Here is a 144,179-nt window from a genome sequence, read left to right on the forward strand (position 1 = left end):
ACCTGACTTTATGGCAGGCCCATTTTCCAAACCTTTCTTCTTTCTAAGAGTTCTATATGTTTATTTTCCATTATAATAAATTTAATTTACTTTGCTTTTAACCCTTTTATAAAATGCTTTTAATAATAAGAGATTGTCTTTGTTGATGAAACACTTGAGGATTGCTCATGTGAACCCTCATCTTGGTTTAGGTTTCAGTGTCCTCCTGGAACCAGCCTGTCTTAAAAGCACTCCCAAATGGTTGAATGACATTGCTCATATTAATGATTTCCAATTGTTAGATGCAGAAGCCCAGTGGCATGACGTAGGCTTTCTAAGTTATTCATGGAGAAGCCTGATGGGGGGCAAGTGTAAAGCAAAATTCTTAATTAAATTGAATAGGAGAAGTTGAATTCTGTCTGCAAGTAGATGGAACAGTTACAAAAGGCCCCATGTGGTTAAAAGTAATACAGAATCAAGACTCCCCAAGGACAAGAAACTCTGTTTTAATCTTTGTGACTCTGAAAGGAGGAAGAAAAAAGATTAAGCCTCCTTGTAGAGATCATGTGACAACTTCCTGATCCCAGCTAGAGGCAGCATTTCCATGGAAACTTCTCTTCCTCTTCACCCACACACTGCTCCTTCCAACTAAAAAGGCTGTTTTGAGTCTAAAGAGAGTTGTATGGAGGAGCCTTGATTTTTTTTTTCATGAGACAAACTCCAGCAGGAAGAGAAAAGAGCGGACAGGCTGACATTCCAATGTCACCAGCATAGTGATGACCTTCCCTAGAACCCCGCAGTTAAGAGCCCAGACACTGCTGCTTTCCTCAGCGCTTTTCACTTTTCTCATTTGTTCTTTATGTTCCTAGAACCACCCAGCTTTGAGGAAGGAGCAAGATAGAGAAGAGTGTCTCAGAGGGGCAACTTTGAATTGATTACTCTCATCCTCTAACTCTTCAACTCGCCTTAGTTCAAATCACTCAGCTTTAAGCCCCTCCAGGGATTGGTCCCAGGTTTTATTTCCTATAGTGTGGGGGAGTCTGTCTGAAGCCAATGCTCCAACTTTGCAGCTGAAACACAGCTCCCACCTCCACATTTACTCTGCTAGAAGTAGTGTCTCCTTTCTCATTCATCTTTCCAATTTATGACCACTCTTTCGGGTTTTATTCAAGTGGCTCTCCCTTAAAACAATTTGAATACTATTATCCAAAACTATGCAATTCTTTCTAGGATCTCCAGTTCACAAAGATGTTCTCTCCATTAAAAGGCTAATATATTATGACTACTACTCATTAGGAAACTAGCATAAGTGGTAAAATTATATTTTTATCTATGCATTTTAATTTACCTAACTCATTGTACATATAAATAATTCCTAGAAATTTAGATGATCAATAAATATTTGTTGAAAAATATATTCTTATTCATTCACTCACTAAATCGAGAACTCCTTTGCAAGACCATATAGCAAAAAAAATTTCAAATAAATTCCTGATTTCCAGAACTTATGGATGAAACAAGATGGTATAGCATTTAAAACAACAACAAAAAAGTTTTCTTTGGAATATTAACTAGTAAAAGTCCTCACAATAAAGACAACTCACCTATCAAAGTGACCTATCCTGAGGAATAGTCAGAAAATGAGTGGTTACAGAGCTAACAAGCAGTCAAATGCATCAAGATAATCAGGGAGAAGTAGCGGCAAGATTTTTTTTCTTCTGATACTTTGCACAAAATAAGTAGGCTGCAATATAATCAGAAATAAGAAATAATCTTTAGGCTGAAAAAAGTCTCTTTTTGCAAAGCCAACACTTGCAAATACTGTGACCTATTTATGGTCTCAGAAACAAATACCTTACACATATAATGTCTAATACTTCCTGACCTTTCTTAATGAGAGAAGCTCTAATCCTGACACTACTTATCATTTTCAAATTAAAATCATCATTAATTTCAAAGTCAATTAACTGGTTTATATAAATCAGGCACTGTGATTATTAGTTCATATTATTTATTGTTATTGTAACCATAAGAAACTGTTAATGGTGAATACTGTTTCTCACTATAAATTAGGCCTATCCCACTGGTGGGATACATGCCAACTCCAAAGAAAAGCTAATCATGTGGTTTTCAGAAGATGAAAGCTTAAGATAAAGACCGAGAGTTGATGCTGGAGGTGGGAGTGGTATTACATAGGTCTTAGCCAAAACATGTGATAGTCACTGAAGGGGTAGCTGGAAAGAGAAGTGTGTGGCTCAATTAATTACACAGCTGAAACAGACCTTGTAAGGACTAGAGGAAGAATGATTCTGGCTGTGTTGTACTGCCTGCTGTGGAGTTTCCAGACCTCCACTGGCCATTTTCCTCGAGCCTGTACATCCTCCAAGAATCTGATGGAGAAAGAATGCTGCCCACCATGGAGGGGTGACGGGAGTCCCTGTGGCCAGCTTTCAGGCAGAGGTTCCTGTCAGAACATTGTTCTGTCCAACGCACCACTTGGACCTCAATTCCCCTTCACAGGGGTGGATGACCGGGAGGCTTGGCCCTCTGTCTTTTATAACAGGACCTGCCAGTGCTTTGGCAACTTCATGGGATTTAACTGTGGAAATTGCAAGTTTGGCTTTTGGGGACCAAAGTGCACAGAGAAGCGACTCTCAGTGAGAAGAAACATCTTTGATTTGAGTATCCCAGAGAAGATAAATTTCTTGCCTATCTCACTCTAGCGAAGCATACCACCAGCCCAGACTATGTCATCCCCACAGGCACCTATGGCCAAATGAATAATGGATCAACACCCATGTTTAATGACATCAACATTTATGATCTCTTTGTCTGGATGCATTATTATGTATCAAGGGATACATTCCTTGGAGGATCTGAAATCTGGAGAGACATTGATTTTGCTCATGAAGCACCGGGTTTCCTCACTTGGCATAGACTCTTCTTGTTGTTGTGGGAACAAGAAATCCAGAAGCTGACAGGGGATGAGAACTTCACCATTCCATACTGGGATTGGCGAGACGCTGAAAACTGTGACGTTTGCACAGATGAGTACATGGGAGGGCGCAACCCAGCAAACCCTAACTTACTCAGCCCAGCATCCTTCTTCTCCTCTTGGCAGGTAAGGTGTTCTGGTCACACCACATCAGAGTGTAAAGGAAACTTAGCAATCACTTCTTCAGGCAAATCTTCATAAACTTCCCTCCTCTTCTCTCCTACCAAGAAAAGGTCCCCTATTAAGAGTTCTCAATATACCTTGTATTTTTCCTTTAGAGTACACTTCACATCTGTAGTTACATAGATATTTGTGTGTTGTTTTTTTTTATCTAATATCTTCTACTATGTTCCTACGTTCACCACTGTAACCTCCAGCACCTAGAATGACGATTGGCAAATGGCAAGGGCTCATTAAGTAATTATTGAAAAAATAAATTAATAAATATTTAGATGATTAATAAATGACCCAGGTCAGTGTTTCTGAAATTTTCTTCATGATGAAATTCACACAGAGCACATATTAAAAATACAAATCCTTGGCCTTATTTCAGACCCATTGATTAGAACCTTCAGGGGAGGGTCCTAAGGAGACATCATTTCCTAAATGTCTATGATGATTACTATGATCAAAAAACTGGGGGAAATATTGTTTAGATTAAATCTTCTTTTTAAAAAATATATGAGGACTCTAAGTCCAAAAAGGTAAATAATGAAAATAGCTAATATTCATTGAGCATTTAGCATGTGTGAAGCCCTGTTGAAATGTTCTTGTGCATTAACTTATTTAATACTTTTACTAAAGTTTCCCCATCTTAAAGATTTTAAAACTGTACTGTAAAGATGTTAGGTAACTTGTACAAGATCACAAAGCTAATTAGTAACAGAGATAAAATTTGTTTTCAGATTGCTCAGCTTCATGACCATTCTACACTGCTATAATGTTTTTAACCAAAGGATCTAACCCATTCTCTTATGTTTTTCATCAGGCTGTAGAAGAAATTAGCTTTTCTCCCAAACTGCAAACTTTAGAGGGACAAGATAAGGGATTGCTATTTTGAAATTTAATTTTTTTTCTCTTATTCTGATTTCTTTATTCTAAATTATGAGCAAAAGACAACCAAAGAAATATGGTTTTAATTATTTATCATTTTATACCATAAGAAAGAAGGGATTCTATTCTACTTGTATTCCAAATATTTCTAATACAGCAGTTTTGATTATCAGTGCTTTATGAAACTGAGCCCAATATTTAAATAAGATAGGAAAAATCACATTTGCACCTTGCATGCTGCAGTTTTAAAATGTAAATGTTTCCCTTCCCCCATACAACTAGGTTCACACACCTTCCAAATAGAGCCTATTGAAGCTCATTGAAAATTGGTCACTGTATAATATCTGGTGTCACTAATGTCAGCTATTTACCAAGAGTTATGAGTATATTTGTGCAGGAAAGTCTGAGGAAAAAAAGTGTTTGGAAAAAAATCTATTTCAATAAGCCTTCAGATCTCCTCCTGCCTTAATCTATAAAGTGCAAAACTCTCATCTAGCTCTCACATCCCTGTTACTGCTTAAAATACTGCTAAGCTTGGATGTGGGATTTTCGGTCAGTTTTAATGCTTTTCTTAACTACATAATTTCATTTGACCCAGAAAGCCTAGAGGATTATCTAAATTATCAAAAAAGTTATAACATCCACACTAAAGCTTAATAGATAGATATGAATTGACATTTAATTATGTAAGATGTGTGCTACTTGGAAATACCCAGAATTATGTTTGTAATTGTTTTCTAATAATTTATTGTTTATTGAGTGGAAAATTTTTCCTTTTTTTTTCTTTATGATTGTAGCCAATTTTATTTCTAAATAAAATTTCTGGGTCTAGTAGGTAAACACTACTGAAACTGTTAAAATATTAGGTTCAATACTGTTCTATGATTAAACTACTGTGTAGTAACTGGTGTTAAAAATAAAATTAGGAGTCTACGATCATGCCACCCTGAACAAGCCCAATCCCCTCTGATCGTGGAAGCTAAGCAGGGTCGGGCCTGGTTAGTACTTGGATGGGAGACCACCTAGGAAGACCAGGTGCTATAGGCATAAAAAATAAAAAATAAGGGACTGTAAGTTGACAGGGTCCTTGCAATCTGTGAGGTCAACCAAGGGTTGCCTCACATAAATCAATCAATCAATCAAATTAGGAAATAGAATGGACAAAGATCATTGGGAAAAAAAACAAGCAAACAACAGCTTAAATAAAGAAGATGAAATGAATGAACATTTGTGTCCACCTACTGTGAGTGGTGTCACTGTGTGAAGTGATTTGATAGTCAAACCCAACTCTGGCTATTTCCATTCCTTCGCAAGCTTCTCTGGTTATAGTCCTTTAAAAATTAATATCAGTTGTTTATATCGATTTAATTCAGTAATTCTCAGCACCTAAATCATTTAGAGAGCTTTAAAAAAAAAACAAAACAAAAAGAAAATTATATGAGTTCTGCCCATATTACATGAGTTTTAAAAAAAACAAAACAAAAAGAAAATCACATGAGTTCTACTAGAAAATCATATTTGGATTGTCCACTGTGAAGTCAAGGCACCTACATTTTTAAAAACTCATATGATTCCAGTGTGCAACCAGCACTGAGAATTACTGATTTAATTAATATGAAATTGTTTTGGTGTCTCTTTTACTTTACAAACTCAAGTTCTCTAATAAACACACCACTGGTTTAAATGCTTGTGCCTGAATTGAACACTCAAATCAAGAACTAGACTATTTTGTGTGAGATGAGAACACAAAGCTTCCATATTCAGTGAATTTATTAATACCTTCTAAATTAGCTAGACTGATTGCCCTTTGATACAAAGCTTCCATTTTTTCCCCTTGATTTTAGATATTTTTACTTGACACAATAATAGAGGTTTTAGAGATTCATAACATTTATGAACTCTGAGCCTAAGAGAACTTGAATTGCATGTAGTGTGGTATCCACATTTTAAAAAAGAAGACAAAGAGGACCAAAAAAGTAGGATGATTTGTCCAAGATCACACAGTTGAGGACTAAGACCCATTGCCTCTTACTCCGTTGATATTTCAAGTCAACCGTTACCTATGTATAAGAAGCAATTTAGGCTTAGAAGGAATCAAATAAGCCACTAATTTATGGATGTAAAATTGACTTGAAGTCACTTTGACTCCCTTAAAATTTAATTGCACAGACATTTGGGGTAGAAATACTAATGTAGTTCTTTCCATTCATGTTATAAAGAAAATATTCCGTTCTACTTTTACTAATATATCCTTTACTCAGGTAGAATTGACCCTTGCCCCTTTGACCTATCATTACACTTTGTACAGATCTATATTATAGTACCTATAATTCTCTAGTACAAGTAATTGTTTCAAACCTATCTTTGCCGACCAGACTGTCAGGTGTACTAATGTAAAGACTATTTCTCATTTATTTTTATATACACAAAGCCCAGAATCATGATATATACATAAAATGGGCTTTATAAATGTATGTCGAATTGAAGAAAATTAAAAACCATAAAAACATTACCTCTAATGCTAACATTCATTAAAAATTAAACTCTGTGTGCCTGGATTTCTAGAACCTTATATTGTGTTTCTTTATAGTATTGAATCCCCAAGGCCACAATGCCAAAATAAACAGCAACTAAGTCAAAGTCTAGAATAAAACATTTTGTCTAGTCCTCTCTGGGCTTCTATATGTATGTGTGTGTGAATGCACACACTAAAAAGAGAGCACACAATAAAAAGTTCAAGTGAGTTACAATGAATCTGAATGTTATTTAAGTGTGATTAATAATATTTACTGGTAGGATTTTTTTATTAAAATAATACATATTTAAATGAGATAATGTTAGTGTTTTGAGAAAGCTTACATTCATAATTCACATGTTTTTTGTACATTTGTCATTTATTTGGTTAGTGCCAAGAGTTCTTCAAGTAGAAGCATGTCTGTCATCAATTAATACAGTCCATTATTTTTGGAGATGGAGGAGTGGTGCTTCACAAAGTACAAATACCTAGGCTCAAAACAATTAGATCCAATGTTAGTTATGTAAGCAGCAGATAACCTAGCCATGAAAAAGAAAAGTAGATCAGGAGTAGCTGTCATGATGGGTCGAAAAAAAGAGAAAAAACATTTCCTAGATTATAGACACAAGTGAAATGTGGCCAGAGAATTCACTCATCAGGTGAAAAGCACATCACATGGAAGCAAACAGTGGGAAGAAAAAAAAGTCACATTTCATCAGAGTCATGGGTTTTAGGTAACCATAGCAACAGCTCAGTGGAATAACAGCTTCTCTTCTTTCTTTATGAAAAAGATTCTGTGGAATGTCATATGGTTTAGGTTTTTTTTTTTTTTAAGATAAAACCTCTAATGCCATAATAAAATCTTCGCTATTGAAAGCTTTTAATAACTGGCAATTTACTGCTATTTTTTTAAGAGAGCACTATCTAGATTCACCTTCTCCATTAACACATCTGTTCTTTCTATCTCCCTTTTTTCATTTGACTTGGGACACTTGATATTTTTCCCCCTCATCATATATTACAAATCACCTGTGTTGAAATAGAAAAAGCACAAATTTCTTGTCAGAAGATCTCTGCCACTTACCAGATAGTATTGGACAAGTTATTTAGACTCTTTAATCTTTGGTTTTTCTCAACAACCAAAACAATGGGGCACAATTATCATATGTGTTTGTTTTGTGTTAATGGAGCTATTAAATAAAACAGAAAGCAGAATAATGTAGTAGAAAGGGTAAAATCTTTTGAGTCACATAAATATGAGTTTCGGTAGACTTTTATAACTTACTTATAAGATGCAAGATCCTGGACAAGTTACTTATTTATTCTGAAACCTTTTTTCCCTAAAATTAGAATAATATATCATAAAGCATTATTGTGAATGGATTCAATGAAACCTGTTCATGTAAAATGACTAGTTAAGTATCCGACATATTCTTTGAGTTCCATGTATGAAAATTAATATTATAATATATCTTTATGATATATTGATGTTAGTTATTTTAACAATTAATATTCAACCAGTATGATAGAGCCAGAGTTAAAAACAATTTGGTGGCCTGCCCAATGGTATTGTATTCAATAATAATTATAAAAGCTGTTATTTTTAAATACCCTATACCTGATATGCTAAGTGCTTTACATATGTTAGATTATTTAATCCTTCATAAAAAGTTGCCATATTCACCATTTGCAAATGAAAAACCTTGGTGTTCATAGAGATGAAAGAATTTGCTCAACATCTCGTAGCTAAAAAAGAGGCAATATTGGGAACCATGTCTTTCTGACTGTGATCTACATGATCATAACATTAGAGCTAACAATGTCTCCTCCCCTGCCTCCCCTTCTGTATAAAATATAAAGACAATGCTTTGGGATTAAGTTTTTCAAATTATTACTGTAACAAGGGTAGATTTCCTCCTTTTTACTAATACATCCAGTCCTCTGAAAACTGAGTCACTTGGCAGTTGGCATTTCATCAAAAATAGTTCCATTCAAACCTCTCTGATTTAACCAAGTCTGCTGTAGGAGTCTTTCAGGATGTAGAATCTTCTGAAAATATCATGAGATGTTTTATTATTCAACAGGAATGAAAATGATTTCATCTATATACCTACTGTGATATCTAGTTAATTGACACTATAAAGAAATTCAATGTATTACATTCAATGCAAAAGTTAGATTAGCTTTATTCAACCATTCCTAAGCCATTTATAGGCAACAATAAATGTAGTAGATATAGCTTTGGAATCAGGAGGACTGTGTATTAATTTTCTAGCTCTGGCTGTAAATATCTTATGACCTTAGAAAATCACCTAACTGTTCTAGCTCTCAATTATGAATGAGTAAAAGGATTGAGGAACATGTTGAGGTATGGCAGGATGGGTTCTCCTGCACTTATATGATGGTTTAGGATTGATATCTTGCTACCAGTTACTTCCTCTCATTGAATCTAAGGCATAAATGATTTTAAGATAAAGAATTAATTGATATATCACTGAAGAACAACATAAAAATAAGTTTGCCAATTAAATTATGATGTGATATTATTAACCACTTAGAATTTTTTATTTTATACTTATTGAAGGAACTGCTTTTGACTTAGTCGAGTTTTTTTAAATCACACTTTACTGTTCCACCTACTTATAAAGGAAACTAGAAGTAAAATAATTCAATAAAGGTCCCTAATATTTCATATTTAGAGTCACATCCTTTTGAATTACTTTTTAAGTCAGAATCTACAGTGTCTGTTTTTCCCAAAATATTAGCCTCGAAAACTAGGTAGAATATCAGATACATTGCAAGGAGTGGGCATTCTTACATATGAACAAAGGCACAGGATGGAGAAGTACACACAATGCCGAGAGGAGTAGTCAGTCTGAATTTAGCAGTAGGATGATGTAATTTGTAAGCAAATAGAGAACGTTTGTCAGATTCAAGATATTCTCTGGAGGTAGAATTAACAATATTAGCTGATGGTTTCAATGTGAAAAACAAAGGAAAATAAAATACAAGTGATAACTCACCAGTTTCTAGCTTAAACATAATGATCCATGGGCTTCTGGTTTGAACTGCAGGATGGTTGTTATAAGAAGAAATATAGGGAAAGGAATAAATTTGGGAATTTTAAAATTATATTTGAGATGCATGTAAGATAACATTAAAAACTGAAGTTGGAGATGGATATTCAAGTTTAAGAGTTCAGAGGGTTGGTTTTGGAATAGAGATAGGAATGAGGGAGTTTTTATCATGTAGTTAACATTTAAGTTATGAAACTGGTTGTTATAGCCAAAGGAGAAGATATAGAAAAAGATAAAAGAAGAGGACACAGACCTAAACCTTGGGCCAGGCATAGAACCAGTGAAGTCACACAACAGATAATTACCAAATGTTTGTCAAATTAATTTTCTCATCAAAAACTATTTGACAAAAATTATATGAAGTATTCCTATTTTATAGATGAGGCCTAGGGAATTTGTGTTTTTCTCTTTTTTTGTTAAGTGGTAGATGCAAGATTTATAACGCTGTTCTAGAATTTAACTTTCATGGTATATTCTGCAACCCTCGGAAAACTGCTTCCTTCAGCAATTTAAATTATTAATCTCCTGATGATGACTAATCCAAATATGATGATCAGGAATATCAACTTCCTTACTTTCCACCTTTGACTAGGAGGTGGCGACAACTACTTTAACATGAAGGTGTTTTGTGCAGATCATCTGTAGCCAGGTGGAGGAGTACAACAGCCGTCAGGCTTTATGCAATGGAACTCCCGAGGGACCATTACTGCGTAATCCCGGAAACCAGGACAAAGCCAGGACCCCGAGGCTTCCCTCCTCAGCTGATGTGGAATTTTGCCTGAGTTTGATCCAGTATGAATCAGGTTCCATGGATAAAACTGCCAACTTCAGCTTTAGAAATACACTGGAAGGTAATCCTTTTTCACTCATTTGAAATTTCTTTTTTTCTTAATTTATGTTTACAAATCTTAACCAAAAACTCTAAACCCAGAAGTGTTTGACAATTCAGAATTTTCTGAGTAAAGACATGTGGTGTATATACATATATAGAGATGGCCAATAACCCTAGCAGAGTCTGGGCAGTTTATCATAATCCAACATATTAATAAGTTCAACAAAATGTATGAATATATCTACTATGGCAATAATTAGAGACAATAGGCAGTCTAATGGCTAATAAAGTCAGGTTTTTCCACTAAAAGGGTATGCCAAACAAAATAATATACTTTCAGACCTTTTTACATTTTGGAATTATAAGCATAGAACTGTAGCTCTATATACTTTTCTAAATTTTAGTATTTTATCTAGTTTAAATTATTCTGGACACTAAGCTCTTTGAGGCAATCCATTGTCTTAACTATAATAAGGATAAATTCTGCATGTGAAATTAATCCCCCACCATCGTTTAAGATTCTGTGCTTCATCAGAGATTCTTTTCCATTGTCTCTTTTAGGTCTCACTTACTTCTGCTCTCAGTCTTGCTTGCATCTTCCCTTCAGTGCCTGTTCACTATTCTCTCCTCAGTGCTATGTCAGTCATGAAGCATTCCAATTTGCATTATGGAAACAAACCTACAGATAAAACAAACAAACAAACAACAAGAACTTAACTCATGTCACAGATTGAACTGGAGTGCTAATTTGTACCAAGCCGACAATTCAAAATTTCCATGTCCTAAAACCTCTTTTGCTCTTACCATGTAGAAAAAGCTTTCTCTCTTTCCTTATTTCTCTTTAACTTTTTTTTTGGCAGGGGGAGAGGCAGAGAGGAGTTGTCATTATGATTGCTGTTTTATCCTTTAACCCTGTTGCTCAACTGTGCAGAATAGTTTCACTGTTTCTTTCATTTCTCTGTATCCTTCTAATTCATAATAAACTTTTACTCTCCCTCAGGAGCAGTTTAAACAAGGAGAATATCATCTTATAGAGGAATCCTGGTACCAGCTATTAAAATAAAAAGTATTTTTATCTCCCTAAAGTAATATGAATAATTAACATTTTACGAGTAATCACTATGTGCAAGGCACTGTGCCAAACATTTTGCATAGCGCTATCTCACTTAATTCTTACGATCAGCCTCTGAGGAAAATGGCATCCTTATTTCCAGTTTAAAGAGAGGAAACAGTGTCAGAGATATTAAGTCATTTGGCTACCTATCACTGCTCATTCGGCAAGTAGCAGAGTTAAATCTGTTCCTAGATTTGTCAAGTACCAAAATCCCGTAGTCTTTTCCATTGTACTCTGATCACCCAGAGTGGGCTGAGAGTTTCTTGAACGTGGACAATATCAAGCTGGTCCTTCAGTAATATCAGATAAGAAGGCAATGCATGGTGCCCAGGGGGCTCAGATATTACAAACTAAGACAAAGGCACACATGCAAATTGACAGTCACCATCTGGGAGGACTGGGTGTCCTGGTGGACTGTTTAGGGTTTAACAGTACTCCAAATTCTGACTTAATGACATTACAAAGTAGGACTCTATACTTAAAGGAACTGGAGTACTTTACAGGTTTTTAAGGCAGATTTTACAGCAGTGAGAAAGCATGAACTTTGTTATTAGGAAACATGGGATGGGTCACAGAAATAAGGTACGGGAGCCTCGCTTCTCTGGGACTCAAGTAAATAAAGTGACTTGAGCTGTGTCAACTCAGTCAGTGGCTTTCAAATGAGTTTCGAATGCACAGAGATGAGTAGAGAATATCAGGTTATTGCAAATAACTTGTTACTACTGATAAATTGTTTGTGAATTATTTTCTTGATTTGTCCCCTCAATAATTTATTCTCAAACAGTCTAGTATGTTTTCTTAAGAAGGAGAGAAAAGGCATATCACATTATCTGGCACATAACAGGTATTCAGTAACTACTGATAACTGAATACATAAATAATATGTAAAGTATTTCAAATTGCACCTAACCCACCATTTAGCTTATCTATATTTGTTGTATGATGCCAATGTGCTGGTGGAAAAATGTTAGAAAACAATGATCTAACAAAGGCTTTTCCTGACCAGGAACACATTTTTTTACTCTTTTCTTTAAACATTTATTTCAGAAATACTTTTAAGTTTACAGAAAAATTGCAACAATAAAAACAGTACAAAAACACATATATACCCTTTACCCAGATTCACTTACTGTTTACATTTCATCTTGTTTGCCTTCTTCATTTGTCTCCTAATCTGAACTTTTTTTTTTTTTTGAGGGTAAATTGCACAGATCAGAATTCTTTACCCTGAACGTTTCAGTGTGTTTTTTCTTAAAACAGGAATTTTTCTTACATAACCACAGAATAGTTATCAAGTTCAGTAAATTCTATATTGATATAATGCCTATTCTAATTTAATGTTTATATGTCAATTTTTTAATAAACCTAATAATATTTTTTATAGTATTTTTCCTCTCTGTAACAGGATCAAGTCTAAGATCAGGTAGCATTTAGTTGTCATGTATCATTAGCCTTCTTTAATCTAAAATATTTCCACAGTCTTTTTTCTTTTAATGAGATTAACATTTTGGGGGAATACAGTCTCTCCCCCTACTTTAAAATAAAATTTTTCTCAGTTTCAATTTGTCTGATATTTCCTCATGATCAAATCCAGGTAATGTATTCTTAGCCAGAATTACACATAGGTGATTGTCTTTCTAAGAGAGTTTCACATCTGGAGGTACATATTGACCATCTGTCTCACACTGGTGATATTAATTTGATCACTTGCTCCAGGCGTGGCCCAATTTTCCTACTGTATAATTACTCCCCCACACACCTTGTTCCAACTAATAAATTGACTACATGGAGACATTTTTTAAGACTATGAAAACATCCTGCTTCTCATCACAGTTTTCTCCTGTAGTTACCATCCACTGATGGTTACAAAATGATGACTTCCCAACTTCAATACTCCTTTTACATTAGCCAGTGCTCAGGATTCTACTGTTAGCAAGAGCCCACCTGCCTGCCCGCCCACCTGCCTACCTGCCTGCCTTCCTCCTCCCTCTTCCTTCCTTCCTTCCTTCCTCTTTTCCTTTTCTATTTTCTTCTTCCTGCCTTTCTTTCCTTTTCCTCTCCCTTTCCTTTTCCCCTTCTTCTTCTCTCTTTCTTTTTCTTTTCCCACTCCTTTCCTTCTCTCTTTCTTTCCTTTCTTTCTCTCTCTTCTTTCTTTTTCCTATTATATTCACTATCTATCTATCTATCTACCATTCCATTTTATATCTATCTATCTATCTATCTCTATCTACTATCTATCTACCTATCTATCTATCATCCATCTATCTATCTATCATCTATCTATCTATCTATCATCATCCATCCATTCAACCATACCATTTTTTCAATGGTATACAATTCATTAAGGTTCATAGTTAGTTAGCCTGGTGCTCAAATGGCCCCAGATTTCACCCATGGGCACATCTTCAAGCTGGTTCTTACGTCTCTGTTTTATATCCTCATCATTTTTTTAGCACTTTCTTTCTGGTATAACAAAATATTCAAGGGTCATCTTAAACCTACATTGCCTCAGGCTTGGAATTAGCCATATCTCCAAGAAACATTGGTTCCTTTCAATGGGGAAGAATATTTGGAGACAGAGATTTGAGAGTCAAAGTTTTGCTCATTGGAGAGATACATTTTTTTTGCCTTTAATTTTATTTTTTCTCATTTTTATTTTTCAATCAGAGTCAACATTCAATAATATTTTACATTAGTTTCAGGTGTACAGCATAGTGATTAGACATTTATATAACCTATGAATTAATCCTCCTGATAAGTCTATGACCCACCTGACACCATACGTAGTTATTATAATATTATCAACTATATTTCCTATGCTGTACTTCACATCCCTAGGACTATTTTGTAACTACTAATTTGTACTTCTTAATCCCTTCGCCTTTTTCACCCACCTCCCTACCCCGCCTCCAACACATTTTATCTTAAAACTCAGATAGGGTGGAGGTGGGGGATGTCTTGACCTATAAGGAGTGTTCAAGCGACTACAACTACAGGGAAGACAGGACTGGAGAAACAAAATCAAAGGAAACCATTGCACCCTGCTCTCTCAATAAATGCAGGTGAAATTGAAAGGTTGCTTTTTATTGAACCTCACAGTTATTGCCACCCTTTTTTATTTTGGGCCTTGTGAGTGGTTTGCAATGTATAGCACATAGAACAAATTCTCACAGCCAGTCCTGGCATGGGAGAGCTGCTGTGTTTTCATCTACTAAAGTTATTTATGTATCAGCTTTCCTCTTAGATTTAAATGCTGCAATAAATATTGAAGATACATAATTTGTTAATTGTGTAAAAGAGATTCATGTTTTTATATAAGGCAAAGAAAAATAAGTATGCATTATAAAAGGCAATCTTCTGATTAGGCTAAATAGTTGGTCCCCATGGAGTGTAGGCTATTAGATTCAGAGAATCTTCTCATGTACAAATCTCTGAGTACCCATGGTATTTTGTATTTCACAGTTTATAATAGTGCTAATGCAAATTGGCTCTGGTATACATATTGAAGGGTAAGAGAGATCTAGTAGTTTAGAAAAGTGATTAAAGGCAGTCAGACTTACTGGAATTTGATTCAAACTCCACCACTTCATGTTACCTCAAGTAAGTTATTTTACTTCTGGGCCTTAGTTTTATCATCTATAAAATGCAGACAAAAATAATAATTTATCGGGTTTATGTAAGAATTAAGTGATATCATACATGTAAGGAATTTATAACATTTCTTCAATAAATAAGAGCTATTATTATGTTATACTGGGATTAGCTATTGACAATTAGTTATCAATCATTAATTTTCCTGACAATTAGCTTAAAAACTAAGTATAGATTGGGTTCTGAAAAATGCGATTATGATGGGCTAGTTGTAGTGAAAAGCTAGGGAGAGGGAAGGATGGAAAAGTTCTCAAAATAACCCAGATAGATAGCATTTCTGGAGGTAAATCGCTTTTTGAGAGAATTCCCCAAAACAAGGAGACAAGAGCAAAGGCAGATCCTGTTGTACAAAAGGGAAAGTATCTGGCTAGAATATTAAGTTTGTAGTGAGAAATAACAAGAAGTATAAAGAGTTTGGTGTTTCTCAATATTTTCTGGAGGAAAAAAAGCTATAAGCCCCTTAAGGACATGTTCACAGATCTCTACGGAATTAAGAGACTTAAGTTTGTTCTATGCCAATGTCTTTCATATCATCCCTCTAAAATACATATATATTTGAAAACCTAATGCTTAAAAATCATGATAAAATGTTCATTTCTTCAAGAATATTTCTACATATCTTATGAAACACAGCTATGGACAATTAGAGTTATGAGGGGTTTTGAAGCAGAAAGTCGATATGATTCTATCTATATTTCAGAAAGATATGAAGCTAGTGGCCTTAGCAGAATGCAGAAAGATTAATCAGTGAACTAATGGGGAGACGATGAATAATGAGGGGGAAGTGGATGAAGATGAATTGGTTAGAATATAGAAACTCTTGTATACTAGAGTATAGAGGACCAGAAGCTCTTGATGACTGATTAAGAGACAGAAAGGTGAGCAACACATTGAAGATGATTCTGAAATATCTACCATTGGTTTCTAATAATTGGTCCTTGTTTTGTCCTCTTAAGCTATACAACATAAAAAATATAGTTTGTCTTCATATAGCAGCTTTTGTAATACAAAACAAAACAAACAAAAAAACAAAAACAAAAAAACCTGCTATTATGATTCTCTAGAATATTTTCCCTGCAGCCAGCCCTGCAATGCTTTCTAATTTATTATGACTGTCAAACGCATCACTGGAAAGTATCTTACCTCTTCATTTGCTAGGATTTCTTGAAGAACAGTCTAGAAAGTGGTAAATGAGTTCTGAGCTTTAATAAAAGATAAGGGAAGTTTTGAAATTTTGAATACAATTTTAAGGTGACAGTGTGCATATGTGAAGAAAAAGGCCAGCAGCAAATCAGAATGAAGTCTCAAAGATGACCTATTTTTCAATATCCTTGCCTTAGAAATGGACTTTCTTAGGACATCCAGAAATAATCACAGACTCAGGAAATAAATTCAATTGATATTGAATGTGTAAACTAGAATTGTTTGAATAGGGTGAGATATTCCAGTAATGAGAACGCTCAAGTCCTCTCCTACACATCTTTTCCAGTTCTGAGTGATTCAGAAAGTTGCATAGCTTAGTATAGATTTTGTAAACGCTGACTCAGAACAGAGGTGGAGGGTTTTGACAGAGAATTCACCCAGATCCTGAAAACCTTTCCGAGCCTAGGTTACTTAACTCCCCAGAATTACTACCCTACCAACCTTGTTGATATTCTGACCAGGCAATAATCCTAATCATAACAACAACAATAAAAATTTTCATGTAGCTGACATTCTAATTTCTTACATGTTATTTTTTTCTTATAACAGTCTTATGCTATTTAATATTAACTGATTAAGCTAAAGCACCATCTTTAATGAAGAAGTTATTCCAATGAGTTTAGGTGACAGTCTATCTCTTTCCAGTTGAATGAGCTGATTCAATTTATTCGACTCAAAAGATAACCTTTTTCTTTTTACTCCAAGTTCTCAGGGCAAATAGGTAGGACCTGTCTTGTAACATGTAGGGAATTCAAACAAGTGTCCTGTGTATTACTTTCCAAGTAGGTTTACTTTGAATGTGGCTCTTTAATCAAGAGATAACATTACCTTTTTTAAAACCGTGAAATAAAATAGGAACTGCTATATTATGGAGAAGACTTGTGGATATATATCTAGGGCAGAAGCTGCTCTTGGATAAGAGTTAATACTTATGTATTAGGTTTAAAAAAAAGTGAATTATAATTTCTATATACACAAATTCCTGTTAAATTCTTAACCAGTGTCTTGTTTCCCAAAGCAGAAGTATAGCAAGACTAGAATATATTCATTTTGTATGGTCATTAGAAAGAATCTACTCAGGATGCAGTGATAATCAGCTAGAAACTATGACTCAATATTAAGGGTCATTTTGATTTTTGCAGAGACAGAGTTCTTTAGACCCAGAGACACTGTTCAGACATATTGGTGGTAGTTTTATATTTCTTTCAGAAAAATAAACTTAAAAATAGAATTGTTTAAAGTTTGATGGTATTATTGTTTGATAGTCAGGAGACTTTTAACAACAAATGTGATAATGATATAGCATAAGCAATCTTCATTAAAAAAAAAATGGAGTGTCAATCCCTACATATTTATACAGTTTTAAATGACTCCTCTGTTTCCTCCCTCTTCTACTAGTTGTACTGGCATATAAATTGTTCTTGCCAAATGTGAATATTGAGGAAATTAAGTAATTTATTTAAGGCATGTGTCATCTTTGCTATGAATTAAAAGGTGCTGACAAACACCATCTTAGGAAGAAGCTACACTGGAGAGAAAAGAGAGAGAACTTCCCAGATTGGGGAAGAGCCCTTTAAAGTGCATTGCGACACTGACTTTGAAGGCACATAGCACTATATTTAAGCATCAATTCTAACATTATGAGCATCTTCTCCCTAATATTAAAAGTTTATTTAATAATTACATGTTTAGACTATTGTGAAGATGTGCATATGCCTAGCTCCTACCATACACACAAGAAATGTCTCCCTTTTCCCCTACTTCTGTCTTCTCTGTAATCTTCAATAGTCATCCCAACTTTTCTTAAACTTTAGCATAGGTTATTAGTCCTCACAATATGTATTTATTCATAATAGACAGCCTTCATTTAATATGTCATCATTTGAGTTCACCGCTGTGTAGAAAATGGCTATTTGCTAAAGGTTCTCGAAGATCCTTAAGGAACAAAATAATAATGCACATATTCCAAGTATAAAGTCAGGCATTAGACATCTGGAGACTTTTCTTTGGGATAAATCTTGGGGGAAAATGTCACCACTCATCAGCAGTAAACACTGCAAAAAAAAAAAAAAAAAAAAAACTAGAATTTATTTATACATTACCTTTGTAAATATGAGAGATTTGCGGATACCAAAAAAAAAAAAAAAAAAAATTAACTATGTCCCATGTACATGTAGTACTTCTTTGTAGTCTTCTACACTAAATGATCTAAAATATTTTGGTTTCAGTATCTATTTACAACTCTTACTTTATTTTGTTCACTTTCAAGAAAATGTCTGTCAAATGTCTAAGTCTGAATAACCTTAGTTTATCTCTCACTTTTACATTCAAGTAAAATGGCATTCCATAAAAAAACATCATTATTTCAGCTATCAATACAAACAATGGCACACAAGCGCTTTTCCTTTAGACAACCATCATACTTCAGAATGCAGCAAAAATATTATATAAGTGTATCCTATTCTGGCTCCTCTAGGTTGCCATAGCAGAACTTAGGTCTCTCATAGATGCCTAATCTTGCCTGGTATATGGCCTAGCATTAGTCATTCTACTCTGTGTGGGTTTCTTGGAAGAAATCTTTCTATGAAAACAATGAAATTTTTTAGATGGCCAAAAATAAGGAATAATCATAGTCAATAAACTAATAAAAAAATATAGACTTCCACTTACGGGAAAGTGGAATAGATACACTTTCCGCTATTCCCTTTTCTCAGTACAACTAAAATCTCTAGACATTGTATACAAAGCAAACAAAATAATGTGAATGATGATAAGGCAGACTAGCTGGAATCTCTCGATATGGTGGTGAGTCCCCTGTTTTTTGTTTGTTTGTTTCTTTGCTTTGGTTTGTTTTTTGCCTCATATATTCAAGATTTGGATCTGGAGAAACAAAAAAACCTAGGAAGAGCAAGAGATGCAGACAAGAACAAATAAAACAAACAAACAATAGCACAACAACAACAAAACCTCTTTCTAGCCAAAAGACAATGTTGCCGCTTAGCCAGGCCAATACAGAGGACTAGTGGGGAGTCAGGTCAAGTAGGGAACCTGGATTTCTCTCCCCACCTAGCAGTAATGAGGCAATCTTTCCTTGCTGGAGCTGAGTAAGGGAAAACCAATTAAAACAGAAGATTTGATAAGATCCAGAGTCTCATAACATAATACCAAAAACATTCAAGTTTCAAGCTAAAATACTCATCATACCAAGAAAATCTCATACTTTAGTGAAAAAAGACAATCATTAGACAATGACACTGAGATGACAGAAAGAGATATTACATAATGATAAATGAATCATTCCACCAGAAGACATAGCAATCCTAAACATGTACACACTAAAGGAGCTCCAAAATATATGAAGCAAAAGCTAATAGAACTGAAAGGAAAAATAGACAAATTCGCAATTATTGTTGGAGACTTTAATATCCCTTTCTCAACAATTGATTGGACTTGACAGAAAATTTAAGGATATAGAACTCAACAACACCATTAATCAAAAGAATCTAATTGATATTTATAAAATACTTCACATATTTGATATAATTGATATTTATAAAACATTCTTTTGAGTGCCCACAAATGTATATTAAGGTAGACCATATCCTACCTTGAACATAAAACAAATCTCAACAAATTTAAAATAATTGAAATCATCTCCAACCATAATGGAATGGAATAAAACTAGAAATCAATAACAAAAAGATAACAAGAAAATAGTATTCAAAAAAAAAAAGAAAACCACAGACCAATAGCCTTCATGCTTATAGATATAAAAATCCTTAATAAAATATTAACAAATAGAATTTAACAGTATATAAAAAGAATTCTATTATAAAACAAGTGAAATTTATTCCAAAAATGCAAGGCTAGTTCAATATGAAAATGTCCTGATTCTTGACTTTTTCAATGGCAATATCTTGTATTCAAGTTTCTCAGGTCTTACCATTGGGGAAAACTGAATAAAGGGCACATGAAATCTCTATTATTTCTTATAACTGCATGTGAATCTAGAATTATCTCAAAATTAAAAATTTAATGAAAAATAATCAATCAAAAGTACAAACAAAATATTTTAGCGCAATTTTTGAAATTTACTTTTAAATAGATGGATGAAATAAAAGACCACAGCACTAAAAATCTTCTCTTGGTCAGCAACTGGCAATACTTTTGTGCACTGCCATTTACTGATTCATAAACATGAAAAGATGTAATTTGTGGCAGTATTCAAGACAATATTACAGTTATTGATATGTGAGAAAGCAGGCTTAGAGCAAATGTAATATAGATTTTATTCTAAATATTGCATCCCACATATAGTTATTATCACTTTCTTTCCTGACAATTTGAGATTAATTGAAGAATTATTGCTCCCAGAGAGTAAAATAGTTGATCAATAACTCATGTACAATTCACGTGAAACTACGTATTATTCAGAGAAGTTCCTTAAATATACATCATAGTTCTAGTACACCAAGACCTACCTGAATCTCTAATCTTCAAATACCTCTAAAACATATTTGTTATTCTTAAAACTCATCCTTCTTAAATGTCCTTGCCTTGTTTTCATTTATAAAAACAGCATTAGCAATTGCTTTGTATTTTACAGTCATATTTTATTTATGAAGAAATAAGTTTTCATATCAATTCATAATGCTTACTATTTATGTTATAGTAAGGTAAGAACTACAAACCTTTTAATGAGGCAATGGGCATGTGAATGAGTAGGCTTGCTTACTGGTTAGGAAACAGTCTTGCTCCTATTTTTAAGACTTGCGATTGAGTCTAATTTCTGGTTTGGCAGAAATATATAAATGGTTACATGTCATAAGAATCTGTGGTAAATATTCTAAATAATCTATTGAAATAAACTATTTTTTCTTTAAAAATATCTGTATAGAGTAAGATAAATAGAAAAGTTGATCATTAGACTAAAGTATTTGAGAAATAAAGATGATACATACCGTTTTAGAGCTTCAAAACACATCTGAGAATAAGGGATCTGAGAAGTTCTACAATATAGAGAGCTGTTTTGATTTGTTTAACCCAAAATATTTTCAACTAATTTGACCATACCATCACATTGTGTCTTTTATTTCTCTAAACACTCTTTAAAAATCTTTTGGTTTAGAAATTTCCAGAAATTTACTTGGGAAAATGTGGTCTAAAATTAAAATATTGCATCTACAAATACCCAGGGTTAACTCATTTCCATCTTTTTAGACCCAACCAATTTTATGCCAGAGACTATGAATAATTATTTGTTCCTTTCTTACAGTTAAAATTAGGAGGATCAAAGTGATTAATTATTTATTTAGGTATAGATTCAGTAGAAATCTTTAATAGATCTTTAGTTAGAACAAAGGGAAAACATGTGAGGTACAAGCTTTTCTACAATGTTAAGTGTGTGGTAAGATGCCACTTTCCTCGAGATAAAATCCATTTAGTTCTTTAAAAATTCATTAAGATTACTACATTGTACAACTCTAAGAACACCATCAAAATTTTATTTTATTGTGTGCTAGAGAATGAAATTATCATAATGTAAATGGTACTGCCTAGGGGGGTGCATTTTGACTGCACTGTAAATCTATTCTCTCTTAAAATTAAAAACCTAAAAAAAACCAAAAAACAAAAAAACCTAATACCTAATATTTATTGAGAGCTTACTAAATGTTAAATGTTAAGCACTTCAGTAAACAATTTATCTATCTTTTATCAACCTTATCCTAAATGGTAAGTTCTACTTAATATCCTCATTTTTATAGATGAAAAAAATGTTTAAAAAGGCAATCATCTGCTTATAGTAACATAGGTCATAAGTGGCAGTGCCAAAATCCAAAATCTATACCAATTCTGAGCTCATAATCTCATTGGGAAATATTTACAAATGGGATAAGTATACTACCATACTTGAAGGATTTCTTGAATTCAAGACATGAGACCCTGGGTAAGTCATTCAACTTCCCAAAGCATATCTTTTTCACCTATAAAATGTAGATATATTTTTGTACTATATCTCTCTAATATAATAGAAAGCCTCTGTTATATTACAATGAAGAAAATCTTTATTAGGATTGATTCAAGGTTTTTAGAATTTTGTTATCTTTTATCAATAATTTTAACTCAAACTATATTTTTCTTTTTCCTCCTGTAATAAATTCAGAACCTTGTAACAGTGACCTCACAGTAGGTGACTTACCAATAAAAGCTTTGAAATCTTGTGAACTTGGAATTATAAATTCAGTACTTAAATCAGTAGAAGAGAATGTACTAATAAAATGATTCAGTTTCATAGGCAGATATACTTGAAATATGATAATCAGGATAAGAAATATCACTTATATAAAAACCCAATGTAACTGTGGTTCTAAGTATTCCTTTTGAGATTCCATAGGCCATTAGTTCCATAGGACATTGCTGAATTAGTCTATTTCTCCTTCTATTAATTAGGGCTTATTTTAAAATATTGTAAGAAAGAACACCCAAATAATGTGGCTTTAAAAAGATAGGTTTTTAATTTACTCTCATGAAATAATGCAGAGGTAGATAATCTAGGACTGGTAGTGCAATTCTACCTTCCTCAACTCCCAGCTTCTATTTCTAGATCTGCATTCTAATGTATTCATCTTAATAAGCAGGACGAGCACAAAATGGGAAGAGGAGTGCAAGTCCATTCCTCTTTAAAGGCATAAGTGAGAAGTGTCTCTCATCAATTCTGTTTTATTTCTATAGCCAAACAGGCATGGCCACACTCAGCTCTACAAGGAAACTGGAAAATGTAATCTTCAGCTAGTGGCCATGTGCCCTACTACATTTAGGATGTTCATTATTAGCAAAAAGAGAAGAATTAGTATTGGTGAAAAAAGTAGCAGTTTCTCTCACAATCCCTTTTCCTTGTGTTTATTGAAATAATGTAAAATTAAAATCAAGTATTCTTACCACAGTAGTCTATTAAGTTTCATATAAAACAACATTAATTCTGTAGTGATAAATAAAGTATCAAAATACTATTTAACTTCAGACCTTCCAAGTTATTAAACTTGTGAGCATTTATTATATAACCTAGAGAATTGGAATGTATTAGAGTAACATGCTAAGAATTTATAGACAGAATGTTCATGTGCCCTCCAAATTTACATGTTGAAACTCAAAACCCCAATGTGTTGATATTAGAAAGTGGGCCTTAGGATTAGATGAGGTCATGAGAGTGGAGCCCTCATGAATAAAATTAGTGCCATTATACAAGTCACAGCAGAGCTTGCTTCCCCTCTCTGCCTCCAGCATGTGAGAAGTCACCATGAAATCAGCAGTTTGCATCTTCCTGGAAGACAGCCCTGACAAGAACTTTACTATGCTGGTACCCTAATCTCAGACTTTCAGGCTCCAGAATTGTGAAAATAAATTTCTGTTGTTTATTAGTCACATAGTCAATGGTACTTTGATATAGTAGCCCAAACTAACTAAAACATAGGAGCTGTAAGAAACCACCAAATCTTCGTGGCCTAACCTAAGAAAAATTGTTTGATTTCTTGCTAATACAAAGTCCAGTTTGGATGTTAATGTTTAGTGAGTGGCCTTTTGTATGGCCATTTTAGTGACTGTACTCCCCCAGATCTCTGATGGATCTTCTGCATTTTCCTGGGAGAAAAGGGAACTGGGTGTTTAGAGGTCCTACAGAAGGAATATAATGGTCAAGCCTGGAAGTGGCCTACCTGCCTTCTGACTACATTTTACTGGCCACAGTTCATTCATAGGACCACACCTAAATGTGAGATTAATTGTGCATCTTTCCACTAAATAGAAAAAGGTCATGAAATTTTGTTTTTACTAGCCATTGTATATTCTTCCTTCCCAATGGCATCTCCAAAAATGTATTCCATAATTTATGGGTGAATAATTGTTTCTATTAACATACTTTGGTTGAATGAAGAATCATCTATTTCTCCTCTTCTAACATCTGCTATCACCTCCTCCATGCTGAGCAACACCATAGCCATTTTTCATACAAGCTACTCAGGTCTTTCTCTATATAAATTAATTATTCCATCGGGAGAATACTGAAAGAATGACCTATTAAATAAAAACATAAGAGCCAGATTCAGAGCCATAATCTATCCTAGTCATTAACCTTAAAACATATGGGAACAATCCAAAAAATTAGCTTAACTGATTTTAAAATCGCGCTAGCGGTTTGAGTTACGTGTTTTAGAAAAAGAAACAAATAGGGAGGCTGTAGAGTATAGTGGTTAAGGACCTGATTTTGGAGCTTGAAAGAGAAATAAATATCCCATATTTTTTTATTCAACAAACACTTATAAAGCATTTACTGTGTGCAGGCATTTTGCAATACATAGGAATAACTAATGACTTTGGCACAGATCTTTCTATCTTGGAATTTACAGTCTAATGAAAATTTGGACCATGAATAATTATAATCCAAAAGAAATAAATGATTAAAAGGAGGGAAGTATAAGTGTTATTAAATAGAGGATCCTAACCAAGTGTTTATTGGCAGAGTAACTCAGATTGAAAATCTGATATCCTCAAGGATGAGTTGAAGCAGGTCGCATAAAGTGCAAAGAAGAAAAAAAGGGGAAAAACGATAAATTCTTTCTAATATCCTAATAGTCCTAAAAATTTCCAGAGACTTTCTGTAATTAATAACAACTGCTGACACCAGTCGTTTTTCAGTTCCTAAAACCTTTACAATCATTATCTTAATTACTCTTCTCAAAAGCCTTATAACATATTTATTATCACACTCATCTTACAGAAGAGGAAACTGAGATTCGGAGAATTTAAATAATTTGAAAATGTCACAGAGCTAACAGACAGCAAAATTCAGTTATCAACAGGAAAGGTCATGTCTCCAAGTCTTCCAAATAGAGATGCCAAGTTTTAGAGGAAGTAGAGAGTAGTAGTTTTGAGTCAGACTATCTGGTTAAAATTCTGAGACTATCACTTACTAGTTGGGTGACTTTTGGTAAGTTTAATCTGTCTTGAAGTCCTTCATTTACAAAGTGAGGATAATCACAATATCTACCTCATGTGTTGTTATAAAGATCACATGAGTTAACATTCATAAATTACTTAGAATAGTCTCTATAATGGAAAAATTTTATTAAATATCACTGTCTTGCATGGTAATGCACAGTCTAATTGTCTAGCTCCATATAGAAACCAAATTTTAAACTACTGAGTAGATTAGTAATTGAGACTTCCGGCGGACAAAATTTGTTTCAGAAAAGTGTTAGTCCTAAATTGAACTAATATTCAAAGTGTAACAAAATGATAGTACTTTCTACTTAGAATTACTTTTTAAAAGCAAACTTTTAGATGCAGTTATATCCTTCTACAAACTTTTGCAATTCAGCAAGGGAATTAAATTTGACAGAAACTTGAGCTTAAAGAGGTGAACAGCTGGTCTTAAATATTGGTGGCATTACCAAAGAATTTCAGCCTTCTGCATGTTTTCTGATGGGCATTTGACTGATCCAGCTTGACTGTATGTCATCTGAAGTTCTGTGATAAAGCTTGTAAGGTACTCATCTAAAGGAAAAGGGAAAGCGAAAACCACTATACTAGGGACTTCTCTATCCTGAACAAGTATATTATGGAAAACTGGTCTGGACTAGATGCCTCAGCTTTTTTCATGGAAAAAAAAATTAAGGGACAAGGGTACTGTTGAAACTAGAAAAGAACTTGAAAATAATATTTTCCTCTTCATTACAGAATTACTATCAGGATTAAGGTTCATATGAACATAAAGAAACACTTAGCCTAATGCCTACCTTCAAGAGTTGAAAGTATAGTAATAGCAGTAATCTTTTTGCCAAATGATAATTAAGTAGTAACAAAAAGAAATAAGGAAATGTAAAACTCACGTTTGATTTATAATTGAATTGTGAAGATGAAGCTTGTAAAAAAAAAAAAAAAAAGCACAGAGAAGACCCTATTTAAAATTGAACGTTGATAGATGCAAACACACTTGTGAAAAATTCAAATGTACTTCTCAGTGATTTTAATCAAAGCATATTTAAAATAATTACCCTTAATTTAATATAAGGCAAATCTTGGAGGATTTCTGGTTAAGATGGCAAAGTGTCTGCCTTCTCTCATGACCTGTGCCTGCCTTCTCTCATGACCACATTAAAATTACAACTAAACTACAGAACAACTTTATTGAAAATTTCCTGAAGCCTAGCTGAACAAAAGTTTTACAATTAAGGATATACAGAAAAGCCACCTTGAGACTGGCAGAGAAGTGAGAAAAGCTGGTCACCATACCTGCATGTGGTGGTTAAAAATTAGGAGGGATATCTCAACTGCGGAGATTCCCCAGGAGAAGGAAGGGGTACCAGCCCAGGATTCCAGACCCAGGAAGGAAGTTCCCACAACTTCTAGCTGTGAAAACCAATGGATATTGTGGCTGAGTGAGACAGAAGGCTGCAGGAGTCCCAGGTGTTCCTCGTAAGGGGCCCATACACAAACTTACTCACTGACAGACTCACTTGCTATGAGCTCCAGTGCTGGGGCAGCAGCTCAAAAGGTGCCAGGGACATATGTGGAACTGAATTGTCCGGCTTCTGGGCAAGGGCTGGAGGGGCAGCTTTCTCTAAGACAGAAGTGCTAGCAAAATCCATTGTTTCTTTATTGGGCCCTCCCCCCACCCAGCGTGCAGACACAGGTGGCCATCATATCTGAGTCTCCATCAACCTGGCTAACACTAGCTGCTCTGCTCTAGTGATTCCCTGAGACCCCACCCTACCCAACTAGCAGGCCCACTCAAGCTGCTGCCAGTGGCTTTTCCATACAATTGGCATGTCATGGCCTAGCTGTAGACTTTCCTAAAGTTTCTCGAAGGTCCACAAAACCCAAACAATCAGCATCTGGCCTAGGCATGCCCCATATCTGTTGCTGAGCAGCCCCAAGCCTGGCACCAGCAGCAGTCGGCCTTGGTGCATGGTTTGGCCTCCCAAAGCACCTTTAAACCTAGAGCAAGTCACAGCCATCTTCAGATTGCTCATGCCAGAAGGCCCCAGCCTAGGCACAGGCTGTGGCTGACCTTGGCCTGGGGTGGAGCCACTTCTGTAAGGACCCAAGGCTGGCACACATGGTAGCCAGCTTCAGACAGTGCCGGAGCACCACCCAGGGCCACATCCAAGGAGCACACTGGGAAGGTACTAGAGCCCTGCTAAAGTGAATCTTGCTCTGTAGGGTCAGCCCCTGCACAACAGCTCCTCCACTGTAGTCACTGGCCAGTCCTCATAACCAATCAGCCCAAGGGTCAATCCCTCCTATTGACATGTAAACAGCAACCAAGGCTCAAACATAACAGAAAGGCACACACAACCCATACAAGGGACATACCTGGAACACCCAGCTCAGGTTACCAGGGAAAACTGAGCCAATGGGACCCACAACGTACCTGCTACATGAGGCCACTCTACTAAGAGCAGGAGACATAGTAGCCCTACCTATGTATTGTTTCTATGTGTTATAGAAACAAACACAGGGAAGCAGCCAAAATGGGAAGACAAACATGTTTTGAATTAAAGAAAAGAACAAAACTTGAGAAAAAGAACTAAACAAAATGGAGAACCTATCAGATGCAGAGTTCAAAACACTGATTATAAGGATGGTCAATGAACTTAGAAAAAGAGTAAATGAACTCAGTGAGAATTTTAATAAAGAGATAGGAACCATAAAAATGGAGATAGAAAACATAAAAATAATTAGAGGGACTCAACAGTAGATTACATGTAGCAGAGGATCAAAACAGCAATTTAGAAGATAAAGTAACAGAAAACCCCAATCACAACAGCAACAAGAAAAAAATATTTTTTAATTGAGGATAGCTTAAGGGGTGCTGGAACAACATCAAGCATAACATTTGCATCATAGGGATACCATAAGAATAAGAGAGAGAGCAAGAAACTGAAATTCTATTTGAAGAAATAATGACAGAAAACTTCCATAACCTGGCAAAGGAAATAGACAAGCCCAGAAGCACAGAGTTCCAAACAGTACCTAAAGAGGCCCACATCAAGACAAATCACAATTTAAATGCCAAAGTTTAAAGACAGAAAATGTTAAAAAGCAGCAAGAGAAAAGGCAGCTCTCATAAGACTGTCAGCTGATTTCTCAACAGAAACTTCTCAGGCTAGAAGTGACTGGCACAAAATATTCAAAGTAATGAAAAGCAAGGACCTACAACCAAGATTATTATACCCAGCAAAGCTATCATTTAGAATCAAAAGACAGATAAAGAGCTTCCCAGAGAAGAAAAAGCTAAAGGAGTTCATTATCACCAAACCACTATTACAGAAAATGTTGAAGTGACTTCTTTAAGGACAAGAAGAAAAAATTAAAAAGATAAAAAATATAAATAATAAAATGGCAATAATTACATATCTATCAACAATTACTTTAAATATAAATGAATTAAATGTTCCAATGAAAAGACATAAGATAGGATGGCCTAATGGATTAGAAAACAAGACTCTTACATGTGCCACTTCAAATCAAAATACACACTCAGACTGAAAGGAAGGGATAGAAAAAGATATTTCATGAAAATGGAAATGATGATGGGTAGCAATATGTATACCAGACAAAACAGACTTTAAAATAAAGTCTATAACAAGAGGCAAAGAAGAACCCGGTCATCTCACTTTTGAGTATTAATCCAAGAAACACAAAATACTACTTTGAAGAGACATATGAATCTATATGTTTATTACAGCATTATCGACAATAGTCAAGATATGGAGGTTACCTGGATGTTCATCACTGAACGAATGGATAAAGAAAAGGTGTTACATATATACAATGGACTATTACCCAGTCATAAAAAAAAAAAAAGAAATCTTGCCATCTTAACAACATGGATGGACCTAGAGGATACTGTGCTAAGAGAAGTCAGACAGAGAAGGACAAATGCCATATGATTTCATTTACATGTGGAAACTAAAGAACAAAATAAACAAATAAAACAGAAACAAACTCATAGATACAGAGCATTTGATGGTTACCAGATGGGAGAGGGGGTCCTGGGATAGGTATAAAAACAGGGAAAGGATTAAAAAGTCCAAATTGGTAGTTACAAAATAGTCATGGAGATATAAACTACAGCATAAGGAATATAGTCAATAATACTGAAAAACTATGTATGGTATCAGATGAGTACTAGATTTATTGTGGTGATCACTTTGTAAGTTATATAAATGTCTAATCACAATGTTGTACACCTTAAAATAATATAATATTGTTTGCCAACTGTAATTGAAAAATAAAAAATGTTAAATACATATATGTAGAACCTTTATTAATTATGCTTCCCTACAACTAACTTTATTTGATGTTGATTTTTTTATTCATGGCAATGTATACTCTTGTTATACATTCATAGCAATGATTCCTATATACAAACTTATAATATGAAAGATAAAAACAGGAAAGCATAAGGGGAAGAACACAAGATTTGAAATGAGAAAACTAGGGATATAGTTTTGGCATTAGCCACTTAGAAGACCTTTATTGTGATCTTTAATATGTCATCTAGATTTCCCAATCAGCATATTCATTTGCAGTATAAGCATGTTGATACTTATTGTATCTCCCTTATGTGAGGAACATCCAATGATGTGCTAGAGCTGACTGCTATCTGCTGTGAGAACTGATAGCATCTTTTCTCAACTCTTTAATCAATGACATTAAGTTGGTACTTTGAAATTAACAATCGCCGGAATATTTATACCATGAAAATTGACAGATGCTACAAATCAAAATATTCACCACATTCCTCCCCCAATTCTCCTCTGAGATTTGGTAATTAATCTTTTGCTAGTACACTACTAGGGATGTCAAATGAGAAAATGTGCCTGAAAATGTTTTATAAACTATAACATGTAATGCAAATATGTTATAATATTCATTATGGAAAATTACAGATATATAGGGAATCTGTGACTTGCATTGAAAATATCATTATCTTGCCTAATTGAAAAGCAAAGACATAAATGAGACAGGACACATTTAAATGATTTAATTGACATATATTATAGAAATGCTCTATCAAATCAAGCCAATGAAGGAATGTTATATAAAACCTTTGCAGAGTAACTAATCGTCTGTGTACCCAAGACTGTGGGGTTTCCAAGGACCAAGACGAGCTATATAATTTATAGGGCCCAGTGCAAAATGAAAACATTAAACATCTTGTTCAAAAATTATGATTAAATAGCAACAGCAGAGCATTAAACTAAATATGGGCAGTTCTGGATGGAGAATACTCAGTTGCATGCTTATGAAGCTGGCCCTACCTAGGACAGTACTTTCACTGCTAAAACCAGAACACTCTGAGGCAAAGAGAGCCTATGACAGTAAATTTAGTTAGTTACCTTACCTTTGCTTCAAAACTAATTGCATTAATATATTATCAATGTTTTAACACACCCAATGAAATATACCAGGTACTGTTGATTCAGTCCTAAGTTAAGAGTAGAGAAGAGAATAAGCTTGAATAATACTTTGTATATAAAGATCTTTGTTTCAGTCTGCAATTTAATGAACTAAATGACTTGGCTGTGTGGGTCAGTGTTCCTGTGTCCTCGCAAATGCACAAATCTAATATTAGAATATAGAATGCCATTATAAAATGATACCTTAAAACCACTTTCAGATAAATTTTACATGAAGAAATGGACCATTATTCTTAATGTATAAGATCATTCTCTAGATGTTTTTATAAACTGGAGATAAGATCTACAAAATGTTGAAAAAAGTCACTGATGTAATCATGTATAGACTGTGTATTTATAACATGTACATAAAGAAACTGATTACACAGGTGCACACACATGAACACAAACACTGAGGTTACCAAGAGGAGAAATTAATCTGATGTTTAAAATAATAAACAACTTAAAATGAAATAATAATGTTGCTCTCCTCTACTGAGTTTATAGGGAGGACTACGACTAATTAGAACTGATGAACCACTGTCTTTGTGCAAACAATGAAGATAATTAGGGCAGTGGTTCTCAAGCAATGTGTATTAGAATCACCTGGAAGACTTGTTACACAAATAGTGAATCCCGCTGACTTTCTGATTCAGTAGTTCTCTGGCAGGGCTAGAGTATTTGTATTTCTAACAAGCTAACAGGTGATACAGCTGTCTCAGGAACCACACGTTTGAGAACCACAGAATTTTTGGAGCATTTGTGATCTTAACTACCAACTAATATGTGATTATATGGTAAGAAACAATCACCCATGACTACATTTGCTTCATTGTTCTGTTCCTGTGGTTGAAAGAACTTCCCGAGTCAAATTTTCTAATAAACACAAATGCTAATTAATTACATTTATGGCTGTAGAGCTAGCACTTTATTTGAGTAAATTTGAATTGGATTGAAAGTTAATGCTTCCATTATACCTAAGGACTTGCTTAGATCCAAGATCTTTTTTGATCTGCAATATTATATTTCCTGCTGCAAGTATTTTAAATTAAAAGCCTTTTTTAAAGTACTCAACCATCAAATACAATCTCCTAAAATTATTGTGTGTAACCTTCTGAGGCTATGCACTTCATAGTTTCTGAATTAAGTTGAACATTAGGAGAATAAATTAGAGAGAACATAGCCAGGGGGCCTAACAGTCTCTTGTCTTCAACCTTCAGATGCACTAATGTACACTTTTCCATCTTCTTTTTGGTTTCTTTTATCCAATTATATCTCTCAAACTCTATGAAATAGTAAATTGGTTAGAGCTGCATTTAAATCAAATAAATTAAATATACTATGTTCTGAATTTTTAACTGTATTTTTTTCACATTTCAAAATCTAACAGGCAAGATAAAGTGTAACATTTGTAATCTAGCTTCCTAGAAAGCGAACCACACTGAATTAAATAAGATGATATACGAAAATGCCCACCCAGTGCCTGCCACAGAGTGGTTGCTCAATTTTTTTAAACATAATTTTTAAGGGTGCACATGATCAGTATGAACATATTTCAAGGCAGAAGTATGTGATGTGCGATTTTAAAGGCAGAAGCAATTTTAGACTGTCAGAATATAAAAGGAGAAAATTTCAAGTGCAGGAAATAATATATCCAGAGGCAAAGCTTTTAAAGCATGGGCTCAAGTTTAGGAGATGGAGAGCAATTTAACCTAAATTGGTGAATTTCAACCCTAGTTGCACATTAGAATCACCTGGGGTGTTTTTGAAACTCTAAATGCCTGAACCCACTCTATACTAATTAAATCTGAATCGCCAGGGATTGGAGACAAGCATCGATATTAAAAAAACAAACAAACAAACAAACACAAAAACTCTCTAGAGTACTATTGGGAAAGAAATGAAAGTGAAAGAGTTAGATTGACAAGTTGAAGTTTTCTGTTGTTATCATTAGCCTGAAACTGTGTTTATTAATTACCCATAGGAATGTAGCACAGAGATTTGAAGGCATACAGAGTAATTTGGGCAACTGTCACTGTCCTTCACAAAGAACTTTGAGCCATTTTGGCATCTGTGACTGCTAACAAGGTCCCTGCTGGCTTATTAGACTTTCCATCCATGGAGAATTCTTAGACAAGAGTGAGACAATAATACATTCTGCACCTTGCTGTTAAGGAATGAAAATAGCAAGTCAATAAATTAATTTCATAGTACATAGTAAAAAGAGGTTTCTAAGGTGTGTCAGCAAGTCAGAACAATTCAATCCAACTCTAGTGTACAGAAAAGAGCACAGATTTTGAAATCAATTAGAGCTATATTCAATTCTTTGATTCCTTCGATTACTAGCTTGAATTTAGATGTGTTATTTAACTTTTACAAACTTAAATTTTCTCATCTGTAAAACTGGGACAATAACAATATTTATATCAAATGAGTCCTGGGATTCAAATGAGATCACATGAAAGATCTTGAAAAAGCTTATTGTATGTTATTATTACATACTTGGTGCCTAGAATTTGCTCTTTGACTTGTTCATCTAAAAGAGAATAAAATCTCAGCAAGGGAAGCCATTGATGTTGGTGAATCATATCTTACTTTGTCAAGGTGATTTACCAGCCAAACAATAAACTGTGTGAGGAAGTAAAATAAAATAATCACATTTTTATATTATTTACATCCATGACATTGTCTCTATTTTCTCAAGTAGCAGAAAAGAGCTCTTTAAAAGTCCCTTATAAATTCTATGGAGAGAAATATATCTCTCTAGTTCCCAATCTCTATAGGATTGTGTAAGTGAAAGACTGAGAAGTATTTTATATTTAGTTTTCCTTTAAATACAAAAAATGTGCAAGACTGTTTTTTACTGTGGAAAATCAAAGCAAAGGATTTGGTCCCTACTTCTAAGGCATTTCCAGTCTATTTAAAGAGACAAGATATACCCAATTCATTTAAAATGTTAATATAATCAGATTGTCTATATTATCAATCTGTTACCTATCACAAAGAGGCTGAGTGTTTGTTCAACCTATCTTTTTTTTTTTTTAAACTATTTATGAGCACATAAGACAATGTGTTCTGACAACCTCCATGTGTTTCTTATTCAGACGTCCTTCCTTTACAACACTGGAGGCTTTCCTAGATGCAACATCTGGCAATTTAGCAAAGGCAGTAAATAAAGAAACACTAGCCTTGTTGAAAACGCTCAGAATGGCAATCCTGCTTCCTAAGATGACCTAGGAGCACCTAATGCTGGATGAAGGCAAGCGGCAAGCAGGTTTCTATAGTGCAATGGAGTTTACGAAGGGAAAAAATATCCCGTGCTGGTATGGGTCCTGATGGTGGGGAGTTGTGGCAAAAGAAGCTTTTCTGCTAGTCTTTGTTAGTAGCTCGCATTAGCACCCTCTTATCAAATGCAATGAGCTTACAGAAATGATAGCTACTACTGAGGAAGCATCCATTTTGCACCAGATTCTACAGTAAGTGCTTCACACCTGCTATCAAATTTCATCCTCATCAGAATCCTCAAGACGGACATTATTCTCTCTCTTACTAATGAAGAAACTGAGGCTCGAAAAAGATAATTAACTTGACAAAAGGTCATACTATCTGTTTGTAACATAGAATTGAAACCCCGGTCTGATTAGCTATAGAAGTCTTTTCCCTACAGCAGTATCTTCAAAGTGGGACAGACACACTACTGCGAGTACACTAAGGTTCTCTAAAGGGTACATGACACAGAGAGTTTTAGGGATATTTATGTCCAAGTCCCCCTTGCAAATATACTTTTCTAAAATGAATCTATGTGAGAAGGTGAAGTTTCTCCTTTATGACCTCCCCTTTCACAATCTCCCTTCTCTAACTTTTCAGAAGAAAGGCATATCTCTCACCCTTTCCTGAATCCATTCATAGTGCATTCCCAGAAGGAGTGAAAACTTACAAGTTGCCAAGCAAGTGTAGAATTCAAAATACTGGTGCCTTTGTTGCTAAATGGAATGACTTTCGTGACAAAGTAGCAAAAGTCTTGCAAGTTAAGTGGTTTGTAAATAAATTAATAATTTATTGGATTGCTTTCATTAAAAAATTGTGATTGAGTTGTCAGCTGATGGATCAGATTGTTTTGGTGCTAGATCAGTATGCCATTTTTTGACATATAGAACTAAAAAGGAGTTTAAATAATTAAGTAAAATTACTATAAAAATATTTTTACCCCCACCTAGTTATTTATGAGAACAGTTTTCTCAGGAATTAGATTTATTTTAAAAAATTTGTAATAGCATTTATGCTGAAATTTATTCTTTCTAGCATCAATAATATCCATCTACATATCTCTGAATTATTAATTAGCAATCTTTCATCAATATTATTAAGAAATAAATTTTAATAACATTTTACTTTTTATATTTAATAATTATTTTGTAAAATATTTTATATATCTATGTGATTTTAATAAGTTATCACTTGATGGTTACCAGATAGGAGGGGCATCGGGGAGAAGGGTGAAAAAAGGGAAAGGATTAAGATGTACAAATTGCTAAGTATAAAAACAGTCACGAGGATGTAAAGTACAGCACTGGAAATATAGTCAATAATATTTTAATAACTATGTATGGTGTCAGACAGGTTCTAGACTTATCAGGGTATCACTTTGTAATTTATATACATGTCTAATCACTATGTGTACACTTGAAACTAACATAATATTGTATGTCAATGGTAACCGAAATTTTTTTAAAAAAAGAATTCTAAAATAAGTTACTATTAAAATATTTAATGATAATTTAGTCCAGATTAGATTAATCTGGTCACGTGAAATTTTTAAGTTTTAATGTTTATACATATTTTTGTTGCAGAAAAGTACAATAGGCTGATGTAACAGTTTTTTAAGAATCTTTCAAGCATAACACATAACATTTAGTATAATTCTGTGGGAAAATAGAAAAAAAACATGAGATCAAGTAAAAAAAGGAAACTCCATAAAATTTCAAAGTATAATAGAGTATGTTTAGGTAATTTTTTATACGAATGATGGTAAATAAGGAAGATATGTTTTTTAAAAGTGATATTAAATTCTTAGTTTTATATTTACACTATTAGTAATATTACTGAAGTTATATCCTCTGAAACATAATTTACAATTATGATTAAAACAATTTGGAATCTATCTAAAATTATGTGAAAGCATACGTAAAATGTGGTTTTAAAAGTTTTATTTGGTGCTACTCAAGGATAAGAGTTTGTAGAGCATTGCTGTACAGAACTTTTCCCTCCATGATATATGATTTATTGCCACATAGAAAAGGCAGTAAACCTTGCATTTATGAGCTTCAGCTCTAGAAAAAAACAGGCTTGTGTTCCAACTTTAACTCTTCTTATTTGTTTGTTAACCTTTGACAAGTTACTTAACCTCCAAAAGCCCCCTTTTCCGAGTCTATATAATAGAGATAATGAAGGCACTTAATCTGTAGGATTCTTCTGAAGGTTATATGAGAGTAATCATATCAAACTCTTAGAAAAATTTCTGCACATAGTGAGTGCCAATCATAAAAGTTGTCATAGACAAGTGAGTTCAGATGGGAGGGAAGTGTGTGTTCTTAGGCTAAACTCTCAGAGGGCACAGGGCTTGGTATGATCTCTTAGAATAAGCACAAAAAGCTCACAAGGAGGGAATAAATCACCAGCTGAGGGGGTAGAAGTACTGTGAGCCACAAAGTATCAAATGCAAAAGTCAAGAATTTCACCTTTAAAAATAGAGGTTGAACGCAAAATAATCTTAATCGTATAAAATGTACCTAGACCCTCCCTGCACAAATCATAGTGCCTTCACTGTGTCTATCCTACTTCTTCTTCTTCCTCCTTCTCCTCCTTTATTATTATTATTATTATTGTTGTTGTTGTTGTTGTTGTTATTTTACTCAATGTCTGCTTGCTTGATAGTTCTAAATTCTGAAATTCTATAATATGCCCTTGGCCAAAATCCTCCAACTTTGTTCCTGCTTAGAATTTAATTTCCTTACTCTGATTTCTTTGTCTAGTTCTACCAATGCTTTATGCTTTGCCTGAATGGACTCAAATGATGTGTTATTCTACCTCTTCCCATGGAGTGTGTGAGAGAGAACACAAAATATCAAGAGCTCCAATCTTGAAAGTTAGTTGATATGGTTTAAAATCCCAACTCTATCATTACCTCTGTAGCCTTGGAAAACTCAGAACTTCTTTGAGTCTCAGTTCTCTCTTCTTTCCAATGTGGGTAATAATTTACAATTGACAGAGTTGCTATAGTTGGAGGACATATATCACAAATAGCACTTAGCACAATTAATGCAATTAATAACTCTTATTATAATTATTATTCCCACTATTAGTATTTCTGATGTAATGAATGGAACAATTTAATGAAGTTCTGATTAACTTTGAAATGAATATTTTGCAAAATCAAACACATTGTGACCTGATGTCCCCTAGACTGTTGAAGATGAATAGTAATGGGGAGGTCACAAATTTTATGATTTCTTTAGAGCCAGAAACCAAACTTAAAAATAACCACCAGAACCGGACAGCAAAGAGAGACATAACAGGTTGGAAAGATTAGCATTAAGTGTTGTTACAGACTGGTGAGAGTGACTATGCTGATTATTATAAAAAGGTCTGACTACTTTTTGGTATCTAAGGGAGACGTAATAGACAGAAGCAACAAGAGGGAGCACAAATTTGCTCAGCCTAGTCCATCTGATTAATCAGTCTCTACCCAGATAACACCATTCAATTCCTCAAAGACTTATAAAATATTCACTGGGTATTCAGAATGTAAAAAATCCTAATACCAAATGAATTTTATTATTGATTTTATTACTTTGAATTAGGCTTTCGATTATAGTTGTAAACCAAATGAGATAATCACTTAGATTTTCACTCTTTAAGGCAAACTAATTTTTTTTTCGATGTTCTTTTTTACCAACAGGATATGCTAGTCCACTTACTGGAATAGCAGATGCCTCTCAAAGCAGTCTGCATAATGGCTTGCACATCTATATGAATGGAACTATGTCTCAGGTACAGGGATCTGCCAACGATCCCATTTTTCTTCTTCACCATGCATTTGTGGACAGGTTAGTAGACACTCTTAGTACATTATTGATGTTGAATGCAGTGTGACTTTAGCTATTACAAAAAAAGCTAAGGAATTATGGTCATCTGTTGTCTCAGATCAGGTTCTCCCAGAAACAGACTCTAAACTAAGAATTTGGATGCAAATGTTTTATTAAAGTGTTTTAGTAAAGAGAAACTAGTAAGAGAATGGGTAAACAGGATAAGGAGGAAGAAACCACATAAGAGTACAATTTCAGCTGAAGTCCTAGACTCGGCCAGATCTTGATAGAATACAAAGTACATCTCAATTTGTCCTGCCTTAAGACAAAGGAACTGAATTTTTGGACTCTCATATTAAACAACTGTCGGCTACAGGTTGCCCTGAGGTAAGAGTTGTACGGTTTCCGGGCACTAGCGATTCAAGACAGGCTATGTGGCTCCAGTGCCCAGGGCAAGACTTCCAAAGGTTGCAGGGCATGTAGTTAAGAGTAAAGCATGTAGAAATCAGGGAGGTGGGCACACAGAGCTGGAACAAGGGATCTAAGGCCATCTGAGCAGGACACTAATACGGTACATCATATCAATATTGTTTTCCTCTTTGTCAATGATATTGTTATTTCTTCTTTTTCAACCTCAAGGCCTCACATATAAGTAGATACAGTTTTTGATCTCAACCATTGGCCTGAGCATTATATGAGTATTTCTCCAGACAGGAAGCACTATGGCACAACCATGCTGTTTAAAGATTTAATTCTTCAGGTGCTTTTTCCTCCCTTATTAACCTTCTTCCATTACATGCAGTGTCTTAACCATATAGATTTCGGACTGAATCATAGATGACAATAGGATAGCAGAAAAGAAAATACAAGGAAGAAGATTAGCTGTCTGTTTCTGAAATTCTTCAAAAAGAGAGGAGGAAAAAAGCATTGAATTATAGCAGATGAATCGAGAGCTCTTTTTGTCCCCTCTAAGATAATTTCCTCACAACTGTTAATGAATAAGGGCACAGATTTATACCTGCCATTAAATAATAGTGTCATTCTCATTGGAAAATATAACAGGATCTATTTTTCCTGTTTTAAAGATAAGGAAACTGAAACAGAAAATTAGAAGTTTTACTCATCTTATCACCATCTCCACCTCATTCATGTTCCTAAGAACATGAACATAATGCCAAATAAGAAAGTGAACATTAGCATGGAAGATTATTAGACAAATTTTTGTTGCCTTCATGGCAACTCTAATATTATAGGAATTAAGCAATATCCCAAGTCAACTTTTATTCAGAAATCAGTTTTAAAAGTCAGTTTTTAAGAAAGTGTAGGGTCCCATCATTGATCCCATCATGTATGGGCTCCTAGGTCCCATCATTGATCCCATCCCATTCTGCCTCCAGGGTCTCTTTGTGGACCTCACTGCATGTGGACTCATGGAATATTGCCCACTCTGCTAAGTCTGTTCCCAGATTGGGCCCTTCCCATCCCCCAGTCCAAGGAGACCATGAACACCGACTATGCAGCCTGAACCAAAACAATTAAATAAGGTCACTCTACTAAGACCAGGAGACATAGCAGCCCTACCTAATATATAGAAACAAACCAACAGGCAGCCAAAATGGGGAGACAGGAGATTAGATGAAGCAGAAGACTGACTCAGTGAGTTAGAAGATAAGGTAGTGGAAAACAATCAGAACAGCAACAAGAAAAAAAAATCAAAAAAAATGAGGCTAGTTTAAAGGGCCTCTGGGACAACATCTAGTGTAACAATAGCTTCATTGTAGTAGTGCCAGAAGAAAAAGAGAGAGCAAGGAATTAAAAACCTATTTGGAGAAATAATGACAGAAAACTTCCCTAATCTGGCAAAGGCGATAGACATACAAACCCAGGAAGTACAGAGAGCTCCATACAAGATGAGCTCGAAGAGGCCCACACCAAGATGCATCAGAATTAAAATGCCAAAGGTAAAAGACAAACAGAATTTTAAAAGCAGCATGAGAAAAGCAGTTAGTTACCTAGAAGGCAGCTCCCATAAGACTGTCAGCTGATTTCTCAACAGAAACTTTGCAGGCCAGAAGGGATTTGAATGAAATATTCAAAGTGATAAAAAGCAAGGGCCTACAACCAAGATTGCTCTACCCAGCAAAGCTGTCATTTAGAATTGAGATAAAGAACTTCTCAGACAAGAAAAGTTAAAAGAATTTATCACCACCAGTATTACAGAAAATGTTAGAGGAGCTTCTAGAAGAAGAAAGAGAAGAAGGAGAAGAAGAAGAGGAAGAGAGAGAGAAAGAAAGAGGAGGTGGTAGGGGAGAGCAAGAAGAAGGGGTAAGAAAAGAAGAAGAAAAGGTCAAAAATATGAATAATAAAATGTCAATAACTACATTTCTATCAATAATTACTTTCAATGTAAATAGATTAAATGCTCCAATCAAAAGATATGGTGGCTAAATGAATTTTTTAAAAAAAAACCCTTACAATATATGCTGCCTATAAGAGACCTACTTCAGATCAAAAAATGCAGAGACTGAAAGTAAAGAAATGGAAAAACAGAGACAAACAAAAAGGCAGGGTAGCAAGACTTATACCAGAAAAAATAGACTTTAAAACAAAGGCTATAACAAGAGATAAAGTAGGACACAGTCATCCCACTTCTAGGTATTTATCTGAAGAAATCGAAAACACTACCTCTAAGGGACATAGCCAAGATATGGAGGCTACCTGAGTGTCCATCAATGGATGAATGGACAAAGAAGAGGTGGTACATATATAATGGAGTATTACTCAGCCACATAAAAGAATAAAATCTTTCCATCCATCACAACACGGATGGACCTAGAGGGTACTGTGCTGAGAGGACTAGGTCAGACAAAGACAAATGCCATATGATTTCACTTACACATGGAAACTAAAGAACAAAATAAACAAACAAACACAATGGAAACAAACTAATAGATACAGAGAACATTTTGAGGGTTACCAGATGGGAGGGGGATTGGAGGACTGAGTGATAAAGGTGAGAGATTAAGAAGCACAAATTAGTAGTTACAAAACACGGGAATGTAAAGTAAAGCATAAGGAATATAGTCAATAATGTAATAACTATGTATGGTGTCGGATGGGTACTAGACTTATCGGGGTGACCACTTTGTAAGCTATATAAATGTCTAATCACTATGTTGTACACTTGAAACTAATATAATATTGTATGCCAACTGTAAATGAAAAATCAAAAAATATATATTAAAAAGAAAAAATAGGTCTAAAGAACAAGGGCAAAACATATAAACAGTAACAAATATGGTAGATATTAATTCAGCTATACACATCAAGAGTCCAAATACACCAACAAAAGAGAAATTATCTGATTCATTTGAAAAACAAGACCCAAGTATATGTGTCTACAAGAAATTCGCTTTAAATATAAAGACATATATAGATTAAAAGTAAAAGGATGGAGAAAAATATACCATACTAACACTAAACAAAAGAAACTAGTAGTAGCTATGCTAATTTCAGAAAGAGCAGACTTCAGGGCAAGAAAAGTTATCAGACGTAAAGAATGGCAGTATGTAATGATAAAGAGATCAATTAATTTATATTATTTTCCCAGTGTTGCCATATAAACTTCCATAAAATTGGTGGCTTAAAGCAACAGAAATTTATTCTTTCACAGGTCTGGAGGCCAGAAGTCTTGAATTCAAAGTAGGAAAGTGAAGGAATTAAGAAGTACAAATGAGTAGTTACAAAATAGTCACAGGGATGTAAAGTAAAGCATAGGAAATATCGTTGACAATATGGTAATAACTATGTATAGTGCCAGGTGGGTACTAGACTGTCAGGAGGATCACTTCGTAAATTATATAAATGTCCAACCACTATTCTGTATACCTGAAACTAATACAAAATAATATTGAATGTCCACTGTAATTCAAAAATCAAAAAAAAGAGGTGGAAAAGTGAGGGAGAATCAGAGGTTCAAATTTCCAGGTATAAAACAAGTCCTGAGGATGCAGTGCACAGTACAGGAAATATAGTCAATAATATTGTGATAGAGTTGCATGGTATCAAATGGTTGCTGGACTTATCATACTGATCACTTTAGATATACAAATGCTGAATAACTATGGTATATACCTAAAACATACTATTGTATGTTAGCTATGTTTTAATAAAAATCTTTTTTTAAAAAGTGTATAAACTCCAAAATTATCATGGCAGTAGAACATTATAACCACCTATACTCATATATAAAAAAGGGAAGAAAAGGATTAGAAAAAAAATCTTACCAGAAAGATAGATTGAACTCTTTTTACTGAATTCTTTTTTATAGTGTATTGTCTAGTGAATTTTTAGCATTTTTTGATCTTTAGTGTCACCCCATTAACTTTAAAGAATTCTAGATTTCCTAGACACCTTGATGCCCTCTAGGCAAGGAATTAACAATCTATGGTTTATTGGCCAAATCTGTCTCCTACCTTATTTGTAAATAAGGTTTTGTTGGAACACAGTCACATTCATTTCCATACTGTCTGTGGCTGCTTTCACACTACAATGCTAGAATTGAGTAGTTGTGACTGAGACCGTATGACCCACAAAGTAGAAAACATTTAATTCCTGGCCTGTTACAAAGTTTGCTGACCAGTGCCAAACCACACAATTTCATATTTATACCAGATAAGAGAAAAAAGTTGGTCTTTAGCTAGTCCACCTATACCTATGTTTATAGAAAACGCTGTAATTGAATTCAATGTCTAGAGGCATGTTTGTTTAACAGAGATAAAGCCATATGCGGGTATACAGCTTTTAGATGCCACTTTGCCACCTTTGAAAATTAAAAATCTCTTCCCTCTTAGAATTCGCTGCTAAATCTATCTTAATATTAGATAACTGTTTGATTATTAAAATAACTAAAAACATGATCAGCAAATGGCAAAGTAATTTCTCATTTAGCCTACACAGCCAAGCTGATGAAGATTCTGGCGCTGGAGAGGAAAGCGGCATCATTATAAAGAAGGAAAGAAACATGTGGATTGCACTAGAATATTGTGGCGCCTGACTTTTCCTCTCAAGCCTCCTTTAAAGACTATATTAAAATATTTTAGATTTAATTTCTTTTAAATTAATATAGAAATTTTAAAATATAAATGTATAAGCATATATAAATTTATAATAAAATTTAAATTTACATATAAATTTAAAAATGTAAATTTAAAAATATAAAGCAAATTGAGGGAAATTACCTAAAACCTGTTTCACCATCTAGAAAAAGCTGAGAAAATTTGGGAAACTATAAAAAGGAAAAAATTAACAAAATAAAGGAAGTCTCATTCTACCATTCTGTTCTTATGTTTCCAGAGAGGGAAAAAACATAATATTTGTCTTATATATACTAAAGAATTGTTTTTGCACATGATTCTGTACTTTTATGACTTAATAATCTATCTTAGACATATTTCCACATCAATACATGCACATCTATCTTTTTCCTTGTAAAAGCTTTATAGAATTCCACTGTATGTCAAGACAATGAGAAGACGAGCCACAGACTGGGACAAAATTTTGCAAAACAAGCAACTGACAAAAGATTGTTATCCAAAAAATACAAAAACTCTTAAAACTCAACAATAAAAAAATAAATCCATTACTTGCATATCGGTAGCTTAAAAAATGAATCGAAGTCTTTGGATACCTCATCAAAGAAGACATAGAATGACAAATAAGAATATGAAAAGATACTCCATATCTCATGTCATCAAGAAAATGCAAACTTAAATGAGACCACTCACTGCACACCTATTAGAATGACCAAACTCTGAAACACTGACACCACCAAATGTTGGCCAGGATTTGGAACCACAGGAATCTCATTCATTGCTGGTGAGAAGGCAAAACGTTATAGCGACTTTGGAAGACAATTTGGCAGCTTCCTACAGAATTAAACATACTCTTACTGTATAATCTAGCAATTGTTCTCCTTGGTATTTACCCAAAGGAGCTGAAAATGTATGTTCACTCAATAACCTGTACATGAATGATTTTAGAAATTGTATTCATATTTGCCAAAGCTTGGAGGCAAGCAAAATGTCCTTCAGTATGTGAATGGATAAATAAACTGAGATATATCCAGACAACAGAATATAATTCAGCACTAAAAATAAATGAATTATCAAGCCATGAAAAGACATGAAGGAAACTAAAAAATATATTATTAAATAAAAGAAGCCAATCTGAAAAGTTTACATACTGTATGATTCCAACTGTATGACATTCTGGAAAAGCCAAAACTGTGGAAACCATAAAATAGTCAATGGTTGCCAAGGGGGTTGTTCAGGGGAGATGAATGGGCACTGCATAGAGGATTTGAGAGGCAGTGAAAATACTCTGTATGATATTATAATGATAGATATATGTCACTATACATTCTTCCAAACCCACAGAACATACACCAAAAAAGTGAATCTAAGGTAAACTACAGACTTTCGGTGATCATAATGTATCATTGTAGGTTCATTAACTGTAACCATGTACCACTCTAATGGAGAATGTTGATAATGGGGGAGAGGACACATGTGTGAGACAGCGGGTATATGGGAAATTTCTGTATCTTTTTAATTTTGTCGTAAACCTAAAACATCTCTAAAACACAAACGAAAACAGAAGTAAAGCTATGGCCTAGTTAACATTTGAAATAACTGAAATTAAGGTTGCTAACGCCATACTGTTGTTGCCTAATCTAATATCAGGCAAAGCACCATTAGGTCTCTGATAAATAGAAACATAGAAAGAGGGCACAGACAAATCTCTAGAAACTTCCCATAAAGAATACAATTTTAAAATAAAACATGGTATATCCATACAATGCAATATTATTCGACTATAATATGGAATGAGATACTAATATGCGCTACAACATGGATGAACCTTTAAAATATTATATTAAGTGAAAGTAGTCAATCACTAAGGATTACATACTTTATGATTTTTTTTCTATGAAATACCCCAAACAGGCAAATGTATAGAGACAAAAAGTAGGTTAGTGGTTGCCTAGGTCTTTGGGGTGGAAAGAAGGATTGAGGGGTGACTACTAAGAAGTACAGGGCTCCTTTTGGGGGTAATGAAATGTTATAAAATTAATTGTGGTGATGGTTGAACAAATCTTGTGAATCTATTAAAAGCCACTGAAATGTACACTTTAAATGGGTATATTATATGCTAAGTGAATTATATCTCAATAAAAATACAATTTTTAAAATATTTATATTAATGACATTCATTTGTACAAATTTAACCTAGGGAAGGTTAAGTATCTATCTTAATTTGAATACTTTTCCAGTGTAACTCATCAATAGTAACTAACAAATAAAACTAATTATTTTAAGCATCTCTCTTTTTATAAGGTGAAAGAACAAACCTTTATGATTTTCCAGGATCCCTCTAGAAAATTATACAGATAGTTTTAGGTATAAAAGATATTCTTAAACATTTTTAAAAATATATTTAGGACCTAATTTAGACAAGGCAAAAATCAAAAACCTTGTCTGAGGAGACTTGGCCACTTAATTGAGATATGATTAGGCGTGACTAAGAAAAAATATTTGGCTCTATATTTAATCTAAGTGTTAAGAAAACATTTTAAAATAAAAAAGAAGTTTACAAGATTGTAAAGGATCTTAGTTCTTTTATAAGTGGAGATGAGAAAACTTTGTTATTTTTTCTTCCTTAAATTGTCAAAAATATAATAAAGTTAACTTAAGTGCAGGGGATTACTCTGGTTAGACATAGAGTCTCTGCTATTTAAAAATTAAAAAATAATCCTTTATATTGTAGGCAAAGGCAATAAGCAAATCAAGGAAATAAGAATATCAAAACTGAGCATACTTTACTAAGATTTTTTTAACAAATTACATAAATTGTTTCAAACTTATGTATTATAAACCAGGTCAAATAAAATTTACTTTCCTACTTTTATACATCACTAGCTTTTTCATATTCTGGAACAAACTATTTTAGGGTCTCCATAAGATCCACACTAATTTCATTATAACAGTAAGATGCTATTAACATGCAATATATTCATAACTGCTATATTTAAATGAATCAATGTTTATTTTTTTAATTAGTTAATTATTTATTTAAATGAAGAAATTATTTTAATTTTTCTTCCCCTATCTACCTCCCACTCACCTCTCCCCTCTACCCTCTGGTAACCACTAGTCCACTGTCCATGTCCATGAGTCTCTGTTTATTTGTCCTGTTCATTTGTTGCTTTTAGATTTATATCCCACATATAAAGTGAAATCATGTGATTTTCAATCTTTTCTGTCTGGCTTATTTCGCTTAGCATGATTATCTCGAGGTCCATCCATGTTGTCACTAATGGCAGTATTTCATCTCTTCTTATGGCTAAGTAATATTCCATATATGTACCACAGCTTCTTTAGCCAATCATCTATCGTAGGAAACTTTGGTTGCTTCCATGTCCTGGCCACTGTGAATAATGCTGCTATGAACATCGGTGTGCAAATATCTTTTCGGATATGGGTTTTCAATAAGCTGCCATTTTAAAATTGACCAATTGAAAATGAGTTATATCTTTTCAGATATGAGTTTTCAAGTCTTTGGGGTAAATACCCAGTAGAGGGATTGCTGGATCATATGGTAGATCAATTCTTAGTTTTTTGAGGAAGCTCCATACTGTTTTCCATAGTGGCTATACCAATTTGCAGTCCCACCAGCAGTGTAGGAGTGTTACTTTTTCTCTACATCCTCTCCAACATTTGTTATTACTTGTCTTGTTGATTATAGCTATTCTGACAGATGTGAGATGGTATCACATAGTGGATTTGATTTGCATTTCTCTAATAGCTAGTGATGTTGAACATCTTTTCGAATATTTGTTGGCCATTCGTATGTCCTCTAGGGAGAAGTGTCTGTTAGATCCTCTGCCCATTTTTTGATTGGATCATTTGTTTTTTTGTTGTTATTGAGTCATATGAACTCTGTGTATATTTTGGATATTAGGCCCTTATCAGAGGTGTTGTTTGCAAATATATTTTCCCATTCTGATGGTTGTCTCTTTACCTTGTTGACGGTTTCTTTTGCTGAGCAGAACCTCTTTAGTTTAATGTAGTCCCATTCATTTATTTTAGCTTTTACTTCCCTTGCCTTTGAGGTCAAATTCATAAAATTCTCTTTAAGCACAAGGTCCTTGAGTTTCATTCCTATGTTTTCTTCTATGCATTTTATTATTTCAGGTCTTATATTCAGGTCCTTAATACATCTTGAGTTAATTTTGGTGTGTGGTGATAGACAACAGTCTTGTTTCATTCCTTTGCAGGTGGCTTTCTAGTTTTCCCAGGACCATTTATTGACGAGGCAATCCGTTCTCCACTGTGTGTTTTTGGCTTTTTTGTCAAAATTTTTTTGCCCATATAAATATGGGTTTACTTCTGGATTCTCAATTCTGTTCCACTGGTCCGTGTCTGTTGTTTTTTTGTTTTGTTTTGTTTTGTTTTTGCCAGTACCATGCCATTTTAATTACTGTCACTTTGTAGTATAATTTGAATTCGAGCAGATTGATGCCTCCAGCCTCGTTCTTTTTTCTCAGGATGGCTTTGGCAATTCGGGGTCTTTTGTGCTTCCATACAAATCTGATGATTTTTTTTGTTCCATTTCTTTAAAAAATGTCGATGGGATTTTGATGAAGGTTGCATTAAATCTGTGTAACGCTTTAGATAATAAGGTCATTTTAACTATGTTGATTCTTCCAATCCAAGAACACAGAATATCTTTCCATTTCTTTGTATCTTCTTTGATTTCTTTTAATAGTCTTATAGTTTTCATTACGTAGGTCTTTCACATGTTTTGTTAGATTTATTCCTAGGTATTTATTCTTTTTGTTGCAATTGCAAAAGGAATTATTTTTTCTACTTCTTTTTCTTTACTTCATTATTAGAGTGTAGGAACGCTATGGATTTTTGAACACTGATTTTTGCATCCAGAAATTTTACTGTATTTGCTTATTGTTTCTAGTAGTGTTCTTATGGAGTCTTTAGGATTTTCTATATAGAGAATCATGTCATCCGGAAATAGTGACAGTCTGACTTCTTTGTTTTCTATTTGGATGCCTTTTATATCTTTCTCTTGCCTGATTGCACTTGCTAGCTCCTCCAATGTTACATTGAATAAAAGTGGCGATAGTGGACAGCCTTGCCTTATTCCTGATCTTAGAAGGAAAGTTTTTAGTTTTTCACCATTAAGTATAATGTTGGCTGAGGGCTTGTCATATATGACCTTTATTATATTAAGGTATTTTTCTTCTATACCAATTTTGTTAAGTGTTTTGATCATAAATGGATGCTGTATCTCATTGAAGGCTATTTCTGCAATTATTGATACAATCATATGATTCTTATTTTTAAATTTGTTTATGTCGTGTATCACATTAATCAGTTTGAGAATGTTGAACCATCCCTGTGCCCTTGGGATGAAGCCCATTTGATCGTGGTATATAATCTTTTTTTTATGTCGCTGTATTAGGTTTACGAGTATCTTATTTAGGATTTTTGCAACTGTGTTCAAGAGAGGTATTGGCCTGTAGTTTTCTTTATTGGTGTTATTTTTACCAGGTTTTGTTATCAGGGTAATATTGGCCTCATAAAATGAGTTGGAAAGTATTGCCTCCTCTTAGATTTTTTGAAAGAGTTTGAGGAGAATAGGTATTAAATCTTCTTTGAATATTTGGTAGAATTCACTGGTGAAGTCATCTGATTCTGGACTGTTACTTTTTGGTAGGTTTTTGATGATTGTTTCAATTTCCATACTGCTGATCGGTCTATTTAGATTTTCCAGTTCTTCTTGACTCAGTCTAGAAAGGTTGTATTTTTCTAAGTACTAGTCCATTTATTCTAGGTTATTAAACTTGTTATTATATACTCTTTCATAGTATTCTTGTATGATCCTTTGTATTTCTGCAGTGTCTTTCATTATTTCCCCTCTTTTGTCCCTGATTTTGTTTATTTGTGTCCTTTCTCTTTTTTCTTTAGCGATTCTAGCCAGGGGTTTGTCAATATTATCAGCCTTCAAAGAACCAACTCTTTGTTGTATTTATTTTTTCTATTGTTTTTTTGTTTGTTTTCAATCTCATTTATTTCTGCTCTAATTTTGATGATTTCTTTCCTTCTGCTGACTTTAGGGTTCATTTGTTCTTCCTTTTCTAGTTTTTTAAGATAAAGCGTTAGGTTGTTTATTTGGGCTTGTTCTTGTTTTAAGGGTAGGCCTATAAAGATATGAACTTTCCTCTTATGACCACTTTTGCCACATCCCCAAAGTTTTGATATGTTGTACTATCATTATCATTTGTTTCTATGTATTTCTTGATCTCTCTTTTTCTTATCTGACTCAGTTATTCTTCAGTAGCATGTTGTTTAATCTCCACATATTTGTGGTTCCTCCTGATTTCTGTTTGCGTTGATCTCTAGTTTCAAAGCATTATGATCAGAGAATATGGTCGATAGGATTTTAACCCTCTTATATTTGTTGAGGCTATCTCTGTGTTCCAGTATGTGGTCGATCATTGAAAATGTTCCATGTGCACTGGAGAAGAATGTATAAGCAGCTGTTTTGGGATGGAAGGCTCTATAAATGTCAATTATGTCCAGTTGGTCTAATATATCATTTAAGGATATTATTTCCTTATTGATTTTCTGTTTGGATGATCTGTCCATATCTGACAGTGGGGTATTTAGGTCCCCTGCTATGATAGTGTTTTGGTCTGTTTCTCCCTTTAGTTCTGTTAGTGATTGCTTTATATATTTCGGGGCTCCCTGATTGGGAGCATAGATATTAATAAGTGTTATGTCTTCTTGGTGCATGATTCTTTTTATCATTATGAAGTATCCTTCAGTATCTTTCTTTACATTTTTTATTTCAAAGTCTATTTTGTCCAATATTAGTACCGCTACTCTCACTTTTCTTTGAATGCCATTTGCTTGAAATATCATTTTCCACTCCTTCACTTTGAGTCTATATTTGTCTTTGGAGCTGAGATGTGTCTCCTGGAAGCAGTAGTGGTTGGGTTTTTTTTGATCCAATCTGCAACTCTGTACCTTTTCATTGGTAAGTTCAGTCCATTCACATATTGGGTCATTATTGAAATATGAGGTCTTCTTATAGCCATTATCTTTTGCTTTCTGGTAGCTCAGTGTTTCCATTGCTTCCTTGTCCTTATGTTTCTGTTTTCTTTATTTTGGTTGGATTGTATGGGTTTTCCCTCTGGTCCTTCTTTTTTTATGTTGTCTGCTTCGGTTCTGAATCTTTGGCATGTGGTTACCATTATGAATATGTAAAGGATAGTTATATATATATAGTTTTTTGTCCCTTTTCTTCTGCATGTGCCTTATCTCCATTCCCCTTTTCAGTCATTGTTGTCTCAGTTTGTCCCTATGTATGCTGAATGTACATTACTATCTTGTTATAGCAAATCTCTTCTTATTGTTTAAGCTTATAACGCCTTGTTCCTAGTAAGGGTTGCACTCTGCTTTTATCAGCCTGCTAGTCACTTTATCCTAAATATGTATTTTTTTTTGTCATTTTGTTTTAGGTAAGCTGACCCCTTTCAGTATTTCCTATAGTGCAGGCCTCGTAGTGGATAATTCCCTCAATTTTTGTATGTCTAGAAAGGTCTTTATTTCTCCTTCATATCTAAAGGAAAGCTTAGCTTGATACATTATTCTTGGCTGATAGTTCCTTTCATTTAATAGTTTGAATATTTGATTCCATTCTTTTCTGGCTTGTAAGGTTTGTGCTGAGAAGTCCAACGATAATTTAATGGATTTTCCTTCATAGGTTACCATCTTCTTTTCTCTGGCTGCCCTGAGAATTCTGTCCTTGTTGTTGATTTGATAATTTTAATACAATGTGTCTTGATGAAGGCCTTTTTGGGTTGAGATAATTGGATGTTCTGTTGACTTCTTGAATTCCAAGCTCCAGCTCATTCCTTAGATTTGGGAAATTTTTGTCCACTATTTGCCTGAAAATGCTTTGTAATCCCTGCTCCTTTTTCTCCCCTTTGAGAATTCCCATTATTCTTATGTTTCCTCTCCTGATGGTATCAGCTAGTTCTTTTATTTCTCTTTCATTATTTTTTATTCTCCAATTTCTCTCTTCTTCCTTATGATTTATTTCTAGATTTCTGTCTTTGATATCACTGATCCTTTCCTCCATTGGGTCAACTCTATTTCCCAGGCTAGCTATTTCATATTTCAACTCTTGCAGTATGTTCTTTATCTCCAGAAGGTCTATTCAGTTCTTTTTGAAGGTTTCGATCTCCTTGCTAAAGAACTCAGTCTGTTCCTTTAGCTGTTTTTTCAATTGCTGAATTGTTGATATTATTCATTTCAGATCTCACTGAGTTTTTTCCGAAGTACCATCCTGAATTCTCTGTCATTTAAGTCATATATTTCTATGTCGGTAAGCTTATTTTCTGGAGATTTTTCTCTTTCTTTCTGAGATTCCTTGTCACCTTGGTTGTTCATGGTGTTTAATGGACTATTTCTCCACCTGGGCATTAATGGAAGTGTGTTCTGCTTTTTCTTTTTTCCAGAAAGATTTATTATATAATGGTCCCTAGCCTGTTGCAAATAAGGTGTTTTTCTTTTGGTTTCCGGTAGGTGGCATTTAAGCTTCTTGGATCTCTGCTTTATATAAAGTCTGAATAATGTCTTTTTTTTCCCTTATAGATATTTAATCATGCTCGCTACCCTCAGTCTCATTTCCTGTCAGTGTTAGTGACAGTTTCAGTAGCATTTTCTCAGATTCCCCCGGGGCTTCACGGTGTTCTGTCTCAGAGGGTATGGAGGGAGGGACCCTCTGGGTTGGGGATTGGGGGCTGTGGCTTAGCCTCAGTTTTGCAACTGTGGCTGATAAAAATTAATTGTTGTTTCTCTGCCATCCCTGCTTTTCATTGTCCCTGTTTCTCTGCCTTCTGCCCTGATGAACTGGCACTGCCACTGGCCACATGGAGCTCACAGCAATCCCAGGCAGGGCTGTTCGGGAACTCACTGCACCTTCTCCACTACCCTCCTCCTACAGGGAGCTCCAACTGTGAGAGGCAGCTTCTTTGTTTCTCCCAGTTTACCACCTGACACCCAGGGTTCTGACCTGTGATAGCTCTTATGCACAGATCCCATGATGGTGTGCAGTTTGGGTGTTTTTTGTTGAGTTTTTGATGTTCAGCTTATTGTTGTTTCAAGGGGAGAGATCTGAGGATATCTCTCACTCCACGTGTTTCTGACATCACTCCAATAAATGTTTTAAATAAGAATTTCATTGTATAGAAATGCCATAATTTGGTAATTATTTAGTCACTTATAAATGGGCATTTTAAATGTTTCTTTCTCTCTCTCCTTCTTTTTTGCTAAAGTATATATACATGTATATATATATATATTTTTATATATTATAAAAAATCAATAATTTTGATGTTGTGAGTATAGCTAGTGGACACATTCTTAGCACTGGAATTACAAGGTGTTTATTACACCTTATTACATTTAAAATTGTTAGATATATCCAAATTTCCTTCCAAAAATGATTTTGCCAGCTACATTCCTACAAATGGAAAATAAAAGTGTGTCTGACACCCTGTACTAGATGTTATTAACCTTATTAATCTTTACTACCTCGACAGGTATAAAAATATTCATTTGAATTTCCCCATTTCCTATGCATCTTATAGATTTTTTTTCTAAAGTGTCTGTTCACATTCTTTGATAGTTTATATTAGGTTTATTTGTCTTTATTACTGAACTGTATAGGCTCTTTATACTTTTTAAAAAATTGGCCCTTTATGTCATAAACATTAGAAATATTTTATGCAGTTGTTAATTAACTTTTAAAGTTTTAATTGTATGCTTCTTACTGTTCAGAACTTAATTGTTTTTATATGGTCCTTTTTCTTTAATCTTTTGTTCATGGTTTCAGAGTCCTTAACTTTTTGTCCCTCAGTATTTTCATCTTTAAAAAGAATAAATTGATCTAAAGCTCCAAAGTCCTTTCTGGACTTTACAATATTCCAGATAATTATTTTGTTGTTGTTGTTGTTGTTTTTTGTTTTTGTTTTTGTTTTTTTTTGAAGAAATGACAGTAGAATGCATTAGCACAATTACAGGGCTTTAGCAGGTTTCTTAGTGACAGCTTAATCATGCTTTTAGTTATGATTAGTAAGTAACTGACAAATAGATAAATCCATTTATACTTAAAATTATTTTTCTCTGCTATTCAGATTAAAGTCTGACAAGGGACTCTAAGCTCTTCTCAAGTTTGTAAAAAAATCTTTGGGGGAGAGTGAAAAATGGCGTAGATGATAGAGGCTCTGTTCATCCCTCTGGCGACCAAATCAAAGTTGTAATGGAAACAGGGAGCAAGCAGCAAGGAAAATGAGCCTGGGATCTAGATGAACAAACTATACAACTAGGGAGAAATCTAAGAAATCACCCTACAATGGCAGAAGGTAAGATGACGCAAAGACGCGAGGCTGCCCAGTCCCTAGCAGCTGAATGGGACAGAGGCCGCAGCTGCGGCAGTGGCAGCTGGCAGCTGCAGATGCCTCTTAAAGGGGCCATGCCCATGAGTGGACTTTCACAGTGATGGACTTGCTCACTCTGAACACCAGTGCCAGTTCCAAGGGGCACCAGGGACTTACAGGGAGAAAACGAGTTGTCAGAGTCAGGACAAAGGCAAGCCTTGTTCTGTACAGAAGTGCTGGCGGTATCCATTGTTCCTCTGTTGGACGCCCCCCTCATGCCAGTGCGGGGATGCAGTGTAGCCATAACCTAGAGGTCACCAAACTGGATAACAGGTCGCTCTGCCCAGAGGATTCCCTGAAACTTCGCCTCCCCCAACTCGTGGCCCCACCCAAGCCACATCCATGTATATCCTGAGAGAGTCAGGTGCTCTTTGCTGAGCAGCGCCTAGACTCACACTGGAGACAGCTGACCTCAGTTTCTGGTTGGCCTTTTGAGGCAACTATAAGCACAGAATCTGTGGATTGCTTGCTGAATCTTAACAGGTGGCCCTGGAAGGGTAGAGGCTTGGGCTAAATTTGGACAGCAGCTGAACCCCTCTCAGGTCTGTGCCACTGGACACCTACTATGCAAATCCACACTAATAAGACTGGGAGACTTAAGAGCTTTGCTTACTATGTAGAAACAGACACAGAAAAGTAACCAAAATGGGAAGACAGACAAAGAAGCAGAAACCATATGAGAAAACACAACAGAGATGATACAATGGAGTCAAGCAATCTAACAGATGCAGAGTTCAAAACACTGGTTATAAAGATGCTCAATGAACTTATGGGAAGTGTAGATAAATTCAGTGAGAACTTTAACAAAGAGATAAAAAACATAAAAATGGAAATTATAAAAGGGAACCAGTCTGAAATGAAGAACACATTATCTGAGATGAGAAGTATATTAAATGGAATAAATAAAGGAATAAACAAAGTGAATAAAGAAGAGGATCAAATGACCTATATAGAGGATGGGAAAGCCAAGGACACTCAATCAGAATGGCAAGAAAAAAGATGCCAAGACTATAATAATAATTTAAGGAGCATATGGGACACTATTAAAAGGTAAAAATATCTATCTATCTCATCAGGATATCAGCTGTTTGAAGAAATAATGATGGAAAACTTCCCTAACCTGGTGAAGGAAATAGACATACAACCCAGAAAGCTTAGAGAATCCCAAAATTCAGGAATCCAAAGAGGCTCACACCAAGACACATCATAACTAAAATGCCAAAGGTTAAATACAAAGAGAGAATCTTAAAAGCAGCAAGAGAAAAGCAGATAGTTACTTAAAAGGAGCACCTATAAGACTGGCAGCTGATTTCTTAAAAGAAACTATGCAGGACAGAAGGGCTTAGCACAAAATATTCAACGTGATGAAGACCCAGGATTTACAACCAAGAATAGTTTATCCAGCAAATCTATCATTTAGAGTTGAAGGACAGATAAAGAGCTTCCCAGACAAAAAGAAGCTAAAGGAATTTATCACCACCAAGCCAGTATTACAGTAAATGTTGGAGGGACTTCTTTAAGAAGAAAAAACATGTATCAAAAACAGGAATAAAGAATGGTAACAACTACATTCCTATCAATAAATACTTCAAATGGAAAAGAATTAAGTGCTCTAACTAAAAGATAGAGTGGATGAATGGATAAGAAAGCAAGATCCCTACATGCTGCCTACAAGAGACTCACTTCAAATTAAAAAACACACACATACTAAAAGGAAGGGGATGGAAAAAGATATTGCCTTGATGAACCTAGAAGGTATTTAAGTCAGACAGAGAAAGATAAATAACATATGATTTCACTTATATACAGAATCTAAGGAACAAAAAGAATAAACTAATCAAAAACAGACTCACAATTATAGTGGACAATTTGGTGATGGACAGAGGGGACGGGGGTTTGGGGCACTGAGAGAATGGGGTGAAGGGTTAAAGAAGTACAAATTAGTAGCTGAAGGATGGTCACGAGGATGGGGAGCACAGCATAGGGAATGTAGTTAGCAGGAATATGTTTGCTAGGTGGAAAGCCAGGGGAGTGAGGGAGCAATTGGGGGGATGATTTTATGAACTATATAGATGTCTATCCAATGTACTGTATACTTGAAACTAATTAAAATAAATTAATTAATTTTAAAAAATCCTTCTGGCAAGGAGAGAGAATTGAGGAGTGATCACCCTAATAGAAAGAATAGGTTGAAATTTTGTTTATTCTTTTTCTCTATGAAGATCAGATTTAGGACATGCTAAAGACAAAAAAAAGAAAAAGAAAAACTGAAACTTTAAACAAACTAAACACTGCAGTACCCATCAAGCAAAGCTGATGTTTTAGCAATAGAATCAGCAGCTTTTGTGCCTATAGCTTCCTCAGGAAGGAAGATGAGCATTGGTGCTCATTGCTACACTGTGGATAAATGTCAAAGCAATAGAAATGTGACTTTAGAAATACTTCTTTTCCTTGACATTCAAGAAGGGCTCACGTGGACAAAAGCAAGCACACCTATGCATGTTTGTAGTCATGCATCTGTTAATTCAACAAATATTAAGCTCTATGAGGCCATGGAGATGCAGCAGTCACTAATATTACTCCTCTGCACCTAATGCCTACCAGTCCAGATGTATAAATAACTAGGTAACAAAATAAAATGTAACTTCTGCATTAATAGTGGTTTAATCGGTAGGATATGTGGGAGCAAAGAAAAGAGCACCAAAGAAGTAAGGACTGCAAGAGAAGTGTTCTTCAAACCAGGATCTGAAGCACCAATCACCATGCCTGGCCTGGCATGGAGTGGATGGATATTCAGTGAATACTTGTTAGATGCTATTGTTTGGAACACTCTTATGACTGGTGGCTTTATGAATAATAATAAGATTTTGACTTGTGAATTTTGGTAGTAAAAACACTCGATTAATAGAAAATAAAACAAGAAAGGCACAGAAATATGAGATTAAAAGAAACTTTACAAAGTAGGGAATAGTTAAAACACTGGTAAAATACTGAAAAGACAGCTAACGTTTTAGTGCTTACTGCATACTAAATGCTAAATGCATCATATGGGTTTACTCCTTTAATACCTGTGGCAACCTTACCAAGCAAGTGTCATTATCATCTCCATCTTTGAGACAAATGGACTGAAGCACAGAGAGCTTAAGTAACTTGCCAGGATATGACCTCATGTTCTTAACCTGTACTATATGCTGCTTCATAAAGGATTTAGAGAGTGACTTAACAGAAGAAATATAAATCTGAATTATATTATATTAATTATATTATATTATATTATATTATATTATATTATATTATATTATATTATATTATATTATATTATATTATTATGTTATGTTATATTATATTATATTATATTTTATATATATATATATATGGGGGGAGAGAGAGAGAGAGAGGGAGAGAAACTCTTCTCCTAACAGAGGAGCAGGAGCTGCCAGGGTGGGTAGTTATTTTGAACTCTAGTCAAGAAATTTGGTAACTGCCACAGGACGCCATTGTACCAAGCAGAACAAGCTGGTAAAAACTTAATAAGTCAAATGGGGGGTGGGGTGGGGGCAATAGCAGGGAACAAGAGATGTGAAGAGAACAAAACATTTGGAGTAGGCAAATTTTGCCAGTCAGAATGCCCAGATGCTTAAGGAAGCAGTTTTAACTGATTCTTTAACCTGCCTCTGCTGGGTGAGGCCCTTAACCAGTCAGCCTGACTGAGCAGGCACTGACTCAAGAACTAAGTGAGATGGAGGCAGAGAGAGTACCACGGGGCACCCACCCTGTAGGAGCTCACAGTCTAGTTATGAAGATTCTAAGTATGAATGAGAAGTCCTCCAGTGAAAGAACCATGAGACCTGGAGTTAGAAGGCCTGTGAGCACGTGCTGGCTCTGCTTCATGATACTTATGTGACTTCTGGAAAACTGCTGAACCTCTCCTAGCTCCAGTTTTCTCATTTACAAAATGTCAGTGATAATACTTCCTTCCTCATAGGAATGCCAGTTTGCACTTTTTAAACTATAACACATTATACAAAGACTAGTTCTTGTAAAGAGAGTAGAGCATAAGGGACTTTTTAAAAGCACACACTATGCTTTAAATTCTTTACTCACAATTTTCCAAGTGCCCTACAGTAGCGACAGCACCTCATTGGTTCTCCTGTAGCCTGTCTCTTGAGTGCATGGGAATCTCAGCAAGGTAGAAAATCGAAGCAAAACATTGCTGGGGTGGCAAGCCTGCCTCACTCCTCAACTATAGATTAATTATATCTTTTGGAGTGACTTCTTGGCTGCATTTGCCACTGAAGATTTCCCTCCACTCTGCTCCCCAAGAATCCCCTGGGCCATCCTGCTAAGAAGGCTGGCCCACATGGCCACAAGCCAAGTGCCTGCCAACTTGGCAGCCCAGAAATAGTTCAGGCAGAAGGCAGGTCTCTGGAGCTTCAGGGAAGAACAGCAGATTGCTTGCCTGCTGGTGATTGCAAGGCTAAAGCTTGCTCAGAAAGGCAGAAATCCCAGGGTTAGAAAAGGAGGCGAACTCGGAAACCAAAGAAATGTCTTAAAGTCTGCTCTAGGAATCAGACAGATGGAAGAGGACCTCTGTTTTTTGGTTTCTTTTCATACTGTTGGATTGTGACCAGCTTTGAAAATGTTCCGTGTTTGTTTTCTAAAGCAGGAGAATTAATTCCCTAGAACAAGTAGCAGTTATATCATTATAGCTGTCCTTATCCATATTCCTACATCTGTTTTTGTTGCTGCTATTGTTGGATTGAGCTCTTATAGCAGTCTGCTTTCATTAGACTTATTTGTAGGTTTGTCCAGCTCTCCCACAAAATCTTGAGCTCCTTGAAGACATGGTCTATGTATTAATCTCTAGCATTTAGCACAGACCCAAGCACCTAACACAGACTCTGGTACATAAAAGACATTCATTAAATACTTATTAAACTAAAATGCTATATAACTGATCATTCTAAGGCAGGCAGCCATCTGCTGGGTTATGAAAAACATTTTGTTGTGAAGCAAAATATTAATCTAAGGAAACCGAATTGCATTCTATTAGTTGATGAAGAAACCGTGTAGTAACCTCAAGAATGTTCCTCACACATGTGGAAAATCTCCCAACTCTTTTCAGGGTTAATAGGTTTTAGTACTAGGGAAATTAAAATTGCTTAAATTGAAATATTGATAACAAAAATACCAACAAAAGAGGATAAGGAAACATGAGTTGTTACCATGTTTGCTGGACTTTTAAATCTAAAACAGAATTTTAAGATCAGTCTAAACCCCTGATTTTATAAGTAAGGAAACTGGGGCCCAGAAAGGATGATCTGCCCAAGGATACAGTTTTCTGCAAAGTAGAGGAAAGAGTGTTTCAAGGTCTTGCAGTGCAAGGTAGGAAGTCCCAGAGACAGAATGGAATTTTTAATGTGACAGGGAGATATTTGACCAAAGATGGCAGAAGTATTTGGAAAGCCAAGAGCCAGAATTGTTGAAACAGCAACAAATATTAGGTCCAAGGGATAAGCAATGCTATAAAATAAATCAAAAGACTGGATGTTAGGAGATTAGAAGGCAATAAATCATGTAATTAAGATCACAAATTTTAGCATCAGACATGCCTCGTTTTGAACCCTAAGGTTGCTACATCTAGCTACATAATCTCTGGCAAGCTGCTTATTGTCCCTAAGCCTTCCTTTTCTCAGGCATAAAATTCTGATAATATTAGTAGCTATCTGAAGTTGCAGGTTTGAAGTGAGCTATAACTTGACAATGGGTTCATGAAAAGGAGCCAGCATAGAAAAGTTTGGAGGGAAAGTATTTCAGAAAACGAGAAAAACGAATTCAAAGGTCTGAAGCAGGGAAGAGCTTAGCATGTCTGGAGATCAGCAAAGCCAAAGATGGTAAAGAGAATCTGGTGAAAGATGAGGTTGAAGAGATCAGCAGAGGCCCAAGTGCAATAGGAAGGCTTTAAATCATTTTATCAGGGTACTGAAATAATTTTAGGAAAATTGACATTTTTCAGACAGGAAAAAGTTGAGAACCATATGATTTCACTCATAAGTGGGATACAAAACTGAAAGCAACAAATGAACAAGAAAAACTCATAAATATAGGTAACAGTTTAGTGGTTACCAGAGAGAAAGGAGGTAGATAAGGATAAAGGGAGTCAAATATGTGGTGACAGAAGGAAATTTGACCTTGGGTGGTGAACACACAATGCAATATACAGATAATATATTATTGACTTGTACATTTGAAACCTTGTACATAATTTTATTAACCAATGTCACTCTAATAAATTTAATAAAAATTTTTAAAAATTGACATTATAAGTTATCCTGACTGCTGTGATAAATGGATTATTGGAGTGGGAACTTAAGTAGGGACATGGATTTCTTTATTGCATTGGTCCAAGTGAGACAGTGATTTCAACCAGATGGATAATGATGGAGTTGTTGGAAATAAAACTGAGTCCACGTGTATTTCAGAGGTAAAACCAACAGGACATGTCAAAGGAGTAGGTGATGATATAAATACAGCTGATGATAAAAAGGAAAAAAAAGGGGGAATCAAGGATGACCTCTTAGTCTAGGAGCATTAGGGAAGACAATGGGGTACTAAAGTAGAAAAGACTACATAAGTAATAAATTTAGCAAAGAAAACTAAAGTGAGAGTTCTCTTTTTACTATATTAGGGTCCTTTTTGTATATAGTGATTAGATATCTAAGAGAGGCTACCAAGTAGTTGGTTGGATCTCAGACTACAGAATTCAAAGGAAAGAATAGGGTTGGAGACATATATTTTGGAATCTTTAGCCTACAGGCATTATATAACATCATGGGAGGGGATGAAATCACCCAGGGACTGAGTATAAAAAGAGAAGAAAATTCACAAACAATCTGACACCTCCATCATTGAAAAGATGAGGAGATACAAATGAGTCAGCAAAGGAGACTAAGAAACATTGGCCAAAGAAGGAGGGGGCAAACACGAATATTATGTCACAAAAGCCATATGGGCAAAAAATTTTATGAATGAGTAAGTAGACAACTGTATCAAGTGTTTTTGAGAGATTAATACAATGGGGAGAGAAAAGTGCCTATCTGGTCTAAAAGCATGGGTGAAGGTGACCCCGAGAAGGTGACTACAGAGGATTCAGTAGAATGAAAGCATCAGGAGCCAGACTAAATAGGTTTGGAAGAACTCTTTTGAAAGGTTTTGACAAGAAAAGGAGCAGAGAAATGGGAAGCAGGAGAGAGGATATGGGATCAAAAGAGGAATTAGAAGTTTTCATTTTTCTTTAAAGATAGAGGACATTAAGAATGTTTGCATGCTATTGGAAATGAGAAAGTACAAAAACACATGATGGTAAAAGGAAAAATTTGCCAGAGCAAGGTTCTTGAGATTTGAGGTCTAAAGACAATGGAGGGGTAGTTATGGATGGGTCTTCCTTTATGCCTGGATGGAGACAAAGAGTAGAGTGTAGATGTATGTGCATTTGTAAATTTGGTGTTGAAAAATTAGGGTATTCAGATCTGATTACTTCTGTTTTCTCATTGAAAGATGAGAGTAGGTCATCAACTCTAAGTGAGGTAGGGGCTGACTGGGAGGATAAAAATGGGAAAGGAAGAGTTTGTGGAAAGTTTGAGAAAAAATATTAGATAAATCATCTAGGGTTTATGTCATTTAATGTAGCAGCGGTCTGCTGAATTAAAGAAACATCTTAGACAATAGGAAAGAAATATAACATCATGAGTTTCATTACTATCTGCTTAATACTTTGCAAGGCATTTCCATATATATCATATTTTTTTATCCTTAAAATAAGTATTTATTACCCCCTTTTTTAAAATTTGAAGACTTAAGGCTCAGAAAGATTAAATATTTACCCAATTTCAAAGCTATTAATTGACTGAAATAGGATTTTAACTCACTAGTCTTACTTGAAAGTTCTCATCTCAATTCAATTATTAAACCAATTAGGAGGTCACTGGTGATCACGTCAGAAACCTTGTAGAGTGGTATGTTAGTTTAATAGAGCTGCCATAACAAAGTGTCATGAACACTGTGACATAAACAACAGAAATTTATTTTCTCAGAAGTCTTGAGGCTAGACGTCTAAGATCAAGGTATTTGCAGGTTTAGTGTCTTTCCCCTTTGTTTGTATATGGCCATTTTCTCCCAGTGTCTTCATATGTTCTTCCTTTTGTATGTGTCTCCATCTTATTTCCTCTTTTTATAAGGAAACTGGTCATACCAGATTCAGGCCCACGCTGAATTACCTCTTTAAAGACCCTTTGCTCAACTACAGTCACATTATGAGGTCCTGTGTATTAAGACATCAACATATGAATTTGAGAAGGGGCCACGATTCAGCCCATAACAGGTGGTAAAAAAGAAGATGAAAACAAAATAGGAATTGAAAATACCAATCTAAGCCATACTTTAGACAGGACAGCAACTTGTTTGAGAGCAAGAAGAATTAAAAAAGAGAGTTTTCTGAAATGGCTTTTTCCTTTAACAATAAGAGATATATGACTGAATTTATAATTTTAGGGAAATTTGCTAAAGAAATGAGAGAAAAATATTAAGAGTGAAGCATATTGAAATCTTTTAAAAAGTAACCTATAAAATATATATATATGACTTCAATTCTAAAAGATGAGTCTGTAGGTGAAATTATCTCACACTGTCTACAAAAGAAAACTAATTAATGACTGATGATATATAAGATATCCATAGGAAATGCTATATTGAGAATCTCATTGGTCAAATTATTTATAAAATTTTTTTATTATATGACTTTTTTATTAAGGAAATTTAGATAACATGAAGGTTTCTGAAATATCAAAACGAAATATCTGCCTGTAGGATTGGCAAAGCAGAGAACAAAGACAATCAAAGATATATGATACAAATGTTATTTCCATCCTAGAGTCAAGAATGCCCAAGATAACTGTTGTTAAGCACAAAATGTCATAATAATCTAGAAATAATAGTAAGGAAGAGAATCTGTTGGGAACTCAGGAAAGACATTTCTAAATTCGAAAAATCAAAATGGCAGTAATAAAAGGGGTTTTCTGTAGCTGTGTCCTTATACAAAGGACAAAGATACAATAATATTTATCAAAAGAAAAAATGTTTTTTAAAAAGTGCTTTTTCCTCAAGAAAAGAAGCAACAAAACCCCTTTAATCTCAAGGAGAAAAAGATAAGGAGAACAAGCTTCAAGATTCATAATAGGGGGTTTTGCCTAGTGTCAGTACAGCTTGGTGGCAGGAATCTTAGCCATCTTCCAGAGGCAGCTAAACTTTGCCTGGCAAAAAGACAAGGACTGAGGTGGAGGTGAGTATACTTCCTCTCATTTCCCAATAGCTGATGTCTTTTCTTTCAATCAAAGAAAGACCTGTGATCTGAGCAGGTCTTCTGCTTGCCCCTCACTAGCAGCCAATTAGCCTGTGCATATGCAGCTCAGAGCATAAATATACATGTTCTTCACCTTCAGACCTGGGCAGGCCCAACAAACATGTCTTCTTTTCTGCCTCCCATTCTTTCCCATAGGCATTTAGTAAAGGCCTATGGAAAAAGAGCTGGTAAGTGGATGTACAGTCTCCTTTGTCTTGGATTCTCAGGAATTCTAAATGGTTCCACAGCCCGCATGTACCTTAATTGACTTGCTAAATTTCAGTTATTTCCCTCTTATCTCGTTTTATGGCTTTTACTCTTTCCTTTCATATTTTGCCAAAGTTGAAACAGTTTACATATCCTGTCTTTCTTCAACATGTCTTGCCAGCCATTAGAATCCATTTGCCTGGTTTCCTTGTGACTCTAGCTCTCTGATGAGACAAAAATATGATTTTCAAATTACAACTTTTTTTTTACTGTTAAATTGGGAATGACATTCTTTTGCAACGTTTTTACCTGTTAGGCAGAAGCAGAACCAATTGCTGACAAGTATTAATTTCCTCCTCTCAGTCACAAAGTGAGGCAATACTAGTAGTGTGTATGGTAAGTGTCAAGATGGAAATAATCAAGCCAAAACCTTGGGAAAAAGAATAGGGTGAGGAATGGATCCTGAGAAAGCAGCCAATAATAACTAAGATATGAAAGTATGCTCAGATGCTGATGCAGAACTGTTATCAAAGGAACCGCTAAATAGGAGTGGTGTTAGCTTAGGAATCAAAGTTCATGTGTAAGTATCAGAGCTCAGAAATAAAGAAAAAGAAAGTCTCAAGTGCTGCTGTGGTCTCACATTATATCCTAAGTAATTCTTGTGGTACGCTATCATTCCTGTGGGATTAAACTAGAAGAGCTGTGCTTCCCTTCTCAGTTGGCCTTGTGGGCACATGTAGAGGCAGAACAAAGAAGAAAAATGGAAATACCACTGAACAGTGGTATTTTATCTGCATTGTGATCTCTGGCATCATACAGCTGCCACATATGGTTCAAAACTTATATTCGTAGGTTGTTACATCATTAGGGCACAATATGAATAAGAAAGCCAATGATTAAGGTTCACACATGTGGCTATTGAGCACTTGAAATTTTGCTAGTGCAACTCAGGTATGTAATTTTTTTAATTTAAATTTATTTTTTCTTCAAGGTAATGCCAATCAACTCATTTTAAAATAGTATCTTTTGACATTTATTACCCGCTTATACAGATTCGCTTCAATTGTTTAAATTCCACTTCCAAATTTCTTAGTATAATTAGAAACCTTCTGTACCACACTTATTTATATATTCCCCCTCATGTTGAATATTGATATTTTTTCCCAAAATTTGGCTGTTTGGTTGGATATGTATAATTTTTCATTTTAATTTAAAACAGATGTATGCTTCTGTTATTAGAAAACTTGTAGGTATATTTGGAACACTTTGAGTATGTGAATATGTGTTTTTATGTGTAAAATATGTGAAATCTAAATATACATTGAGTATTTCTGATACTGTCCTATGTCATGTCTTCAAAGTATACTTTGTAATTACTGGCTAGGTTTTTCTTAACTTGGTATGTAAATTTTTCCTAACTGTAAAAAATTAACCCATGACCAATTAGCCAAGAACTTTATTTTCTATAGTTTATTATCAAAAATAATAAGGATGTGTGTGTGTGAGTGTTCTGTATCAGTCAGGATTCAATGAGAAAACAGAAATAATGCCAGTTATTTTAACAGAGATTTTAATACAAGTAGTAGGTCGACTAGATCAGATCATTAAAAAACGAAAAAAGAAACTGAAAGAACACAGAGATAGGAACTGGAGGAAGCAGCGCCACCCCTAGGGCTGGACAAAGATAAGGAAATGCTTAGACATATTGGAATCTAGTGTCTTTTACAGGGCCTTTACATAACTGGACTCAGACTTCTGACAAGCAGACATTGTTCAGTTAGTATTGGGGTCTCATGGCACTACTTGGTATTAAAAGAGGGCCCTCGTGGAACAGGACTTCAAACCTCTGAGTAGGGGGCTCTAGTCAGCTGGTAATGATATCTCAGAAATTTAGCAGTTTTTTTACAGAACTAGATCTGAGACATCCAAGGGGTAATTATAGCCCAACTCATGTTTGAACTTGAGGAAATGATGATGCTGATCCTGGGAATGCTAACGAAAAAGCAGGAGGCTGGACTCTGCTGCTCTTAAGGTAATGAGCAGTTGCTGAAATAAACAAAAAGGGACAAGTCCCTTGTTCTTCTTCCATTCTATTGTCAGTGTCTTTCAGGGATCCAGCTAACAAAGGAGACATGGAGCTACAGAGTCTCAGCCCCAGTATCGCAAAGTGGAATACTGTGTGATATTTTTGGGATAGAGAAATACTAGCTAATAATTAGCAGTGTCCATCCTTGGCCATTTAGAATCAACATGCATACACCCTACACATGGTTAAATTTCATGTTAAAGCAATGCCACACTTATGCTCCCCGCCCCCACTTTACAAAGATTCTCTCATTCTATTCACCCAGAAGAGATAAATAATACCCTAAAAGCCATTATATTTCATTTCTGATTAATAATCACAATGTCCCTCTCTGGGAGATGTTATATGATTCTCAAATTCTCAAATTCTATATTGAATATTCTGTACCCTAATAACTAAATTGTAAAGTTAAATATTATTGAAATCCTTACATGTCAATTAATACAATAAAATCTGTATATATTCATAAATAGACTTACAAATTAGGTCGCATGTAAAAATACACCTGGAATAGACAGGGAAGAAAACATGCATGGCTGCTGCAGACCTCATTTCCATAACAGATTCTAATGCCATAGCTGTTGTTATTTATAATATTTCCACTAGCATAACATGTTCTGTTTGCCTTTAGTCAGTATCTCAGCTAAGCAAAGGCTCTTTACCTAGTGAATGACCCAAACTTTTTTTCCTAGAGGATCTGAATTCTAAGTGATTTGGCCTTTCTTTGTTTACTATAGTCTTCCATTAAATGCTACTGTTCAATTAAAAAAATGTTAAAAATTCCCCCAAAGAATACCCTGCATGTCTTTCCTACACTGCTGTGTAACAACCCAAATATACCTTGATATCAGGATCCATCACATCAAGCAGCATAATATCCTTCTTATACATATGCTCAGTGGCAATTAAGCACCTAAAATGTCCTTCAATTAAACTTCCAATTCAAAGCAATATTTTTATGCACCCCTGTAGCAGTCTTTTTACTTAAAAAAAAAAACAAAAAAAAAAACCAAAAAAAACCTAAAAACTAAAAACCGGTCAATTTCAAAATTTTGGTGACAAGAAATTATGCAAGTAAGTTATTAGATGTAATTTTGAAAGAAACCATTCTCATTTCCACTCTTATGTCTAGCATTTATAGAGAATGCACATGGGAGAAATATTGGTCAGTAATTCAAAGCATATACTGCTTTTGAAAGACAGGACCTCAACTCTTCAGGATATTTTCTCCCAACTGGTACCCCAGCTGAATTTGCAGTGACAACCCATTCTTTTAATAGGCCAGTTGCTTTAGGTAATTGAGCGCATGGTAAAGCTAGTGAATTCCACAGGAAACAGCACAGTGTTGCAAAGGTTTTGCTGTGGAATGAGTTCGGTAGCCAGAAGCAATGTTGAATAGAGTAATATGATAATAAAGAAATATTCTATGGGTCCATGGTGGTGCTAGCTGAAAAATTATCCACAGAGGAAGCAAATCTGTATACAGATATCTATCCTGGTGAAAGCAATTGCTGTATGATTTATGATGATAGGGGTCAAATGTAATCAATATACCAGGTAACTGAACTATTTCCTGCTCCAAAGGAATGGTGTCTTATCAGAACATCATAATTGGTCTCTGGTATTAGAATATTTGGTATTCCATTGTGGTGGTAGCTAAGTCAGCCTTTGCAAGGCTATATTGTTGAACACTGTGCCTAGCCTCAATCTCTGTCACTATGGCTACTTTGTACATGGGTGTATTGGAAAGACATTGTTACAACTTGAGAAAGAGGCTGAGTGACATCAACAGTGTATCAACATGTCACCTTAATATTGATAATGAAGGGTGGATTTACATCTGTGAGACAATAGCTTCATAACTATGACATATTCTAAATAAAAGCTTTTATTATCCTGTAGCATCTATTTTCCCCCAAATTTAAATTCCCTCAGAGATTCTTTTCCTGAGAATTCTTTCTATGGAGAAAGGCAAGTAAAATATTTTTTCAAAGTTTCTTTCACTCCCCCTCAGACTGACAGACCCCAAATATTTTGTGATGTCATGATTAATCATGAAGCTCCTTCCTATTTGTATACAGGTCTCTAAATGCAGAGAAGGACAGTATACATCCTTTGAGGAGAGAATGAAAAGCAAATGCCATAACTTAAGGCACTGAGATTTGAAGGTGAAGTACACTCACCTATCCCTCAACTAAGGAGAATCGAGATACCATAAGTGGAAGCATCAGGATTGTACAAATTGTTGTGTCTTCCTTGAAATTCTCTATAAGGTTCTCCCTTCCTCTCTATCCACCAGTTGAACTTCTAGATACTCTTCAAGCCTCAGCTGAAACATTACTTTAGTATTATCTACTCATCAATATTTTCCTTCCCATCAATCAGAACTGATCGTGTCCTCCCTTTTACTATCTTTTACTTATCTCTATCCTAGCATCTATTAAAATTTCATATTCATGTATTTGTCTTCCCTTCCAGACTGTGCTTTTAAGTGTAGGGACAATATTTCTGAGGACTTCATGTGCAAGAATCATAGTAGCCATTCAGAAATATTTAGTGAATTTTGAGTGGAGACTTTGAGTTTCAGGGTTAACGAACATTGACCTTTGATTTCAGATGGAGAATGTGCCAAACCTAAGACTTCTAAGCAGAAGATAGCCAGATACTATACATTAGCTACTAGGCCCAAGGAATAATTTTCAAATATGGTTGCTATGTCCCTCAGAATCCTTCTCTCTCTGCAACCTGGCTGTAGAATGGAATAAATCTCTATAGTTCTTATTTACTTTGATGTGCCCCAATAGGGCCCTTCTTATTTCAAGACTTTTACTACTAATCACTTGGGGAAAATAGGCAATAAACGTAACAACTTGGGACACATATAGAGATTCCAAAGTTCTCACTGTCATAGACCCTTTGGTCTATATTCCTAACTTTCTGAGATGGTCTATGTTCATTCCTTTGGCCTTCTATCCTCTGTTATTCATTATTTGTTTCAGAAAGGGTTTCACAATCTCTCATCTTTCCATAGATCATTTCTTAGCACAAAAGATAAAGATTCTTTCCTTTGTGTTAGCTCCCTTCCCATAGTGAAGATTCAGTATAAACAGAATAGTAAATTGCTCCTTTGCCTGAAGTGATAATTTAATTTTTTTGACTCCAGATCGGGTGACACTCAGATCACTAAACTTTGCAAGAAATAAATTTGTCAATTTTTCCCAACAAGAATAGAAGATTAGAGGATAGAAAAGGAAAGAGACTTGGAAATATTGGTAGATGAGGATTTTGGCTATAGAAAAAATAAAAGATAGGTAGGTGAGTATGTAACTACTATTTTAGAGAAAAACATACAGAAAACAATCTCTTTTTCAGTCCTTGATTTATCTTTTCATGGGCTCCTTTCTTCCAGCAGTCAGAATCATTTGTTGTGATTAAGATGTCAGGTTGTCAGCTCCAGTTGAGCTTCCTTTCTGAAAGATGTTTTATATTACCTTCCTTCTTCATTAGGCTAGACTTGAACACATTATATTTTTTCTCATCTAAATTTCCAAAGATATTAGTATTATTCCATAAATTGTGTTTTGCATTCCATATTTTTTTAATTGTACATCATAAATATTCTTAGGTATGCATGGAATGCTTGTTGTTCATTGGAAAGAAACATTTGAGCTCAAACTGAATTTTCCTTCTGCCAGATGGCATCCCTAGTGTTCAAACATTTGTGACCTTCTTTGCTTTCTTGTTTTATTTACAGACATTACCTTTTATTTTTCTTACATTTTTAATATAGCCCCTAAGTATTTAGCTACTGCATATGTTTTGGTCCCTTGCCTCTAATCTCTCCAACAAAAAATCCATCCTGCAACACTTCCATGTAAATCTTTCTATGCACAACTTCTTTTTTTTTCATGTCATTTACCTTCTCAAACAGCAACAGTGATTCTCATTACCTATGGAATAAATTCAAATGCCTTAGGCTGACACCCATGGATTTTTTTTCTATTTTGTTCCTGTCTGCTCACATTCCTCACTAATCTCTTTTTTCATTCATATGCACCAAACTAACCTATTTATTTTTCTCATATGTTCTGAAGAAGAGATATACAAGCTGGGTATGGATATTGATGAGTTAGCAAATGTCCTATTAGTGATCCAAGATGAACAATGAAATTCTTAGTGATTTCTATTATTAGAGATTCATTGATCCTACAATGAAAATAAGAGATGTTCTAATTCCAGTTAAGGTTTGAAGAAATTGATTATAAACTTTGTGGAGCTGTGAATGCAGGGATCTTTAGGTTGTGATGTAGGTTGTTAGGTGCAAGAATAACTCTATAACTTCTCTGAATCCCCATCAAACCATACCAATTCCTTGTGAGGCTGAATGTATTAAAGTTTCTGTCTGAAGGGCCATACACCAAAATGATAGTAATATCCTTTCATATAGTGAAAAGAGTTCTCTATCTGTTCAAGCAATAGATTTATGGTGAACTCTGAGATTTCTCCTCAGAAAGAGGTGAAATCTATCACAATGGTGGTGGGAGAATAAGTGAGACTGTTAACATCACATTGAAAATTGATGCTTAGAGCCTAGGGACATGGTCTTAAAAGCATAATTCAAAGAGGATGTTAGAAACCCCAGAATGTTGTCGGTTGCTCATAACAGAAATGATGGATCAGTAAAACAGTATCTACACTAATTTTACCCAGCTTGAACTTGTGTTACTGTTAGTACCATGAATGATGATGACTTTTACTCTACAGTACCAAAAGACATTTTTGCACATCAGATACCACCCTCTGGCCTTGGCTAAAGTAAATGGAATAACTGGCTTTCTTCCCTAAAGTTGCTTAATGTAAGAACTCTGCCTTTTGAAACATTTTATCTCCCACTTTATCGTACACACTGCCCATACTTGCCTTCATGGATACTCAATAAGTATTTTCTGAATATATGTTTTAGAGAAATATGCGATATAGTCTCCTCATTCCCAGAGGACAGATTCTAGAATCTCTCTGAAAGAGTTATTTATTAAATATTTATTGAATACCAACTGTGTACAGGCACTATTCTAGATGTTATAGATATAGCAGTGAACAGATTATGCTTTTATTTATGATACAAAATGCTTTTCCCACTAAAAGCTCTGTTTCAATATTTTTTCTTTTTCTGATTACATGAGGAAATATGCAAGTCATGCAGGTTCACTGTGTGTGTGAGTGTGTATGTGTGTTTGCAAAACATACAATTGGAAACTCTGGTGTCATGGAAAGCACCAAGTACAGCAAACCTGTGTTTGATTCCTGCTTGCTCCATTTATTAACTAAATGAACTGAAGAAAGTTATTCAAACTCCTGCTTTTTATTAGTCTGCTTGTTTGTGTGTGTGTGTATTTTAATGTGAATACTGTTGTAAAGCAGTGCTTCATTAAGGCTAAGAATGGGTACTATAATTAGACTGTCTAGTTTTGAATCTTGATTCTGTCACTTGTCACTTACTAGCTGCATAACCTTAGGCAAGTGTTTTATCCTCTTTTTGCTTTAGTTTTTCCATCTGTAAAATAAGGATACTAATAAGACATCTTTCATAGGATTGTTTTGAGGATAAAATGAGTTCTACATGAAAAGTACTTAGAACAGTACCTGGCATAGAGTTGGTGTGCTAACTCTCACTACTAATACCTCTCACAGTATTGTTGGAGAAATAATATAATGATGTATATTAAAATTCCTAGCACAGTATCATATACATGACTACCTACTAAATGTAAATTATTACTTAATTGACCAGTTGTTTTTCATTATTTTACGAGCCTTAGAAGCATTACTCTAATGAAGAATGGTAGGAAATAATGAAAAAGTTTTTGTTAAAAGAGAAATTTTGGAAGGAAGAGGGACAGCATAGTCATATTAAGAAAAGTAAAAGTTGCCTATGTAGAAGTTGCCTTATTTACTATTTGTCCACTGATATACTATGATCTCCAATAGATGGAAGTAATACATTTTCATCTATTATCAGTTAATACAGATCTCCAATACATGAAATATGTTTTGATTTATTACTATGTAATGCAATATATAATTCACATGTCCACTATAATCATATTTCTAAAATTCAAATCCAATCATGGTCTCTCTTTATCTAAAGTAGTAAGGTGGCAAATTTACTCTCAGGATCAAGTCGAAATTACTTCCCCAACTTGGCATATAGGTCTTTCACAATCTGACCCTTCTAACTTTTTCATTCTCACTTCCTGTTGATCTTGCACTACTCTACATTCCATTCTGACACACCAAACAACATTCACTTTTCAGTTGCATCAATGCCCAGGCTCCCTGTGGGTCTGTGTTTTGAATGCAATGCCTTCCCCATAATTTACTGATCCCATTTAAATACCATCCTTGCTATGAAGCTTTCCTTGGCCTCGACCCTTAGTTAGCTGCTCCTGCTGTAATCCCACAGGTTTTATACATATGCATCCAAGAGCATCATTTACGTTGCTTTGAAAATTTATACATCTCTTCATCACAACATGGAGTGAGAGACATGAGAATAGGGACCATTCTAATTCATCCTTGAAGCTTGACATGTAGTAAATACATAAGAGAATATATAATGAGTAAATAAATGGGCAATTTAGTGAAGAGGGCAAGGTAAGTTTTAATATCACTAGTTCAGAGGTAAAAGCACTGATAATTTTTTTTTAATTTTAACATTGTTTTAATCAAGTAATGTAGCTGTTTGAAGCACTGATAATTTGACGGTCAATCAGTAATATCTACTGAGAACTAAATGAATAGCCTTCCCCCAACTTATACTCAACTTTACCTTAGAGGGCTGGCCCTTTAGGATATGTTTTTATAGATTCCCTCTCACTAGCTATGGTCTCTGAGTGCAGCCTGGCTCATTTGATTTGAGTGCAATTTCTGCCTAATGCAATGGCTCTCAATCCTGGGTGCATGTTATAATCACATGGGAAGCACTAGGCTTGCTTTTAATCTGCTCTCAAACAGTTCATAGCAGGGTGCCTCGTAGCTCCATGATACCCATAAGTGTTTATGGGAAAAGGGGGGAAAAAACCCTCTGAAACTGCTTTTCTTTCTCTATTTTCTAGTTCTTTGGTTCTTTTTGGTTCATTATCACTGATATTTTGTTCTTACACTAAGTTCCCTCAAGTTTCATCATTAGCTTAAGTGTTTTTAATCTCTTTTTCAGTTCCTTACTCATTCCCTAAGGACTAGTTTGCCCTTTCCACAACTTAGCTAAGAAATTTTAGAGTACATATTTGAAATTATACTTAATTGAAGTTGGACCCAGTTTAATTTCTTAGCTATATAACATGCTTTTCATTTGCAGCTACGCATCCCTGACAATCTATGCTCTTAAAGTGTCCATTTCTTTTCAAGTTGTTGTTTTTTTTAGTAAAAACTTCCAAATATCACTTAAATGAGTTCTGTCATTAGCCAGGATAATGAAGAAAAGGAGCTGCTGAGACACTGTTATTTCAAACCCAAAGAGAAGCTCTACAATTTTCCAGTGGTCACAGTGCAGTAGGCCCTGTTTCTATTACCTGGTTACTCTTTACGCTCCCAAATTCAGCTGCTGGTTCATTAATTATATATTCATTAAACATGATTATTTCACTCCTTTGCTTAAAACCCTCCAATGACTCTTCACAGATTTCAGAATAATATTCAGACTTTTCATCTGCCATAATGTGTATAAAGACCCTACATATCTTGATTTAGCCACATATACCTATACACATCCTTCCTTTCAGTCTTTCTAAACTACTTGCAAGGCCCCAAAAGCATACCTGTTTCATCATGCTTGTGCTTTACTCTTCCTAGACTGCCCTTTCCCTTAGATTACTTTACCCAGACTTCTGCTATTTGTTTTTCTAAACTAAGGTCCAAGCGTTACATAAGATGGGATGCCCTATCTGACACACTTGTATTAATTTTATGTATAAACTTGGCTAGACCATGGTATCCAGCCATTTGGTCAAATATTTGTATCTCTTTCTCTCATTCTTTTTCTTTGTGTGTGCATGTACACACACACACACACACACACACACACACTCTCTCTCTCTCTCTCTCTCTCACTCACTCACTCACTCATCCTGTCAGTTCTGTTTTTCTGGAAAACCCTGATTAATACACTACCCAGTCTCTACCCAATCGGATGCTATCTCTTCTCTTTCTCTGTCCCTCTTTTGTCATATGTGCTATGCTAATGTACACTCTTTCCTAATCTTGTTGTAATGTACTCATTTCTGCTCCCTGAGTATAAACTGTGAGACCTGTGAGTCCTTAGAGCAAAGGAGTGCTTAGGGTCATAACTGTGTAATTAATGCAGGCATATACTGAATGATTTTCATTTCAAGATGAAAGTCAAGCAGAACCCCTTCCAAATTGCCTTATATATAATCTGCACATCAGATCTTGGTAGAAGCACCTGTATTCTCACAACTGCAGAAATATTCCCATCACCCTGTGTAAGCACACGGAGGGTGAGGGTATTCGCTATAATTACCAAGAGTGGCAGTTAAGACCACTTAATTCCAATCTTGATTGTGCAACTAACTCTCTGTGATATTTAGAATTTTTTCATCTGTAAAATGAGAGATTTGGAAGAAAAGAAAACGTAAACTATTGCTTTTCAGAAATGAGGCCAAGCACTTTATGACTATTTTCTCATTTTATCCTTAAATGTTATTATTCTGCTTTTCACTTCCTTATTTAATTTTTCTCATAACTATGTTAAGTAGATAACATGAATACACTGAGGCTTAGAGAGATTCCTCTGATTAAGTTTAAATAAAGACATTTATTACCATTTAATAATTAAGGTTTGTTTCAACAGGTAAATGTTTCAAAACTAGAGCTACATGGAAGAAACAAATAATACAAAAAGTGAAAAGATAGGAGACCACTCAATAAATTTTGAGTGACTAGAACTTTAACTGGATGGGTGGAGGCATATAAAGAGGTGGTTTTCAAAAACAATGTGATTACTTCATCTGCCCTGACCTTTCAGAAAGATGACATTTGAGAAAAATAACCCCAGATTCTTTTATATTTTCATTGTCTCACAACTCTTATAACTTCGCTTACTCACTACAGTCTTACGGTGTCTTAATTTATATTTCCAGAGTAAATCTTGCTCTGAAATCCAGACCCAAAAATCCAGCTGTCCACCTGACATCCCCATTGGAATGTTTCAAAAGCATCTCTTTCAAGCATAGCACATCAAAACTCATATTAACATTCTTTCCTTGTGCTACACTTCTCCAGTGATCTACATCTTTGGAAATAAAAATATCTTGTCCTGCAGCATAAGCCAGAAAACGTGGGGTCTTCTGTGACATCTCATCTTTCAGTTGTACTACCTGGATAGCCACACATCATCTTTATGCCCAGACTTAGTTTTCTCACTTACTTCTTCATTCCTTGCTTCTTGCACATCATCTAACTATCCATCACCCCTTCTCCATAATGCAATCTATGAAGTTGTTTTTTTTTTTGTATTTGAATGGATGTTTAATAATATAGTTTTTTAAAAATGATGATCTATTCATGTTGTCACTCACCGCCCCAGATACAAACAGTGACTTCCATTGCTCTTAAGAAAAACTACAAATATTTCTCACATGGTCTCCACTACCCTTCACTATTTGCGCCCCATTTACCTCTCTAGCCTCATTTTGAACTATTCTCTCTTTCCTCTCCATAGACATATTGGCCATATTTTAGTTCCTTGAACTTGCTATGTACATCTCATCAAAAATCCTTTTCAAATTCTATTCTAATCTTCAGAAACATCTCTGCCATTTCACTAAATATGCATTCTTCAGCTCTTTATTTAATATACCATCAAAGATTTTCCCAGAGGCTGCAGACTAAATGAGGTCTCCCCATAAAATCTTGTTATCATGTGGCTTTCTTTCATAGTATTTGGCAGTCTGAAAATGTAAATTTATTTCTAAGATGTCTGGTTACTATCTATCTCTATCACTAGATTCTAAGTGCCACAGGACAAGGAATACCTTGTACAGAGACAGTTTATTAGAGATGCTCAGAGTATACATACTCCTCTATTTCTGTATTAGATGAATAAATAAATAAATAAGTGTTCTTTATGTTCTTTATGTTACATTTATTTATTGTGGTAGTGGTGGTGAATGTATAAAGCAAATCGGTTCCTAAATATCTAACTAAATTAGAGTTTGTTAGTGGTTGTTTTATTTTAGAATAGTTGTCTATTTACAAAAATGCTGCAAAGATAGACCAGAGTTCCCATACACCCCACATCTATCTTCCCCTATTTTTAACATCTTACGTTGGTGTGGAGCTCTTGGCACAATTAATGAAACAATACCAATACATTATCATTAACCAAAGTCCATAATTTTTTAGGATTATTTAGCAGTTACCAAATATCTTTTTTAGGATTATTTAGCAGTTACCAAATATCTTTTTTAGGATTATTTAGCAGCTACCAAATATCTTTTTTTTTTTATACCACATTACATCTCATCAAAAGTCTTTTTCAAATTCTATTCTAGTCTTCAGAAACATCTCTGCCATTTCACTAAATACGCATTCTTCAGCTCTTTATTTAATACACCATCAAAGACTTTCCCAGAGGCTGCAGTTGGCTATGACAACTTTCAGACTTTCCTTGTTTTTGAAGACCTTGACAGCTTTGAGAAGTACCACACAGATGTTTTGTAGAATGCCTCAATATTGAGATTTAGCCGTTGTTTTTCTCATGTTTAGGCTAGAGTTATGCATTTTGGGACGGAAGATAACAGAGATAAAAGCATCATTCTCTTTATATCATATCAAAGGTGCATACTGTCAACATGATATACCATTGTCGATGTTAACCTCAACTAAAGTAGTATTTATCGGGTTTCTCAAACTGTTAAATGACTTTGCCACTGTACTCTTTGAAAGAAAGTCACTATGCATAGCCCACATGAGGAGTAGGGTGTTAAATGCCACCTGCTTTATGTACATAATTGTTTGAAATTCTCCTGTATGGTATATTTATGTATTTCCACATTTATTTATTCATTAATTATATCATTATGGACTCATCCATATTTATTTTATACTTTAGGTTATGATCTAATACTACTTTATTTTGCGGCTCAAATTATTTTACTTTTAGCTATTGAGATCTATTTCAATTGGGTCATCTGGTTCCTTTTATTAGAGATTTTTTCTGCTCTATTTACTCTTCTTATTCCAATTACATGGATGCTACCCCTTTTAAATTATCCCAGTGTTTTTCATCCCAGTTTTCTTGAACTCTGTTCCATTCTTTTTTCTTTTTCTTTTTACATTTCAGTTTCAGAAGTTTCTATCTTCAGGCTCACTTATTCTTTCCTCAGCTGAGTTAATTCTACTGATGAGCCCGTTAAAGGCATTTTTATTTTTATTATAGTGTTTTTGATTTCTAGCATTTCCTTTGATTCTTCTTAGTTTCCATGTCTCTGCCTGTATTGCTCAACTATTCTTGCATGTTGTTTACTTTTTATATCTTAACATATTCAGTTTTTAAATATTTTATCTGATAACTCCAAAATTCATGTCATATATAAGTAGAGTCTGATGATTGCTTTACTGGGTGATAGGAACTGAGATAGATAGGTCTTTAGTGTAAGAATTTGTTAAACTAGCAAAGATTGTATTTAATGATTTTTGTAGCCTATAGGTACCAGAGTCTTCAAATTTCCCTAGTATCTTTGTTTTTATCTCCACTCTTGGGTTTGGGTTTTCCTGAATACTATTCCTCAGAGACATCTGTCTTGCAGCTCTTTTAGCTGTAATCCACTGTTACTGCACTGGCACTGTGTTGGTATCATGGTAAAATATGAGGGACTGGAAAGAGGTCTAAAATATCCTGATTAAATTTCAGTCCTTTAGTTGGCCAGCGTCTTGGAGGCTGTACCCTTCATGGGTGTTTCTCCACTCCTTTTTTTTCTTTCTCTGTCTCCTACACCCCTTTTTGGTTGCCGCATTCCCAATCTATTTCCTTGAAGCCCTGACCTGTGTAGCCTGTTTTATTTCCCCTTAGTTAAGACAGAAAGGCTGGAAGAGGCTAGGCTGAGAAGAATTCCCTTCCTTCACCTGGGATAAAACTTTGGGAGTTACTTCCCCTGGATAAAAGAACTTTGTTGTGGATAAGGCCCTGGGTCACTCTCTCCCTACTCTGACAGAGCCAGGAGAGGATCATAGATCTTCATTGTGAAAATTTAGTAGAGTTGCTGGAGATAAAACCCCCAAATGTGTGGGAATTCCCCTAAGACTGTGGCTCCTAGGAGTTTCTCACTATCGCTAGTACCTATACTCAACCTCCAGCCATTTTTCAGTGTTTAAGTCTTCCTACCAGTTTATGGGTCCAGCTGTTTCTCTTCCTGGTAAGCAAATCTCAGCTGTGTTCTTTTGAATGCACTTATCTCTGCAGTATGGGTGAAGGTAGTTTTTTGCCCCATGCCCCCAGTTCTCTTATGGTTCCAAGAAAAAATATTAATTTTCTATTAGTCTAGTTTTTTCTTGTAAGGATGAGAGTGACTAGGGTCTTTACACATCAGATCTAAAATCTGTGTTACTTTTATGTATAAAACACATCTCTTCTTGTTTCCATCTGTGATCATCTTGACCTTTTCCTAATTTATTTTTGTGCCTTTCATTGTTGCTCAGACTTCCAAAAAACTGTCTAAATACAGTTTAAATGAATCTTTGGTAAGAGGATAATTTTTTTTCCACAAAATGTCAGTGTGATTATCTAAGTTAAACATTAGTATTCCAATGTGAGCCATTCTAGACATGGTTTGATGAAATTAACTGAAGATGAGAACCACCAATAAAGAATTTAATCAAGATTAATACCTTCATTTTAAAAGGTTGATAAGGTGGGTGAGCACATTAATGGTTTCATCCATTAAATCTTTTGGTACTAAGAATTGATGTCCTTGTCTTACCTAAGTAAAGAATTTTTATTTCTTGGCAGAAACAAGGTTATTTATAAATTGAAGTATAGTAGTAATTTTTCTCAGTTGACAAAGGTGCAATTTTTGCCTCAAGCCCTTGTCTGGTAGCTCATTGTATACTGGGCTGTTTCTAAATCAGTCAAAGTTTAATAGGTGGAGAGATTAATTATCAGAGAGACTCCCTCCCATTAAAAATAGATTTACCATTTGAAAACTGGTAAACATTGTTTAAACATATTTAAATATTATTTAAGTATTGTTTAGTACAAATAAATTACCTTGTAAAACACTGTCTATAATATGAATCTTTTTTTGTTAAAATATATGTAATCTTATACATACATATTTCAAAAACTAGGTATAACAAAAATATGGAGCAATTACATGTGATTTTTCCTGTTCTCTTTTTTGCTTGTTTTTATTTTCTGAATCATATATAATGAATAAGTAATACTATTGTGACTAGAACATTGTAAACATTAAAACAAAAAGACTAATTCATAAAATTTTAGGACTTAAATAGAATTTGGGGTTTATTTGTTAAGCCAGTTTCTAATTACTTCAGTTGAAGAAAACAGAAAAATCAATCTTCTTGAATCCTCTTTTTTTCCATTTCTGCTCATCAAAATAACCATTCTTAAACACCTAGCTCAAATACACGTCTTTGACATTTCTGTTATAGCATGTCCCATGTCTCTCACCAATTGTAAAGTTCTTCCAGTATAACATTGATAATGAGGAGGAGGAAGGGAATACGAATGATGATAGCTTCTGCTTACCATCTGTCAAGTACTTAGCTATGTAGCTTACTTATGTTATTTTAATTTATCCTCACAATACCTTCATGACATAAATATTATTCTCATTCTAAAGATTAAAAAAAGGAAAATCAAACAGCTTAAGAAATTTTAAATTCTCCTTGTCACAACCCACAGAGCTCAGATTTTTACATAGGTTTGTGTTTCTCCAAAACTTGACATATAGTAGGTACTTGGTAAAGATATTTACTAACTGAGAATGTAGAGAGTATTCATGGACCATATTTTCAGTGCTTATCAGTGGCCTGCTGATCCCTCAATTAATAAACAATCAAAAACCAACTTTGACCACAGCTAGTATTTGAAGTTCAGAGTCTCTAAGCAAATAAATTGTTTTCCATTGTGGAAAAATGATCACCATTGCTGCCACCTGGCTTCCTCTCTCTCTCCTATATTTTTTTAAATTTTGTTTGTTTGAAGCATTATTATTTTTTTTAAGATACTACCTTCTTGACCATGCCCTTACCTCTTACTTCCTAGCTTAAATTTTATAACTAAGTAACAATAACTTCCTTAGTTTATACTTTCATAAAAATTATCACATTGGATAATCCTTTCAGAAACAGATAGAACAAATATTATTACTCACATTTTAAGGATGACAAGGCTAAGTCTCCAAGAGGTTAAGTGATTTACTTAGAGTCATAGAGCTCTCAAGAGCTAGGCCTCAAGGAGAGTTCTCTGACTCCAGATCTAGTGTTCTTCCCTCCAGGTTATATGGCTGGATAACACAAAGCCATTCTCTTTGTCATGCTTTTTATGACCCACTATAAATTCTCCTATAGCTTGAGTTTCTACTCCATTCTTACTGGACCTTTTATACCCCTTAATTTTTTAGCTATTGTTCTAGAGTTTTTAATTGAATGGAACAGAAACTAACTTTGGTTGATTTAAACAAAAAAAGAATTTGCTAAGAGGATATTGCATAGGTCAGGAAATCATGGAGAAGCATGTTTAGGAACAGGTGGGAACAAGAGAGGAGGGCAGAAGCCAAATCATTGCCCAAATCATGCTGTAGAACACAGGATACCCCTGGACAGCAGACACTTTTCCTGGTACCTCTGGCCTTGCTGCCCCTAAAAATGGGATGTTTTTATCACAACCACCATCTCCTACTACTGGACCGGTTTTCTATTGTCCTTGCTTCTGTGTGTCAGTTTCTCTTGTTTCAAAGTCTTGAAAGGCTGTCTCTGATTGACTGAGTATTGATCATGTGATCACACTCTAGCTTCAGGGGAAGTTGGGAAACCAAATAAGTACTTTTAGCCTCTGTCATGGGAGGTAAGCTCTTCCTCCCCTCAAGATTCATTAAACACATACTTCATTAAACATAATAAGAAGTTGAAATAATTGAAAGACCCCAACCATGACCAAAAAATTGACCAAATTCCAATTTAAATTCCAGTTTAGTTTTGTACATTCTTTCTTTGGCCTAACTTTCTTGGAGACAAGAAACATTTAATTTACAACCATGATTCAATTGTTACTCAGCCAATAATTACCCTTGCTCTACAGCATTCTGAAGGATCTAAACTTGTCATGTTTCATTCATCTTCTAAGAAATTCCTTTTTCAACGTTACCCTCTAATATTTCTTTCAAATGAGTGAGTTTCATCAGAACCTAACAGCATGAATTTATAAAATACTCTCAAAGCATAAAAACTGTATTTGGCATCTTTCCATGTCTTGGGATTTTAAGATATGTCAGATTTGTATTGTTATTTTACTTTAAGAAATCCAAATATTTCTTTTATAAGCAATGTTTCTGAGTACGAATAATCCTTTCTTCTGTAGTATTTTTGAACAGTGGCTCCGAAAGCATCGACCTCTTCAAGAAGTTTATCCAGAAGCCAATGCACCCATTGGACATAACCGGGAATCCTACATGGTTCCTTTTATACCTCTCTATAGAAATGGTGATTTCTTTATTTCATCCAGAGACCTGGGCTATGAGTATAGCTACCTACAAGATTCAGGTAAAGTTCAATTTCTTTCAGATAAATTGCTGAATAAAGTGTTTGAGAGAATATGAAACCATATGTTTTCACAATGTCATCACCAAATCCTGTAAATTAGAAAAGTGCATTGCAATACTTATCAGTAATTTATTACATGAACCAAGTTGCAAGAATCTTTAAATTCATATTCATTCTGCTTAATATACATCTTGTACATGAAAACCATGGAAACAGCACTAGAATTAAAATCAGAAAAAAAAAAAAATGGGTTTGAGACATGACTCTATTTGCTGACAATTGTATGACCCTGGAAAATTTTTCTTCAATTCCCTGAATCTCAGTTTCTTAAATTCTGAAATTTGAGATCGGAATACCTTAAAGAGATATTGTGATAATTAAATGAATGTGATGTGTTAAAGGGCAATATGGCACAGATAACATCCAGCAGTTCAGAATCATCTTTGAGAACTTCCTTCCAGATTACCAAGAAAAACTGTGGACATTTTGATTTTAAGCCCAAATAGCAATAATAACTATAAGTATTATAATAATAATTGCTATGACTGTAATTAAGGTAGTGATATAATAATCTAGAATTGTACCTAGATCTGAGTTTTAAATAATCTGAGTAGAACTGTCAGTACCTTCTGGATAAATGAATAGACAATAATGTCTCCCCTTAACTCGAGAGTCTGTTACATGTAAATTCCATACATGCATCATTAATCAACTGTATATTAACTGCTATTATTTCTAGAAAAAGGTAAGGACACTGATAATAAGAGAATTTAAGTGACTTTCCCAACATCAGACACCAATATGTGGAAGAGTCAGATTTCAACACTAGGAGGGCCTCCTAACTGCACTACACTGTGCTTCTAACACTGAGGGTCAACACCTAAAACAGTAAAATGACATATAGCTTGGAATAAGAAGTATTCAACAAACATTGATGTTTCATTATACTCATTGATAATTCTTAAAAACATAAACAGATAAGTAAAACAAAATGAACAAATGAATGACATTTACCAACTTCCCACTTCACACGCTAGACTTTAGTGATATATAAATGACTGACATAATTCTAGACCTCAAAAAGGTCTAAATTCAGCGTGGAAGTCAGAAAATTGTGCAAGACAGTATGAAACATAAGGCTGTGGTAAGTGTAGTAAAAGAGTCATAAATTTCATAGAGGAGAAAGCAAAGACTTCTGAATAGTTCATTCTGAATATAAAGACAAGACTTTGAAGGATGAGCAGGTAGGTGACAGATAGAAAAGGGCAGGGAAGATCCTAAACTAAAAGAATAACAAGAAAAAATAGAGGTGAAAGTGACTGTGCATTTATTGAATGCTAAAGTCTCCTGTTTGAGTAGTATGAGCAATGGAGAAATTCATTGAAGAGATAAAGTTAATCCTTTCATAATAGCTGAGACATATTGAGTATTTTTCATGTGCCAGGAATTCTTCTAAGTATGTCGTGTTCATTATTTCCTTAAATCTTCATAACTACCATATGAAGTAGGTACTATTATTTCCTCTTCCTTTTCATAGATGAGAAAACAGAGGCTTAAAGAATATAAGTAACTTGTCTTAGGACATCTAGCTAGTATGTGGCATAGCAGAACTATGATGTAGGGCCAATAAGAGAAGCTGCATTTTATCGACCTTTTCCCGCCCTTTGGAGGACCACTAATTGAACAGATTTCGGTTTGATTGATCTGCTTTGCTTTATATGAAGAGCCAATGGAGAAAATATTAAAATGGCTGAAAAAGATTAGTTCTTTGAAAACCTTAAGATCACTGAGAACAAGATTTTGCAAAGAGTAGAGGTATAGTAAGGGAAGGGGCTTCCTGTGAGTTAAAAGAGGGACAGTCTCAAGTAATACATTTTCCATTCCTTGTGTAAATAAATATCTACAGTACATAAAGAAAGCAGCATATTGATTATGGTTTTTCAAAGATTCACTACTTAGGATATTATGATTTCCATTCTAGACCATGCCAGATTTTCCATTGGCTCAGGCTTTTGAATAATACTGTTCTCTTTTGCTAAATTCTGATCCTATTTTCTCACTTGTTAAACTCTCAGATATCGAATCATTTTATACATATACATAGTCATTTTTAATCACTTCTTTATTAGAGTTACATGAAAAGTTTTCTAAGGATAAATTTTTCCCCTCTCCACCTTGGCTGTGAGCCCTACAGATCAGAATTGCTATCTAACAAGCTTTTCCAATCTAAGTGCCAACTGGTATCTGGTATAGAATGAATCAGTTTGAGTGCAAGTGATATTTATTATAAAGGGTGGTATCTTTTAACCAGTAAAGGAAAGCTTGCTAGAAAAATGTCACCCCTCTTAACACCCACATCATTTTTAGATATGTATTTTTACCATATTTCAAATCTTCTATCACACTAGGTGTTTTCTAGGTGGCTTTATTGATTGATTGATTGATTTCAACATATGTATGTTTAATACCTACGTTGAAGAGGCATTATCTTAGATATTATGGATACAGCATCGAGCAACAAATCCTCTGTCTTCACAGAGCTTACATCCTAATTGCAGAGAAAGACTTTAAACAGCTACTTACCTAATGACTCATTTATTTAGATTTGTGCCTATCTCTAGGGGTCAATGAAGTGACATTTCAGAGGATATTGGTAGGTATGACAGGAAGAATTAATTGGTTGATAAAAGGCTCTTTTATTGTGGATTTTGGCCATATTGTTAGAATAATGGAAGACGTTAATGGATTTTAAACAGATCATGGTCAAATTTAAATTTTTGAAAGATTATTGTTTTATAGCATGTAGGAAGTTTTTGTAGCAATGGCAAAGCATATTTAGGGAGGCAGTGAAAACACTATTATAAGTGTCCAGGGGAAAATGAAGGCTTAACTGCAGCAGTGGTGGTAGGAAAGGAGGAGGAAAGCACAAAAGAATTTGATGTTATTCGGAAAATAAAATCTACAGAACTTGGAAAATAATTTTTATACTAGGTGAGAAAGAAAATAATTTTTATAGTAGGTGAAGAAGAAAGAAGAAAATAATTTTTATAGTAGGATGCTTTTAAGCTTTCTGGCCTGTGAAAATAATGAATAGTGGTACAATTCAGAGATAGTAACAATAGGAGCAGGGCCAGACATAGAAGGAATATCATGGTTTCCTTTGTTACATAATGAAATGTAAATGGGGTGATATGAGACATCAGGGTAAATATGTCTCTGGGGCAGTTGAATAGCCTTGAAACTCAGAAGAGACTTTTGCCTACAGACACTAATGTACGAGACATCAGCATATAAATTGTTATCTCTGCCAATTTTCACAATCTTATGTAGTAATGATTTCTATTCCGTTTTATAAGTAAATAAATTGAGAACAGAAAGATAAAGTGACTAATGAAAGTCACAAAGCTAGTAAGTGGCAAATATGGAATCCCAGACTAATTCTTTCTCCATTACTCCTTGGAAGAGAGGGTTCTCCTTAGTCCCCATGTGTCTTGTACACATATGTTCCACCTCATTGTTCCTTCCATAGTGTCAAATGGGTCCTTTTTACTGAAATGAAACAAAAACCATTACAAGAATAAAAGGAGAAGAGACTCAAAAAGTCACATTAGGGCTTAAAAATTTTTATTATTTGAGTTAATTATTTTAAAAATTAAATAAAGGAAATCATATTTATTATGTAACCTCTATGCACTGTGCATTTTGTTAGACATTTTAAATGTACTACATATTGAAGTGACTAATAGTGATATAAGCTGGGCATTTATAGTCTCATTTTCAAAATAATTTTAAAATATATTAAAAGCAATAACTTTTATGTTTGATGAAAAAAATTTATTATATTTTTAAATTTCTTTTTAATTTTAGCTTTATTGGCTTTCATTGTTTAGATTTAAATTAAGCTCAACTTTTATCTTCTTTGAGTGAATACTGGGCTTTAACATAAAATTAGTTTTTAACAAATTCTCCCAATTGAAAAAGTAATATTTATGTTTTAATCGTTCTGAGCATTATTGAGTTTATGGTGAAAATGAAACTCTCATTTTATGTTTTACTTTGTGTTGCTACCCATTCCTTCCAAGGTATTTTGTTAAATACATATTCCTTTTCTCCTCGGTCTGCAGATTTCTTTTTTTTATTGTATATAAAGTTTACATATAATTGTAACTCCAGAATATCCTAAGGTACTTAACTCTATCTTTTATTGTAGTAGGTATATAATTAACTTAAAATAATTGAGCAAAGAAATGAGATTAGATAAAAGGGGATTTATTGGTTTACAAAATTCAAGAAACAGGATGAGCATTCAAACTGTGGGAAAGGCAGAAATGCAGCTGAGACTGAGACAATGAGAACTAGGCAACTAAATCGCCCTAAAGACAGACTGCCTCTCTCCTCCTCCCCCTCCTCCACTTCCTCTCTCTCCCCTTCCTTTTCTCTCTTTTCTGACTCTTGTCTCTACTTGGAGTGTGTTGACTTCATCTTATCTTTCACAGAAGTAAGGTATCATCAGCTCCTGAGCTATCTGACTCTCAGTTCCAGCACAGTGTATAAATCAACTATAGCCAAGGAAAGTAATCATAAAGGTTCTAGTTTCTGCATCAACAAGTGTGGGAAGATAGAGATGGAGGGCAGATCTAGGTTCAAATATCCAAGGCTTAAGTAAGTTAATTCGTTACTCAAATAACAGTCTTAGTATGTTGTCAGATAAAAAATTCAAAATTTCAGGGACCAGAGCAGCTCCTTCCTTATAGTTCAATAAGACCTAGGGTTTAACCTGAACCACATGGTCTGTGATGATTCCCCAAGACACTAACCACATTCTGCCTGAGGAAAAAGGAAAAAGCACACCCTTTAAGAGAATTGCCCAAAAGTTGCATATATTACTTTTGCTTAAGACTTAAGTCACATAGCCATAAATTATGGCAATGTTAAGCCATATATGCACCCTCTTCTTCCCATTGTCTTACAAAATGGATATAGAGTATCATAGAGTAGCTTATAAGTAATGGGTACTTTAAAATCAAGCAGAAGAATACAATAAATTATTAACTTCAAGGAAAAAATGTAAGAAAAGAAATGAAATGATAGCATAATATTTGGTTCAACTGTGAATAATATCTAAATAATAAAAATAATGAAAATCCTAGATGTGGAATTGACCCCAAATCATACTGTTATACTGAAAAGACTGAAAGAAGAAAAGGGAAGTTGTAAAAGAGCTAAAATCATTATTTATATTTGAGGAACTTCAGAGATAAACTTGATAAATTAAGAAATAGTAACATTTGCCTATTATTTATAAATATGGAGGCGAATACCAGCATGAATAGCTAAAAGAGTTACAGTAGCTGACCTGAGGACAGGCACTGTACAATTTATAGATCAGACATTATCTACAAACTTTAAAACATATCAAAAATGTGGTATTGTTTTTCTATTTTCCTGATGAAGAAATTGAAGCTTAGAAAGGTTAGGTGTAACTTTCCCAAGCTCTTACAGCTAGTAAGTAGCAGAGCAGGCATTCAAAACCTAAGCATGATGATGGTGATGGTGGTGGTGGTGATGATGACAATGGCAGTAAAAACATTGGGATGTCTTTCTATTTTAGAACCGGACTTTTTTCAAGATTACATTAAGCCCTACTTAGAGCAAGCAAGTCGGATCTGGCCATGGCTCATTGGGGCAGCTGTTGTGGGGTCTGTCCTCACTGCTGTGCTGGGACGGATTACTATCCTGTTATGTCGTCATTGCAAGAGAAAGCAGCTCCCTGAAGAAAACCAGCCACTCCTCATGGAAAAGGAGGATTACCACAGCTTGTTGGATCAGAGCCATTTATAAAAGGCTTAGGCAACTGAGTAGAGCCAAAAAGCCTGACTTCACTCTAACTCAAACGATGTTCAAGTCTCCAAAAGATGTCCCAACAGAAATCCTTGGTATTTGTCTATTAAGGCCATTATTAGAACTGTAATCTAATGCAAAGTATATCCTACTTCTAACTCAGGTAAAACACACCTGTGCTTGCCTTGCTATTTTTTAATCATCTCTTTTGCAGTTTTCCTCAAGCCAATATTTCCAAGTAAATGATGCCATTTGGTAGTGAGTACTTGCTACTTGTATCTGAATAAAAATGATAAAATGTGGAAATATTTGACTTTTTCTTTTTGATTATTTAACTTTTCTTTTTATTATTTCCTTTCTTTGATTTTAGCAAAACAGTAAAAACAAATTTAAACTAATTGACTCCTTTGAGCTTGATAAATACATTTTTATTTTTCTCAGAAAGCATAATAAATTTTACACCTCTGCTCCAAAATGTGTTATGGACATCAAGCATAAAACAACCTTTGGCTCTTTCATGCCACAGTCTTGAGTACACTTCTGAAGGTCACTGAAAACAAGGGCCTGCCCCTACAGAAAATCTGGCTAAATGCCTGTCTCAATACCTGCTCATTAAACATGTTGACAATCACAATAATAATCCTATTAAGAGCTTTTATTTTATCTTCTAAGAAGAATTTCATTTTATTAGAGAATGTTTAAAATGCTACAAAACATTTAAAGGTTGAGAACAATTATGTGAATATCAGCCTGTCTGCAGTTCTACTAAAATAACATTTCTATTTTTCTTGGCTATTAAGACCTTAAATTAGTATGTCAAGATAATTCTGCTACTTGAATTTCTGGGTCTTGTTGAATTTCTAAAAATAGCGCAATTGATATTACATTTGTATTGTAGCTATATATAGCATAAAAGACTAAGACTGGTGGGTAGAAGTTATTGGGGTCCAATAAAAGGAAAAACTATCCAATACTCTGAGCTTTCCAAAACCAAAATTGGCATCCTTAGAAAATAAATGGTTGCCACTGTAATTCTTCACATATAGGTTGGATGGCTAATTTACCTTGAAGTCTATAAAGAGAATTTAAGTATTGGGTCTATAGTAATACTTATTTAAATCGGCTCAGGACTGTTAACAACTCCCTATTCCGGCACAAGGCCAAGCATGCTGTATAAAAAGGCCCTGTGATTCTGCTACAGTATTCAGGGCATTTCACTTCCACCTTCTCATCCAAACTCATTTGCTCTGTCTCGGCATCCTCAGCCTTTTCAGTTCCTTTATGCCCATTTTATATTTTTGCTCAGCATTTTCAAATACGTACTTCAGTTTGACTGCTTGACGTACTTCCAGCATCATCTCTGAACATGTCCTCTCACTCTCAATGCCATACTTTAAAGACAGACTTACACGATTCCTGCTCCTGGAATCTGCCTGGGTCTGGCGCCTGGACCTCTACATCTCTGAGAGAGAATTAAAGAGAAGACTCACTGACCTATATGGTACCTTTCAACTAAAATAGTCTACATTTCCTGTAAAGTCTGAAGTGTAGTGTTCAGATTATTTTTTAAAAGCATTTAAAAGGGAATTGACTTAAAAAAATAAAAATTGAGCTGTGGAAAATGCCTTTATCTAGAAAAGACTCACCTAAAGTCAAGATCACATAATTTTAGATGGTCACATTTCACTTAGTCCCAGTTTGGATTTCAAAAAAAGCACAAAATCATCCTATTATACACATCGGTCCTATGATTTTGGTTAATTATCATCTAGAATAAATAGAAATTTATAATTATTGCTGGAATAATGTCAGATGCCCAGAAATTACAATTAATAAACTGAGTTATAAAGCAATATTCCTCTTCTAACTCTCGATAGTTGTCAGACTTATTTGTTAGCTTGTCTAATTTCTGATCCCTAGTAGAGAAAAGTCAGGCAAGGGATAAGGAGCAGCACACTTATTGACACAGAGAAGGTCTGTGGAACTAGAGGGCAAATACTGGGAATTATAAGCCTCAACTTGGTGCATAACCAGAAAAAAGTTTTAAATAAACTAGCAATGGCATCTGAGGAGTGGATTCAATTTAGTTGGGAATTGGAAATAATAAAACTGAGAACAAGGAGTAGAAAAAGGAATCTGGATAACGGTATGTAGAAGATTCTGGAGAAGCAGTAACAATGACTGTGGTTGCTTTTACTCTGATGTCAGAACGCAAAACAATTACTTAGCTAGGTTTGATTTGAAGGCAAAATTTTAATCCAGAAGATATTTTAATCATTTTTTACAAAGCATCTTGAATAAAAGTCCCAAAGAATTTTCATTGTCACTGACAGAGATCTATATAAAGTCTTTTTTTTTCTTTATCACAAGGCAATTCCCTCCTATATCAATGCACTTCAATTGAGAATATTGCTTTGTCTCTCTAGAGGCTCAAGGTAACTACTTCTGTAGCAGTAACACCTGTGATAAAATCACCACCACAGAGATTCCATGGTTTTCTCAATAAGGTACCAAAATTACATGACTGATATTTCAAGACACCTAGCAGTTTTATTAAATTCTAATCAGCATTTAATTCTGTAGCATTGTTTTATAGTATAGGTTTTATAAATTGATCCTTCTTTGGTTCTGTTCTTTTTCTAATGTTATAAGTAACATTTTGTTATAGAGGACAAAATAGGTAGCTGCCACTTTTTGTTCCTCTGTGTTTTAGTTATTAAAAAAAAAAAAAGAGCATATTTAGTACCCAACCTTTCCAACAAGTCAAATATGTAATTCTCTATCTGTAGAAATAAATATGTGATGGGTACAAGTCATTTCAGCCAGTGTTTCTAGCAGGCTGACAACTGGTATTGATTATGAATGTTTTAAAATAGCCCTTTCCTTATTTATATGGGCTTTGATTTATAGAAACAGTTTTGTCACCATAAAAAGGGCTTCAATGGGGCCACCTATTGTAAGCCTGTGCTATTTTGGAGAGCATGTCAGTAGAACAAAGTTCCACTCCCCTACTGATTAGACTCCTCGGAAAGCTACTGAAATGCAAGTAAAAAAAAGTTGTTTTTTTTTAATTTGTGTTGCTTAGTTTCAAAAGCATTTGCTAGTTCATACAATACAATGAAGATAAAATTGTTAATGGCAACCACTGGAGGTTTTAAGGGCTTTCAAATTATTCAGCTGTTTATATTAGAATAGTTTAGGTATCTTCTTTTAAATAAAGTCTTATTATAATTCTATATAGCCCATGTTAATCTGTTTCATGAGTTCTTTTCTTAATTGTAATGTAAGAAATTGTTCTTATAACTTCATATTAATCTGATTCATTTATGTTTCACAATCATAATCATGCAGATTTCTAATTCCTCACTCAAAAATTACAAAGACGTTACAATTCAATGAGTCGTTATGATTTTTCCGATAACTGTTAAGTATTTGTTTTATCTTCATGTTATCAAAATGAGAATAAGCATTTGAGTATTCAAATCATACCTTGCCCAGGTTTACATGTCTGTTCAGCAGTTTAGGTAATTTAGCTGGAATTTGAATCCAGTTCTTACTAGATGATTCAAAATTATAAATTTCATTATTGCTTATTATTCAAATATGTTGATGTATGACTTACCAGTTCCTCACTACTAGACATTCAGGTTTTGTCTAGCTTATAAATTATGTTTAGTGTTATAAAGAATATCTTGGTGCACATGTCATCGGATTCTCAAATTATTTTCCAGTAGTATCACTCTGGGTCAGAGAAAATGAATAATTTTATGGCTTTTCTAATGAATTGCCTGAGTGCTTTTGAAAAGGGTTGCATGGATTTAAAAATGCAAAGAGGAGTCTAAAAAATAAGAAATCAAAAGGACTGAGGAAGAAAATGAAAAGATGAAGAAGTTATAAGAAGAAAAATGAGTTGCAATTCTCTTTGAGAAGATCTGAAAACCCTAACTGGAACTTGAAGTATTGCTTCTTTTCATAAAGATGATAGATAGATAGATAGATAGATAGATAGATAGATAGATAGATAGATAGATAGATAGATAGATAGATAGATGATAGATAGATAGAGAGAGATATAATCTCTCATTTTCAAATTATAACATCTATTTAATGGGTACTTTCTCTCACTAAAATAGAAGTCATCTTAGAGAGCCAGGGAATAACATACTTGTAAATTGGTCCTAAAATATTTTCAGAAATGTGTATGTTTTCGCTAGGTAGAAAGGTTATGTGCCTCGAGAATCATGTAGGAATCAAACAGCAAAACCAGAAATCACCCTTGGAAGAATAAGTACAGGACATCAAAATAGTCTAAATCAAAGGAGAAACAGGTTCAGCTATTAGAATAGACAAAAGAACATGTAACAGGGTTTGGGAAGGCCAGGAACATTCTGAAAACCAAGCCCCAAGACAGATTTGAATACTGTTTTTATCACTTTTTGAACAAATACTTATCAGATTATGTCATTTTTAAACACTTGCCAGAGGAATTGTAAAGAATTGATATGTTTGCATGAGTGTGTGTGTGAGGGCAGAAAAAGAAACAATACAGAAAGACTAATTTTTTTTTCACCTTTCTCCAATATCAAAAAGAATTTTGTTGCTGAATGTATTACTTTTTTATTGTCACTACAGTAAATTACCACGGACATAGTGGCATAAATAATTCGAATGTATCTTGTAATTCAATAAACCAAAAGTCCAATAATGGTCTCATTGGGCTAAAATCACAGTGGCATTAAGGCTGTGTTATTTGTGGAGACTCTAGAAAACAGTTAATTTACTTACCTTTTCTAGCTTCTAGAGGTCATCTATAGCGGGTCCTCGAATAACATCAGTTCCTTCAATGGCGTTCTGTTATACTGATGAGGGAAAAACTCAACTCCCAGGCAGGCCACTGTTCATCTGGAGTTTGCGCATTTTTCCCACACCTACGTGGGTTTTCTTGGCATCCTCTGGTTTCCTCCCACATCTCAAAGATGTGCATATGAGGTGAACTGGCCTGTCTAAATTGTCCCAGTCTGAGTTCATGAGGGTGCAAGTGAGTAAGCCCTGCAATGGAAGGGCGTCCTGCCCAGGGCGAGTTCCGCCTTGCGCCCTGAGCTCCGGGGATAGGTTCTGGCCACCCACGTGACCCGGAACTGGGATAAGTGGATTGGAAAGTAATTACTTTACTTGTTTTAATAAATCTTTATTAAATGTAAGTATAGCTCACATTTATTTCAATATCTAATATTAGAAGTGTTTGGGGGTCTTTATTTAAAAATTTGGGATGTTTTTGTCACCAAAAATATGCTGAACAAGCTTAACTCATGTTTATATCAATTAGCCTTGGCTAATGTTTATATCAATTAGCCTAGGCTAACCTAAAATGGTATTGGTAGCTGATGTTTCTCTTAAAGTCACAATTACCAAGAATCTATCAAAAATGTTAAGTGAGGATTTAGTGTATATTTGCTGTCCTGTGGCCTCCCTCCATCTCCAAAGCCAGATGCGTTGTATTACTCTAATCATTCTTTTGTGGTAACATCTCTCCCTGACGGATTACTGCCAGGAAAATTATCCGCTTTTAAACATCTGTGAGATTAGTTTGGGCCTACCTGGTACTCCTCGTGACTCCATCTCAAAGACCTTACCTCTAATCATGTCTGAAACGCCCCTTTGCCATGTAAGAAAGTATATTCACAGGTCCTGGGGATTAGGACAGAAACTTTGAGCAGGGAGCTTATTCTGCCTACAATATAGACTTAAAAACTAACAAGGAAATTTAGCCAGGTGATAAATTACTCTTCATATGAGGTTAATATGGCACAAGCTGATATCAGGTACATTAAAGATATGCAAAAACCTTTAACATATGTGGAATCTGAGGTCAGACTTTATGAATTTGATTCCTGGTTCAATTTCTCATTAGCTGTATGACCTTGTATGAATTATTTTACCTCTCTTTTCCTCCTTTTGGTGTAGCTTATTGTCACATGTATCCAATTATGTGGTGTGTGTGTGTGTGTGTGTGTGTGTGCGCGCATCTGGTGGTAGCATCAAGAAAAGTTCAAAGAAGAAATGGCATTCAAGCCAGTCTTTCTGGTTATTCACATGACTAGTGTGTCTTCAATTGAAGTATGAAGGTGAGACAGAAATGAGAGTGAGAATTTTGAGTTTGTTTCCTTTGGTAAAAACAGAGCTTTTCCAGCAAAGCAAAAGAAAACTCTGCTTTCCTGCTCCTCAAATGGCTTTAGATTACTGGGGTGAGAAGTTTCTGTGAAATTTTTCATTGAAATGCATCCTTAATTGATGCCTAAAAGAATTTTGAATATAGCCATTGACATTAAGTAAAAAAGAAGGCCAAGAGTTGTACATATTGAGATTTTTTTATAAAAAATATTTTCAAATATATCTGGAAAAATTATTTCTATTTGTAATGTGAGTAGTTTTGAATTTAATCCTACTCTACATTTTGGCCAGTGCGTTAACAAACTGATGATGTATTTATAGCAGGGATGCGGGCCATGGGAGGAGAAAAGGACAGATGCAAGACATTTCAAAAAGGAAAAATTCAGCGTATGTGGTGGCATAAGTGACAAAAAAGAAGAATCAAAATTAATATTTAAGCTTTGAAGTCTGATATTACCTTTTCCTTAACTAGTCAAACAATGTGTAAGTGCTAAAAAAATTATCTGTTATCTATGTAAATTAACAGATTCCTTCTAGTCTTTCTTCATAATATTTTTTTCTTTCTTGAGAACAACTATTTTAAGGTTCTCTTCATGTTTGTGCCTGTAACAATACTTAATATTTTCTATTGGTTATACTCCTCAGTTATAACAACATAATTAGAATTAGATTTAATTTAGCAATTACTGAAACCTATTGAGAATCGGATATTTTGCTAGGAACTGGAATATAAAGATGATTAAGACCCTAACAGTACACCTCATTGAAGAAATTAATAATTAGTGGAAGTGACAGGCAACCAGACAAATAACTCTGAAATTGTACTAGAAATATAATCACCTCAGAGCAATATTTTAAAACACACTTTCATAAACAAGATCATAATATAGGAAAAGTAACGAATTATCTATAGTCTGCTACCTGATTTATTCAGGTTGGCCTAATTTCTTTCATAATAATTATAATAATTACCTTTTTATCTATTATATGTTAGACATAATTCAAAGCACTATTATTATATAATTGCTAGTTCTCATATGAATGATAAAAATGGATATATTATCTTAATTTTAATAAGGAAGAAATTTGAAGAACAGAAGCCTGCCCGAAAAGATACAAAAGTAGTAAAGCATAGGACCAGGACTTTTAATTCATACTTGCCTGCTATACCATACTGCTTCCAGACTTTTATATTCATCTTTAGTTATTAAAATGATCATTGTTCTTAACAGCATTGAGTACTTACTTTGTGTTCCTAAATACTTCATATTTATTAACTCATCTTACCCTCATTCTTTAAATAAAAAAAAAAAACTAAAGCTGAGAAAAAATAATTTTAATTGCCCAAGATAGAGCTCACATTAGTGGCAGTGGGATTTTAACTTAAGTATTATGCCTCTAAAATTTAGGGAGTTTGTCTCAAAAAGAATTGTAACCGCTACATTATATGGTCAATTCTGAAATTCTGTAGGTCCAGAAAGACATTAATCTATGAAGTCAGTTAAAACAAATCATCAGCCTTCATTCTGACAGAAATCTAAAGGCTCCTTGATAAAGTATAATCTTAAAATGATACCTAATGAACAATCAAATCAGCATCACTACATCATGTATTGACTCTTTCATGTATAGTGATTCTTATGTATTGAAATAAGACAAATATTGGTGGGAAAACTGGTCAATGGTAGTTTTCAAAAGTGTAATAAAAAACTGCTGATGGAATAAAGATTGCTTTCCTGGGAATATAAGCTCCTGTTCTGTAGGATACAGTTGGAATTATGAGATTTGATGAAAAGAGATGGGCTGAAGAATAATGCAGGAAAGATAACAAAGAGAAAAAGGAATATCTTAGAACAGCTAATGCTACCAACACAGATCACATTTACCACAATCCACTTAAGGAAAAGATGGGAACAGACAGGTCGAAAAAGAGGATGAATAGGAAAAAGAGGATGAGTAGAAAAAAGAGAGAAACAAATGAGGACTATTAGGGGTTTGGGTGGTTTTTAAATAATATTTAACAATAGGTATCAAAAAAATGTTCGAATCCTGCCCTGCCAGTTAGGTTTGTTTTGTGTCAAGTACCTTTTTGTGTGTGCCAGGTATTATATGAGAGGTATATAAAATAAATAATATGCAAAGAGAAGAGAAAGCTCCCAGATGCCAGCTAATGGCCAAACTTGCAAGCAACCCTTTCTAAGGAGGATAGCAGTCTCAGACTTGGTATGGTTAACTCTTTTTCTCAACAGAAGTATATACACAATCTCTTAAGTAAAATAACCATACCTACTAATAAATATGGGCCAATAAAAGTATTATACTCTATCCAATCCAATCAAAAGTATTCTCTATTCTTGAGGTGGAAGAAGGAAAAGTATGAGAAGAGAAGCAGACCAAGATGGAGAAGAATCTCTCTCCCCTACATAAAAGCTACCCCAAGTTAGTTTGAAACCAGTAATAAGTGAGGAATAATGACTAAAACCATGAGAAGGCATGGAATCTTCCTTTCCAGTCACCATACCCAGGAAAAATAGATACAGTTAAGCTTTGTTATTCATGTATTCTTTATTTGCAAATCACCTACTCACTAAATTTTTTAACTACAAAATCAGTACATGCAGCACTTTCATGGTCATTTGCAGACATGCACAGAGCAACAAGAAATTTGAGTCGCTTGAGGCCCATGTTCCTAGCTAATGTCAAACAAGGCATCAGCTCCCACACTATAATTAAGTATCCTTACTGTGGTCTATTTAGTACCACATTTTTAACATGTTTGTGCTTTTTGTCAGTGATTTAATTTGTTTAAAATCACCCCCAAGTACAAGAAGGCTGTGATGTGCCCTATGGAGAACAAACATGTGTTAGACAAGCTTCATTCACGCATGAGTTATAGTGCTGTTGGCTGTAAGTTCGATGTTAATGATTCAATGATATATATTAAATAAGGTGTCTTAAAACAGAAACATACCTAAACAAGGTTATGTATTGATTGGTTGATGAAAGTATTGTGATCACAGGCTCACAAGAACCTAATTGGGAGCAATGGCTCAGTATTCACTAATTCAGTGTGCGTGTGTGTGTGTGTGTGTGTGACATCTTTATACAACAAAACTACCAGAAAAGAAAAAAAGAGAGAGAGACTCAATTGTACCTGGAGCATCACTTCTTATGTAAATAAACTCTACCTATAGTCGACCATAAAGATACCTGGTTTTGTACTACAATATGTGTGATGGGAAGCTACAGTGACCATGGGCATAGAGAGGGGCTGTGGCTGGGCAGCACCAGTACCTGGATGACTCACCTAAGTCCTGAGACAAAGGGAATTAAATTAATTCAGGGGCTGAATGGGAAACAGAAGCAGAGTCTGAGTTAATCCAAAGACCCAAATAAATAGGCTATGCTAAGTATAGCATAGGACCTGGAGTTTTCAGATCTATAGCTAGGTTAGGAAACAACAGAAGGAAAAGAAAGAAAAAAAAAAAAACTATGCCTGAGAGTTCTGATAAAGGTTTTATGTTAAAGCTGTTTACTAGTCATAGTACAACTTCAGAGTATGGCTGTGGCTGCCAGGGCTCTGCTGCCTGCTGATCCAATTTGGAGCACCCTTCCTGTTTCTGACAGATAAGAGTTAAAGGGTAGGGGCAACAGCTCCAAAAGACAAACCTGAAGGAAGCCTACACTGTTTAAAACATTACTAGACATATTGTTTCTATCTGCTGTGGAAGACCAAAATGTTCTCCTCCACCCCAAGTAACCCATTAGAGATCTAATATAATTAACCACTTCTCACCACCACCACAAAAGAAACCCAAGGCAGATAGAAAGCTATTTTATAATCTTGAAATCTGAATTTGTTTACTAATCAAAACCTCTCAACAAAATCTCTTGTCAGAATCTAAAATTTAATTTCAGAAATCACCTTGTCAAAATGCATAGAAGATAACTTTGAAATCTGTCACAATTAACAGTCACTCTAAGTCAAAAAGTATTTTTCACACAATATCTTGGGTCTATATGTGAAATGCAAAACCAAGTTTTGAGTGTTTACATCTCCCAGTCGATGACACATTTATCAGCAAGCTGCAAACAGAACCTCTGAAACATAAGCCACTTAAAAAGATTTTTTACAGATTTCATTGACTAATAAAAAGTCTGATGAGAAACATTGTCACCCATTTTCATATTCTGAGCTGTGGCAAACACATTTCTGACAACGGGGTAATCAATATAAACAAGAGAAGGCATTTTAGAGGAACTTTTAATCTTTGGATTGAGATTTGCATCAAAATTTCCTTGATTTGCTCACCCCCAAAAACATTTTTTTCCCAATTATCTTTTGTGTTCTTCCTTCACTGACTGCTGTGATGAATGTTTTTACAACACTAATGCTGTTAAAGCATGCACTTGTGACCCCATTGTGACACAAAGCAAGTAGTGCACATTGGGAATGCAAGCACATAACTGCTAATCTTGCCTTGGCACTTGACCTATTGAAATGCCCATTACACAATGCATGTCAGCTTGGCAAAAGACAAGAGACAAGACACCATATCAGGAAGCAGATTCTTTGAAAATAAATCACTTGAAGGACTGCAATGTGGTAGGAATTGATTGAGAACAATGCAGTACCATATAGTGAAGTAACCTGCTTAAACCCTACAAACAAGTCACCACTTCTAAAAGCTCTATAAATTAGAGCACTGTGGCATCTGATTTAACCCATGAATGACTTTTAGATTAGAGGAAATAATAAATAATAATTTAATATAAAGAACTTAAGATTTAGAAACATAAGTAGTATGATGTTTTTTACTCTGAAGCAACTATCTTTTCATCCTGCTTATGCAAGAAGGCTTTCCAATTTTGTATACCTTACTAGGTATATCTCAGACCTAAAAGCAACCACAATCATGTATACCGAAGCATTTTTACTCATCCTGTCCACTATCCAATTATAGGTTCAGAGCCAACACAGTAACACAAATGAAATAAATCTTAGGGAAAAGTCTGGTCTGCATTTTTCTGATAGGGAATCACACAGCTAGTTTTCAGGTGGTACTGGAACCAGGTCTCTAAGACGGAGCAGATGGCAAACTGTTCATACTCCACCTATGTAAATGTCAGACAAAACTGTGAGTTACTCTACAATTATTCTTTTGTGTGTGTAATTCACAGATTTAAAAAAAAGGAGTTGGTGATATATTGGAAAAAATAAAATTCTTTAAGCAGGTTTTACTATATGAATGTAAATGTTTACAGTATACTTAATGTTTAGGTAAAATTGAAACCTTCAATGATCAGTATAAAAACTTAACATTTAAACTTTATAATGAACATATTACATTTTATTTTCTGAACAGATAAAAATATGCATAATTTAAAATCTTAAAATTGTATAAATATTCAATGTTTTGATAGACAGTTATGAGATTTGAGAATAATATAAAAAAAAAACAAAAATAAAACCAAAATCCCAATCTCAGCATATTAATTTAGAAATTAGAATTCTATAATTCTGAATTATAAATCCTGTTGAAACGAAAGTTATAAGAGTGTTGAGATCTTGGAATCAGACCACTTTCAAAGTTTTTTAAAGGAACATTTCTTAAATATTATTTATTTAATATCTTCATAAGTAAGACTAATGTGATCGTCTTTCATGAATATGAAAACAAAAAATAGCCCATTCTCAAAGTCGTGAAGAAAATTCTTAATTTTTACTGTTAACAATGCACAATTAGTTTACAATTAAAGGAATTTTAAGTATATTTGTTCAATCTTTATTTGTTTTGCTTTTAAACACTATGCCATGTTCTAAAACAATGAATGTTTTCCACAAACATACTATGACTTAAAACATAAAATTACATGTAGAAATAAATGTATTTTTTCAAGTTCTTTACAAGTATTGAATCTGAGTTAGTGCACCCTCTCCACCACTGTATACACTCACACTTAAATTTAGCCAGATAAGAATCAGATGCCACACCTGGATTTCTAAGTAACTCACATTTTGATGGGAGGACTACACTTCTTTCATTTTCAAACCTGTCACTGTCGAATGCTTATAATGAAAGTTGGAAAGTGTCATTACACATTATTGCAGAATGTCTTTTTTATTCAATTTTTCTTCCAATCCACCATACACACACACACACACACACACACACACACACACACTCTCTCTCTCTCTCTTCTCTCTCTCTCTCTCTCTCTCTCACATATGCACTCTCTCTCATATACACATGTACATAATTTAAATATAAATATATACAAAATAATGAAATAATGTGAGCTTTAATGAAAATACATAATGTAAAGTATCTTTGGCAAGAATAAGAAAAAGGTAAATTTATTATTTTCCATCTAGAAAAAAAATAGCTACAATGCAGTGCTCTTTTCTTTTATAGAATTATTTCTAGTTTTAAGATACAGGCCTTGGTTTTAACTCAGTAGGATGTCTCATGAATAGCTGTTTGTTACTCCATCAAACCTTAAGTAATCAGAATAAGTTACATCACCCTCCAATTCCTAGCTCAATTGTCATAGATCAATACAGCTATTTCTAGCCACAATGGGCCTGATCAAAATTAGTTGAGGAATTCAGAAGGCAGATATACTGGACATAACAGGCAACTTTATCAGAATCTCAGAACATATTACTGGTGCCAATTTGTGGGTACTTCTCTACTTGTCCAGAAAACACAATTAAATACTCTTTCAGTTACAATGGACTGTGACTCATAAAGGTCTATGTTTTTACTTTTTTAGAATTGTTTTATTTTTACTGTATTTTCAAAAACCTACTAAAGAAGATTTGCTCAGGAAATTTTTCTTTCTCCACCACTCTTTTCCTCCTCTCCCCCACATCCTCGCCTCACTACATCCATGTAAGTTAAGCAGAGGTCGACATCATTCTAATTTTTATGTACGTAGTTTAATATTTTCCAGGTGTAAAGGCTGCACGTATTTTTATTTCTAACCCAGGATCCTGTTCACTCCACATACTGGGGATAGCTAGATAAAATGATGATACTGGCACACACTCAGAGTAGGACAGAACTGCCACCATTATTCCCACTTTTTAAAGTGATGTCTACTTTTTCGAACTCTGAATTTTAATCGAACTTTATGAAAAAAAAAAGAGAAGAAAATAGTTTCTCGAGATGGCCATTTGGTAAGCAGATAATCATCACCTTTAAATAAGGATGTAATTAGACTTGGTAGGCACCCAGTTATGTGGAAAAAGACGCCAAGCTGACTCAGGAGCTAGTATTTTCCAGAGCCCCTGAATCAGGGAGTCCCTGGGAATCTGGAGAATAAACTGTGCAGCACGTCTAAGCACAGGACATGGAGTACAACCCAGGTCATGGAGTAGGTATTTTATATTCCTTTAAGGCTCAGCTGGAGAGGAAAACCTAAAAGATTTAACTGCTTTCTCCCTAGTCAATGCTTGTCGTATATTGGCTGCCATATATTTTTTAGCAGGCAAGCAAGGCTCCAATTTGATGCTTTAAGGAGATTTCTCACCACTAAAATGAAATATACAGTCATCCTAAATTGATAACTTGGCTCAAATAAAGGTGCTGATACAGGTGAACAGACACACTTATGCAACAGAGAAAATATCTGTTTCTCAGTGTCTGCATTGTTAAGAAGGTTTCATTCTCTGGGTAGAAAGATCAGAGCTGAAAAAATATGACCTAAAAATGAAAGAATGTTAATGTGTGGCATATGCAGCTGAGTCAACGCATGGCAGACTCCCCTTCTTTATTGCTACATATATTAAAGCATTTATGTAATACTGGTTCTCATCTAAAGGTCGGAGTTGTCTCTAGGTCAACCTGCAGCTCATCAAAGCTCTAATTCTTAAAAAAGATTATAGTTCTGATTAAAGGTAAAGCTTCTGCTATAATTCTAGTGGCAAAGAAAATGCGAAAGGATCCCTAAAAAACCAAATACCACATTGTTTTACATTTTCCCCAAACAAGAGTAATAGTTTTGCCACACATTTGATCATGTATGAAATTATAAAAAGAAAAGCATTATCATGTCCTAATGTGTTAAATAAGTTTTATTTCTTTGACTCCTATTTTTTCCTCCTAGTTTTTCTCCTATGAAGTATTTTTTGTCCTTACTAATTCTTAAATTGTAGCTTAACACTCTGCATTAAGAATGTTGGTGATTTTGCTACAATGTAAAATAAAAGAAGAAATTTATTTCTAGATTCTATAAACAGGAATATAAAAAAATGTATAAAGGAACATAAAATTCTGTATATTCACTTTAAAAATATTACTGGTTTCTGTTTTAAAGCAACATTGCTTGCCTCTGCTAATTTTAAATGATTCACACGGCCTTTTTTTTCTCTTCTTTCTTAACGAGCCCTTCTTTGCTAAGCATCAGAAGTCTTCTGCTTCTTAGGAAAACTTCATTTAGCTAGCTTTTGCAACTCTGTCCTTTGAGAATACTACAGAATGGAACAAAGAAGTTGGGGGTAATGGAGGGGATATTTAGACAGAAGGAAACAGTGAGTTCTCATTGCTGTGGTTGAAAGAAATGCAGATCTCATTATGCTTGATTTCATTTATTTTCTGTCTCACTAGTTTACAAAATGGTGACTCTTTTCTCCTGATCAAGAAGCATGTTATGGTCATGTGAGCAGAGAACAAGAGTCATTAGTTTTAATAACAAAATTCCCCTGAATGGTTAGAAAGCTGGTGAAGTTATGACTTTTGTCTATGAACCTAAATTTAAAATTATAATAGTAGCATTTCCTGGAAGCTACACTATTACTTATTTCCAATAGAGTACTGGAGAACATAATCCCCTTAGTACAGTTGTCATATTTTAAAACTGATATCTGAAAACAGATTCAAATAGGCAAAATATATAAGACTAACAAAATTAGAATTAGAAGATATACAGGACAAGCAGAGTGTGATTTTCTGCCCTGAATCTGGAATTAACACTCAGTACCTTATTTTCCACCTAGCGCTAGAGTTTATAGGGAGATTCAAACAGTACTGGATGTGTCTTATTAGTTGTATATTTTATGGGGAGTAGAAAGAGCCTTTCAGCAGCAGAGATCGGGAAACTGCAACGAACTCAGAGGATGACCTGAAACAAGTCACCATCTTCCTTTGGGCCTAAGTTTCCTCACCTGCAAAATAACAGTACTCCTAACTTCAGTATTTTATGTTTTTATAATATAATTATATGAAGGTGTCCTAGATAGCATAAGAAAGGGAAACTCTTTATCATGAGTAGCAATTAAAAATGAATCTCATCGGTTTGTTTAGAACAATCACTGTCCAGCTGAGTTAACCATCCTTAAAGAAAAAAAAATTTTTTTACCTAAAATTTTTTCTCTTTAGTAAACTGAACATTAGTCAGCATCAGCATTACCTATTGATGACAATGGCCAGCCGATTTGCCTCCAGCAAGCCTTTTTAACAATGCCTTATAATTTAAATCTATTACCTTCTGTGAATGCTCCAAGTAAACTCTGATTTGGGGGGGTTATAAATAACATGGATTTGTGGATTAAATCAGTTCAGCTTACACTTTGGCTACACTTCTTTTATTTGTTTTAAGTGCCTATACTATCACAATCACCTGACTGCCATTTAAACTCACTACATGAAAAAATCATGTATCGTCACTATCAATGATTTCATTTTTAACCTGAATTAAAAACAAATAAACAAAAACGAAGCCCCAAATTTATGTGGTATGTGAATGAATGTTTTTAAAATTATTATTTATATATAAAATCATAGTCTTACTGTGTGTAAAGCAGAATACACAAGAAGATTAAAAACCAATAGAAGAGTCCATTGGATTCTTTGCTTTGGGTTATACAAATAGAATTTCCTTTCCTTTGTCCACAGAGTTAATTTCAGTATAATCCTATAAAAATTGATAGTTTCTTCCAAAAAAAAATTAAAGAAAAAATAGAATAAAAAAACTATAATGATGATCATTTTGTTCAGAGATTCTTACATTGGTGTCTTTTCTTTTGGAGAGATTGTTTGTGGGCCCCCAAGATTGTCTATGATTGTAATATTTTCTACATATGTCATAATATTCCTTTTTAATCAGGTCTTCAAAAAGATACATTACTTTTAAAAAGATTAACTAACTACTGATTTAGTCCAAATGAGAAATCTTAATCCCAGAGTGAGGAGCAATATGCCATAGTCACGCCTTAAGCCAGTGACATTGATAGTGCGAGAATGCAAATCCCTAAGGCGGCTTAAGCTACAGTGCTCTCAAATAAATGATGTTTCTGAAACTTGTATCTTCTGGAGAAGAAACTCTTTCTGCTTTATGGAGATTTCAAGAAAATCAAGAATACCATTTCAATTTTAACATTTATTGCCACTAAAATTACTGTTTTAAGACCTGTGTGGCAGCAATTAGCTAGAAAGAATCCCTCAAAACAAAACAAAGCCATCTTATCCATGCAAAGCTCTATTATCCCTGCATTCCCAACTATAGAGGCAAAAATTACCTATGCTAACATTTAACGTTTAAACATCATCTGAAATTTAAAATACGCAAAGAAGTTCATCTAGAATATCAGACTTATTTACTTGGAAAGATCACTCTTCCTTTAAAAAATTGTCCACCTGTCTTACTGAAATTAGGTGTATTATTATAATCAGTAAAAAGTCAGTATTGCACATCAAACGTGTACTAAATTGTTTCTTTTTACTAGTTCTTTCGGTCATGTGTTTTGTGAAAATTCTCTTTAATTCAGAAAGTGCTGCCAAGGTGTACTGGTTATTAAATATTTCTTCAGAAATAAAGCTGTAGGAACATTGCACATTTCCCATATCTTTTTCTGGCTCACCTTCCTTCCAAAGAAGGGAGATGAAAGAATTCCAAGGAGAGAAAGAAATATCTGTAAGTAATATATATGGGCATTTAGTACTAGATGGTTTAACATGCTTGATTGCTATTGGCAAATTAGAACAAAAAAAATGACAGTACCATCTATCAAGTTATATCATGAAAAATTTTAACAAAGTCTTACTGCTGATTTCAGCAATGTGCTATGTTTGGAAGTGGTTGATAGGTGTCTACAAAACAAAATTACTAAACTATAAAAAATGCCTTAATTCTTAGGGTAGTAAAGTGGATTTTTTCTGGAGCCAACAACATAATTTCTAGGGAGCATGAACAGATAGGTTCACACTGAGTAATCCCAACAGTGACCTGAAACTCAATAATTCCCTATTGAGACCCAGAATACCAGATGGTACAACAATAAGATTCTTAATTCTGAACTTAAATTTGAATAACTAATGAAGTATCTCATTTTGTGTAGAAAGTAAAATGTAGGTTTCCTGTTTAGGAATGTGACTACACTTTCAATGTTTCCAGCATAAACCAATGTGTGACAGAAGAGAGATCTATCTATGTATCTCAGTGACCACTGACAGACACGATGCCTTTTGGTTACAAAGTGCAAATTAAATGAAGTACCTTACGAGGCTAAAAACTAAGACAAACTATGTTAGGGAAAAAGTGAATAAAAATAACAATAAAAATCACAATGTTGAAAAGCGAAAAAATTATTAGTCTATAGATCCCTTTGTAAGTTACTGTAATGATATTTTCCTCATTACTATGCAATAGTAATAGATTAAATAAGTAGAGAGTGAAAGTGACTGATTAAATCATTGTGCCTAATGCATGCCAAGGGAAGGAAGATTTCCCTAAACAGAGGGAAATAAAAGAAAGAAATATATAAAAATAGATACTATATCAACATCTGTAAAAAGTTCATTTAACCTAAGTCTACGGATATCAAATAGAGGTATTAGCATCAGTAGTGAGGAAGATCAGACATTGACACCCGTATCAATATAGAGTCCTGTGCTGTATCTTCAAACATCTAATATATTTGCCTGGAGCTTTTCTAAATCGAAGCTACTCTGTTTATACTCATGTAGAAAATGTAATCTGAGTTTCAATGAATTTTTAATTTTTTCAATCTTGCATTTGTTCAACCAAAAACAATTTAAAGAGGACCAACACTATCAGCCTCACAGTTTGCAAGTGCGGCTCCTCACTAGGGAGTTCTCGAATCAGCCATAAAAATCAACAGTGTGCACCTAATAGTTTTCTTTTAATTCTAGCATTGAAAAGTGAATCATCACATCGAATATTCTTCAGGGCCTCTTTGGTTTCCAGATTAAACGTGTAATGTGACCTGTCATCTTGCCACATTCTCTGCATTTCCATTTTAAATAATCATAAATAAGAATACCTTGCTACCCTTTGGTGTGACACAGCTGTTTGATTCAGCTGAATTTCAAAGTCTTAGAAATTGCACTCATTCCTTCTTTAGAGTCCTGGTTCATCTCAAAGGTTTTCAGCTGAAAGATTCTTTATTGTATTCAAATCTTGTCCCATATGAGTTGTTTCGGTTACTTAATTTATGAAGAATCTTAGAAATTGAACTGGGTCCACAGCAAAAAACACCAACTGTTTTCCTAAGAAGAGAGAGGAAAGAAACAGAAAATTAGGTGGAAAATTTGGCATAGCGTGACAGGAAATATGCTTTATGAGCATGTTTAAGGTATTACACAAAATTAATTTTTTGCTGCTTTGCATATTAAAAATAATTTTCTAATTATTTCCAAATGTAAATGATCACCTGAAAGACATTTTATTTACCTCATGCTGTCATATTAGAATTCAGGATACTTCAAAGAATGTAACTATGAGCACATATTTGCTAATTATCAGACAGAGTGAGCAGTCTCCCTTGGCCTTTTCATTATGTGCCACCGATGAGGACAGAAACTAAATCAAAAGCAGCAGTTGATAGATGTTCAGCCACACTAGCTCATGTCAATCTTCTCTTACAGATGTTGTACATACATTTTTTTTTCCTAAAGGATACCACGGATTTGCATGGGCAATGATGAATAAGAGAAAAGAAAAGCTATTACTAATTTTAAAGGATAATTTTAAGTGACTAATCTATATCCACATTGAAATAAAAAGCATATTTATCTGGATGAATTTTCCTTTTTCTTTATGCACTGCAATAATTGTAACAAATGCCATGTAGGTTTTATTACTTGCTAACATAAAATTTTAGTCAATAAATTATACATATACCTAACAAATTAAGTAAATCCCAGGAAATGACTAATATTTCACATTGATCTTCCTCCAAAGTTTGTTAATTTGCTTGAATTATTCCTAGGATATCAAAATGATTAACAATTCATATATCTTACACAAATACAGTAATATATTGTCTGCGAATAATTTGTGCTGAAAAAAAGACAGTGAATCCATTTAAATGGTACCAAAAATTTATAACAAATACTAAAAAATGATGATATTAAAACCTGTCACCTTGAAAAATAAATCAAAGAACTATGAAAATAAAACTTTTACTTGCAGTCCTGATGGAGTAATAGGGACTAGATTTATCCCCTTGCATTAAAAAAACTAGAAAAACATGATATATGAAATGAGTATTTACAGATACTGGACAACAGGCAGAACAAGACAGTGATCCCTGAGAAAGATAAAAAAAAAAAAACAAGGTAAGTCCAGCGACTGTCTCTGCTTATTACCTAGAAGCAAGCTACAGGGTGGAGAACAGAAGGGAGGAAACTCATGCTAGAATTTGTGAAGGAGAATATGGAAAGGAAGAGAGATCCACAGAAAAAAGCTCTGGAGATCTATAGGAGGGAATCCTTAAGTCTTTTACTGATTGGCTCATGAGTGAGAGAAAAAAAACCACATGAGTGTCCGTAAAAAACTACCAGGAAGTAGTAGGTTGAACAAAATCCAGAGATTACACAAGATTGCGCATACTTCATACCCCTACAAGCCAGAATGGTAAGAGCTATATATAATAAGGGGGAGAATGGGTAGTGTTCTAGAAAGGTATCACCTTATTTGCAAAGGTATCACCTTATTTGGTAAAATCAACCTTAGATTGAAGACTGCTCTAGACCTATACTAACAAAGCTTACAAGTAAGCCTTGAAAAGATCAAACTAAACCCAAGTAGCAAAATTTCAGGCCAGAAACAAATCTAACACTATTAAAAAGAATAAATCAAAAATTTGCATTTAACATCTAAATTTCAAAATGCACAACATTGAATCAAAAATTATGAGGAATGTATAGAGCAAGAAGTTATGAACTATAAATTATAACTAGGAGTGTTATGTGCTACACTGTATTCCCCCCTCACCCCCAAATTTATACGTTATTCAAATTTAAGTTCAGAATTAAGAATCTTGTTGTTGTACTATCTGGTATTCTGGGTCTCAATAGGGAATTACTGAGTTTCAGGTCACTGTTGGGATTACTCAATGTGAACCTATCTGTTCATGTTCCCTAGAAATTATGTTGTTGGCTCCAGAAAAAATCCACTTTACTACCCTAAGAATTAAGGCATTTTTTTATAGTTTAGTAATTTTGTTTTGTAGACACCTATCAACCACTTTCAAACAGAATGTAGCTGTATTTGGAGATAGGATCTTTATAGATTTGACTAAATTAAAATAAGGCTATTAGGGTGGACCCTATTCCATTCTGACTAGTGTCTTTATAAGAAGAGGAAATATGGATATACAGAGACATGAGAAATGCACAGATACAGAAAAAAGACATGTGAAGAGGCAATAAAAGAGTGATCATCTGTAGGACAAGGAGGGGGGTCTCAGAGAAAATCAACCCTGCTGGCATCTTCATCTTAGACTTCTAGCCTCCAAAGCTTTGAGGAAATAAATTTCTATTGTTTAATTCACTCAGTCTGTGAGATATTGTTAAGGAAGCCCTAGCAAAGTAATATAAGGAGAAAGATCCAATCAATAGAAAGAGGCCCAGAATGACAGAAATGATGAAATTATCAGACGTTGTCATTGAAACAGTGATGAGAAATATAAACATAAACATAAATATAAACATATAAACATAAATATGTTCAAAAATAAGCATAAAGATGATAAGAAAAAAAATAGAAGATAAATAGAATTTTTTTAAAGTCCTAAATGGAAATTCTAGTGATTAAATGCAATATTTAAAATGATAAATATATTATGATTTAACAGAAGAATAGACACTACAGAAGAAAAGATAACGAAACTTAAAGACACAGCACTTGGAATCTATCAAGATGAAAGCACTAAAGCAAAAAAACTGAAAAAAAAAAAAGAGCTTCAATGACTTATTGAACAATATTAACTAGTCTAACATATATGTAACTGCAGTCCCACATGAGAGAAGACAGAGGGAAAGAGGAAAATCAAGAAATAATTGCCATTTTTTTCCAAATTTGATAAAAACACATAGATTCAAGAATCTAATGAACCCCAAAGAGAATACACACAAAACCATATAAGGCAACTTAAAGTAAAACTCTGAAAGCCAGTAACAAAGAGAAAAACATAAAAGCAGCTGGGGGAAGTAGGAGTGGGGAAGACATATTACAAATAATAAGCAGAAGATGAAAAATGGACTTCTTGTCGCAAATTTATGCAAATAAGAAGGCAATGAAGTGATATCTTTAAAGTGCTGAAAGACAAAAGAAAATGTCAAATATTCTATATCAAGTAAATTCTATATCAAACAAAAATAACTTTCAAAAATGAAGTTGGAATTTAAAATTTCAAACAAAAGATGAATTCACTGCCAACAAACCAGCACTACAAAGTATATTAAAGGAAGGAAAATGAAATTAGAGGGAAATTTATATCTACTCAAAGGAAATGAAGAGCACCAAAATGATGAATCTGTGAGTAAATATAATGTATATTTTGTCTAAATTTTAACCCCTATAAAGTATAATGTTTAAAATAAGAGCAATAACAATACAATATAGAGTTTATAGCATATTTGGAAGATGATTAAGAACAACAGCCAAAAAGATGCAGGGGGAATGGAAGTACATGAAGTGGTATAACATTATCTAAAATATACTGAAGAGCTAATAATGTACACTGTAAACCTAGAACCATATTTCTCTGATTTCAGTTTCACCAGAATCACCTGACGGACTTCAAGACTATAGACAGCTGAGCCCCATTTCTAGAGCTTTTGATTGAGCAAATCTTAGATAAGGCTCAAGAATTTGCTTTTCTCACAATTCCCAGGGGGATGCTGGTACAAGAAATGCAGTTTGGGAAATAATACCTTAAAGAAATCACTAGAAACAGACAAACAGGAAGGTATGGTTAACATACCAAATAGGAGAAAAAAATGGAATCATAAAATATAGTCCAAAGAAAGAACAAATTAAATAAACAGAAAGCAATAGTAAACTGCTAGATTTAAATCTAACCAAAAAGAGTCAAGAATAGTCAATGAGAAGGAGTTTATACACTTAACAGGTCTCTTCAATAAATGGTGTTGGGAAACTAGATATTTACATGCAATAGAATAAAACCGGACCCTTATGCAATTCTCTAAATTTGTTCAGAAAATATTTAAGACTTAAATGTAAGACCTGAAAGTATCAAACTCCTAGAAGAAAGCTATTGCACAACGAAAGAAATCAACATAATGAAAAGGCAGTCTACAAAATGGAAGACAATATTTGCAAACTACATATCTGATAAGGGGTTAATACCCCAAATAAAGAATTTATACAACTAAATAGGAAAAAATTCAATTAAAAAATAGACAAAGGACCTGAACAGACATTTTTCCAAAAAAGATATTCAAATAGACAACAGGTACATGAAAAGGTGTTCGACATCACGAATTATCAGGGAAATGCAATCAAAACCACAATGAAATGTCACATCACACTTGTTAGAATGGCTATCATTAAAAAAACAAGAGATAAGCCTTGGTGAGGATTTGAAGAAAAGGAAACACACACCATTGGTGGGAATGTAAACTGGCGCAGCCACTATGGAAAATAGTATGGAGGTTACTCAAAAAAATAAAAATAGAACTACCGTATGATACAGCAATTCCACTTGAGAATATATCCAAAGAAGTGAAAACATTAACTTGAAAAGGTATCTGTACCCCCAAGTTCATAATAGCCAAGACTTGGAAAATGCCTGTGTCCACTGATGTACGAATGGATAACAAAATTGTGGTATATTATATATACCACACACACACACACATACAGACACAGACACATACATACACTCTGAAGTATTACTCAGCCAAAAATCAGGAAATCCTATTATTTGAACAACACAGTGAACCTTGAGGGTATTATGCTAAGTAAAATGAGTCAGACAAAGACAAATACCATATGATCTCACTTATATGTGGAATCAAAAACAAAAAACAAAAAACAAAATCCCACTGAACTCATTGAAAGAGATCAGATTTGTGGTTATCAGAAGTGGGGTGGATGGAGGAAGGGAACTGGAGGAAGGTTGTTAAAAGGTACAAACTTCCAGTCGTGAGATAAATAAGTGTAGGGATGTAATGCACAACATGGTGACTGTAGTTTACACTGCTCGCTGTATTATACAGAAGAAAACTGTTAAGAGAGTCGACCCTAAGAGTTCTCATCACAAGAAGAAATTTATTTTTCTTTTCTTTGTGTTGTATCTACATGAGATAACGAATGTTAACTAAATCTTTTTTGGTAATTATTTTACAATATATGTAAATAAAACCATCATGCTGTACACTTTAAACCTATACAGCAATGTATGCCAATTATTTCTATAATCTATTTCTATAAAACTGGGAAAAAGTTTTTAAAAAAAGAACAAAAGGGAATTTGCAAGAACAAAAACAAACAAAAAAAAAAGAGAAAAATGTTGTGAAGGATGTGGAAAGACGGGAACCCTAGTATGCTATTGGTGGAAATGTAAATTGGTACAGCCTCTATAGAAAAAAGTATGGATGTTTCTCAAACAATTAAAAATAAAACTACCAATATGATCCAGCAATCCCCTTTCTGGGTATATACCTAAAGGAAATGAAATCACTATCTTGAAGAAATATCTGCAACCCCTATATTCACTGTAGTATTATTTACAATAACTAAGATATGGAAACAACCTCAGTGTCCATTAATGAATGAATGGATAAAAAAGATGAGATGTGATGTAACGTGTGTGTGTGTGTGTGTGTGTGTGCGTGTGTGTGTATATGTACACACACACACACATATATATATAACATATGGATATATAAAATACACACAAAATGGAATATTATTCAGCCATAAAAAATGAAGGAAATCCTTCCTTTGCAAACATGGGTGAACCTTGAGGGCATTATGCTAAGTGAAATATATCAGACAAAGAAAGACAAATACTGTATGATCTCATTTAAATGTAGAATGTAAAAAAAGAAAAAACTCATAGAAACAGAGTGCAGAATAGTGGTTGCCAGGAGCAGGTTGGGGAGGTAGGAAATGGGTGAAGGTTGACAAAGAGTTATAAACTTTGAGTCATACAAGAAATGAATTCTGGAGATATAATGTTCAGTATGGTGACTATAGTTAACAATACTCAACTGTGCATTTGAAAGTTGCTAAAAGAATTGTTAAAAAAGAAACAGGCCCGAAAAGGAGTTACTTGTGCTAAGCCCCACCTCAGTAAACCAAGACTTAATTGTAGTTTCAGCCTCTCCCAGGCTACCTTTCCCCAAAGAAAAGTGACCTAGCCTGAAATAATCCACTCTTTGCTAGAAATTTCCTTTTTACTGCCTCTTCTGCCTATAAAAGCCTTTCTATTACTAGATGGGATGCTTCCCAATCCATTAATCATTGAATAAAGCCAATTGGGTCCTCATTTACATTTACTCAGTTGAATTTGTTTTTTTAACAGATTAGATCTTAAAAGTTCTCACCATATACACAAAAAATATTGTAATTAAGTGAGGTGAAAGTAGTATTAACTAATCTTATTGTGGTGGTCATTTTACAATATATACATATATTAAATTATTGCATTGTATACATTAAACTTACACAATATCATATGTCAATTATATCGAAATAAAGCTGGGAAAATATTTTTTAGTCCATGTAATAATAAAATGCAATATAGTTTGTAATTAATAAAATATAATAATATATAATAATAAAAATATAATTTAAATAAACACTATAACTAAACCCTACAACTAAACTCCAATATTCGTGCAACAAAAATTGATTGAACTGTAAAGACAGATAAATCTAGATCTACAGTTGATGATTTCAACACCCTTCTCTCAGTAATTGATAGAACAAGTAGAAAATCAGTTAAGCATATTGAAACTTGAATATCTCCATCAAGCAATTGGAATAATTGATATTTGTGGAGTGCTTTAGCCCAAAACGATAGAAACAAATTAGTGTGAGGGTACATGGATCAGTCGTCAAGACAGATCATATTCTTGGCAATAAAACAGGTCTCAATAAATTTTAAAGAATTGAAATCAAAAGGAGTATGTTTTCTTAACAAACCCAATTTAAGTAGATATAAAGAACAAAAAGTTATCTGTTAAATCCTGATATTTGGAAATTAAGCAACATACTTCTAAATAACCAATGGGTCAAAGAAGGAATCACTTGGAAAGTTAAAATATATTTTGAACTGCATAAAAAATGAAAACAAAACACATCAAAATATGTGGGAGGTATCTAAAGTGGTGTTTAAAGGAAAATTTATAGTATTAAACACTTTTATTAGAAAAGAGCAAAGGTTTGAAATCAATGACGTAAGATTCCACCTTAAGAAATCAGTAAAACAAGAGTTAATTAAACTCAAAGTGAGAATAAAATAATTTTTAAAATTACAAAACCAAATTCTTATACTTAATAAAATTTAGATTACTATTAAAACCAGAGCTATATACAATGGATTACTTAAATGAATAAAATTGAACTACTGAATTATTTATACCACATAAATAAATATATACATATACACATAAATACCCACAGTGTGGTTTCCAATGAAATAAAAAGGAAAATGAGTGATTTTTGTCCGTTTACATTCGCTGTCAACACTGCATTATGACTAAATATCATTATTTTCTATCTTTCATAGGACAATTATAGAGTTAGTTTTCTAATTTTTCAGATTTTCTAAACTCTTCTCTTAAATAACTTAGAATAAAATCATTATTTTTAAAGCATCCATATATCATCCTTTTTTAAAACATTTTGTCTTTTGATAAAATAACTGTTAACTAGTTTAATGCTAGGAAATCTGTAGTTTGAGGAGTTCCCCAATATCACTTTCACTAACTAAATGAAGTCTTTCAATTTTTTAAAGATATACAATTAATCTTTGCAATCATTTGCACTAAATTCAAATTAGTGTGCTGTAAACCAACAATTATCTGGAAATTTATCTACAAAAAATTTTGTCGAGATGGATAGATGCTAAGATGCTAAGACTTAGATGCTAAGCAGAGAACATTGTTGGGGGCAGATGGAACTAGTTCCATTAAATGTTTGATATGTTTGTGCATATTTTACTATTATACCAATACTAGTTTTTCCATGCAGATTTATAAGTGTGGGATCTCATATACTGAGAGTTTATTCACTCCTTAGAGATTATTCACTCCTTGTATTATAGACCCAGAAGGTTTGAATGATGAACCACAGACACTGGAGAAAATGTGAGAGACCAAACCTAAGTATTCCTAATCTGTATTGTTTATAAAACACCATGAGGCAGCATAATATAGATATGGTCTCAGACATTTCACCCAATCCCAGAGTAGTAATTCTCTGCTCCAAAATACACATAAAGTTAACCCTTTATTTCTCCCTTTGCATAATGCATAAATTCAACTAACTGATGATATGATATACATTTTTATTATAAATAATAGAAAACTGAATTCTGGTTAGGTGTAACAATTTTCTGACAGATTGTCAAATACTAAATGGCTTATAAAGTAATATGTAGAATATCTTTTTATGTTTTTGAAAAATTAGTTGTTGACACTTTTAGTATATTACTTTAGTATGCTACAACGTGCATAGTGAATATGATGGATTCTAACAACATCTCACTGTCTCCGAGAGGGACATGGTAAAATAAGATTCTCAATTTTTCTATTTGGGACAATGCTCTGCTGTAAAGCACATTACACTTGACAGTTAGATGATTCAGGTTCATGTCTGAATTCTGACTCATTAACCATAGCTTTAAACAAATCATTATCTTTTGGGGTCCTAGCTTCTTTATTTGCAAAATGATGATGAAAGCGGGGTGACTTCAAAAGCTCTTTCACTTTCTTAAATCATTAATACCTTCATATAATTCACATTCCGAATTTTAAAAGCCACGCAAGAAAGAAACCACTCTCCTACGCAAGTGCAAAGTAAATTGAATATAAATTGATTCAGTCTTTCGGTTTTGGTAGGAAAGTAAATGTGCATACTCTTTGATCCAGCAATTCCATTCAAGGATCCTAACCTACTGCAATACTCTTATGAGGGCATGAGAAGGTCTGTGCAAAGATAAATACTATAGCACTGTTTATAACTTTAAAGGACTGAAGACAACCTAAATATCCACAAGCAGGGTAGTAATGGTCACGTTATTCATATTCTAGAATACTGCTGAGGAAGAATCACATGGAAATTACTCATGAACAGTATATAATGTATCTGAAAAGATTAAATTGAAGAATTATACATTAAAGACTCACTCAATTTTTGTTAAAAAATTAAGTTCTTTATTTTCAATATATGTAGTTTAAATATATACTGATACATTTATGTGTACATATACTTATGTACTTATATAAATGTATATGTACTTAAATATGTATTTATATATGTATATATATGTTTATACATGTATGTATATGTATGCCAGAGTGCTTAATCCAATTTAAATTTGTATTCTATATATTTATTAAACTAATACCTAATGGTTTAATAAAAATCCCTTTCTGAAATTAAATTATAGCCCAACATAGATTAAAAATAATTTAAATGCCTTTAATCTTTCTTTTAATCTCTAGCCTTTATATAATTTATGTACATGAGGTTAACCAAAATTTTACATCTAAAATGAAGTCTTCTATTTAAATAGTGCCTTTTTTACAGTTAATGAACTTTAAGGTGTTGCTTCATTCTTTTCCCAATAAGATAACATAAAACTTCTTTAAAAAAATAATGCATTTTAGGTGCCTGCCCAGAGCAAATACACAAAGCGAAAAGTGCTGTACAAAATGTCAACAATAGGTGGTGCACATCTGCTCGTCTTAAATCAGCCTTGCTATTTAAAGAAACTGAACATCTAAAATCTCTCTAAATCATGAACAATATAACAAATGAAAATTCTTAAGAAATAACCAAAGAAACCAATAATCCCAGTTTAATTTCCTGTAAAAGAGCCTCTACTGTTTCGGGGTTTGGTTCCAGAATGGAGCAAAAAAAAAACAAAAACAAAAACAAAAACTATCAGTTTTCAGCACTATTCTATGAAAACTAATAAAAGGATGCTTGTCAGAGGTCAGTTAAATGTAATTAAAGAGGACTGAGCCTGTGGTGCATAGCAAGACCCAGGTGAGTATGACAAGATTATCACATCAAAGGGGGATGATATTGAAGAAAGATGGGAAAGGAATACAATCAAATCTGGGCTGACATTTTTTAATTCTACAGTTCACCTTTAACTAGAGCCCTGAATATTACAAAGGACCTCCGCTTTCTAAATAATGCTTCCCTCTTTAACACAAAACTACTTTTTCAAGAAAAAGGAAATAGAGAAGTGGTTTCAAACATGGCAGTAATATGAATTACATGAGTAGCTACTTTCCCTTCAAAATTTGATTATGGGACTCCACACCATAATTCCTAAAACGAAATTTCTGAAGATGCAACCATGGGCCATGATGAATCAGGGATTCTTTCAATATATCATATTCATCCATGAATTCATTAATAGGGGCTTTTAAAAAAACTCTCCATCTAATAAGCTGCCTCATTCATTTACAATCAAATATGCTTTCCATATTTATCAAAATATATTTTTTAAATTATGAATTAGTCAACTACATACTAAAAATTGTAATAATAATTCAACCCAGAAGAAAAAATAATACTGGAACCTTAGGGTCACAGGAAATTTTTAAAATTAAATTTTTAATTTATATACATTTTTACTGCTTAGAAATATGTTTAGTCTAGCAATGAAAACATTATTAATTCAACTATAAAAATAAAATTTTGCAGGTTAATCAGAATAAAAATACAAGTTCAAGTAGAAAAAAATATATGTATAATTTCCCAAAGGCTAACTAAAGCTCATTTGTGTATTTATAATACATGAGCATGGTATCAAAAAACTATGATATTTAGATTCTGGTAGATATGTTTAAAATGACATTAATTTTAAAATGTCATCTCTGCAATATATTATAACTTACAGCCTTTGCAACTATTAACCTTATGATGAAATTATTTCGATGCCAACTTCTGGTAAAAAGGTACGAAATCAGATTTCTAAGTGCATATGTTGTTAGAACTGTTTGTAGAGCTCCCTTGTTTGCCAACATGATCATCTCCTGCATGCTGTGGGAATGAATACCCATTCTAATATGGATCTAGGCAAATTTTTTAATTAAGTTTATTGGGGTAACATTTGTTAATATAATTATATAATTTTCAGGTGTACATTATAATTTGACATCTATATATGGTATTGTATGATTACCACCCAGAGTCCAGTTTCCTTCAGCTACCATATATTTGATCCCCTTTACCCGCTTCACTCTGTCCCAATCTCCCTAAATTTGACCCTCTTTATCCTGTCTACTTCTTCCTTCCACCCCCATCCCCTACCCTCTGGTAACCACTAGTCCATTGTCCATGTCCCTGAGTCTCTGTTTGTCCTGTTCATTTGTTGCTTTTATGTTTATATCTCACATATAAGTGATATCATGTGATTTTCAACTTTTTCAGTCTGGCTTATTTCTCTTAGCATGATTATCTTGGGGTCTATGCAAATTTAAAAGTAGGGAGGACAGTTTAGTTCATAAATAACTTACATACTATTTCTAGGCCAAATTTTAATTATTTGGCATTACAGATACACAAGGTGGTCTCTGACTGGTTTCTTCTTTGATAGTGATAATTGAGTATTTAAGTGACCTTGTAATTTATAAACCCATTACTAATTCACCTTTAAAACTTCATGTAATGACTTGGGAATATTTTAATTTGATCATTGGCCACATGTCAAATTTTCTGAGGAATAGTACATACCCTCTGTTACATTTTGCTATTTCATCAAACAGAAGTTTCCACCGAGGACGTCCAATGAAAAGTCTTGAATTCAGTGCTTGATATTTTTCTCCAATTATATTCTGCAAAAAAAGAAAGCACTACATTTTATATGACACAGAGTTGGCAAATAGCCCACTTGTCTAACATAATTTCTGCTGGTGGTGTGGCTTCCTACCAAATTGCTGTGATATAAAGTATAAATATCAAATGTCAATCTAAGTACAGTCATTTAGAATATAATTTCCTTCCTTTTTTCCTTTAAAATCCATTATGTTTTTGAATCTCGTTATTATAAACAGCCGATTTTCCTAGATTTTAGTTGGTTGATTCATTTTTAAACAACTGCAATGTTTTAAAATGCAGTCTAATTGCCTACTCTCAAAAAGAGGCCAAAGCATATAAACTTTCTTGAAGTGTTTTTACGCTACAAACACAGTTGTCATATTTGGCACATTACGTGTGTAAAATACTACAAGTTGTCATTATAAATTTAGGGAAGTGATCTTAGACAAGACAGCCTAAGACAGAAGAGTTCCAAATCTTGTTACCTATCAACAAATAACTTCCAATGAACTGGCGTTTGCAATTAATAGAATATGAGATCTAAATCAGTGGTGAAAAGTAAGAGTGAAGTGAGAAGGGAGGAGAAAGCGTCTGAGTCCCAGACAAACTGAGAACCAAGTATAGTTTATGCTCTGTACCTTAATTACAGCAATACCATGAGGAATAATGATACTGACTTGCTTCATGAGAGTAGTAAAATAAAATATTTTTTACGTATCAAGTAGGGTAGAACTCTAACTAGAAAAAATAGGGTTAGATTAGTTTTGATATAACTGACAAGCATTCATATTTTGTATGCAAAGTATTATAGAAAATGTATGCTAGAAAATACTAAAAACGTGCAAGCATTCATGCCCAGGTTTATACACCTATGCAGCTCTTCAATGTTGTCTGTAAACATGTTTCTTCATCTATAATATGGGGATACCAATATCATCTACCTCTTGAATCTGTTGGAATCACATGAGATAATGTATATGATTGCTTACAGCACAGTGTCTAGCACAGAAAGTAAATGACATACGATGGCTATTACTATTTTTTTTTTTTTTAGTCTCCCTCGAAGGAAAATAAGCTTAATCGTGTATGACCTTATTGTCTCTCTTCACATAAAATCTCCCCTCAATGAACACAGTCACAAGACGGTTCATTTATGGTCAGATTTCTAAAGGTATAGAACTCAAGATGACAGTGAAGAGGAGAGAGAAACTCAAAAGACTTGCTCCAGCTACCTGTGAAGAAGACAAATGAAAAGCATAATACGCCCGATGTCAAGGACAAGCCAGGAGCTATCTGGATACATTCCAAGAAGACTTCCTCGGAGAAACTTCTCTTCAAATCACCTGCAGAAATTTTCTTCCCGCACAGCCCCTACAGTAAACCTTCTATTATTAAGAGGTCATTTAATTTACAATAACATCCAGCCACATACCTGTATCCCATCTGTCTGACTGAGGTACAGCTGGATGTTGACATAGTCGGGTCTGTTCTCGTGCCAAAACTAAAAGGACATAAAAGTAAATAGACATTAAAATTCTTTCTGTATACTCAGACTTTCTTCTAGTCTAACATATGTGATTCTAAAATTTGGTAAGTTGTATCTTGTTTAACCACAGTGAACATCTACAAGTAAATATATATACACACACATATGTGTGTGTGTGTGTGTGTGTGTGTGTGTGTGTATACACATCTACCTAAATACATATATATGTGCCATATACATGCCAGGTTCTAATGTTAATAACCTGCAGTCTACTGGTAATTAGGTATGATGGTGGTAGTAAAAGGGAATTATGTTATCTTCACAGATACAAAATTTAGCATGCTAAATGCTACACTAATTCTCCCCTGAATCACTCTCCACATATTTCTTATTTTATTCTCTAAGAGTCGCAATTTTTATCCAAGAATTCATTCATAAAGAAACATGATTTTCTTATTAAACAAAGTCAATAGTGATATATAATATAGATGCTAGGAATGCAGGCTATTTAAGCAATGGTTTCCTGTGTATTAAAATTTATGAGGCAGGAACTACACCTGGCAAAATAAAATAGTCTGAAAAAATCTTGAACATTTCTATATCTTGAAAAATAAACTGACTAAGAAAAATATCACCTAAAGGAAAATTAATTCAACAAAGGGGGTAAAAGAGTTTTTGTTGTTCTCATATGCTTCCTTTTCCCCAGAAGACAAAAATAAATCTACTAATGATTGGCCTTGCTCTACTGAATCCTGATTTCTGAAATCTACATTTAAAAAAATACTTTTCTTCTTAGGCCTGCTTTCACCACCTTGAAATAAGGGAAAGCTGAAAGATAAGGAAACAGCATCAAAAGTAGAAGAAATACAACAGCCATGGCGTGCTCTTTGGAGAAGAAATATGAGTGATGTGTGAATCCTGAGGAAAGGCTTAGAAGAGACCAACACTTTTTCAATAGCCAAACTATTTCTTGCACATAGATAGACATATTGGGTTTGTTTCCTTGAGATGGTAAGGCTTTGCTGGACCTTAATTGCAGCAAGAGGATGAATCTTGATTTAAAGAGTTGTTTTTATATAGTGTGAAAGTAATGATTTTTAAAAAACTGATATTGTGGGACTCAAAGTAGAAGTTTTAGGAATGTAAAATATGTCATTTTTCAAAGAGGGAGTGATTAAGCAGTTTCATTACCCCTCTGGCACCTCTTACAATGGTAAGGACACCTGGCAGGTAACAGATTCATTTCTGTTGCCATGCCTACATGACTGGAGATTTCCAGGAAGTTACTCAACTTAATCTGTGCCTCAGTTTCTTCATCAAAACAATGATACTGTTGAAGACAGTATCTCACTGATGTCCCTCCCAGATCTAAAATTATTATACATTTTTCTGACAGGTGGCAATTCTGAATTATAAAATCCCAATAAAAACATATGTTATTTTAAAAATGATAAGGGATGATTCTTAGCACCCATAATATTCTTAAAATACAATCATTAATTATACCCCATCCAATAGCTGCCTCAAGTTACATCCAAATGCTAAATTCATTTTAAGGCCCTTTCTGAATTAAATCAGGGTTTATGAATTTTAATTGGGAATAAACTGAGGAATTTCCAGGTGCCAATAAATGGATAGCATCTCACATAACAAATGGCTCATGTTGAATCTTGTCTTAAATGTCTACCAGGATGTTGCTCTGAGATCAGTCCAAGGACTCCTGTACCAGTAACTAGCACTTAATACCCACATCCCGCCCCCAAGAGAACTATTTAAATAATATTCTTAATGATTTCAATTTCTTCATTTTAACTTATCTCTCACTAAATACTAGTAATAATATCTACTAAAGAATTTTCTTCAGGTCAAGGAAGCAGTGAAAAAACAAATAAATGGATCAACACAGTCTTGCAAATAGATCAGAATTGTAGGATCATGCACAAGATTATGTTTTTCATTTTTATTTCTCCTGGCTATCATTCTTCCTTATTTTCTCACAAATAAAAAATAACAGGATGTCAATCCTCAAAGGAATTTTACAGATTACTAATAGGAATGATAGCAATCATTTATTAAATACTTTCAACATGATAGATACTTTAAATATGTTAAAGCTAAAGTTCACGTAGGCTTTAAGTGCTGTTATCCTCATTTACAAATTGAAAGTGTAAATAAGGTTTATAGAGGTTAAGTAATAAATCCAAGACCTTACAGTTAGTATGAGGTAGAACTACTGTTCCATTATAAGTGACAGACTCCAAATGCCTGATGTAGCCCTGGTTCCTCTTTTTGATTTTCCCAATGTGACCTGCAGAAGTGAAGTGACTTAAGCAAGTCATATAGTTAGTTACTGGCAGACTTGGTACCACATCACCTGATATCTGGTCTTGCACTCTTTTAATTCACTAGGTTGGACAATCGGACCAAGCAAGATCCACCTAAGATGATACTTTTGTAATCATTACAGATAGTCTGACACTAACATAGAGTGGCTAGGGCAGCTAGATGTTCTAGGCATTCTAGAATGCTGTGAAAGAATTCACAGTTGTAAGAAGATTGAAAGACTGTATATTTTCATTTGGTTTTCAAAAATACTATTACCTACCATCACCAAAACTATAGGTAAAGTAACTATGCTTTATTGCTATTGGTATTGGCCCCTGTCCTTCCCTCCCCCTCGTCCTCTCCTCCCTCCCTCTCTCTCTCTCACACACACATACACACACACAGAAATTGGTAATACAGTTGCAAACATGGAAAATAATAAAAGCTTTTTCTTTTTAGCATTATTCTCAGAGGCACAATTGAAGAACCAGTGTTCGTCCTGCTGATGCGAAAAATCAAAGCAAGTATGCAGAGGTGCATGTAGAAGATAATCATCACAACATTGTTTACAATAGTTTTAAGCTTTTATAGTATTTTCCCCATTGAATCCTGAGGTTAAAATATATCCATCAAAAAAACTTTAAAAAAAATGTATACATCTTAAGATTCAACTACCTCGAAGGTACAGCCACTGACATTCTTTTCTTTATTCTTCTCCTTCCGACTACTTGCTTTATAAAGCATTTATTATTCAAATGTACCTTTCCACATCTTGAATTAATTACAGCCTTTCACTTGAAAAAACATATAGGCTCTATAAGTCAGTTCAAGAAAGATTTTTAAAAGTTAGAAAAATAGGCAAGGGCAGAATTAGGAAATCTCAGAAGTAACACAAATGGTCAACAATCAATGAAGCAAGGTTCAATCTCATTAACATTCGGGGGAAGGTACGATGAGATCTCACTGTTTAAGAGATTTGTAGAAATTTAAAAGATTGGTAATATAATGTTTTGAAATAAATTTCTCTTACATTCTTTGGTGAAAATGTAAATTGTTTTAGTCTCTCCTGGGGCTATTTTGTGAGTATACATTAAAATTGTTAATTGATTCATAACCTCCAACTCAGGGAGTCCAGTTTCTGGCATCGACCTAGAAAAAATACTCGCAAATTTGAGAGTGGTGATAATGCTCTTCTAGAAAGGTTTTCTTCCCCTAGCCTCATATCTTTTTTTAAATCAAATTTATGGGGTGACATTGGTTAATAAAATTACACAGGTTTTGAGTGTACAATTCTATAATACATCATCTGTATATAGCATTCTGTGTTTACCACTCAAAGTTAAATTTCTTTTCATCACCATACATTTGACATCCTTTACCCTTATCTACCTCTCCCCACCCTCGATAACCACTAAACTGTTGGCCATTTGTATGTTTTCTTGGAAGAAGTGTCTGTTTGGGTCCTCTGCCCATTTTTTAATTGAATTGTTTGTGATTTTTTGTTGAGTTGTATGAGTTCTTTGTATATTATGGATATTAGCCCCTTATCAGAGGCGTTGTTTGCAAATGTCTTCTCCCATTCAGCTGGCTGCCTCTTTGTCTTGTTGATGGTTTCTTTTGCTGGGCAGAAACTTTTGAATTTGATACAGTCCCATTGGTTTATTTTTGTTTTTACTTCCCTTGCCTTTGAAGTCAAATTCATAAAATCCTCTCTAAACCCAAGGTCCAGGAGTGTAGTATCTAGGTTTTCTTCTATGAAATTGTTTCAGGTCTTATGTTTAGGTCTTTGATCCATTTTCAGTTAATTTTGGTGTGTGGTAACAGATAGCAATCTAGTTTCACTCTTTTGCAGGTAGCTTTCCAATTTTCCCAGCACCATTCATTGAAGAGGCTTTTCTTTCTCCATTGTACACTTTTGGCTCCTTGACAAAAATCATTGGCCCATATATACAGGGGTTTATTCCTGAACTCTCTATAATTTGAAGTCAGGCAGTATGATACCTTTGGCCTTGTTTTTTATTCTCAGGATTGCTTTGACTATTTGGGATCTTTTGTGATTCCATAAAAATCTGATGATTTTTTGTTCTATTTCTTTAAAAAATGATGTTGTCCTTTCAGTGGCTTCTCATCTCTACTTTTTTGCCCCTCCTGATTCAGCAAGTCCCTGGTGGGGCCCAGGAATTTGTACTTTTTTATCATGGTAAAATATATATAACATAAACTTACCATTTTAATCACTTTTAAGTGCAGTTCAATGGCATTAAATACATTAATATTGGTGTGCAACCATTATCACCATCTTTCTCCAGAATTTTTCTTCTCAAATTGAAACTCTGTATCCATAAAACAATAGCCCTATTCCTCCTCCTTCGCAGGTCCTGGCAACCAGCATTCTGTGAAACTGACTACTGTAGGTACCTCATATAATTAGAATCAGATATTTATCCTTTGGTGTCTGGAATAATACATTTAGCATAATGTTTTCAAGGTTCATCCATGTTGTAGCATGTCTCAGAATTTCATTCTTTTTAAGTCTGAATAGTATTCCATTATATGTATATGCCACATTTTCTTAATCCATTCATTTATCGATAGACATTTAGGTTGTTTCCACCTTTTGGCTATTGTGACTAATGCTGCTGTGAATATTGGTGTAAAAATATCTGTTCAAGTCATTGCTTTCAATTCCCAGAACTCATTTATTTTTCCATAAAATCTAAAGGCCTTATGTAATCTTCTTCCTTTAAAAAAGCATACATACCACCTCTCTGGTTGTTTTCCTTACTGTTTTCCCCCTTGTTTACTAAGCTTTGCCCACACAGCTCTCTCATCTTCCTCCAATCTTCCAAGCATACTACTGCATCAGAGTGCTTGCCTGTGAAGTTGGATCCCTTTGGCCTTAAAATTTTTCCCAAGACACCTGCCTAGTTTGTTCACTCACTTTACTCAGGTCTCTGCTCAAATACCATTTGTTTTGTGGACATTTCTGAATACGTGATATAAAGTAATATGCCCTCTGTTATTTATTCTTTGTTGCTTTACCTCACTTTCCTTTTCTTCTTTCTCCTAATTGGAATCAGACATCCTATTTCTTTATTGGTTTGTTGTCTATCTTCCCCACTTAGAATGTAAATCACATGAGATCAGACACTTTTTTTTTTGTTCTCCAATGTAGCTCCATGTCCTGGAACAGTTTCTAATTCATAGTAGGCAATTAGTAAATATTTGATGAGTGATAAAATGACTAACCGACTGAAGGAATGCATATATGCACAAAAAGGCATGTCTGATATTTATTGTAGTACTTTTCATAATAAAAAAGAAAATATTCGTCATTAGAGAGTGGTTAAAAAACTAGATACATCCATACTATGAAATATTCTACAGCAGTAAAAAAATGAGGTAACTCTATATGCACTATTACTAAAAATGTTCAAGACATAGAAATAAGTTTTAAAAAGCAACTTTAAGAATAATACAAATAGGATGCTAGAATTTATAGAACACTCATGAGTTATCTCTTGTTAAATAAATTGAATGGGGAATGTAGTAGGGGAGAACTTTGCTTATCTAAATTATTTTAAAAATCTGCACCAAAGATGTGTATGTGCATTACTTGTATAACTTGAAAAAAATAAAGATAGATACATTAATAGATATATAAAAGATTACATGTTGGATAGATGAAGAATTCTTGCTTTCACCGCTGCAAGAAATAAAACTTAGAATTTGGGATTTTTGACATTTGGCATAGTGTGCCAAAAGTCTGGTTATGGTCCATTTGGATTATTAAAGAAATAAGAGCTCTTAGAACAAAAGGTGGAAAGTACAGTAGTAATTGTCTGCTGATGTTTCCCTCTGTCTTCCTCTACCATCCCATATGCATACATTTGCATTCATCATATACACATATATGCACACACTACCAGCCATATGCATACATTTCTATGTTAAAATATTCCATTAGAATATATAAGTAAGCATTTCTATGTTAAAACATATTATTCATATAGACAGATATCTATGTATGTAATCTATATAGATATAGATGTAAATATAGATATAGATATCTATATAAGTAATCACAAATATCAATATCTGAAAAGGTATGTACCAATTAACAGATGTTACCTGTTTTTTTAAGTTTAGGAGAAATTTTTTCCTTCTTACTACTTGTCTGTATATTTTCCAGTTTATTCTACAGCAAGCATTTATTACTTCAGTAATTTGAAAGAAAATAACTATATTTTTAAAGTAAAAAATTGCAAAAGTAAAAACAAACCTAATTTTACCTTGTTATGTAACACACAGAGTAAGTCTGCAAACCAACGGAAGGATTGGATATTTCTGCACACCCAAATAAAATACAGCCTTCTAAGTTTGTATGGTTTCCAGTCATCCCTTTAAAATTAAAATAACATGACAGTGATTAGGATGGCAAAAAAATAAGTTAAGAATCCATGTATCTTCGAAAATTTTGCCCTTCATTAGTAAGTAACCAATAGAAAAACCAGTCATTTACATTCCAAGTGTCTGATATAAAACTTACTAAAACACCCAAATGAATCTAAACTGCTGACTCAAAGACATGATATACTCATGTTACACATGAATTTTAGTTCATACTTGTGAATATTATATGCATATCACCCACTTCCAGTTGAAGGTAATAAACTAAACTCCTCAATCAGAATAATACCGGCCCTGCATCTCAGAAAGTTCTTTATTTTCAGTGAATTCTATCACCTGGCGGGGCTCCAGTCATCATCAGTCTTGCCTGGCTTCCACGCAAAGTGAGCCAAAACCATTCCAGAAATTGGTTGTTTATCCCCTTCATAACATCATTAAAGAAGGAGATTTCACAACCACCTACTATGTAATGCATTCCAGTAACTCATGATTCCAAGCCTGGATTCCCATTTATAATTAGGAAGTAGGCTAGAGATTAAGAAAATACTCTTTCCTTAACTTTAGGTGTCCAAATAACTTGCAATATGTTTTCAGAAACACATGATTGCTGGCTTGAAATAACCTTCAAAAAATCCTAAATTCATATCAAGTATTTGAAATTGAAATATGATATCATTCAAACACATCACCTTTTGGGGGGGTACTACATTAAACAAATTTCATGCAAATTGTGTCTTGTTGAAAAGTGAATAGAATAGATTTGAGAATACTTTCATATTGTCATTTTGTTTGTGTTTTCACGACAATATTAATCAGTTAATTTTTGCTTATAATCCTAAAACTAAAATAACTGCAAATGTATTTCATGATTAAGAAATCTAACATCTAAAATTTCTATCTTTTGGTCTGTTATAAATTTGCTGAGTAACAGACCAAAAAATGAAGGCCTCATTTTGTCATCTCCTCAAACTTTCCCTGACATACTTCTACAATAATACTAGCCCTTTATTTCTATATCCCATTAATCTCTCTTCTTTTCATTGTAGTTCTAATATTCTCTGAAATAATGTTATTTATTAGTTTCTCACTGGTTTATTTTTACCTGCTTCATTTGAATGTAAGGTTTTTAAGGGCAGGCACTCAGCTTTATTTGTTACTGTGCTTCCAGTAACTATAAGATGGATTAGCACACAGGTGCTCAAAAATATTTGCTGACTGAATGGATAAGTGGTGTCACTTACCACTGATGAGGAAGTAGAGAAATGAAGGCTGGTGGAATGACTTTAATAGAGGATAAGGGCAGAGGAATGCATAATTGTGATACTGACATATTTTACAGGAGAGCATGCTGAAAGTCAAAGACCACATGATAAGAATCACTGAATTATTCCTCTCATCGACCAGTAAGTAAATGGAGTTCCTCCAACAAGTAGAAGGATTCAGTAAGGATTTACTTCATACTAAAAGAGAGATGTCTAAAATATTGGCAGTTCTCTATTTGGACTAATAAAATGGATCAAAATGACATACAGCAGAGTGTTGAGTATTGATGCAAATGGAGTTACTCCAATGCCTCCAGCCACGCAGAGGCTAACCTCATAGTTCAATGATTCCTCAAATGGACTTCCAAAGGGACCATCAATGTATAGCCTGTAGAGAAGACAGACAATGGTGGGAAAGATGAAAATGAGTTAAATTAATTTTCTGTAACATATAGCAAACATACTGAAAACAATTTCTAGGCTTTGTGATGGTTTAGGTCTTACTTCATCAAATTTCACAGTGATAAGCCAAAAAGAACAAGAAATGTTCATGAACTGTCCATATTAGAATAGTACATCTGTTTCTTAGCATACCTTTTTAGAGGTTAACAGTCATTTAACATATAGAAAAATGTATATAGGACCATGACAGATAGCTAAGGACAAGTTAAAGCTCTGATCATATTATATTACTATATTTGACTAAATTAAAATACCAACTGCTTTACTGTGTATATATTTAATAAATAATGTTCACGTTAATGGCAAAGTCAGTAGTAGAAATATTTACCAAAACATTTACTATGTGAACAGAAAAGTAATAGGAGAAAAGAAAAGAAACTAATACAGTTCCTCCTCTTGCCACAGTTAGGTTTTATTAGTATAGAAACAGCTGGAGAACAATCTCAAAGGAATTTCTAATTACTCTACTAGTGATTATATATTCAAATGTGTGTGTGCATGTCTGTGTGTGAAATCCTTAACTACAACAAAACTTGCTAATTGTTCACTCAATATTCATCCATTCTTTCTTATTTAAAAAAAATTAAAAAACAAATAAACAACAACAACAACAAAAACATTCATTCCATTCAGGGAAGCAAAGTACCAGCCAAAACACTACATTTCCCAGATTCTCGCATCCATTTCGGCTGTGTGACTATGTTCTGGTTAAAGGAGTATAAATGTAAGTGCAACTGGAAAAAGTGGAAGGCTCCTTGCAGGAAGCTGTCTCAGTTGAAAGTTGCATCTCTTTATTCCTCCACCTTTCTTTCCTCCTTCCTGGTACCTAAAATGTTGACTTGATGGTCTAAATACTTATCTTTGATGACTATAGAATTACCATACCGTCTATGAACTACCTAGTTCCAGATATCTTTGTGTTAAAAATAAAAATAAAAAACATACAAGGTGCTACTGTTTTAAAACTCTTTTTATTGTAAAAAAAATAACTTTGCTAAAAAATAGTAACATTTCTAAAAAGTACATTTGTGTTCTCAGCCTTACAATACACATGTCATTCATTGTTAGGAATGATTCCAACAGATCGCTTAAGATTAAGCATCTGTGGGCTTACCAGTTAAGTGTTTGCCAACTACATTTATGAATGGATAGTCTTTTGACCTGTAAGCTCTATGGCATGTAGTCTGTATTATATACTACTAATCATTGCCAAAATCTGTTTTCCTTTCCTCCTAGGTACTCAATAGACTATGTTTCCTGGGCTTTTTGTGATTATATTGAGCCTTGTGTCCAATTCTGACCACTGGGCTATGAGTGGAAGCAACATTTGTTATTTCTGGAGTGAGGCAGGAAAAGTTTTTCCCTTCCACATGACAACAGTCAAACTTTAAATGCTTAAGGTAGTGTTCTAAACATAGCAGAAATTCAGAAAATAGTGATGAATCATACACTCACAATATGCTTGATTCTTATATTTATTTCACTCAAACTTTACAACTTATTTACTCAACAAACAAAAAAACATATTTCAAAGTTAATAATACAGTATATTGGGTTCTTGATAGAAATCTCAAAATATCACTGGCTCAAAAACAACATATGAGAATTGATTCTACCAGTTTTTACCATGTAAGCAAATTTAGAACATAAACATTTAGCAACAAAATTGGGTAAAAATAAGTACTTCCAACAGTAAAAACTGGATTATTGTAAATCTGTACAACTATTTTAGAATCCACTAGACCTAGTGCCATCGTCTTAGTCATACACTCATTCATTCAACAAATGTTTTTCCCCTCCTGCAGTGTACCAGACACTGTTTCAAGTGTGTAGGATACAGAAGTGAGTAAGGTAGAAAAAGTCCCTGATCTCATGGTTCTTCTATTCTGGTAGGAAAAGAACTAGCCCTTAAGTAAAGATATAAAAAGATATATAATGCCACAGTGAAACATGCTTCTAAAAATAGGTAAAACATAATAATTATTGAGGCTAAGTGATTTGGCACATAAAAGTTCATTATAGTGTTCTGTTTACCTTTGTATATGCTTGAAATTTTGCATAGGCAGTTTAAATGTGCATGTGCCATTCAATCAGAGACCTAAATGAAGTGAAGGAGTAAGATATAAAACCATCTGAGAGAAGGATCTTTCCAGCAAAAGTAACAGAAAGTGTAAATAAACAAAGCATTCTTGGCTCAAGTATATATGCACACCAGCTAAACCCTTCTCAGGAAATTTCAGCTCAGCTTCTCTGTCCAATCTGCTGATAATTGTGTTTAAGAATTTTCTTTGTGAAGGACTAATGCTCTATTTGGACCATTCCATGCCGGTTTCTGTTGATTAACAAATATTTTAGCACCTATCTTATAAAAAGCACTCTTCAGGTGCTGGAAGTTATGGCTGTGAACAAGAGACAAAAATCCCTGTTCTTGTAGAAGGCTTCTCTTTGATGTGGTTATCTGACATCCTTCATTAGTGTATACTTATCGAGAATCTTCTAAATGCAAAGTTCTGGAGATATAAAAGTATAACTCTTGTCCTCAGCAATTTTGGTGCTGCCCCACTACTCTATATGCATGCCTACTTCCAAAAAGGAAAAACAGACACAGGGCATTTTACTTGAGTAGCCAAGGATAAGAGAAAGGACTCATTAAGCAATTACCTTTCCTACTTGTCTGCTTTCCAACTCCCTATCCCCACCCCCCACCTCCAAACACACACACATTCCTTACATCCCATATAACTCCTCTTTGGTGTTCCTGAATAACTTTGGCCAACAAGACAAGAACTCAAGGTTCTAGTCACTTACTAGGGTTGGGTCATCAGTAAGTTATTTGTCCTATCTAAATCTGGTTTCCTACATCTCTAAAAGGAGCAAACAGATGTGATAACACAGAAAACACCTGCTAAGGACTGTAGAGGGCCACAAGTAAATGCTTGTTTTGTTAATGGCATCGATGAGCACCTACAGTCCACTGTCAGGCCATCTGAGAAGTCCAGCATAATACAGGAAATGGACCAAGTTCAGGATGAGTTAAAAAAAAATGTAGGTGAGAATGTGATTTGAAGAACCTTAGAGAATCAGCTGTTTTTTCACTGGAAATCCTTTTTGCACAAAGCGAAACAAAATTTTGATTTTTTTGAGAGGAAAGATGAAAAATGAAATTACTGGTAATTGATTAGTTGGCAACACCTGGGCCTCTGAGGAAGGCAGAAAGAGGAACTACTTAAATCATTTTTTACATGTATAACCTGGTTAATGTGCAAAATCCATTGCCTTTAATTTATAAGCAGTGACTTTTTTCTCCCTTAGTACCTCGTTTTTAAAAGAATGCTACATTATTACTATCATTACATATGTGACAAGATTATAGAAACTAAAGGCAACTATTCAAAGTCTTGCAACAACATAGTAGAGGTGAGATCAACCTGACATATTTTTAAAGTTCATGATGACCAATGAAAAGTTCCTTTAAGAAAATTGTGAATATAAGAGAATTCTAAGAAAAGGAAGAATCGTTTTCCCTAGCCCACGCAGAAATATATAAACATTTTTTTAAATACGTTTTTCTCTTTAAAGTAGAATTCATTAAATGTTAATGGTTTAACTGTTTTAATGAGTAACATTGATCAGCTGATACACCAGTTATATTAGATCTCCTTTTCTCAGTGAAGAAATCCATCAGTTATAAATTAACTTAACTATATTAAAAAATAAATGTACAACCAAAACTTCTTGAAATTGTATTTTCCAGTATTTCTTATCATATCTCCCAAAACACATTGATAACATAATTAATTAAAAAGAACTTATTTTGAGAATCTGAGGAAAGAACTAGTTAGAATTCATAAAATTATTTTAAGAAAAAATCTCTATTAATTAAAAAATAGATATTAATTGTACTAGTATTTCCCAAAAGGGATTTCAAGGGACAATAAAATATGGGGGAAAAAAGTGTCTCATAGTCAAATAAATTTAGGAAATGTGTTAAGAAAAATTTTATTTTATTCGTGTGATTTTTAAAAAATATCTTTAATTCAAAAGTTCTCCAGGCTTTTAACATGCCAAAGTGCCTCAATAATTCCCAAGTAGGCAATACATGATACTCTGTAAAAACATATTTCACCACAAACTCCTTCTCTCCACAAAATGTCTGTTAAGATTTTAGAGAATAGAGAACAATTTAGGAAATGGAGACCTAGAATCAAGAAAAAGAAAAGGTACTTTTCTTTAACAGGTTAATTCCCTTGTGTGGTTTAACAAAAGATAACTTTAGCTACAATAGACATTGCAAAAATTGTTTTAAAGATTAAATAAGCAGGAGGGAGAATTAATGTGCTTTTATTTAATTCAACATATAATAATGGAAGTTTTACTATGAGTAAGGCCCACTACCAACTGCTGCAGACAAAAAAAAAAGAAAGAAAAAGAAAGAAAGAAAGAAAGAAAGAGAGAGAGAGAGAGAGAGAGAGAAAGAAAAAAAGAAAGAAAAGAAAGAAAGAAAGAAAGAAAGAAAGAAAGAAAGAAAGAAAGAAAGAAAGAAAGAAAGAAAGAAAGAAAGAAAGAAAGAAAGAAAAAGAAAGAAAGCAAGCAAGCAAGCAAGCAAGCAAGCAAAAACCAGAGGTGAGTAATTGCAATGTCTGTACTCAAGGAGGTTAGAAAAAGGAAACTGGCTAGAACAAACATACACAAGTATAAAAAAATAAGGCACAATTTGAGAACTTAAGTGTGTTATAGATCCATATGACATATACACAATACTTTGTACTTTTCACATATCTATCATAATCTTAACACTTTATGAGATAGGTGCAATATTATCATCCTCATTTAACAAATGAGAAACCTGAGGCCACAAGAGATGCCATGACCAGTCTGAAGTTTCCCACCTCCTGGATGGGATACTGGATTGGAGGAGGAAATAGGGTGTGAGGAAGAATAAAAGGTGAGGAGAGAGAGACCAGGGTCCAGTCCTTAAAGAAAATCTGTTAGGTTATGCATCTCAGTCACAGATCCAAATACATATTTCTGTCTGAAAATAAGATGTGCTTTTGTGACAGTCAGTGAGAACTATCAGAAACTAACTTGTGAGAACTATCCGATGTGAGAACTATCAGAAACTAACTTGCTCGCACACAGGCGGGAAAAGAGCACCATTGTTGCACAGCTGCTTTGAGTAGCCTTGTACTGTACTGAATCATGCAGCTGATAAAAGCGAAAAGAATGTATACAGACACTTTGCTAATGATAGCCTTTGCAGGGATAGAAAAAGGAAACCATTATTTTTAGCAAAAGCTAGATGGTGTCAAATGTTGCAATTGTTCAGTGGTGTTTAGGTTTTATAGCCATGCACTTACAACTTTTTTAAAAACTACTTTTATTATGCAGAGCCCAGCGAGGGAGGGTTGGAGTTAGCTTTGTTACAATTCTGAAATTCTCTGTCCCCAACTTCTCTGTAACCATAAAACTATCATTTAATTACATATTTTGATAAATATAAGTTTCTTAGGAATTAAGATTTCACATCATAAAAGAATGAACTTTATTCAATAAACATTTTTAAAGAATAAACAACAATTATGATGTGCTAATGTAAGACAAAAGATCTTGTTATTATTAGCCATATCCAATGAAAGAGTAGGCTATAAGAGGGTAGTATAAAAAGTAAACTAAATATTTTTTATTAATAGCCATTAGGTGGATACAGCACAATTGTATGATGTTTTAAAGATTAAAAAGCACATCTATATAAATTTCTTTTCTTAATTATATTTAATGGGGTAACACTGGTTAATAAAATTATATAGGTTTCAAGTGTACAATTCAATAATACACCATATGTATATTACATTGTGTGTTCACCATCCAAAGTCAAATCTCCTTCTGTCACCATATGTTTGACCCCTTTTACCCTTAACTACCTACTTCTCTCCCCTAATAACCACTAAACTCTTGTCCATATCTATGAGTCTTTATTTGTCTTGTTTGTTTTTGTTTTCAGTTTTATACCCCACATATAAATTTCTGATTTGATCTCAGACCAATCTATGTCAGTAAAATATGGCAAAAATGGGTATTCTTCCACATATTCTACCTGGGTTGATGTCAAAGGAGATGTTACTTTTAATGAAGTTTCGGACTATAACAAGCCTCCGGGGCAGTGAGGTTTCTATAGGAAATAGCTATTTTCGAACTAAACCAGACAGCCCAAGGATAATTTTTTTACCAAAATAAATTTATGGAAAGATACTACAATACAAAATCATTAGTCTGTTCCTTGTCTAACCTGACAATAGAGCTATGCAATTGGCACAGTGCTGTGTGCTTTAGATGAATTATTTATAATTATTAAATAAGAGTAATATGGTGTTATTCCACTTTATTGTTTAAAAGCTAAGATTCTGCAAGTTTAAATATTTGCTTAAAGCCAACATCTAATAAGCCACACGTCTACCATCAGAATAAATTCCATTTCTGTTTATAAACAAAGTAAAAACGTCTTTCTCAATTAGGAGTTTGCTCTAATTCTTTCAATCAGAGAAATAATTAATTGAACCTTTATCTATGATTAGTTATTCTCTTTATGTTCAGAAATATTTTTACTTGAAAGTCTATCTTATCTGAAATAATTTTTCTTTGGTTAGAATCTCTCTGCTACATTATTTGCCTTCTTTAACTTTCAGCCTTTCTATATCTTTATGTTTTGTGTGAATCTCTTGAAAACAACTTACTGCACTATCTCATATTCTCAATCTAGTCTGACAGCCTTTTCCTTTGAACTGTAGAATTTAGTTTGATTTTGTGGAATTACTTACCACAATATCATCTTGTACTGTTTATTGATCCAACCTTTTTCTTGTTTCTTCCCCTCCCCCTTTCTTTTCTTGACTATTTTTACATTAAGTGTTTGTCTCTGCTTTTAGTTTTTTATAAGTAAATTATGATGTTTCCCACGATAAATTTATTTTTATTATGTTGAGATTTATTAGTAACCCTGAATTTGAGCTATTATTTTTTCAAATATTACATCTCCTATACTGTTTCTCTCTCTTTTTCCTTTCCTTTTGGATTTCTAATATAAAGAAAGGCAGGAACTTCTCATTCCATCCACAATACTTCTTAACCTTTCTTTTATATTTTCCATATCTTTGTCTCTCTGTGCTGCATTCTGGATATTTGTTTTATTTGACAATTTATTTACTCTATGATTGTGTTAATCTGCTAAATTTATAATATTGTATCTTTCATTTCTAGAAGTTCTATTGGCCCTTTTCAAAAGTACCTTGAGTCTTACTCGTCCCATGTCTTATTATTTTAATGCTGTTTCAATTCTTTAGAGATATTAAACATTTTTTTATACTTTTTGAATATATAATTTCTACTAACATGTGCTCATGGTGTTTTGTCTCCTCATTTAAAGGAAATATGAGCTCATATTCCTTGGTGCCTTATGTATAGGAATCCTTTGAGAATTAAAATGTGTCCCCCAAAAGAGAATTTTTATTTTCTCCTTCCAGGCAATAGGAGAATGCCATAAATCTAAAAGCACTTTGAACTAAATTTTCATCTCTGGGTTTATTGAGCTACATATATATTATAAATCTACCATTCTAACCCAAGTGAGATGGAGCTTGTGGATACTAAATATCTGGGGAGATTTTTTAAAAAAATTTTCCTAGAGTCAAGGACAAAATAAGTCAATTATCTCTGCTATCTCCTTCTGCAGAGCAGATTATTTAATCTTTACTTTATCCAGTGATGATGTTTCACTTAAGGATTTAAGGCCATTTGCAGAGGTCTCTGATCTGCTCTCCAACTCTCCTCAGAGTCCAGGTCTTATCTCTGTTCACCACAAATATAGTCCATTAAAACTGGTTCTAGTATTTTGGAGAATAAATAGATATGTTGTTTAGAGCAAATATGAACTCAAACACTCACTTTACTTACTCATTTAGATAGGAATTTTTTTGTGGTTTATGACTCCAAGGAATTTCCTTCATGTCCTACCATCTCAAACATGCAATAAAATATTAGTGCGTGTGTGGTAGGACACATTCTTACATTTTCTGTACCAGTAAGATTATTATTGAGTATTTAGTATGCTATATTATATTTATTTTCCCTCTTAAATATACACCCACACAATTGTAGATGAATCCCCACTACTGGACTTAGTTCCTATAGAAAATTAAGAATAAAAAAACATTTTTTGTATTGATTTTGCTTGTTGTGCTGGCTAACATTTTTTGTATTGATTTTGCTTGTTGTGCTGGCTGTGTTTGCTTTGTTGTGTTGTGATCTGCTAACAAGAAACTTGAAACTTTTATTAACATGTAATAGCTCAAATAATATTTTTTTAAAAAGCTACCAAACTCTTTAAACTGTTTAAACACTAGGTAGTTAACTGGAAACAAATTATAAACTGACCAACCCTTAGTAAATTTTCAAGTGTAACATCTAGCAAATTTCACACTCCACTCCAACATATATTTAAACACAGCTGCAACCCTTACTAAAATAAAATTATCTCTGAAAGCTTTTAGAGACAATATATTCAGTTAAAATACTTTTTAAGATTGAGTTTATACCTATAGACTTTTGTACTATAATTAGTCTTTCCAACAAAAAAGTATTATTTTATAAATTGTATTTAATTTGAACTGTCGTTTATTTAGATGGTCATGAATCCTTATATTTTCTATGGCTTACTATGTTTTTAGGCTCAAATATTTTACAATTTTTTTTTCAAACAAGTTATTCCATCCTTCTCCTAACTCCTTTTTCTACATGGCAACTTTCCTCTTGCTAAAAGCAAGGTAATAGCAGGTCTTTATCTTAATTTCTCGCTAATCTTAGCTGCACAAACTTTTAAACCTCAAATTTCTTTGCATTATATTTTGTTTTTGCCATGTCTTTTCCATTAGTTTAGAGAGCTCAGTTTAACTAAGAAATAGACCATGATTTCTATCATTATTTTTCATCTTATCATCACAGCTGGAAAAAAAAAAAGAGGGGTTAGAGAAGAAACAGAAAAAAATAGAACAAATAAAAGTACAATGTAATTCAATGTAAATGAACTAAAAATCAGTTCAAAGGAAAAGACTGTCAGACTAGAATTAGAAAGTAATAGCTCTTTTAAGAGATTCACCTAAAATATAAGGATAAAAAAATGTTAAAAGTTTAAGGATATAGAAGGGAAATTCTAACTGTTGCATAATAATTATAGTTACAATGATTTCTAATAAAATAAACTTTATGGAAAAAACATTACTATAGATATGTTGTTACTAATGATTGATAATTCAGCTGAATGTGCTTTTTCAGATTTCCTTTGTAATCAAAGACAGGTGACTATGGGGAGAGAGGCTTCTCTATCCTATTCTCTTTTTTTTCTGCTTAGCGCTGAGCACTTCTCTTCCCTGGTGACAGTTGTAATAAATTTCACTTTGAAAGGAATAAAAAGCCCCTCATTAGGCTTTGACTAATATATTGTGGCACATTCCTATTCAAAGTGTGGTTCTTGAACCAATAGCATCAATTTTACCTGAGAACTGGTTAGAAAGACAGACTCTTAGGCCCCGCTTCAGACTTACTGAATCAGAACCTGTGTTTTATTTTACTAAGATATCCAAGTAATTCTCACACATATTAAAGTCCGAGAAGCACTGCTCCAGTGCATCTTTCCAGATAACTCTGTTGATGTCAATTATAATGTGAGAACGTCCCTCTATTTTTCTCTTGTATTCTGTGAATATTATCTTTTTTGGACTAATAAAAAGTGATGATTTAGTGATTTCAAGAGCTGGAGGATAATGTCGCTACCTCAATGTAAATCTTCCCCCAAACTGTATGAACACTAAAGAATGGAAATAAAATCACAAATAATCCATGACTTTAACATTACTAGAAGACAAAGAATAGCTATTGTAGAAAAATAATCACTAAATACCAACAGAAAAAGTGGTTGAAATGGAAGACAGGAAAAGAATGCCCAAAACATACATACATACATACATACATACATACATACATATATATATATATATATATAGTCTCTGAAAATAAAACAAAACTAAAACAATGACACAAAATTATATTTAAAAATATAATCTAAGTAAGAATTTAGAATACAATCAATAAAATATCAACCTATAAAGTTATACAGCCTTTGGAAATTAAATATGATATTACTACATTTTGTGGGTATATGGATTTTAATGTTCTGCCTCATCTTCCCCTGACATTTTTTGCTTCCCTATGTGACTCTAGAATAACAGAACTCTAAAATGATGAATTTCAGTTTTGACTGCATTATTTCTCTGACAGAATGAAATAATCACTCTATTTCTATTATTTTTTGTTGTTCTAGCTTCTATGCTTACTAATAAATTGATTAGTGGCTCCTAATATATGAGGAAATTGTATAATTAATAACTAAAACTCATGGAAGAAAAGTATGTAACACAAAATACTACACATGACTGTGCTTTGAAAACAATAAAACACTATAAGAAAAAACATATTTTCATAAATACAGCTAGCCCTACTGTCTAGGCATCACCAGATTTCCTCCTTGGATTTTATCGGTAACTCAAAACCCAAGAAAATCAGAACGCTATGTTAAAATAGTTTAACCTAGTTGTCATCTCCAATTGCTGGCACATAATAGGCACTAAACGAATATTTGTTGAAAGAAGTACTAAAAGAATAAAATATGCTCAAGATGTTCATTTGCCTTTTACTTTAATTTAGAGACCTAATATAGTTGAGACCTCATACACTGTGAAGACGAATGCTCGCCGTAGGGTAAATGTTATGTTCTCAAAATTTTCACAGCAATTACTTTCAGTACAGAAATTTCAACAGTAGAAATAAGCCTTTTGAAATCTAAGTAGGAGGAAAACTACATCTTAAAAGAGTTATTAAAGAAAATTTAAAGAAGATGAATAATAAAAAATATATTTTTTCATATATAGCAATATAGTAAATTAGCAAGTAGCCTCTGAAACCCTGTTTAAATCCAGGCTTCACCAGCTAGTAGCTATATGACCCTAAGCAAGTTTCATATCACTTGTATCTCAATTACATCCTTTATAAAGAGAAGGCGATAGAAATAATGTACATCTCACTGGTTATTTTAAAGATTAAATAAGATAATTCAGGCAAGGCAAGGACCATTGGTTTTCTACTTTTTATTTATTTTCCCTTTTTCATTCCCACTTTGGGTGTGGTGTTAATGTTTAAGAAAAGAAAAGAACTGTATTTCCCACCCTTTTGTACAAATGGTGTGGGCCATAAGACACAGTTTAGGCTAATTAGGTATAAGTACAAGTTTTGGGTTGGGGTTCTGATACGTTTCTCAAAATGGAGGCTGTGTACCTTTTACACCTTTTGCTCTTCTTCCTCTGTCTGAAACAAGGATATGATGGCAAAGCTGAAGGAGTCATCTTGCAATCGTGAGAGGGAAAGGGAAAGGTTGCTGCAGACACCTCAGATGTAATATGCTGACACAGCACCGATACCAGAGCCACTTATCTCGGTACTTTTTGTTACATGAGAAAAATAAGCCTCTGTCATTTTTAGCTACGTTTGTTTTATGTAGCTGAATGCTCATACACATGATAAACTTTTAATATACTACCTGAACACAGTAAGCATTTGATAAATGTTAGATATTATTAATAATAAAGTGTTGCAATTTACATCCTTTTTATGCTGATGTAAATGTACCCTTTTCGAATAATTATTTGCCTTTTGTATTTTTTTCTGATTAGCTTTGACTTAAAAAAAATTCTAATAAATAAAATAAATTATATAAGACTCTTACCTCTAAACCCTAAAATGAAGTATAAAAACAATAGAAACTCTTCATTGAACATTTCATTTAATCCAGGGCCTACAATAAATATTCTATATACACCTTCACTCTTAATCCATACAACATCTTCACACAGAAAGATATAATCTCCCTTTACTGAAGTGAGAACTAAAACTCAAATACATTATGTAATTTTCTCAAGGCCACCCTTCTATTAAGGGGAAAGACTATCATTAAATTTCTTGTGAGTCTGACTCCAAAGCTCATTTCCTTAACGATCACATATTAATCATTACAGTCAATTTTACATTATTTTGGTTAGGATTAATAATACATCTTGGCAAAAAATCTGAAAAGGGTGCATTGTGCCAACAAATTCCTGGAAAATCCTGCTTTGCAGACTAAAAGGGTTTAGGGCCATCCTTCACAATTCTTTCATCTGGGAAAGAGACGAACATAATTAACAGTTCCCCTTGGAGAGGATGGCATTGTAGTTTTAAACCATTCCATTCCTAGAAAATAATTATATCAATAAAAAACAACAAGAAGGGAGAGAAAGTTATAAAGCCTGAGATAGTCTTCAAAATCTTCTATCTTTCTCCAGTGGTCCTCAAACATTAGTGTCCATCACTATTTCCTGGAGGGTTTATTAAAACACAGAGTGCTGGGTCCTACCGCCAGATTTTTGAGTCAGTAAGTCTGGGGTAAAGTCTGAGAATCTGTGTTTCTAACAATATCTCATGTGAAACTGATATTTTTAGTAGAGCAGGTAAGGAGGACAAGGAGGGAGCTGGTACATGTGATGATTTTAAATATGGTGATCAGGGTAGGCCCTTGACATGTGAGTTAAAATTTAGTGGGAGGTGATGGCTGGTAGTCACATTGTTTAGACTTCAGGAACAACTTAAAGAAATAAACTTCACCATCAGAGGGCTAAGAAATCTCTGTAACTAATGGGTGTTATTATCTAATGCAATCTTATACATACATAAAAGCAATACTGTTTGAAAAAACACTTTAATTGATGTTTGTTTCTTGGAGTTCTGAATCATTCGGTCAAAGCCTTACAAACAGAAGGCATTAATTAATTTAGGGAGAAAACTCTTTGACAAGGAATTCCCATAAAACAGGCATATTATCAAAATTATACTACCATAATCATTATGAACTGATAAATTTAATATCACTGGCTTTTAACTGCCGTTTTAATATTCATTTAAGCTATAAAGTTCATAAACTGTTTCTAAAATAATTGTTTAACTCTGATAATATCTCAGTCTTCTAGAGCCTGGAATATTGTTGAGAGGCTATAAATCACCTTATGCAAAAAGGAGGTAGTTTCTATCTAAGGATATTAAATTGGATTTTAAGATTTTAACAAAGGGAGAACATCAGGCCACTTTGTCTCTCAACTGATAGACAACCTCTGAGTCAAAACAGACAAACAAAAATATCAAAAAACTAGAAATAACTGATGTCTGAGAAGATATATGACAGCTGAGAATGTAGGATGGGCAGACCAAGGAGAGTAAATAGCTCTTAAGGTGCTTGATAGAGCATCACTCATGCTTAACTTGTCTACTAGAAACTGTTTTACTTCCTCAGCTTATTTTGAGATTTCAGCTGCATGACCTTTCAGCTATAGGCTTGTCTTGGCCCTGTCCTTGAACCAGTTCTCGTCTGTGTCCACACTGAGTTATTCTCTCGCTTAGCACTGAGGCATCTTTATTGCTTGCCCATTAGCCTTATACTAATAGAGTTTCTTGACATCATATATCTGAGCCAGAGTCTTCATAATTTCAACAGTGCCTCAGTTTTTGTAGGTTTCTTTATTTTCTTTTTCCTTTTTTCTTTTTGGTGGTTTGCCTTGCTTTTGCAGTCCTGATGGCAGAGTTTTTAATCATGGGGCCTACTACCTACAGATAGACCAGCTTCATTCTGACAATTTTGCTTGTCTAGATTTGCAAATATCTGGGAATCCTCATTACTATCTTCCACACTCTAGTTAGAATATTAACTCTTTCAGATCTCTTGCCAGCCAGGTGTTAGAATATCACCCACTATATAAAAGAACATCTAAGTTTAGCAATGATAAGATGAGAGACAGAAATCCTTTAATGAAGGGCAATACTAAAATATGTCTACTGTAAGAAATGTTATGAATAGCTGTGATTGTGGAAACTGTACCAGAACAGCTGTGAACTACTCACAAGTAGGCACACAATAGAAAGAGCTCCTGCCTGATTAATCACTCTCCAAACAGATCGCGAAGCCCAGAGGCTTCTTTGTCAGGCAGAACAACATGTCCCTCTGGCAGGATCTAGACTGCAGTGAAAACACCAAAGCAGACCACGTGGTTGAACCTCTGCATCTGCCCTGAAGTGAACCATGGCTTTGAGAAAAGGTAGAACAGAGCTGAGAATGAGGATAGTGATGAGAATTCATGTTTGCAAAAGGCCAGGTACTGTGTATCATTTTATTTAATAGTCACAAAACCTTACAAGATAGAATTATACGAGGCATTGTGCATTCCTCAAAACATTAGAGCGAAAGTACTTGTGAAATAATAAGAAATATATGTATTAGTATCTGCCCCTGGTCCCTGACACAGAGCTCCTAAAACCCTTATAAATAGGGAATCCAGGAGAATCTTTTGTGGCAGTGTTTAGTTTTTGACCCTGGTTTCTGACACAGAGCTCCCAAGACCTTTGTAAATTCTTAAGGGAAAATTCAATTTTACGTGAATTACTTCGACAGGAAAGAACTTTCAATTTTTCTGTGAATTTATTACATTTCTTTATAATGTGTAGTTCTTAGACCATTGCTATAATGAATTTCTCCATTAAGCTCTGATTCTGCTTTAAGAGACTTCAGGTCTCTTAAAGCTATAGACTATGCTCTAATCATTACTGTGTTCTCAGTAATTGTGACCATCTCAGGTACTCAGAGGTTGTTCAATAAATGAACGAGAGGCAGTACAGAACAATTAAGTACAATTTGGGGGCCAAATAGGAGCCAGCTCTGACATGTGAGTTTGGGTAAGACATTGAACTCCTTTAAATCTAAATGGCCTAATACACAAAATTTATAAAACTAGGAAAATAATACTACCTAACCCGTAGTGGGTAATAAGGATTAAATAATGCATATAGCACACATAACAATTCCTGGCATATAGAAAGTGTTCATCAAGTATTGTTGCTTTTTATTTTTATGAATGGGAATAATTTAGCTCAAGTGGCAAATATATTGCAGACAGCAGATTGAACAAACATTACTGAACGGGTAGGGTTCTTTGGAAGAGGAATTCAAAGCTTCCCTTGGGAATAAAAAGGAAGATAAGCTGGAAAATAGATGAAATCTGGCAAGGTCATCTGAGGCTTTGCACTTTATCACCCAATATCACTGTTCAATGCCATTTTTAAGCAGCCCATTGGAAATGGCATTGAGTTGAGACATTGCTTTTTGGCCCAAACAGCGAAGGTTGTTCTTTGGTGTCAAAGTAAGCCAAACAGGAACAACTCTGAATTTGTCTCAAATAATACTCCTCTCTCTAAACAGTTCTGACATTAAGCATTTCAGAGAATTTGATCTTTATGAGAACCTAATAGAGATATGCAACATTTTGTTCCTTTATTTTCTCTCTAAATATAATGGTTAAACTTTCCAGAGCCACTGGATCATGTTTCTCTGGCCTAATTGCCAAAATTAGGTCGCAAGTCATTTATGCCAAATCTCCTCAACCATTTTACATCTCCAAGCTGCATTTACAATGATAGGAACATTTATAGCTACCCTCTAGTCTAAATACTTTTTAACCCTAAATCATTCAAAGTTAATAACAACTACACCAACTAAGAAATGAGCAACAAAACTTAGGTTTCATTTTCTCCATTTCTTTCCTCTTAACTATGAATCAACAACATTTATTTTGTATTAAGTATATATTTATTTTCTTCTTTTCACTCATCTCTGTCTGACAATAGTCACAGCTATTCATACTCTCAGAATTTCCATGGCATAATGTCCTCAATTACATCTTGATGAAAATGGGATGTGTCTGGCTTTGGCAATGGGTCAAGTGCAAGTTTACGAATGTAAAAATGTAATTAGTGAACAACATTATATTGTAGGACAATGTTTCTCAGCACCATTGCAAGTAATAATTTTTTTTTAAATGGCTTTCCCTTAAAACACACACACGTACACACATACATTTCAAGAACTAGTCAGTTCTTCATGAGTATTTTTCCCTTTTTAAATAAAGGATACCCTTTTCCATGTTTCATTATCTATTAGGTGTCTTAAGATCATAGAGATACTACACTGACTAAAGAAACCACCCCCCCACCTCAATCCAAAGTACCACAGTCCATTAGCAAGCCTACATTAACTAGTGTAGAGTGAGCCTCACTTAAAGGTCAGCTACATTATGCTCTATAAATATCACTGTAACACTACATAATATAGAGCAAATAAGTTGCTTCTAAACCCATGTATTAGCTCTTAAAATATAACTCTCATTAATAAAATCTATATTCAGTGAGTCAGTAAAACAACCAGAAAAGTGAGGGGAAAATTTTTCAATATAAAGAGGTATACTGCATTGTGAATAAAAGCAACAAATACTAACGGTTTGATTAAATTTTCAGCTTTCCAGAAATTTTTGTGTCACAAAATTAAAAAGTCCTTGACTTTTAATTATCTTTAATAATGAATAAATAAGAGTATAATTGACTATAAATGAGGTAATAAATGAGAATATTTAAAATTTGTTTAAATTAGATGCAGACATACACAAATCTTTGCCCACTCATATTTATTGATTGTCCCTTACCACAACTCATTCTTCTACCCCCAACAATTTGCACTTGGGTATTACTGACATGCTCAGAGTTTTTCCTCCTATGCCCTTTTCCCTGGACCAACTCAACACACTTAGGCATTGCACAAACAGAATTCTGTCATGCCTTCTCTACTCCACTAGCACCTCCTAAAATTCAACTGTCAAACTAGACATTAAACGGACAATGGGAAGATGCAAATGCTTAGTGTTCTGCAACTTAAATAAAGCAATTG

The 144,179-nt window shown here is 34.0% G+C and overlaps 2 protein-coding genes and 1 pseudogene across 5 annotated transcripts in view; 2 read left to right on the forward strand and 1 right to left on the reverse strand.

Moving 5' to 3' along the window:
• Positions 1–2,162: 2,162 nt before the first annotated feature.
• Positions 2,163–87,067, forward strand: TYR (tyrosinase). The gene is given in 6 exon segments (XM_039848327.1): positions 2,163–2,670; positions 2,673–3,100; positions 10,254–10,470; positions 37,840–37,987; positions 80,862–81,043; positions 86,655–87,067. Coding segments are annotated over 6 exon segments (1,593 nt in total). The 5' UTR covers positions 2,163–2,282; the 3' UTR covers positions 86,885–87,067.
• Positions 4,956–5,074, forward strand: LOC120590730 (uncharacterized; annotated as a pseudogene).
• A 13,100-nt stretch (positions 87,068–100,167) lies between the features above and the next one.
• Positions 100,168–144,179, reverse strand: part of NOX4 (NADPH oxidase 4) — a 135,586-nt gene continuing 91,574 nt past the window's right edge. For all 4 annotated transcript variants that reach the window (XM_039848333.1, XM_039848331.1, XM_039848330.1 and 1 more), the window contains 5 exons: positions 127,089–127,208; positions 125,441–125,549; positions 118,770–118,838; positions 117,254–117,354; positions 100,168–105,567 (listed from right to left, as the gene is read on the reverse strand). In XM_039848333.1, coding sequence (XP_039704267.1) covers positions 105,447–105,567; positions 117,254–117,354; positions 118,770–118,838; positions 125,441–125,549; positions 127,089–127,208 — 520 coding nt within the window. In that variant the 3' untranslated portion in view covers positions 100,168–105,446. The remainder of the gene's footprint in view (positions 105,568–117,253; positions 117,355–118,769; positions 118,839–125,440; positions 125,550–127,088; positions 127,209–144,179) is intronic.

This window comes from Pteropus medius, unplaced genomic scaffold, assembly GCF_902729225.1.
Source record: "Pteropus medius unplaced genomic scaffold, Ma_sr-lr_union100, whole genome shotgun sequence".
NCBI classification, from domain to species: domain Eukaryota; kingdom Metazoa; phylum Chordata; class Mammalia; order Chiroptera; family Pteropodidae; genus Pteropus; species Pteropus medius.